The 144,179-nt window shown below is 43.5% G+C and overlaps 1 protein-coding gene and 1 long non-coding RNA gene across 5 annotated transcripts; both read right to left on the bottom strand.

The window, feature by feature from the left end:
• Window positions 1-34,095: 34,095 nt before the first annotated feature.
• Window positions 34,096-43,843, bottom strand: LOC137617943 (uncharacterized). Its single transcript, XR_011039705.1, has 2 exons — window positions 43,715-43,843; window positions 34,096-34,468 (listed from the first exon to the last, which is right to left on the bottom strand). It is a non-coding gene; the product is annotated as an uncharacterized lncRNA (long non-coding RNA).
• An 8,874-nt stretch (window positions 43,844-52,717) lies between these two features.
• On the bottom strand, window positions 52,718-133,763 carry LOC137618249 (KIF-binding protein-like). Of its 4 annotated transcripts, XM_068348401.1 has the most exons (13): window positions 133,665-133,680; window positions 133,515-133,606; window positions 117,347-117,403; window positions 115,408-115,553; window positions 86,886-87,645; window positions 85,847-85,998; window positions 83,648-83,752; window positions 83,360-83,522; window positions 78,596-78,822; window positions 70,180-70,258; window positions 55,647-55,825; window positions 54,148-54,298; window positions 52,718-53,178 (listed from the first exon to the last, which is right to left on the bottom strand). In XM_068348401.1, the coding sequence occupies exons 5-13, from the start codon at window positions 87,606-87,608 to the stop codon at window positions 53,050-53,052; spliced, it is 1,908 nt and encodes a 635-aa protein (XP_068204502.1). In that variant the 5' UTR covers window positions 87,609-87,645; window positions 115,408-115,553; window positions 117,347-117,403; window positions 133,515-133,606; window positions 133,665-133,680; the 3' UTR covers window positions 52,718-53,049. The 4 variants fall into 4 exon arrangements, with proteins under 4 accessions (XP_068204502.1, XP_068204501.1, XP_068204500.1 ...); XM_068348400.1 differs by lacking the exon at window positions 115,408-115,553; XM_068348399.1 differs by lacking the exons at window positions 115,408-115,553; window positions 117,347-117,403 and having other exon boundaries at window positions 133,665-133,684.
• Window positions 133,764-144,179: the final 10,416 nt, after the last annotated feature.

Raw genomic sequence — 144,179 nt, 5'->3', positions numbered from 1 at the left:
CTTCCTCAAATAAGTTTAGTCGCTTGAAGTTAGTTTTATCCTTGGCTGCTCTGTTCTGTTTGTTGAAGTAAAATAGAGGGAGATGAAAGTCAACTTTCACCACATTCTGTCTTGGATGTCCAACACTTGAGTCATATTTAGATCACTTTTGATTGGTCCTGCAGTAATTGGAATGTACAAAGTTCAACTACTTGATAAAAGAATTTTGTTAAGAGTATATTTTCTGTTTTACCAAGTTCATGGCTGTATAGGACTTCATGTAATTGGCATACTGTATTCCATAAATTGTTTACAGAAGAACCAACTTGCCCTGATCATAATAGGTAAACCAAGACTTGTGAGTTTCAGCCATATTTAAAAGTACCACACCCCAGCAGGGCAGTGATATTTGGCTTGGATAAGCATGGCAAACATGGTTCTTATGAGCCAACTGCATGCTGCAAGTTGAATTGGGCCATAGAAGATGAAAGCGTCTTTGCTTATTTTCCACTCTTATCAAGGCTAAGTATTGAAAGTGTATCCAGAAAAGGAAAAGAGGTTAAGAGGCCATTGTATCTAATAGAAATGCAGTAATTTACAACTTATACACAGAAACTTTACTCTTTCAATGATAAAGTATCAATTTAGAATAGGTTTGTATTCATGAAACTTTATATTATCTCAGAATTTTGCTGTTGTTTAGGATAGGCAACTTTTCATAGATTTAAATCTTATTACATAATGATTTCTTTCTATTCTATATTTTGCCAAAAAATGTTTTAATTAAATAAATTTGGACTCTTTTCAATGTACTTTCAGAACTACTTTATTTTTAGGACATTAAAGTGCATTTGCCCATAGATTTTACTTTGAGGAAATTGATGTAATGGTTGCAAATTTTGAATTGGATTTTTAGACCAGCTCCTTTCATCACAAGACTGTTAAGTAGCAGCAGAAACTTATGTATTATTAATTAGATTGTGTTGGTAATTATTATGTAATTGGCCACTCCTGCTGTATAGTACAGTACAATATAACTTAGAATATTTAGATCTAGTTCATGTTATAAATAACTTGTCTGTTATTGATAGTATTTGGTTATTGTTAAAGAGAACTTCTGTAATATTTGAAATTTAATAATTTTACTATTTGTAAAACTTCTTTTGACACAAGCCTGGTGATTTGTTGATCATGTATTTGGGAGCTGCTAGAGAGACTTTGTGTCATTTGAATAGAAGTTAGGAGAGAATTTTTGTCATATTGGTTAAGATAGTCGGTGCTAAAGTTCAGTTTTTTAGTATTTTTAAAAACTTTAAATGTTTATGAAATATAACTGTCATGATACATAACGTTAAAATTTGGTTATAAAAGTAAGATACCTTGACTGTGTTCATGCTCAAAATTCCAGTACATAGATTTGCAACAGGTCATAATTGGGTGATTAGGAAAGATTTAATTCTTGTAAATGATGTGTGATTGCACCAAAATCTAGTTTTGTGAGCTGTAGGGGATTACAGGTAACATTATTTTCTTGTAATAGTGTTTTTCAATATTAAACTTAGCCGGTGATCATATAAGCTGTCAGCTCTGCTGCCCGACAGAAAAACCTAAGGACAAAATACGCCAGCGATCGCTGTACAGGTAGGGGGTGTTCATCAACAGCGCCATCTGTCGAGCAGGTACTCAAGTACTCCCAGTAAACACAGAACCAATTTTCTCTCTGTCATGCCACCGGCAAGACCTACTAAATACGCTGTTGCTTTCTGGATTGATTTTCACGTTTTTTGGTGAAGTATTCATTTCTGGTTATTAGCTTTCGCTGTGCAGAGGTTATCTTCAAAACTTCCTTGCATTCTTTGATTGAATTTTGGATTATTTGTTGACGACTTGGATAGATTTTGAATTCCCCCTTTGACTAATTCAAGATGTCTGACCCTTCTCAAGTCCCCATATACAGGAAGTGTAGTGCTAGGGACTGTTCAAGGCGTCTTCCGAAGGCCTCTATCGATCCGCACACCATTTGTTCCAATTGTCGGGGTAAATCCTGTCAATTGGAAGATCGATGTGAGGAATGCGTTGGGCTTTCGGAATTCGATTTTCAAGAATTCCTGAAATATTCACGTAGGCTAGAGAGAGATAGAGTCAGGAGGAGTTCGTCTCGCTCAGTTGATTTTTCCTCTCCCCATGCCCCACAACCTATTCCTTCCCCTGTAGTGGTTACTCCCGATCCCCCTTCTAGCACTCATCAACCTTCGATGGCAGATATGATGCGTGCCATCCAGGCTCTGGGTGAGAGAGTCGAGTCATTGGCGAATGACCGCAACCAACTCATGGCAGACGTCAGGGAGTTGGAGGGTAAGAGTGCAGTGGGAAGTGAAGTGAGTGTTAGTGCAGTGAAAAGTGTTAGTGTTGTGCATGAGGGTGCGTCTGTTCGTGCCTGTCGTCCTCCCAGTCTGGGACCTCTTGCAAGCTCCCAAGCCCAGGGGAGAAGCAATGTCGTACGACCAAAGGGTTCGACAGGCTTTAATCAGCGGACAGACGTTCCTTCCGTGGTTTCGGACGTATCTTTCCTAGATCGCCCCTCCCACAAGAAGACGAGTGAGCCCGTTCATTCCTCGTCTGCGGAAGAGGTTTCTCGCCAGAAACGATGGACCAAGGTCTCACGGCCTCTCAAACGCAAGGTCCCTTCCGCGCAAGTCCAACGGCCCAGGTGTAGCCACTGGGTCAGTTCGGACTCGCTGCAGTCTTCCGACGACTGCACACCTCCTAAGAGAGGCAAAGTGGTACCGCAACAGGCAGTAACACCGTCTGTTGCCGCACCTGCTGCTGTAGACCCTAAGTGGTCTTTGCTACAGTCTATGCAGACTCAGTTAGCTTCCTTTATGCAGGAGTATCGTGCGGAGAAGGTTGACGCTGCACCCGTTAGCCTACAACCAACCACGGTTGTGCGTCCAGTAGACGCTGAGGCTACCTGCTCCCGCACTCCAGCTGTGAGAGTTCCACCACCCATGCGCAGTCGACCCTGCCAGACGCATGTTGACGTTCACCGACGCACGGAACCCTCCGTTGACGTTCGCGTGTTACCACAACAACAGGAGGGTGGAGTTAAGTTGCCGTGTTTTGACGCTGTGCGTCAACCTCCGCAACCCACTGTGGTTTCCGCTACTCGACCGCAGCAGTCAGGAGTAGACGCTTTGCGTCCCCACACAGCCATGGTTGTTGCCAGCTCACAGACTGACCAACAGTTCCATGACGTTGGGTCCAGTGCAGCCACGCATGCACCCGTGCTGCCGGACTCAGCCGACCAGCTTATTCCTACTACTTTGCCGCTTCCTCCTCGACATTCAGACGATGGACTCTCTGATGATGACGATGCTGCACATCTTGACGACCCGCACACGGACATCGACGAACCCAAGACCACGCCTCCCTCCTTGGACTTTAGGAAAGTGCTTGCACTGTTCAAGGATTTATATCCTGATCAGTTTGTGTCTGCAGCACCTCGCTCTCCTCCCTCTGAGTTCGTTTTAGGCACGCAGTCATCCGCACCTGCCTTTACGAAGCTCGTCCTCGCCCGCTCGTCCAAGAGAGCTTTAAGAGTGCTGGGAGATTGGTTGCAGTCCAAAAAGCAACTTGGGAAGACAGCCTTCATGTTTCCCCCTGCCAAGCTTGCTTCCAGATCTAGCGTCTGGTATGCCACGGGAGAAGTTCTCGGCTTGGGAGTTCCTGCCTCTGCCCAGGGCGACTTCTCAAGTCTTGTAGACTCTCCCCGCAGGCTGGCCATGAGACGCTCCAAGATTTGTTGGACTCCTTCGGATTTGGACCATCTGATGAAAGGAGTCTTTCGAGCGTTCGAAGTTTTCAACTTTTTGGACTGGTGTTTGGGAGCGTTGAGCAGGAAGACCTCCCCTTCTGACAAGGAAACTTCCATGCTCATAATGTCCTGCATGGACAAAGCCATACGGGACGGTTCTAGTGAGCTTGCGGCTTCGTTCGTTTCCGGGGTCCTCAAGAAACGGGAACACCTTTGCTCCTTCTTGTCAGCTGGAGTCACCCCATGTCAGAAGTCGGAACTTATGTTTGCTCCTCTCTCGAAGTGCCTCTTCCCTGAGGAGTTGATCAAGGAGATTGCCACCTCCTTGATTCAAAAAGACACCCATGACCTGGTTGCGTCATCCGCACGCAAAGCCACCCCTTTGCCCTCCGTGCCTAGACCCAGGATGGACACTCCAGCGTCAAGGTTCATTCTGCCCTTTCGTGGCAGAGCCCCCAGCAGAGGAGGTGCTCGTGCTGAAGGTCAACGTGGGAGCAAGAAGAAGGGTTCCAAGTCCCTTCAGACAGCAGTGGGAGCCAGGCTCAAGAACTACTGGCAGGCCTGGGAGAACAGGGGCGCAGACGCACAATCTGTGAAGTTACTCAGAGAGGGGTACAAGATTCCATTCTTGCGCAATCCCCCTCTAGCAACAACTCCCATCGACCTCTCTCCCAGGTACAGAGAGGAGGACAAGAGACTAGCTTTGCAGCAAGAGGTGTCTCTCTTACTACAAAAGGGAGCGGTAGTCAAAGTCCGGGACCATCAATCCCCGGGCTTCTACAACCGTCTCTTCTTAGTGGCGAAGAAGACAGGAGGGTGGAGGCCGGTGCTAGACGTCAGTGCTCTGAATGTCTTTGTCACAAAGCAGACGTTCACCATGGAGACGACAAAGTCGGTTCTAGCATCGGTCAGGAAGGAAGACTGGATGGTCTCGTTAGACCTAAAGGACGCTTACTTTCACGTCCCCATCCACCCAGATTCCCAACCTTTTCTAAGGTTCGTGTTCGGGAAGGTTGTATACCAATTCCAAGCCCTGTGCTTTGGCCTAAGCACGGCACCTCTTGTTTTTACGAAACTGATGAGGAATATTGCCAAATTCCTACATTTAGCAGACATCAGAGCCTCCCTCTATTTGGACGACTGGCTTCTAAGAGCTTCGTCAAGTCGTCGCTGTCTGGAGAATCTAAAGTGGACTCTGGATCTGACCAAAGAATTGGGTCTCCTGGTCAATATCGAAAAGTCTCAACTCGTCCCATCCCAAACTATAGTGTACCTAGGAATGGAGATTCAGAGTCAAGCTTTTCGGGCTTTTCCGTCGGCCCCCAGAATCAGTCAAGCCCAAGAATGCATCCAGAACATGCTAAAGAAGGACCGATGTTCAGTCAGACAGTGGATGAGTCTGATAGGGACGCTTTCATCACTGGACCAGTTCATTGCGTTAGGGAGACTCCACCTCCGACCCCTTCAATTTCACTTAGCTGTTCACTGGAGAAAGGACAAGACGCTAGAAGCGGTCTCGATCCCTATTTCCGAGAAGATGAAGTCGTCACTGACTTGGTGGAAGGACAACATTCTCCTCAGGGAGGGTCTGCCACTGGCTGTTCAGACCCCCAACCACGTTCTCTTCTCGGACGCATCGGACACGGGCTGGGGTGCGACATTAGACGGTCGGGAATGCTCGGGCACGTGGAATGCGGATCAAAGAGCGTTGCATATCAACTGCAAGGAGCTACTGGCAGTTCATCTGGCCTTGAGAAGCTTCAAGTCCCTCCTTCTAGGCAAGGTGGTGGAGGTGAACTCCGACAACACCACAGCCTTGGCGTACATCTCCAAGCAAGGAGGGAATCATTCGATGACGTTGTACGAGATCGCAAGGGACCTCCTCACCTGGTCAAAAGATCTAAACCTATCTTTAGTAACGAGGTTCATTCAAGGCAACATGAATGTCATGGCAGACCGCCTCAGCCAGAAGGGTCAAATCATCCCAACAGAATGGACCCTTCACAAGGATGTATGCAAGGGACTATGGGCCTTGTGGGGCCAACCTACCATAGATCTATTTGCAACCTCGATGACCAAGAGGCTCCCGATTTATTGCTCACCGATTCCGGACCCAGCAGCAGTTCATATTATTATTATTATTATTACTTACTAAGCTACAACCCTAGTTGGAAAAGCAGTATGCTATAAGCCCAGGGGCTCCAACAGGGAAAATAGCTCAGTGCGGAAAGGAAAAAAGGAAAATAAAATATTTTAAGAAGAGTAACAACAATAAATATCTCCTATATAAACTATAAAAACTTTAACAAAACAAGAGGAAGAGAAATAAGATAGGAGAGTGTGCTCGAGTGTACCCTCAAGCAAGAGAACTCTAACCCAAGACAGTGAAAGGCCATGGTACAGAGGCTATGGCACTACCCAAGACTAGAGAACAGTGGTTTGATTTTGGAGTGTCCTTCTCCTAGAAGAGCTGCTTACCATAGCTAAAGAGTCTCTTCTACCCTTACCAAGAGGAAAGTGGCACTGAACAATTACAGTGCAGTAACCCCTTGGGTGATGAAGAATTGTTTGGTAATCTGTGTTGTCAGGTGTATGAGGATAGAGGAGAATATGTAAAGAATATGCCAGACTATTCAGTGTGTATGTAGGCAAAGGGAAAATGAACCGTAACCAGAGAGGAGGATCCAATGTAGTACTGTCTGGCCAGTCAAAAGACCCCATAACTCTCTAGCGGTAGTATCTCAACGGGTGGCTGGTGCCCTGGCCAACCTACTACCTACAATATATAGATGCCTTTCTTCTGGATTGGTCCCATCTAGACCTTTATGCATTCCCCCCGTTCAAGATTGTCAACAGAGTACTGCAGAAGTTCGCCTCTCACGAAGGGACAAGGTTGACGTTGGTTGCTCCCCTCTGGCCCGCGAGAGAATGGTTCACCGAGGTACTGCAATGGCTAGTAGACGTTCCCAGAACTCTTCCTCTAAGAGTGGACCTTCTGCGTCAGCCGCACGTAAAGAAGGTACACCCAAGCCTCCACGCTCTTCGTCTGACTGCCTTCAGACTATCGAAAGACTCTCGAGAGCTAGAGGCTTTTCGAAGGAGGCAGCCAGAGCGATTGCTAGAGCAAGGAGGACATCCACTCTTAAAGTCTACCAGTCGAAGTGGGAAGTCTTCCGAAGCTGGTGCAAGTCGGTGTCAGTATCCTCAACCAGTACCTCTGTAACTCAGATAGCTGACTTCCTTTTATACCTAAGGAAGGAAAGATCTCTTTCAGCTCCCACGATCAAGGGTTACAGAAGCATGTTGGCAGCAGTCTTCCGTCACAGAGGCTTAGATCTTTCCAACAACAAAGATCTACAGGACCTCCTTAAGTCTTTTGAGACCTCGAAGGAGCGTAGTTTGGCCACTCCAGGTTGGAACTTAGACGTGGTACTAAGATTCCTTATGTCAGAGAGGTTCGAGCCACTTCAATCAGCCTCCTTTAAAGATCTCACTTTGAAGACCCTTTTCCTCGTCTGCTTAGCAACAGCTAAGAGTCAGTGAGATACACGCCTTCAGCAGGAACATCGGATTTTCATCTGAAACGGCTACATGTTCCTTACAGCTTGGTTTTTTAGCCAAAAACGAACTTCCTTCTCGTCCTTGGCCCAAATCGTTCGATATTCCAAGCCTTTCTAATTTGGTTGGAAATGAACGAGAAAGAGTCCTATGCCCTGTTAGAGCTCTTAAGTACTATTTGAGACGTACTAAACCTTTACGAGGACAGTCTGAAGCTTTATGGTGCGCTATTAAGAAACCTTCTTTACCTATGTCGAAGAATGCAGTTTCTTATTATATCAGACTTTTGATTCGAGAAGCTCATTCCCATCTGAATGAGGAGGACCATGCTTTGCTGAAGGTAAGGACACATGAAGTTAGAGCTGTCGCAACTTCAGTAGCCTTCAAACAAAACAGATCTCTGCAGAGTGTAATGGACGCAACCTATTGGAGAAGCAAGTCAGTGTTCGCGTCATTTTACCTTAAAGATGTCCGGTCTCTTTACGAGAACTGCTACACCCTGGGACCATTCGTAGCAGCGAGTGCAGTAGTGGGTGAGGGCTCAACCACTACATTCCCATAATCCCATAACCTTTTTAATCTTTCTCTTGAAATGTTTTTTATTGTTGTTTTTTGGGTTGTCCGGAAGGCTAAGAAGCCTTTCGCATCCTGGTTGATTTGGCGGGTGGTCAAATTCTTTTCTTGAGAAGCGCCTAGATTAGAGGTTTTGATGAGGTCCTTTAGTATGGGTTGCAACCCTTCATACTTCAGCTCCTAGGAGTCGCTCAGCATCCTATGAGGATCGCGAGGCTCAGTAAGGAAGACGTACTTAAAAAGGCAGAGTAATTGTTCAAGTCGACTTCCTTACCAGGTACTTATTGATTTTATGTTTGTTATTTTGAATAACTGCTAAAATGAAATACAAAATACTTAGCTCTTAAATGTAAACATATAATGCTGGTCTCTACCCACCCCCCTGGGTGTGAATCAGCTTATATGATCACCGGCTAAGTTTAATATTGAAAAATGTTATTTTCATTAGTAAAATAAATTTTTGAATATACTTACCCGGTGATCATATATTAAAGGACCCTCCCTTCCTCCCCAATAGAGACCCAGTGGACCGAGGAGAAAATTGGTTCTGTGTTTACTGGGAGTACTTGAGTACCTGCTCGACAGATGGCGCTGTTGATGAACACCCCCTACCTGTACAGCGATCGCTGGCGTATTTTGTCCTTAGGTTTTTCTGTCGGGCAGCAGAGCTGACAGCTTATATGATCACCGGGTAAGTATATTCAAAAATTTATTTTACTAATGAAAATAACATTTTATATTATTTTTTTTCAAAATGATAGGCAGCTTAAGCCCAGAGAAGACAGTAAAATGAATTTTGAGGAAATCTGGTGTCTTTTAGAGGCTAGAATTTTATGTCAGAAAGCTGAAGAAGGAAGGAAATTCCAAAGATTTTGTATAAGTTATAACAACATAGTAGATTTTGGTTCTATTAAGAGTAATTAAGGAAGGTATTTTCAGCCATAGAATATCCTTGTTTCTTGATAGTGGCAATGATTATCATTAGTTTTGTCTTTTTTTAATTACAAAAACTATGTAAAGTTTTAGTGCTTAGCAAAGAAGACAGTATGGCAGTGCAAAAATCAGGTTATCCAAAAGTATTAAGTCTAAGAAAGCAACATGTCATTGTAGAACCCTGATTATCTAAATTTTTGAAATAATAGATTAGTGCTCTGAAATGTAGGAGGCAAGAAGAAGTTGTTAATCAAAGCACTAAAATTCGATGGGGTTTTTCATTTGTTTATGGTAATGAATTGCTATATAAGATAATTCTTCTAACTTGGGGTTCAGTATGGTCTCAGACTTGTGTCGAAATGAAGTTCATCTTGTGTTCTTTTAATATCGCTGTTATCCTGAATCTAAAGTTGAAGTTCTCTTCCAGGTGTAGTTTTGTTATTTGGAAATGTTTATCAATAAAGGCCAGGTGCCACCACCTCAAGGGGCTGGCTTCACGGAACTGTGCTGGAACCTCTAGTTGAGTTTCCCCTGCTGCCTTGCCACCAGGAGCCATGATTTATAGAAGTTGTAATCATCCCAGACTCCCTCTCGTGATGAAGTGTGGTGGTGCTGTCTTTCTTCTCTCTCAGTGAAATGCTGAAATGGTATGTGACATCTGTTTGGTTACTGTAAGCAATATGTTACTGGGTTATCTTCCAGTTGGTTAATGTTAACTTAAATAGGTATCTTGAACAACTTGATACTTTAGTCTCGAAATATTTATAAGTTGAAACTTGGCTGTTGTCATTTTTTCTTGCTGATAGAGCTTATAAATTCTTGACTGATCATAGATTGTTAAAGATCTTTAAAATATTACAGAACCAAAGATAGTCTTTGATATTGGAGGCTTTAAGAAAAATCCTAAGTTGCAGTTTTAACTTAACAAAGTCAGATTTTTTTTTTTTATAAGTTCCACTTAAATAACAGATCATATTTTAATTTCAGAATTATAACTGATGAGGGAAGAAATGGATTTAGAGATTTTAAAGTCTTGAAATGACCTAGTATGTTCTTTTTCACTGCAGTTTCATATTCTATTTTAATAAATTTTGCCCTTCTTATTGATTTCTGACATTATAACATATAAAAGAATACCATACCTGGAAAATATTCTCAGACAAATGCATTAGTTGGATAATTCATCGTGGAATTGAAAGACGTCCTTTCCACCAGATGTATTTTTTGAGGGGATTCAGTTTCGCTGTGTAGCCTGACTAGTATAGTGACTGTATAAACTAGATGATAAGTTCCATCTTGAAAACAGAATCCTCAGAGTGTGCAATAATCAGCAGTAGATCTTCCAAAGGCTTTATAAGTTCAATGCTTTTATAAACAAAATATATTCTACTTTTAGATGCTTAATTTACCATAATATGAATATTTTAGATGACACCTTATCTGGTAACAGTCCCTGTATTTATGATTATTGATTGAAAGGAAATATGTTTCTATATCTGGCAAAGCATATCTATTAATTTGATGTGGAGAAGAACAATTTCATGTAAGTTCAATTATACTCATGAAGTTGAGAGTGAAGCATTGTTTTTTGTGATAATATAGTTGAGAATTTGAAGTGTATTGTATATCATTGCATCTTAAGAACCATTGGAAACCACAAAGAATGTGAGTGTAAAAATCATTAATGTTAGGATCTTTGTAGTTTATGATTGTACCTTGTCCCATAAGGACACGGAAGAGTTTTGAGCACAATTTTTTATATGAGATAGTAGAAACTTTTCTAGAAAGAAGTCCGGTATCACTCTGTACATGTCTAAGATTAATTACATGTTATGTTTTTTAAATGTGTAATTGACCAAAGAAAAGTGTAACATGCATATCGCTGCGTCATTTCACCCAGATTTGATGCAGTAACCTTTCATTTGTTTGATTAATTTTTACATGTATATGTTATTCCCTGCTAATCTTTTCCAAAAGTCTAAAGCAAATGGCCAAGTAAAATCTAAAACGATAAGATTCATATAATTCTAGTGTCCAAGGTATCAATGACTGTGTTGGAAAGAACAAGGTTGTTTTTGTTCCAGAATTTGGTACTCGTCATAATCAGTTGCTATGCTGTGGTCGTTGATGTGTTGTGAGCTATTTCTTTTAATGAGAAGTAACCAATTGTCGATGAATTTCCCAAAAGGGCAAGTTGTCCTTTTGGATATTGTGTTGGCCTGAGAATTGTCTTGAAATTACCTTTATTTCTTGGTTAAAAGTGTTCTGATAGTAACACCTTGTGAGATTATAATTTAGTTAGATAAACTGCTTTATCTATTTTGAGGCTTGCTTTCATGTTTGGTGTTTAGATAGATTTGAGATCCTATAATTTTATATGGATTTTGCTACAATCTGTCTATTTGGATGAACAGATGTTTATTTTGTTAAACACTGATGTTTTATAAGATAAAACTGTTGCATGTTTATGTCAACAGTTATGGAAAGGTGCACAATACTTGGAAATACTTTGGAATCCTGGAATGCTAAGAATTAAGAATGAAAACTGCTAAATTGTCTTCATTAGGTGTCTTATATTTTTACCGTTCATTAGGCTTATATAGTTTAAACCTTTTAGAGTCCCTTGAAACAATCCAGCTTAGGAACTTTATTATTTTAATGAGTTTTATAATTACTTATTTTGCCAAGAAAACTTATCTTCAAGATCTAAGAACTCCAGATGTAAAAAAAACAAAAATTGCTTTAAAATAATTCCTCAAAACTGACTAACTTGGTACAAATTTCTTCCAGTAAGTTTAGATGAGATTTGATGTGAATATTTATTAAAACACTTTCTTATAATCTTAATACATATTAGATTTTACCATGCTATTCATGTCAACATACTTTAATTTGACAATGAATTCCAACGCTTACGACCTGGGATTTTTTATTTAACAATCATTGTAAAGTAGAAGTCACTGAAATATTTTTATGATGTAAAAATATTAGAATACTGTATTAAAACCCAAGAAGTTTTTGGGCATTGACAACCAGTAGGTTGATGTTTCTGCATTCAAATTATAGCCTAGGAAAAGGTTTCTGAAATATATTCTATTATCACAAATATTTGCGTTACCAATGCACATTACTTGCAGATATGATTTGTCATTTTCATTACAAAAACATTAGAAAAAATGCAGTTACAGTATTGTGGTATGGTAGGCAGGTTTAATTCAAGTAATATTTTGATTTGACAAATTCTTTGATCTGTCATTTTCATTTTAAAAGATCATTAGATTTCAAAGTTTCTATTACAGTGCTGTTGTCAGATTTGGATAGAAACCGAGTTAAAGTAAAGGCTTAACCTGACCATAGAGTGAAGCATAACTCTTCAAAATAATTTGATTGATAATTCTAAGACTTTGAGATACAGTATACAAGGTTTGTGAGTAAGGATATTAAAGACATTCATAGACTATAGTAATTAGCTGTATATTATAAAAACTCTTGATATTCTTAAATTTTTTATTGTAAAGTGAAAGAAATTTTCTTTGTCTTTATATTAGTTTTTTTCCATAAAATTTTCATATTGGGTTTAACCAAATGGCAAAGGATTCCAAAGTAATTTACCTTCAATGTATCAGTTGAAATTAAAAACTCATTGAAGAAAATATTGTGCAGTTTCCTGAGTTGCAGGCTAGGCTGGAACTTTTAAATTGCTTATTGTTTAGCTCATGCTTTTGAGATCATTCTTTTGAGATCTCTTATGTTATTTTTATTGATAAAATAAATTTTTGAATATACTTACCCGATAATCATGTAGCTGTCAACTCCGTTGCCCGACAGAATTCTATGGAGGGATACGCCAGCTATCACAATACTAGAAGGGGGTGTATTTACCAGCGCCACCTGTGGCCAGGTACTCAAGTACTTCTTGTTGACACCTCCTCAATTATTCCTCGGTCCACTGGTTCTCTATGGGGAGGAAGGGAGGGTCGATTAAATCATGATTATCGGGTAAGTATATTCAAAAATTTATTTTATTAATAAAAATAACATTTTTCAATATTAAACTTACCCGATAATCATGTAGCTGATTCACACCCAGGGGGGTGGGTGAAAAACCAGTGTACAAGACTAAAGGATAGCTAAGTATCCCGTATTTCATATAATCAGTTATCCACAATAACAATGAAATAATAAGTACCTGGTAAGGAAGTCGACTTGAACCGTTACTCTGCCTTTAATAAGATCGTCTTCCTTACTGAGCGCAGCGTTCCTCTTGGGAGGCTGAATCAACTCAAAGGTGCTAAAGTATACAGGGCTGCAACCCATACTAAAGGACCTCATCACAACCTTTAACCTCGGCGCTTCTCAAGAAAGAATTGACCACCCGCCAAATCAACAAGGATGTGGAAGGCTTCTTAGCCGACCGTACAACCCATAAAAAGTATTCAAGAGAAAGGTTAAAAAGTTATGGGATTATGGGAATGTAGTGGCTGAGCCCTCGCCTACTACTGCATTCGTTGCTACGAATGGTCCCAGGGTGTAGCAGTACTCGTAAAGAGACTGGACATCTTTGAGATAGAATGATGCGAACACTGACTTGCTTCTCCAATAGGTTGCATCCATAACACTCTGCAGAGAACGGTTCTGTTTGAAGGCCACTGAAGTAGCCACAGCTCTCACTTCATGTGTCCTTACCTTCAGCAAAGCAAGGTCTTCTTCCTTCAGATGAGAATTTGCTTCTCTAATCAGAAGCCTGATGTAGTAAGAAACTGCGTTCTTAGACATTGGTAGAGAAGGCTTCTTGATAGCACACCATAAGGCTTCTGATTGTCCTCGCAATGGTTTTGACCTTCTTAGATAGTACTTAAGAGCTCTAACTGGGCAAAGTACTCTCTCCAGTTCGTTCCCCACCATGTTGGACAGGCTTGGGATCTCGAACGACTTAGGCCAAGGACGGGAAGGAAGCTCGTTTTTAGCCAAAAAACCGAGCTGCAAGGAACATGTAGCCGTTTCAGATGTGAAACCTATGTTCCTGCTGAAGGCGTGGATCTCACTTACTCTTTTACCTGTTGCTAAGCACACGAGGAAAAGAGTTTTTAATGTGAGGTCCTTAAAAGAGGCTGATTGGAGCGGTTCAAATCCTGATGACATTAGGAACCTTAGGACCACGTCTAGATTCCAGCCTGGAGTGGACAACCGACGTTCCTTTGAGGTCTCAAAAGACCTAAGGAGGTCCTGTAGATCTTTGTTGGAGGAAAGATCCAAGCCTCTGTGGCGGAAAACCGCTGCCAACATACTTCTGTAACCCTTGATCGTAGGAGCTGATAGGGATCTTACGTTCCTTAGATGTAACAGGAAGTCAGCAATCTGGGTTACAGTGGTACTGGTTGAGGAAACTGCATTGGCCTTGCACCAGCTTCGGAAGACTTCCCATTTAGACTGATAGACTCTGAGAGTGGATGTCGTCCTTGCTCTGGCAATCGCTCTGGCTGCCTCCTTCGAAAAGCCTCTAGCTCTTGAGAGTCTTTCGATAGTCTGAAGGCAGTCAGACGAAGAGCGTGGAGGTTTGGGTGTACCTTCTTTACGTGAGGTTGACGCAGAAGGTCCACTCTTAGAGGAAGAGTCCTGGGAACGTCGACCAGCCATTGCAGTACCTCGATGATACATTCTCTCGCGGGCCAGAGGGGAGCAACCAACGTCAGCCGTGTCCCTTTGTGAGAGGCGAACTTCTGAAGTACCCTGTTGACAATCTTGAACGGCGGGAATGCATACAGGTCGAGATGGGACCAATCCAGCAGAAAGGCATCCACGCGAACTGCTGCTGGGTCTGGAATCGGAGAACAATACAAGAGGAGCCTCTTGGTCATCGAGGTAGCGAATAGATCTATGGTTGGCTGACCCCACAGGGCCCAAAGTCTGCTGCAAACATTCTTGTGAAGGGTCCACTCTGTGGGGAAGACCTGACCCTTCCGGCTGAGGCGATCTGCCATGACATTCATACCGCCCTGAATGAGCCTCGTTACCAGCGTGAGCTTTCGATCTTTTGACCAAATGAGGAGGTCCCTTGCGATCTCGAACAACTTCCTCGAATGAGTCCCTCCCTGCTTGGAGATGTAAGCCAAGGCTGTGGTGTTGTCGGAGTTCACCTCCACCACCTTGTTTAGCTGGAGGGACTTGAAGTTTATCAAGGCCAGATGAACTGCCAACAACTCCTTGCAATAGATGTGAAGTGTCCTTTGCTCCTGATTCCATGTTCCCGAGCATTCCTGTCCGTCCAGTGTCGCACCCCAGCCCGTGTCCGATGCGTCCGAGGAGAGACAGTGGTCGGGGGTCTGAACAGCCAATGGTAGACCTTCCTTGAGAAGAATGCTGTTCTTCCACCACGTTAGAGTAGACCTCATCTCTTCGGAAACAGGAACTGAGACCGTCTCTAGCGTCATGTCCTTTATCCAGTGAGCAGCTAGATGATACTGAAGGGGGCGGAGGTGGAGTCTCCCTAACTCGATGAACAGGGCCAGCGATGAAAGTGTCCCTGTTAGACTCATCCACTGCCTGACTAAGCATCGGTTCCTTCTCAGCATGCTCTGGATGCATTCTAGGGCTTGGAAGATCCTTGGGGCCGACGGACAAGTCCGAAAAGCTCGACTCTGAAGATCCATACCCAAGGAGACAATGGTCTGGGATGGAACGAGCTGAGACTCCTCAAAATTGACCAGGAGGCCCAGTTCCTTGGTCAGATCCATAGTCCATTTGAAAATCTCCAGACAGCGACGACTTGTGGGAGCTCTTAAAAGCCAGTCGTCTGACGGAGCCGGACACAAAATCATGATACTGCTGCACAGTCTGTAAACTGTCAATCATGGGCCAGCGAGGAAGTACAGTGACAACCCGAATCTGTCTAGACTGTCTGGGTCGTACAGACAACTCCTTAACGGGTTGCTGAGGTTGCCGCACTGCGTCACAACAAGTCACTTCTGTTGGTTGTTGAACGTCTTCCCCGTGACACATTGACTCCGTAAACAAAAAATCCTCTAACAAGGACTAAGCTTGGACTGCATGGCATGCAACACAGCTCAAGGTCTATGGGAGCAGGTGTGGTAACAGACGGGATTAGCGACTGAAGTGGAACCATTACCTTCCCTGTAAGCATGTTATGCTTAAATAAAAGTCCATAAGAGGTTATGCAGCTAAAGGCTCCCTCCAAATGACAGAGTCCTCAAGGGAATATCAGAAGGAGGGAGAAAAGAACTTTCTCATCTACAGGGACCTTATCCTAGAAAAGCTAAGTTCTCTGAGTGAGGGTTCACTGGTGCAAAAGCAGCAGACTAGAAGGCAACGTTATGAAACTGCTTGACAGTCTAGTGAGTTGGCAACAACCCAAGATGTGTTGAGAAGCATGCGGTAAGGTATGCAGAGCCTGATGTATGCAGAGTATGCTGTATGCAGAGCATGCTGTATGTAGAGCATGCTGTATGCAGAGCATGCTGAATGCAGAGCATGCTGTATGCAGAGCATGTTGTATGCAGAGCATGCTGAATGCAGAGCATGCTGTATGCTGAGCATGTAGTAAGCAGAGCCTGCTGTAAGGAAAGCAGAGCGTGTGCATGGCGTTTAACATTTCTCAGAAATTCCATGACCAGTGCTAGAGTGCTTTATGCATGCTTGCATGGGGTTTAAACCATGGTATGAAAATGGAGGTAAGGTATGCTGAACAGCAGAGTCAGAACGAGCTGGAACAACAATAGTTGTGGTTTCCTCTTCAAGACTCCGTTGAGGGAACACCTGAGGCTCAGTCTGCAAAGGCTGAATAAAAGACAAGCAGAAGGAAGGCGCATGGGTGGAGGAGGCTGACTCCTAGCATGAGTGGTTGAACCCAAGGGTTGCGCTTGCTGAGCGGTTGGCGGAAGCGGAGTAGCAAGTTCCAGTTCCTGTGGTGTGAGCGGAGCGCGATGAGGAAGAGGCTGCGCAGAACAAGGTAAATGTCTCGCAAGCTGAGGCTCCTGAGGCGCAAGGCTAAGGTGTTGTGGTGCTTGCCTTGTGGAGGGTTGAGCTCGCTGCAGCGAGAGCTGAGGAGACTGACTCATGGACGGGAGAGGTTGTTGTACCTCAACCGAGTGTTGCATCACTGGTGGAGCAGCAAGTGGAGGCGGAGGAAGAGAGGTATAATCCTCCTGATCCCATTGTAAAGGTTGCCTTAAGGAAGGCGGAGGCTGAACACCACAGGGAACAGCAAACTCAGCACGTGGCTCAACATCGTACGCCTGGCAGGATGTACTGCGATCAGGCGGAGCGAGCTTAGGCGGAGGGAGTGTAGGCGGAGGCGGAGGAGTAACACTCTCAGCCCGACACTCACGCATTAAGTCCGAAAGCTGTGCTTGCATGGACTGTAGTAGAGTCCACAACATCGTACGCCTGGCAGGTGGTACTGCGATCAGGCGGAGCGAGTGTAGGTGGAGGGAGTGTAGGCGGAGGCGGAGGAGCAACACTCTCAGCCCGACACTCACGCATCAAGTCCGAAAGCTGTGCTTGCATGGACTGTAGTAGAGTCCACAACATCGTACGCCTGGCAGATGGTACTGCGATCAGGCGGAGCGAGTGTAGGTGGAGGGAGTGTAGGCGGAGGCGGAGGAGCAACACTCTCAGCCCGACACTCACGCATCAAGTCCGAAAGCTGTGCTTGCATGGACTGTAGTAGAGTTCACAACATCGTACGCCTGGCAGGTGGTACTGCGATCAGGCGGAGCGATCATAGGCAGGGGGGAGTGTAGGCGGAGGCGGAGGCGCAACACTCTCAGCCCGACACTCACGCATCAAGACCGAAAGTTGTGACTGTATGGACTGCAGTAGAGTCAACTTGGGGTCGGCAGACACTAAGGTCTGCTGAGGTAAAGCCTTAACAGCAGAGATCTGTTGCGGCAGAACCTTACTCCTCTTAGGCGGAGTGTAATCAACTGATGACTGAGGAGAGTCAGAGCTAACCCAATGACTGCATTCGGGTTGTGAACTTTAACTTCGTACGTCTGGCATAGGTCTGGACTTAACGTTTAAGAGGTCTTGAGACCTGAGACCAGCGTTACTCTGCCTTTATTTTCTCCCCTAATCTCTTCTGCAGACGAGCAAAATAAGGGCTCAATCGTCTGCGGGTGGGAGTGACGGTCTCGGTAAGACACGCCCACAACCACCGAGGATACTTCTGTGCGCCGATCAAGGCCTGCTGAACCCTTATGCCCTTCGACATTGCTTCTCCCCTGGGCTTGGGAGCTTGCAAGAGGTCCCGGACTGGGAGGACGACTGGCGCGCACAAAAGTACCCTCACGCACTAATCACTTATCACTTTGATTTCTGTTTGCACTTATTTCACTGAACTCGAAACTTTAAGTGGTTTGTACCTGAAATACGCCAATTCTATCCTTTCTCAAAGTTAGTAATTGCGAAAACAGAATTACAATGTAACAGAAAAATCTAATGAAAGATAATTCAGTGGCTGGAAATAGACTAAACACTAGATCACTCTAGAAACGTTTAGTTTCTTCCCCTAAAGAGACTAGGGAGAAGAGCAAAAACGATAACGACGTTACTCGTACGCCTGGGAGGTTTGAATGAAACGTTTATCCTCTTTCTCCCTCCATCTCTATCTCTCTCTCTCTCTCTCTCTCTTGACTTAGAACCTGAGAGAAGAGCCCAATCATATATATCGTTAAAACATATTATTGTTAAAGGAAAAAACTGAAAAGTTCCTTTAATAGGATCAAAACCATTAAGTTAAGAAAGAATGAACAAAACGCTAGACACGGTTACTCTTACTGCAACGTGAAACCGTGAACATTCTTTCTCTATCGTAACGATAGAGTGCAAGTTGAACGTTCTGAACGTCAACAACTGCAGAGACAAAACAAAACGTTAGTTCAACTTTGAAAACAGTACGAGACTATCAAAGAAATTCTTTCAAACTCTGTGGCGGAAATAGCATAATATGTTAACAGGTAAAACCGAAATGACGGGCTCAAAGTTTATTAACTTCGGTAAAAGACCGCCTACTATTAGGAAGGTCGAATATAAACAAATATAAAAATTAATTTTAATGAGTTTATAATAAAAGGAAGTTAATCGAAGAGGCCTATAAGAGGCGGAGAGATATAAAATAAATCTATAACTTTTGTTAAGCAAAATTAAGAAAGAGAGTCTATACTCTCTTAGACACCAACACTTCCGTCTAAGGGAAGGGTCGGCCATTGAAAGGTGAACGAGAGTTCATACTCTCTCGTCACCATAATTAATCAAATTAATTCCAAAAGCTAACTAAGCTAATATAGAAGTTTCCAGTAAAGCGACAGCCGAAATCAAAGAGAAAAACTTCACCAAAGTCGTGAAAATACTTCAAGAACATAAGCGTATCCCAGAACGTCTTGCCGGAAGCACGACAGAGGAATAATTGAGGAGGTGTCAACAAGAAGTACTTGAGTACCTGGCCACAGGTGGCGCTGGTAAATACACCCCCTTCTAGTATTGTGATAGCTGGCGTATCCCTCCATAGAATTCTGTCGGGCAACGGAGTTGACAGCTACATGATTATCGGGTAAGTTTAATATTGAAAATTATATTGTTATTGAAGACTATGCCTTCGTTTAGTGACGGTTAAGGAGAATTCAGTGGGAAATACGCATTTTTGTTATCTGTTGGTACAGCATCTGAACTTAACGGTCTTGTTAAGAAATTTTTATGTTCACTTCTACTATCAAAGTCATTTCAAGTTCTCTTGTCTCATAGAAACCAGAGTTTTTTCAAATCCGTATAGTGGATTATTATCACAATGATTACTTCCCCTCCAGCAAACGATGGGTTGACAGGCTCCAGCGCTGGACTTTTCAGCCTAAATCAATCAATCCAGATCCTGCTCTGATTTTAAGGATTTACTTTGGCCTAAATTCTGAAATTACCTGTATCTATATCTCTTTATAGAGACAATGGTCTAAAGGAAATGTTTTCAACCTGTGATTGTAGAGTCATTCATGACTTATTTTCATGGGGCTTGAAGGATATGATTTATACCGTGCATTCCCATGATATTTGCCCAATATATATTTCACCCTTGTCTGGGATTTATTATTATTTGTGTTCTAGAATTCTTGACTTCTCTATATCAACTGTAAAATGCTGATTTTATATTGTTGGTCCGAAATTAAGTACTGATATATCCTCCATTATATGACGGATTTAAGTTGTACTTTTCTTGCTTTTGTAAATCTACCATGGATTTCAATCTTTCATCTGTAAAGATTATTTCTGTACAATATTCTTCTGCACCCTCTTGTTATTTTATAAGTGTTTTCAGTTTTGATATATTTTGTTCTTTCTGACCTCAGCTGCATCTGTAAGAGATACATAGATGTGACCCTCCTTTGTGTCAGGGTCAATGTCCTTATCTCTTGAAACTCTTCTCAAGCTCTTAATATCAAAAGCTTTTAGTCAAATGCTTCTTGTCCTTTCTGTATATCTTTATTTGAGAGTTGCTCCCAATGGCTGTCTTTTTATGAGTTTACTTAAGATTATTGATGTCACTAGCTACTCACCAAGGACCGTATCAGGCTGTACAGTTTGAGAGGCTCATAGTAAATCAATTCATGAGTATTGATGTGATCAGTGCATAAATTTTGCTTATTGTATTGATCATCTGCTCTATTTCTAAGTGTTTTACCCTCCCTGGGTTTAGATGACAGTTTTGTCACCAAAAGGAAGAAGGAAATTGTCTGTGTTGTTCAGTTTTCTATTTCATAGAAGATTTTTAGTGCAATTCAATATGTAACCATTGCTCAAATATGTTTGGTTACTGTACCTTCAGCTTTTTCATGTTTTATGTTTATTCATTCATTGAAGTTGTAAATATACAATCACATTTCCCATCATTCTTTCTATTTATCATTTTTTGTGATATAATTAATGAACTCTAAATCAGTTTTACCTAAGACGTGTCTTAGGTCTTCTGCTTCCAAATAGGAAACCATTGCTATTGACTAGCCACCCATCTCCTTTCATAGTTTGGTTTCAGTATGGCAAACACTCCTCTTATTTTTTGTCATCTGTACAAAAACTAACAAGTGGAACAAAATGGGAATGATTATTGATGCATTGTAGGTTCATCAGTTGCTATGGCCTTTTTTTGTGGGCATGGTTGTTAATTTTGTTCTTTAGTTTTTTATTCAGCAGCACTTTAGAATGCTTACTGTGTTTTTTGTTGTACAGTATTTGTCTCCTTTTCTCTAAATTGAATTCCTGTAGCGCTGTCAAATTGTCTACTGCTTGTTGATCACTACAGGCAAGCTCAAAATTCCCTATAAAAATGCTTTTTATTCATATAGCATTTGTTTTAGGAATTTACATTGGCATTCCTACTGTACTTTTTGCACCCGCTTGGTTTGCAAATGACTTGATTTTGAGTTCTACAGTATATTTACTTCATGATTAAGTTTTTTGGTTACCATTTGAGGTAGATGTCAGCTGCTTATAGATAGCTTTCATTTTATCTGGAAAGGCAATTGCTACATAAGTTTAAGTTGTCCTAATGGGATGACTGATTTTATGAGGAGAAATGGATTAAGTGAAGGCACCAACTTCTTTGTAGCTCTTCTAGAAGGACACTCCAAAATCAAACCATTGTTCTCTAGTCTTGGGTAGTGCCATAGCCTCTGTACCATGGTCTTCCACTGTCTTGGGTTAGAGTTCTCTTGCTTGAGGGTGTACTCAGGCACACTATTCTATCTTATTTCTCGTTTATATAGGAGATATTTATTTTAATGTTACTTTTCTTAAAATATTTTTTCCTTGTTTCCTTTCCTCACTGGGCTATTTTCCCTATTGGAGCCCCTGGGCGTATAGCATGCTGCTTTTCCAAATAGGATTGTTTCTTAGCAAGTAATAATGATAATAATACAATGCAGATGGTCTTGCAAAAAGTTTATACCATAATGGCAAGTTCTGGGTGTTTAAGAGACCCAAAAAGGACACGCAAGTCTATTTGTGTTGTCATACAAACCAGCCTGGTATATGATAGAAAGCCCTCTCTAAGATTTGGAGTCAGTAATCATTGTTAAATGATAGAGTCAGGATGGGGAACTAATATCAAGGTAATGATTTTAGGAAAAAAGCAGGAAGATTTGTTCAAAGATTACTTTGTTTGGTGAAGTCGAGTCTGCTCCAGTCATTAGTTGTCATTTCTGTGGTGGAACGATTTATAGGTGTAACTTGGTGTGGAGTATTATCCTTTGTGCAGCGTGGCTTTTTGTTGGGTCATAGCTGTATTAAGAGGGAAAGTCTTAGAGTACCGGAGACAGTAATGCATGAATTGGTGTTCTGTGATTTGCCAACTCTGACCTGTCTGATAGCTCATTTGTGTTGGGATGTGTTTGAAGAGTTTGTTCTCTTTATATTACTTTGCAATTTTACTCTCTTCTGAAAGTAATTATTGGACATTTCTGTTATTTAATCTGCAATAGAAAGGGTTGACTTTGATGTTAATTGCTGTAAATAAAGCTAGCTTCCATCTATCCCTGTGTTCCCTTGTCAAAAGTCCAGTTTATTTTGACATTTCTCTTTCTGATAAAGGGTTTTGGTATCTTTGCTGAGCTCATGTTACAAATTTTGTATTGACAAAAGCTAATGGAAAAATCAACAGCTTGTGACAAACCACTATGTTTGGCTTTTATAGACTGAGAAAGCTTTTGATTTTGTCAAATCTTCAGCAGTAATGCTCATTTTTTAATCTGCACATTTGAAGTCAGCTTCCACGCAATTCAAGATACAGTACCTGCATTGCTGAGAAACATGGGGTACCTGAACTTTTCTGTCTTTTTTATGTAATTTTCTAAATGCAGAATTCATACCATTGTATGCTGCCTTTAGTTCAGTTTCCAAGACATTTTGAATTGCTTCATTTGTATCAAGTGTGGACTGTTTCATCATCATGGTTGCTGGCAAATGATCCCATCATTATCCTGGCAATTGTTGTTGGCTCTGTTGGTCAGAATTCAGTTGTCTGTAAGATGGAAAAAAAAAAAGTTTTATATGTTTTAGCAATACACCATGTACCTTTAGGTGTTGGTTGATATTTTTCATAGCTAACACCCAGTGTTTCTCTCTATATCTCCCAAGTCGAAACACATCCTGTTATCTAGAAATAAAATAGAGTTGACAGGAAGCTGTTTATGTGGCCACGGAGGCTTAAAAAACACAATCTTTTTTTGGTTTTGCTTTGCTTGTTGCCTAGAGCCATATTTCCCTTTTGGGTACAAAAAACTTAGCCTTTCTTATTGAATAGTGAAATGCTTTTGATCCCCAATTTTAAAGGGCTATTTATTTTCTATTTAGTATTCTATTGGAGTCATAGTAATTCTAAAACTATGGTTTCTATTACAGTTTGCTGAATGGAAAATAGCTTAGATTACTTTCTTTTGATATACAGGTTGAATAGGAATTGCTAGGCATACTTACTTCACACTGATTAATCTTTAGTTCTTTGGACCTAGCTCACAGCTTATAATGCATTCTTAGCAGATTTTTGTATGTTGAGAAAGTTTTGTCTTGAAGGTTCTTGGAGTGTGATGCTTATGAAAAAATGATTTCATTCCCTGCAGATTTGTTTGTTGAAGCAGTTTTGTTTTTAAATCTGTTGGTTCTTCAAGGCCAGTCGAGATAGGATCCAAGTTGAAGCATTTTAAGTTTGAAACAGCAATCTTTTTCACAAGAATTACATTGCACATTAGTATTGGACACGGCCATTTGCACAGACCACAAAACAACAATCATGTTTGAACCATATTATAGCCTTTTGGTATACTGAATATGCAGGAAATAACTTTACTATGTATGGACTTTTCAATTTAATGTAAAGGTCAGGTAGTCACCCTTCAAGGGAGGCACTGATTGCTTTGTTTTGGTATTTAGGATTACCTTAGTATCAATACTGTGTCTTTCAGTCTAACCTTGAAGGGTTTGCTGCCTGTGCTAACTCGTTGGTGTAGGGGAATGTGACAATAGTCCAATCTGGCACTATAATGGCTGGGGTGAAGCCAGGGTGTCAGGGCAGTACTCTGCATCTGATGTCATCCCCTTTTCCCAAGTCTTTTGTGCATTTGAGAAGCATCGCATGAATCGTATCTTAATCATGTATTTGGTCTTACTGCTTTCTAGAAAGTTTTTATCATCTTGATATAATGAACGGTACTTGAAATAAGGACTCCTGTCTGTAGTGGCGACATGGAACATTTAATTAAACTATAAACTTCTGAATGTTAATGATGATTTGCTCATGTTCAGGGAATTTTAAGAGCATTTTTCCTTGAAATATTCCTTTCTGACATTAGTTTTGGGTAAACTGTAGACATTGATAAGTTTCTACTTTGATGTCAGTTAGGGTAACAATTTTATAAAGTGTAATTAAAAAAATCCTTTGATTAAATAATAGCCCTCCAAACTTTAAGGGGTTGCGCTTGGCTTTACAATGTTTTTGCTTTACAATGTTTTTTTTTTTGTGCAATGATATAAAAATACTTCTTGTTAGATACTGCATTTATCACAATATTCAATACTGTATTACCAACCTATAGTTTGATTGAACAAACACTTGAAACTGTTCTTATTCATGGCAAATTAAACAGATATAGCTGCTTGACAAGTATGGAAATACTTTCTTTTAAGCAATATTGATTAATAAATTCAGGGAAACATCTGCTAGGTATTAAAGGTTTCATTTAAGATACATTCATACTATAATGAATTTTGCATTTATGCTATAGAATGTATTCTGCTTATTGAAGTGTTGCTCTCCAAGAAGTATGGAAGAGTTACGGCTAATGCTTCCAATCTGAAGATTCTGTAAACTGAACTTAGATTCTAGGCAATGCAGTTTATCATTTAGTTAGGATACGAAATGAAACTGAATTCACTCTGAAATATCTGATGGAGAGGAACCAACCTCTCAAATCTATGGTAGCATTACCCGATTAGTGTATTCTTATTTGTGGATAGATTTTCCACTCTTATTCTTATTAGTTATAATGTTAGGTCAGTGTGACTAACAAAAGTACAAATGGGAAATGAAACTGTGTTGTTAAAGATGGTCTAGCTCATTTAAGATTTTAAAATCTGAATGACATTTGTTGCTTCAGATTGTTATAATTCTACTAAGAAAATTTGGTCTTATAGAAATGGAACTTTTAAAAAATTAACAGTTTCTTGAGTTACAAGTGAGACTTAGGAATTTCTTACTCTGGTGACAAAAGTTATCTCTGATACTGTATTATAAAGACCTTTAAGAATTTCAGTTAAGTAAATATAACTCATTTCAGTGATCATAAAAATAGTCAGCAGTAGAGCTTCAAGGTATAATTTTCCGAGACATCATATCAGGTTTTTAAGATACCTATTTTAGCGAATGTTAACCATCTGGGAGATAACCCAGTGATAGACTGCTTCCAGTAAACAAACAGTTGCCATGTACCATTTTAAGTTATTTCATTCAAGAGAAGAAAAACACCACCACCGCACTCGTCACGGGAGTGATTCTGGAAGCGATTATAACCTCTATAGAGGTTCTCTGGTAAGCGAGGCAGTAGGCAGAGCTCTCTAGAGCCAGCAAATGCTGTTCTGTAAGGTCAGCCCCATTTTTGGGGGGGACACTTATGTATTAGAAAAAAAAATTTTAAAATATTTTTTTTTCCTTATTTTTAATAAAATCTTATGAAAATAAAAGTAAGTTTTCTTATATGTTCTCTTTATTATTTTCCTCTTTACAATATGTTACCATACAAAGTACACTGAGACCATACATAGTATATTGAGTAATCCATGCAGCAAAATTAATATTTTTCAACAATTATCTACAATGTTTTCTCAATATAAAATATTTGCTATGTAGCTAAATCTTGTTTAATAAAATATGTGCGGCATACTAAACAGACAAAAATTCAATAAAAAATTTGGGGAATATAGCATAATTTGCAAACCATTTCGAGACATCACATCACTTGGAGTGAACAACAATTGTTCACAAAAGCAAGTAGGATATCTCGAAACTGTTCGAGATTCACACTATATACCCCGATCTGCAAAGCTGACAGTAAAAAAATAGTTGTCTTAACACCAAGTTAAAAATACAGGTTGTTTACATGCTGTTAACTTAAAAATTTATCTGAAGAAATTGCTGCATTTGAAGTACATCAATAGTTAAGTTCCATATACATGAACAATGACTGATATAGATACCTGTATCCAGCTCACTATGCCAAACCCTAATCTCATTTCTAAGTCTAGTTTTTATAACACTGATGAGCATTCTCCACAATTGTGAATCAGAAATTCATACTTCTATTTCTATATATTAATATACTGTACTTCCAAACTTTTTTTTTATTTACAGCACATATTTTTGGTTTTGAAAGCTAAGTTTATCTTCACATCGAATGGACTTTCACAAAAGATGAATTTTACAATTTCTACTTTAAACTTTTGGTCTCTCTTCAATAGAACAGATCTGTTGAACCTTATACCTCACTGGCCTATTCTATCATGACAATGTTTTGAAAAGAAATTGCTCATTCAGAACAATTATGGACTATAATTCATAAACACAGTCTCCCCTTTACAAAATGTGGCATCAAATTATCTCTCCCTAGTCTTTATCATGCCTGAATTTTTATCTGGCCTAACTTAATGTATACATGACCATAGTTTTCCTCTAAACCCTATAATTGATTTAGGAATTTGAAAAACATCTTTCTTCTGACATATTTGTTTAAATTCAGTAATTCAACTAAAATTAGAATAGTTTAACAAGAGATGTGTAAAAGATGGAAAATACCTGACATTCTATTGGAAATTATTTTTTACTCAGGGTTTTGGTGACAAATTTGGTGGTAATTCTAAACATATGAAAATCATCTGAATGTTTGCATTCAACACCTATTCAGATCAAACATATTGTGTGGATTGACAAACTATCTAAATGAACTCTGTCCATTACATAATTTCTTCAAATTTCTGGGGATTTTACAATTGATTATTATACTTCATGTAGATTTAGTTTGGAGAGAGAGATTCACAGATTTTAAAAGTAATTTGTATTTTCTAACTATGCAAAAGTGAGCCCTTTAAAATAGAGAATATTCTTCAGCACAGCTGAAACAGTTCTGGAAATTGTTAATGAGGTAGTCACTAACTGGTGGAGAGTGTGGGCATGTAATCCCGCAAAATCTCCACAAACTCAGAAGATATCCTACCAGAATAACTCATCATAACAAGGAAACAATTCAAACCTATTCAATACAACAGCAATACAGAATCAGAATTATACACTGGAGTACTCTTCCATTCTCTCTCTCTAGGCTACTCAGCCAACTCATGACCAATTAAGACTGTTACCTCCTGGTCCCATTAAATAAATGCTAGATAATCCAATTTATACTGAATTACACTTATTACAAAGCACCAAAAAGTGACACCAAGCTAGCAAGTTTCTACTAATACTGGAAATACATGTTAGTGCTTTTAGTACTCAATAAAATACTTGCAAATATTTTAAAATGACAATGACAACAGCACATGAAAATTTTAATGTGTTCTAGAACTTTTTTTTTTTTTTCAAATACAGTACTGTAAAATTCTAGACATTTCATGGACTTGGGTGAAATTTCTCAAGATTAATAAATCGCATTAAATCACAAAATTTTAAGGAAAATGTAAATTGCTTCACCTATAGGGACTTTCCCAAAAACCTAGAAACATTGAATGACATTACAGTATAAGAACTTTAAAAAACTTAAGACAATTCATGCAGACATATCAAACAATTATATAAATAGAAAATATAATAACAACCCCTTAACATAACCCCAGATTTCTGTGCTGAGCTGTTGTATTTTTTATACTATGGGATAATTGTCTGTTGCATACATTAAGTGGATTACAAAAGTTACATGCCAGAAAATAAGATTTTAAAGAGTAATGATGATGAAGAAATTCTTACTTTGACAATATGATAAATTCGTAGGTAAGTTGTATTTTTCCTAACTATACAAACCTTAGCTATTTAATATGGGTAATTACTTTTGGCGTAGCTGAAATTACGAGCCATTAGATTTTTAATAAGAGTTTACTACTCTACCGCTAGTTAGTGGGGGGTAGGGAAGGGTAGCTTGCTAACCCCCCCCCCCCCTCACACACACACCTGTGATTTAACTCACTTTGCTTAGAGGTAGGACTTTCACGGGGACAGGGCTGGCGGGCAAGTTTGATTAAATAGCTGTTTGTATAGTTAGGAAAAATACAAATTATCTACGAATTTGTCATTGTTCCGTAACTGAAATACAAACCACGCTATTTAATATGGGTGACTCACCCCTTAGGAAGGGTGGTAAGTCCCAGTCATTACTGGCTTTGGCTTTTGCCTGGGGACTCAATATTTGAGTGTGTCAGTACTCAATAATGAGTCCCTGCACCTCGCTAGCATCTTGCTGCGTAAGTGCTGTGGCCTACACAAGCTGTGTGTGAAGGTATGAAGTGTGATACGTCCTAGGAAGTTGACCTGGAGTTCTTTAGATGGAACTCAAGGCTAGGACTCTCCCAATACCACCTCGTCAGGGTATGGGGATGTGACAGTATTAACTTAATACTAGGAACACAAGAAAGCATGGTTTACCTGCAGTGGTTTGAGGTCAGCTATGCAGAGAACCCAGGATGCTGCTTTCCCCAAGAGAGGGGAGGATGAAGAAAAGAGTAAGGGCCAGACAAACCTTTTCATTCATGCAGACTAAGACTGGGTAACAATGCCCTCAACCTTCTGCTACTTGTCCATTAAGGAGCCTGAGGTTTAGACCAGCTGTTGTGCAGCCACCACAGGGCCGATAGAGAACGTATCGAGTCTCTTGTGTGACACGTCTTGAAGGTAGTGGGCTGTGAAGGTTGTCTGACGCTTCCACACCCCAGCTTGCAGGACCTGCGTCGCTGAATAGTTCTTCTTGAAGGCAGGGACGTAGCTACACCCGACATCATGTGCTCTAGGGCCACGTGACGGAGGGTGGTCAGGATTCAAGGATAGGTGTATTACTTTGCGAATCCAGGCCGAGATGGTATTCTTGGTGATCCTCCTCTTCGTCTTCCCAGTGCTCACAAACAAAGCTTGCACCTGGGGACGAACTGCAGCCGTTCTCTTAAGATAAAGCCTCAGACTCCTTACCGGGCACAGTAGGAGATGGTCTGGGTTATCTGTTACAGAACAAAGACTCGAAACCTGGAAAGAGTCGAACCGAGGGTCCGGCACTCCTGGGGTCATCTGTTACAGAACGAAGACTCGAAATCTGGAAAGAGTCGAACCGAGGGTCCGGCACTCCTGGATTCTGAGTCTCGGCAACAAACTCAGGGACGAACCTGAACGCTACCTCCCCCCATACCCTTGAATGGGCGACATCGTATGAAAGACCATGAAGTTCGCTGACTCGCTTGGCCGAGGCCAAAGCTAGCAGGAACGCTGTCTTCCAAGTAAGGTGGCGATCTGAAGCCTGGTGTAATGGTTCGAAGAGAGGTTAAGAGACCCGAGAACTCGAACCACGTTCCATGGAGGTGGTCTCACTTCCGACTGAGGGCAGGTAAGTTCATAACTCCGTATGAGTAGGGAAAGTTCCAGTGAGGAAGAAATGTCCACTCCTTTGAGCCTGAAGGCTAGACTTAAGGCTGAGCGATAGCCTTTCACTGCCGAGACTGAAAGGCGTATTTCCTCCCGCAAATACACAAAGAACTCCGCTATTGCTGGAATAGTGGCATCAAGTGGAGAGATACCCCTTCCACAACACCAACCACAGAAGACTCGCCACTTCGTCTGGTAGACCCCTGCAGATGACCTACGCAGGTGTCCAGACGCCTGTTCGCAACTTGCTGCAAAAATCCTCTCTTAGTGAGGAGATGCTGGATAGTCTCCAGGCGTGAAGTCGAAGCGAAGCTACAGCTTTGTGAAAGATGTTGGCATTTGGTTGTTTGAGTAGCTCGTGTTGTGGAGGGAGTTCCCTCGGGAGCTCTTGTTAGGAGTTGCAGAAGGTCCGGAAACCATTCTGCGTGATGCCATAGTAGAGCTATTAGGGTCATCGAGAGATTGACCGATATTCTGGTCTTGTTGAGCACCCTCCTCATCAGACAGAACGGGGGGAAGGCGTAGACATCGATGTTGTCACACCGTTGTTGGAAGGCATCTTGCCAGATAGCCTTGGGATCCGGGATTGGGGAGCAGTACAGCGGAAGTTTGAAGTTCAGCGCTGTAGCGAACAGACCCACAATCGGGGAACCCCACAAAGTCAGGACTTTGTTGGCTACTTGAGGATCAAAAGACCACTCGGTACTCATTATCTGCGTCGCTCTACTCAGACTGTCGGCGACCACATTCCTCTTGCCTGGAATGAAGCGAGCCGTAAGTGCGATCGAGTGGACTTCGGTCCATCTCAGTATCTCTACTGCGAGATGGGATAGCTGTTCTGAAAAGGTACCTCCCTGCTTGTTGATATAAGCCACTACTGTGGTGTTGTCGCTCATCACCACCACAGAGTGACCCGCCAGGTATTGTTGGAACTGTTGAAGAGCCAGGAATACGGCCTTCATCTCTAGCAGGTTTATGTGGAGGTACTTTTCTGATTCTGACCACAGGCCTGAGGTCCTGTGGCTCAGAACGTGAGCCCCCACCCTTTCTTTAAGGCGTCCGAAAACAAAATCAAATCCGGGGGAGGACGAGAAGATCCACTCCCTTCCGTAGGTTCTCGTCTGCCACCCACCACTGAAGGTCCGTCTGTTCCGCAGAACCCATGGGGATAATAGTGTCAGGGGAATCGTGACCCTGATTCCACAGGGACTTGAGTCGCCACAGGAGAGATCTCATTCTGAGGCGACCATTGGGAACTAGACAGGCCAGGGATGAGAGGTGACCGAGGAGACGTAACCACGATTGGGCTGGAAGTTCTTCTCGTCTGAGGAAAGGCCTCGCGACCTTCGTCAGCCTTGCTATCCTGTCGTCTGATGGTAAGGCTTTGTGGAGATTGGTGTCTATGATCATGCCTAGGTATACGTTTCTGAGTGGGCAGCAGAGAGGACTTTTCGAGATTTCCCATGATACCTAGATCTTGGCAAAGTCCCAGAAGTTTGTCTCGGTGACGAAGAAGGGCTGCTTCCGAGTCTGCTAAGATCAGCCAGTCGTCCAGGTAACGGAGGAGACGGATACCGATCCTGTGAGCCCATGAAGATATTAGGGTGAACACACTGGTGAACAATTGTGGTGCTGTGGAGAGACCGAAACACAGCACCTTGAACTGGTAGATCTTGTTGTCTAGGCAAAATCTTAAGCACAGTACTTCCTTGAAGACGGATGGATTGGGATCTGAAAGTACGTGTCCTTCAGGTCCAGTGTGCACATGAAGTCTTGCGGTCTCACTGCAAGTCTGACCGTATCTGCGTCTCCATGCTGAACGGGGTCTGCTTGACAAACCTGTTCAGGGCTGAGAGGTCGATGACTGGTCTCCAGCCTCCAGACGCCTTCTTTAAAGAAAGTGTCGACTTAAGAAGCCTGGGGACCCATCGACAACCTCTTGGAGAGCGTCCTTCTTCAACATGGTCTCGACTTCTTGCCCCCTTGCCGATCCCATGGCAAGGGAGCTCAGTGACACTGGATCCGCTGTCAGGGGAGGTAGAGATGTCGTGAACGGGACGTGATATCCTTGACTGATTACTGAAATCGTCCAGGGATCGGCCCCGAGTTGCTGCCACCTTCTCACGCAACTTTGTAGGCATCGCCCCACTGGTGGACATACAGGGGGACTGCCAATCCTAGCGTTTGCGGCCACGGCTGCTCCCTCTAGGATTCTTTCCTCCCCTAGAGGTCTTTTAGCCCTTCTTGTCCTTGACAAAAAAGGGCTCAGACACTTGTGTCTTCGCTGCAGCTGCCTTCTTCGTACTCTTGACAGGACGTGGTTGCTGGGTAGCTGGAGGTTTGTAGGGCCTCGATGTTAGGGCCCTATGGAGATGGGAATCCAGGTTGGACTTCCTCCACCTCTCAGCAGACTCCTCCACGTCCTTAGGCTCAAACAAATTCTTACCAAGGACGGAAGAATGTCTGAGCCTGCAAACGTCAGTACTGGGGACCTTTTGATGGAATCTCTCAGCCACTGTGTCCCGTCGTTTCAAGATAGTGTTAGCCGACAAGCTCGAGACTTGGTGGGCTAGAAAGTCGATGGTACGCGTGCCTGAGAGCAAAAAGGTCTCCAAGGCCTTCCTGGTGCTTTCCTTGGACAGGTCCTCAAACTGCACCAGGATGCCCAGAGACCCTAGCCAGATGTCCAGCCACGAAGTAGCCTGCATGGTATACTTCGCTACCTTCTCCTGGCTCAGGATCTCCGTTGCCGAATACGAGACCTGCCGGTTGGAGCGTCTCTCTAGAGGAATTCCCCCGGTAAGCTCTTCCAGAGAATGGTGCAAAGGAAGAGCTAAGCAAGTCTCCTCCAAGATCTCAAAGTAGCTCCTCTGATGGACGAGAGGAGGTGGGAGGAGCTTGTTACCGGTGCTGGATCGACTGGAGGAAGCTAGCTCAAAGAGCTGGACTTCAACCTTGTCTCTGGCACTCTTAACCCTGTGACCAGGGGAAAGACGCACTGGCCCTCAAGGGTTTCCGAGTACCATAGACTCGGTCCAAGACCGTGTCCTTGCCCTCACGAGGAGGAATCTCTGGATACGGAAACCCATAGAGACTCCTCATGAGGGTCAGAACTTGCCAGAACGCATGTTCTGACTCCTGAAGCTCTCCATCTGAAGGGCTGGCAGCAAAGTCTCCTGTCCCCAGAGGTTCTTCCTGGGGGGACTCGCGAAAGTTCTCCGAGGGTTTGGCTGGCTCCTGTCTAATCCTTGATGAAGACTTAGGCAAGGTCTTCCGAGTCCTTCGGCTCCCTCCTGGGAGGGATACAGGACTCCAGCAGTGATGGTGGAAGGCTCTTCTCAACCCCTACCTGAGAAGACTTCTCAGGGAGAGGTGGGGTTTCCCCCATTGGTGCGATGGGGGAATGACCCGCCTCACCTGACTACCCAGAGGATGGGAAATCCTCGTCTGCAGGGGAGGGAGAGAAAGTCTGGGGGGGAGAGGGAGCCTTCATCAAGGACTTCCGAGGAGACAGTTTCGCCCTTGGAGAAGTTACCACGGAAGGAACTCCTCTCTTCCTCTTCAGGGGAGACGAAGCCGCCACTGTTTTGTGACCAAGTTCAGAGAATACAAGCTTAAAAGCCTGCACGAGAGCTCTGACAATGGTACCAAACCAGGGCTGCTGACTGACAGCTGTACTGTCAGTCACTCCCTCTGGAGGGAAGGGGATCATTCGATCCCTAGGAGGAGTGACCAAACGAGGGTTCCCTGGCAAAGATCCTGAAACAGAAGAGGAGGAGTCCTTGGACCTATCCGGAAACCTACCCTCCTCCAACGAGCGAGCTGTTCGGCGCTTGCGGGGTGGGGAACGAGACGATGATGACCTGGCCGCGCGATGTCCTGCGGCATCACATGTGGAATCGCGCTGGCGATGGAGAAACCGATCGAGTGGGAGCTTCAGAGGAGATTTGGGCAACGGAAGAGTCCTTGGGATTTTCTTTTCAAAGAAACCTTTGAAGAAGAAATATCCCGTTTGGACTTCTTCTTCCGGCGCCAAGAAAACCTCTCCCACTGGGAGGTAGACCACTCCCTAAACTCACCACATACGTTAACACTATCACACCGTTGGCCCCTACAATGAGGACACAAGGTGTGGGGACGCATGTCGACCACTGACATAAATGTGCCACAAGGGCGGTCAGATAAGCCAGGACACTTACGCATGATGGCAAAGGCCAACTTCACAAACACACTGGAAAAAGAAAAAGCAAAGAAAGATTAATAATGGCTGATCAACAACAGCGAGGGTAAAAACGGACACGTCCGACCGTCACCAGAGCCGATACCAAAATGAGCTAAATCACAGGTGTGTGTGAGGGGGGGGGGGTGTTAAGCAAGCTACCCCTCCCTACCCCCCCGCTAACTAGCGGTGGGGTAGTAAACCCTCGTTAAAAACCTAATGGCTCGACATTTCAGTTACGCCTAAAGTAATTACCCATATTAAGTAGCGTGGTTTGTATTTCAGTTACGGAACAAATATATATTTGAAGGATTGAATTGACAATATATCTAAAGTGACTAACTTGAAGTTTATATCTTGAGATTATATCTAGCACGTTTCTTAAAACTTACTTCTACTTTTAGATTATGAAGCAAACACAACTGATGTCAAACACCCATAGCAGGCACTGTATTCTAAGTAAACTACAATTAAATTCATGAAAAAAAAAAAAAGTCATTCGAAAAGTACTTCAAAAGCCTGATTGCGATATCAAAAAATGGTTTCCAACCAATGGATTTTACTGGAGTGGATTTCATAATCTGAATTCTGAATTATAGAAAAATCCCAAATAAACAATGCACTGCAGAAGCAGCGATTGGATGCAAATCGTGAAGAAATGTTGAAGTGAAGAGCCTTTCAATAGCTTGATGGACTTTCCAGTGTCAGCTCTCTCATCCATTGAAGATATCTGTAATAAAAATTAAATGCTGTAAAAACCGTGAAAACTTTGTTTATTCATTTTTATGTTATATAGTTTATGTATTCAATTATTGATATTCGAACAGGTCATCTTATATGGAACAACCTAGCAAGACCATAAAAAAAATTAAGCAGTTCACAAAATAGAATAACCATATGTAGAGAACAGTTAAAATTAGAACACATAGATCATCACACAGCAGAACACTACAATAGACAATAATGAATGAGTAATAAAAAGAATTTTAAGTAGGCCTACAACGAATGATGCAGAAAACATGAATATCTTGCAAAATTATAACAAATTTGGAAATAATTTGTATTTTTCCTGACATACAAACCTGGAGCTATTTCTAGGGTATTACTTTTGGCAATGCTGAAAACTAGCTAAGACAATTTTAGTGAGGGATAACTAACTCCCCCGCAAGTTAGCGGAAGGGGGTGGGGTAGACCGGCTACCCTGCTCACTCACACCTGTCAGTTGAGTAACCATTTTTGCTTTCTGGCATGACATCTAGAGAGACAGGGTGGCGGGCCAATTTGTATAAATAGCTCCAGGTTTGTATGTTAGGAAAAATAAAAATTATTTCCAAATTTGTTATTTGTTCCGACAGATACAAACCTTCCGCTATCTATAGGGTGACTTACTCTTAGGAGGGAGGAAGTCCTACCAACTGGCCTTGGTTATGACCCGGGGTTCTCTCCAATTGATTTTTTATCTAATTAGTAGGAACCCTACCCTCGCTAAAATCAATGTAGTTACAAGGTAACACAATGGTAGCGGCCTGCAGAAGCTTGTGTGAGAGAGACTAGTGGCTTGCCTTTACAGTAGGAACTCGAAGATCAGCATGAGTCCTAAGACATATCCAATACCTTCCCTCAGGAGGTATTGGTGACGTAACAAAGTATCTATTAATACTTAGGATGCACAAAAGAGATGAATCTTACCTGCAGAAAGGTGAGGTCAGTTATGCTGCAGTCTTGCAGAGCTGTTTCCCCAGGGGAGAGAAGGTGAAAGAAAAAAGGGAGCCAGACATTCTTTTCACTCACCCCAGACTAACCCGGGTAACCTCACCCCTCAACCCTCTACTACTTGTCCACCAAGGAGCTTGAGGAATTAGATCACTTGTGTGGCCACCACAGGACCAATGGAAATGGTTTCCATGCTCCTATGGGTTACGTCTTTCAGGTAGTTGGCTGTGAAGGTCGTCTGGCGCTTTCACACCCCCGCTTGCATTACCTGTGCCACAGAAAAATTCTTCCTGAACGCCAAAGACGTTGCAATGCCTCTGACGTCATGAGATCTGGGTCGGTTAGACAGAGGAGGGTCTGGATTGTGAGCGTATTCAATTACTTTCCTTATCCAAGAGGAAATAGTATTAGTGACCCTCCTCTTGACCTTCACCATGCTAACAAAATGCACTTGTAAAGGAGGGCAAGCTTTTGTTGATTTTTTTTCAAGTAACATCTCAGACTCCTTACTGGACATAGCAACAGTTGGTCTGGATCTTCCGTTACAGAACGAAGACTCTCTATCCGAAATGGGCCGAACCTGGAGTCCGGCACACCCGGATTTTGAGTCTTAGCTACGAACTCAGGGATGTAGTTGAGGATTACTTCACTCCATCTTCTTAAGTGGGAGACAGCAGATAGACCATGAAATTCACCGACTCTCTTGGCCGAAGGCAGAGCGAGCAGGAACACCGTCTTCCACGTGAGGTGACGATCAGAGGCTTGGCGTAATGGTTCACAGGGGAAGCCCTTGAGGGGCTTGAGGACCCGAACCACGTTCAAAGGGGGAGGTCTTAGCTCTGTCTGGGGATAAGAAAGCTCATAACTACGTATGAGCAAAGAAAGTTCCAACGAGGAGGAAATGTCGACTCCTTTCAGTCTAAAGGCGAGACTCAAGGCTGAGCGGTAGCCTTTAACTGCCGAGATCGAGAGAAGGTATACAAGAAACTCCGCCACCTTCTCCTGGTTAAGGAATTCGGAGGCCGAAAAGGAGACAGGAAGTCCCGTGAGTACTCGAAGGGTGTCTTTGAGAGTGCCTCTATGGAGTGATCGAGAGGCAGCATTGGAAGAGATTCCCCCAGGATCTCGTAGTACCACCTCTGAAACACATACGGAGGAGGTAGGAGCTTGGAGGATGAGTTGGAGCGGAGAGAGGTGGTGCGCTACTGCTCAGCCGTGCCCTGGAAGGGCCTGGTTGAGAAATAGCTTCAGGCAGAGATTTGGGCATAGAGGAAGCAGAAGCCCGCGATATCTTCGATTTCGAGGAAGACCCCGAAGGCGAAGATTCGCACTTAGACTTCTTCTTCTTATGCGCAAACTTCTCCCACTGGGAGGCAGGCCACTCCTGACATTCGGTACAGGTGTTGTCCCGCAAGTACTGATGTCCCCCGGCAAGCCGGGCACAAAGAATGGGGGTCCGTCTATACGGACGACATGACGGTTGTTGTTGTTGGGCGGAGGGATTCGCCTTTCCATCGGCACCTCCTTGGTTTTCTTCTTTATTCTAATTCTTTTATTTTCTTCTCTCATTTTTTCCACATTTGATAAATATATTCTTTTCTTTTCTCTATTCCTTCTTTCTTGAACTGCACGTTTCCTATTATCATCTTCTTTTCTTTTTCATACGGCTGTTGCAATTCCACTATTTTTCTTCTTTCGTCGCTGAGGTTAGGACACTCAAGAATGAAGTGGGCGAGGTCTTCATTAACTGCCCCACATAGTTTGCATTCTACCCTACCTCCTGCTTCATGTCTTTTCCTATCGTTTAATTTCAAACAGTTGGCCCTAGCCCTATACATAATAATAGAATTAGGTTTGTTATCATAAAACATTTCTTCTCCTATTTGCCCTTTTTCTTGTTCGTATATTTCTAAACTATTTTTCTCTTTTATCTCATCCCTCCACTTTTTACCATCTACTTCTCTAATTTTGGCCTTGAGCTCTTCTCTTCCCATTCTCCTAAAGGTTCTATCGTTCATTTCCACATCTTTAATCCATTTCCTAGTCTCTTTCATCCACCTGTTATTTTCATTTTCTTTCATTTCTTCCAGAATTGTCTTCAGCAAATCATTTCTCCCCTTTTCTATCCCTTTCACAAACCTTAGCCTTCCTCCTGCTATCCTAGTTTTCATTTTGGACATTCCTATCTCTCCCCTTGGTGTTGCTACTGCTGCATATATGGTGGTGCTCCCAAAATTTTTCTTCCTACTCCGTTTTCAATCTGCTGTAATCGTTTTATTTCACTTTCTGTTATGTTCATTACTGCCGTGTCATACAGTATTCCAGGTAAGGCTACATTTTTCCAATATGATTTTCCTATTAGTATTTTGTGGCAGCTTTTCGCAATAATTGAGTAGGTTAAGTTAGCTAGCTTTTCTGCCTTTTCCATCATTTTCTTCTTTTGTTTTTTAAACTTATTTCTTTTCCCTTCTATCTCTATTCCTAAGTATTTTATGCTATATGTTACTTTAATAACCTCTATTTCTTCCGTTTTTCTTTCATATTATATATGATTATATGACTCTTATTTTTGTTTATTTCTAGCCCACATTCTCTACATATTTCTAGATTATATAACTTGTTTTTGTTTATTTCTAGCCCACATTCTCTACATATTTCTACTAGTATTTTTGTTTGCTTCTGCATCTACTATACTTTTTGCTACAATTAGACAGTCACCTGCAAAGAACAATTCCCTAATCTTTATTATTTCGTTTTCAAAGCCTTTTCCTTTTCTTTCTAATTCATTTAATATTTCATACGTAATTAGCTTAAATAGAGTAGATGACCATGTACATCCCTGTTTTATCCCACTCGTTACTTCAAATTCTTTATCTAATTCATATCCTAGTTTATTTTGGTTTTGTCTCCTACGTAGATTTCTTCCAATGCATCTATTACATTTGGGTGTATTCTATATTCTTTCATAATTTTTATAATTTTTCCCTCTTTATTGAGTCATATGCTTTCTTGAAATTTACTAAAATTACTATTAAACTTCCCTTCCTTTTGTAGCTTTCTTCTACTCAGTATTGTAAAATAAATATGTTATCTTCTACTCTTCCTCCTTTTGTGATCCCAGCTTGCGTTGCTTTCATTTCCTTATTTCTCTCACGGTGTTGTTCTATTTCATCTTTCATGAGGGCCATAAATATTTTGTATGAGGCATTTGTAAGGCCAATCAGTCTTAGATCTTTTACTGTGAGTTTCTTTACCTTTTATATAATTTTTATTTTAGGGTTTTTCCACTTTTCGGGCTTCTTGTTCTCCTGTTTCATTTTGAAGGCACTTTGTAATGATTTCCAAACATTTGCTGTCTTTAGCTATAGTTTTATATAATTCTGGTTTCAGTTCATCTGGACCTACTGCCTTTTTATTTTTCATTTTTCTTAAAATTTTCTTAACTTTCTCCTCTGTTAAGTTGGGATTATTCATTGGTATTATTTTTCTTGTTATTGGTGCTACCATATCCATGTGCTCTCTTATTTCTATAGGGAATGAGTGTCTTAATGACTTTTCTTCTTTTTCTATTTCCTTTAATTTTTCTATATAACTTTGTCTTTCTTCACTATTGCATACCTCTTTCATTTTAATTTTGTGCATTTTATAAATGTTTTCACCCCAGAACCTATCTATTTGTTCCTCTGCTACTTCTTTGGATAGTTTTTCTCCATTTTCGTCATATACTGTAATTGTATTTCTTCTTCCTTTTCCTTTTTCCCTTTTAGTTTGTTAATATTTTTGAATATCTTGTTCCTATCCTTCCTTACTTCATTAACCTTCTTCTTTTCATTTTCCCACATTGCTTCCTTTATTACAACCTACGTTCTCTCTTTTTGTTGTTTATACAATAGAAACGCTCTTTCCCTTTCTTCTCCTGTCAGTTAAGTTTTTTTCTCTTTTGTCATTTCCTTTCTGATTTCATTGGTCATCCACTCTGGTTCTATCTTTGCTTTCTCTTCTCCAGTTGTTCTCCGTCTGTACTTTGCTTGTGGATTTCTTTTTGCTGCCTCTTCTACAAATTCATCAAATTCATCAATCCTTGTGATTTCTCTGCTCTCTAGATTATTTTTTAATTCTTCCCTGTATTCCTTAAGACTCTCTTCGTCTGTTTTGTAATAAATACTTTCTTTCCAAAATCCTTTTGTTGTAGTTTTCTGTCTTCGCTTTTACGCTGACCTCTACCTCAATCAGATTATGGTCAGATATACTGACCTGGACATGTTCGCATAACGGGACAATAACAAACACTGATACACAAAAGAACAAGGAAAAGTAAGAGTCAAGGCCGAGCCAAAAGCAAAAGTGGTTACTCAACCGACAGGTGTGAGTGAGTGGGGTAGCCAGTCTACCCCACCCCCTTCCGCTAACTAGCGGATGGGGGTAGTTATCCCTCACTAAAATGCCTTGGCTAGTTTTTAGCTTGCCGAAATTAATATCCTATAAATAGCGGAAGGTTTGTATCTGTGTCAGAACAAACGGGCAGTAGCAGCGCATGTGTTACAGGCCTATGCTGATCTCCAATGTGACCTATTTAATTCAATAACTCTTTTGCATCTTGTTTTTCCGTTACATTTCCAGAATTTATGCTTAATTTTATTTCAACTGCATTATAAATGATTAGAAGACATTATACAGTAAATATAAAGATGAGAAAACAAAATTTTGTGAGGTCTGAAAAAATCACCCCTTTTGTTCCTCACGTGGATGCTTGCTTTACCTTTTTTGATACGCCAATTTACGCTCTTGCGGGTTTGTGCATATATAAATAACTGCAATATGAATGCCTCATACACGATTAGAAAGCCCATTCTTTGTACTTTTATATGGTATATAGAACATAAAACTATTAACGCTTCTTTACAAAAAATGTTATCGTAAAGCACCTACACCAAAGTTGCAAATTTTACCGTTTTGTAATGGTAATTGCTCAATACTTTTCCAACTCATTTCTTATTTATTAATTTTATTGGAAATTTAATTGGCTCTACAATTACAGTGGAACCTCTACATCCGAATGTTCCAACATCCGAAGTAAAATTCAAGCAAATTTTTTACTCTACACCCAAATTTTATTTCGACACAAGAAGTAAGCAATTTTCGTCGTACCGGTTGTTTCCGAATTTTTCGACACGCGAAGTACAATTCGAACACGTTCCTACTCTACACTCAAAGTAAACAATACTCGTATGCGTAGTCGGTGCTCATAGCGCCTGATGTGTTTTTTATTTCCGCCGATAGAAGGCAGCACTTCGACCTCGGAGGGACCCTCAATTAGCGTGGCTTGGGACATTCCTCTGTTCTCGTTGGCTTCGTGTGGTTGTGCCCTGTGCGTTCTACTATTAACTGTGTTTTAATAGTGATTTTTTACGTTCATCCTTTTACGGTATTTTACGTAAATCATGGGTCCTAAAAGGCTTAGTTTCGCAAGTGGTAGTGGTAGTGGTGAGAAAAGGAATAAGGGAATGCTTTCTTTAGAAGTAAAGCAAGGAATTATTGAAAAGTATGAGTGAACTTGCAATAGGTTCGGCGCAAGTAAAAGAGGTGTTAGGAAAATATCGAGACATGGTCGACTTCATCGACAAATACCATCCAAAGGAATTGCAGCTTTGTCGTGTAGTTGCGCAGTTTGATGATGTTTCCCTAACTTATTTTCGAAACATTCTGAAAAGCTGTACCAATATTTTCAAAACATTCTGAAAAGCTGTACCAAGCAACTTTCTATCGATAGCTTCTTTAAAAAAACTACGAATCGAACTTGTGATGCAGAGGGAAGTGGTTCAAAGAAAACAGCAAAGAGTGAAGAGAAAAAATTTCAATCGATTTTAAGTGTAGAGAGTGAAAGTGATTAAAATTAATCATCAAAAGGGAAAAAAGAAAATGTAAAAAAAATTATAAAAAAAAAAAAAAAAAAAAATAAGCTAAGTTATGTTAAAGTTCACTTAGTGTAAGTTAGAATAAGTTACGGTAGTGTACGTTTATCATAGTTAACACCTCTACCTCCTCGCCGCCCGTCCGTCTCCTCTCTGTGTAGCAAGACCAACAACACCTGCGCTGGAGTTTCTAAGTTAAGTGACGCTAAAAACCCATTTCTTATTTATAATTTTTTAATAATTCTTCTTTTTTACATGTCTTATCTAATTTAGTGTGCATTATTCTCATGGGAAATTATGTGTAGTAGTTTATTAAGAAGTTATCATAGGTTTTTGGGCTCAACCATGGATTAATCCTATTTCAATGTATTCTTATGGGAAAATTCGTTTCGACATCCGAACATTTTCTACATCCGAAGTCGGTTGTGGAACGGATTAAATTCGTATGTAGAGGTACCACTGTATATCTAATTTTTGCTTATCTTTGTAAAGTCTAAACAATGAAAAACGTTAACATAAATAGGTTGGAAAATCTGAAATTTTTGTTCATAAAATATCTGAAATTTTCACTCTGAAAAAAATCCAGAAAATTTCACTCAGAAAAAAACTACGTACTAAGTAGGAACGCTGAGAACAAAGGAATGATGCCATCAGTGACGTATGGTGGTTCCACGGGGGAGAAGATATGTAACGGCTCCTCACTTATTCTTCCCTTTAGTTTCCTAGACTGGGTTAAGTCTATTTGGGGTGCAGATATCAATGGTTATCTACGGATACGTCCCTGATTATAAACGCCATCTTAGGATAGTCGTTCCGGGGGTTAGAACCCCATGATACCCGGCAGTAATTCTCTTGTAATATCACTAGCAGAAACATTATAAAGTAGGAAGCTGCCGAAGGGACTTTCCATCAGGACGACATGACTCTCCCTCCCAAAAATACATTTTGCCTACGTCAAAATCAGTTTTAATTACACCTCATTTACTAAATACATTTGTTGGAAACGGGAATCATCCACACGAGAGATCTAAAGTTCTACATAATTTTCATGTTAGAAAAATTATATTTTACATGAATTTCTAAAAAAAAAAAAAAAAAATTAAGATCTCTAAATTTTCAAGTTCCAAATGCACATTTTATTATTATTTAGCACTCGTTTTTTTTTTTTTTTTTTTTTTTTTACATAAGTACAAAGTTCAATCTTGTGCCAAATTGATGCAACAAACCTGAAGCCTTAATATGTTACAGTTTGAACGTACCGATTTCTAAATAAATTCTTGTTCCCGAGCATCATTTTTTGAAAAAGGCCATATGCGCTGCAGGCTACCCGATTTTTCTGTGCATAAGTGTCAAAGGGTTAATAGTGACCAATGCGGCTGGCATGTGCAGAACATCCACGTTCCACTTGTTAGAACAGCGTAGCAGTGAAATTATATACCATATTTGCGACGAAGCGACCCACAACCGAGCAACCGCCATAAGATTGACGGTAAATCATGATGCTTATTATAGAGTCTTGTTAAAAATTTAGAAAGTGGAGCTTGAAGAAAATAGTGCTCGTGTTAATCAGGAAACGATAATTATGCGTAAAATAAAAAAAATTGGAAACAAATCTTTTTTTCATGCAGAAGTGGCAGGGTGGAGTATACCGAAGTTTTACCCCATTTATTGTCATTAAAAAAAATCGAACAGCTTCCTAAAACATACGCAGAAACTCAAAAATTAGTCTTCTAAAACAAATGAATGGTATAAACAATGAAATGGTGTTCACATTTTAAACAATCTATGGCTTAGCTGTTATCTGGAAGCAAAAAAATGCCAAAACAGCCACAACCTTCATATCTTTAGATAAATTCCAGTTTAGCTCAAAATCATAGAAACATTCATCTTATCATACATTATACGCCTCTCTTTTCATTAATATTGCTGCAAATCTCTCGTCTTGGTTTCAAGCAGAACATCTTTGTTTCCTACTATAAACTAACCCGCTGCCCCCAATAGCTTTCATATACTGTAATGGGTGGGAAAACTCAAAACACGTGGTTTGGTCAAATATTCTTAATCAGAAATGGACAAAACACAAGAAAACGAATCGGAGAAATATTTAATTAATGTAATACAGACTAAAATTGGCTAGAAATAAGAAATTATAAGATTATTTACCAGGTATTTATTTATACATGACCTCAACAGAAATTTTACTCCCAGCCAACAGAAAGCCAGTTTTTGCTAGGCCTCAATTACCTTACAATCACAATTACTTATTGAGTATTTCTAATTTTTATGCATTATAAACTGGATCCACATGCAAACACTTAGAAATTTAACCTTAGGCTACCAATAAGACTTACATCAAGATTTCTGCGGCAGAAAAACCGAAAGATAAAAGCTGGACAAAGATGGCAACCTATTCGACTACTTGTTCGAGCCTTCGAGGAGACACGAGCATGAGGTGACGAGACAACGACAGTGGGAGTAGGACTAAGTCACTGTGGGGACTTCCTGTAGTGGGAAATCAGAAAATCCCTAGATTTTGACAAAACATCCCCAGATTAGACAAAGAAAATCCCTAGTTTATACATGAAGTCTACCTGACAAAATCAAGGTTGTAAAAAATTAGGTTTATGGCTGGATAATCTAAACTTTATTTTCTATAAAAAAAAATAAAAACATTAAATAAGACGGATTCCATTAGTATACCCAGAGCAGATTTAGTCAGACGCCCCCCCCCCCAAAAAAAAAAACCTAGTTTGTACATAATAGTCTATCTGACAAAATCCCGGTTGTAAAAAAAAAAATAGGTTTTTGGTTGAATAATTTAAACTTTATTTTATATAATAAAATAAAAACATAAAATACGACGGGTTCCATTACTTTTCCTAAAGACTATTTGACAAAACAAGAAAAAATACCACGAACAGATTATCCCTAGCTTTAGTAAAATGTTTCCAGTCTGGGGATATGATCCCTAGAAGTGGGGGACGACTGTGATGTTCCAATATTATGTCTAAATGGAGATCCAAACAAAAATTGTAACATCTTCATAATTCACGTCATAGTATTCTAACGCATGTTCTATTGACATAATAAAGATAATCATGTTAATACACTGGAAAATACAATAAATTCCTATTTTACTAAAATTTAGGAACATTGCAAGCAAGAAAAAAAATGCCAAAAGGTTTCTTTTGATAACTAGCCAGAACTTCAATGTTCATATATGTCAATGCATAGTTTAAGTAGAATACGAAAAATTATGAAATCCTTGACTAAACTAGTTTTATTAAAATATTCTTGATGTAGCATTAATTCATTTTGCTAGATTTCCGAGTTTTAAGGTTCCATAGATAATATTTTCGATTCAATAATTTTAGTATATGACGTCACGAGCATGGCGTGCTCAACTGTCAACAAGTTTAAGTTTAGATTAGTCCTCCCTATGTTTCGTTAAAGAAAATTGAATGTAGAAGAGAACGTTTAAGGGGGTAGCTACAGTATTAGTAGAAGAGAATTAAAAATAAGATTGGAAGAAGAGTGAAGAAAATTCTTCACAGTTTCCGAAAAATATTGAGGTGTGGGGGCACACCATACAAAGATTATTATGTAGACCTACCTGTAGATGAATGTTAATTAACTGCCTTCTTCTTCTTTTCTTCTTCTTTATGAGCCTCTTCCATCTATTTTTGTCTTGAGCCTCTGTTAATTACCTGTATTTGTTTGAAATGCTTAAAATACCTGTGTAAATTTATCTTAAGCTTATCAATAAATGAAATGAGAAAAAAATACAAACTTACATTCACTGTATATAAATTAATCAAGAAAATTTCCTACAAATTACCTAACTTTTTTATACAAAATACTCTTCAATTAAATGGGTCCAAGGAGTCACATATACTTATTAAATATTTTAAGGCTCTTACAAAAGCCTTTCAGTACACCAATAGTTAAGATTAAACTAAACTGAACTGAGATAATTATAATAAATAGCATATAAACAATAACTTAGAAGAGTTAATAAGTTATGTCTAAATCCTTAAACCCACTTAATTGGCGAATATTTGGTGTAAAAATGTACCGTAATTTGTATCAAACTTTCTGGGATTTACTTTCCTACAACAAATGTAAGTTTGTATTATATTTTCCATTTCACCTATTAATGAACTTAAGGAAACATTACATAGATATTTTATCCATTTTAATTCAATACAGGTAATTAACATACATCTAAAGGCACCACAAACCCCTGGCATTTGAATATTCCATTTGTACAGTGTGTCCTCGTGTGGTAAGACCCACAACACACCTTTTTTCCTAAGGCATTAAACTGCATTTTTCAAAGAAAGAAAAATTGACATACATAATATTTACTGTACATATACAGTGTTCAGACATCTGCATAAGATATAAACTAGATCACTGGGGACAGAAAGTCTCCATTTCCCAACCAAATCTGTCATTATGAACAAAAGGTATAAGAGTACACCAACTCTAAATATAGCTTCAATGCTTTGGACTTCAGATGATATTCAAGTTTATTAAATGAAGTAGGCATACGTTAAGCCCCTGGACTACAAGCAAAAGAAAATTATATAATGGATGATCCACTGTTTGTTTATAACCATTCAAAATGGTGAGAGACAAGAAGTATGATGAAACTGCTCTACTGCCACTGGTTGATGGCAGTCTACTTGTTCGAGTACATACCTTACACCTGTCTAGGCTTACAGAGTATGATGTTTAGCACAGAGTGGAATGGGACAGATGGCAATAAGACATAGATGTTATAACCTTTAAATTTTGAGGTAATGAAGTTGGAGTATATATCTAATAGCTTATGGTTCAAAACTAAGTTTGATAAGTAATTAAAGGAGGTGGCAAAAGATTTTTCAAAGAAAGTTGAAAAAAATTGTGGACTATGACTTGGTCATGAATGGTATGTTATATTGTGGGATCCAATTTGTAGATGGGCTAATTTCTCCAAAACACTTACTTTTTTCCACTAGATGTCACAATGCTGATACAAGTTTGCCAACTTAATTTGACTATGCTCAAACAAATCTTCCTGTTAATTCAGTAGTGTTACAATCATTTGTGAAACTTTTTAAGGATGCGTATGATAAAAACTGACTGGTATCAGCTGTATTGTCTGCTTATAGTGTATTTGAACAGGTAGAAAGATTTGCTTTACATACACCCACTCACTTCAAAACTGAAATCCAAAGCTATGAAAATTATAGAGGAAACTTTTGCAGTTGCTGTGAATGGAAGATGTCACTGGATTAGGGCATAATTCCACTCTTTCAATCACCTTCCCAAGGGGGGGGGGGGATTTCTTTTTCTTTTTTGGTGCAGATTTTAAATTAATGTATTATTTTTTTTTTCCATATTTACAAAGTTCCGTGTGATCTTGAGGCTGTCTCTGGGTATTACCTTCATTTCCTTTGATATTTTCATGGATTCAACAAAGTACAACCTTCATACCATCTGTGGATTTGTGTACTGTATGTTTATAAGAAAAATCAATCTCTTGTATTCTAGGACCATTTTAAAATCACTAACAATTTTTTAAAGAATAATACGGTTTTAATAAATTTGAAAATCAAATAAAATTTTAGACCGCTGAGGTACAAAATCAGGGGTATTATCATGAAATGAAAACATTCAATAACTCTGTTTTCTGGGGCCATTTTAAAATCACTGTAACAAATTTTTTTAGAATTATATGGTTTTAATAAATTTGAATACTGAATCAAATTTTAGACAGCTGAGGTACACACACAGAACAATATTATGAAATGAGAACAAAGTATTTTTACGAAGATATTCTGCTGAGTTTGGAGCCCTCCGTGTAATGTCCTGTTAATGAATGGTATGGACATTTCACTCAAAGCACTAAGATACACAAGTATAATTCAATAATATGCAGTTATAAAAAATAAAGGTAATATATTTTCTATAAAGGCCAAATTATCAAAAATATCTTAGTAGCAACCCATGAAACAAAAATAAAGATTTTTCATATTATGACCCAACAACTACAATAATTTAGTAAGGATAAGGAGAAATTTCTTTGAGAGGATGCAGAAATAATAGTAAATCTCTTAAGGTAAATGGAAACTTCACACATAAACATAATCAGAACTGTATTAATTTTCAGATAGCAAGACCACAATTTACATGAATATTTACTTGCTTATATAAATCCTTGAGTGATAACAAATGGTCAAAAGACATGAATAAAGATACGATAGCACAACTGCAGAAAAGAGAAAGCACACTTTTACTAAAGATAGAATAGCAAACTTTACATACGACTAATGCTTAACACCGATCGCAGGCTTTTAAGAACAAGGCTACAATAACTAAGGTAATACAGTAGGATAGCATGATTCACAAAATTGTTTTTGCGATTTTCTTCAAATTATAATTTCAAGTTTGCTTAAAATATCACAAATACATCTTGGAATTGGGAGAAGCAATCCTGGAATATATTACTGTATTCTACATCTTCAGAAAGAACTCTCGTTCTTGTTGCGGGGGCATCTCTCGGCACAAGGAATAAGGTTTAAATTTCAAATAATTTTCTCCAATTCTAGTTTGGCATATAAAAGGCTCAACTATATAAAAGAAAAATAAATTACACTACAGAAGCCATTAAAAAGTATCATACCTAATTATGCGCTATTCTTACATTAATATCACCTATGCACAAATTCTAACTTACATTATTCGGTAGTGCAAAATGCATAAAAATGTATGTCTCAGTACCTGAATATACACATACATGAGGGCAAAGGCTTTCAGAAAGGCAGTGTAATGACATTAAGATTTTTTCAAATCTTTACATAAAAAGAATGTTTACATTGACAAATGCCAGTAGCAGTCCTTAAAAGGTATAGTTTTACTAACTAAAGTAAAAAAATATAAAAATAAGTCAACACAAGATGATTTACATCATGACATGAAGGAGAATAAAACTAAAGAATGTTAATTGCCAGCATTTACAGTTTTTACTGTTGCTTAGACTATGTGTAACCACTGTAAACCAATTGACCTTCCAGAAAGACTTTCAGACTAAGTACCTCACCATAAAAGGTAGCAATTAATATGGTCCCTTATAAATACCTGTCCTTTTCGTAATTGGGAAATTTTACATCATTTTCATGTGTCAACCATTTGGACTTCCAGAAAGATTTCAAGATTAAGTACCTCACCATAAAAGGTAGCAATTAATATGGACCCTTGTAAATACCTGTCCTTTTAAAAATTGGGAAATTTTACATCAATTTCATGTGTCATTTTAAATTAACCAAAAGCGAGTATCAAGACCTAAATCTCAGAAATTATACATATCAGGAATACAGTGCTTTAAGAGGGAAAAGCCACGTAGGAATCTTTGGTGACGTTTACAATGATTATATAAACCACACACTAACATCACAGTTTCTATCTTGTAAAAGACATTCAGAAAATCCAGTTTTGTGGGAATACAGCAAGTGTCAAATGTCAGAAATTCACAACAGGATGAACTATCAGACAAAGTGATACCAGACATACATGACAAAAGACTCGAGCAGGTCCATCACAGAACTAATGAACTAGGAAAACTAAGAATACTGCACTCTTAATCACAGGACTTGTTACACTAACTCCCATTATTATTACCAACATTATTCATAAGTCATTTCAACTAGACCACTGTGCTTCAAAAACCGTTCTCACAGAGGTGGTCTACAGGATTGGCCATACAGTAAGTACAAAATACATTTTCTGAAAATGTGGAAACCTTATTTAAGAAATATGAGATCAGTATGCATAATAAATTTCATGATTCAGATATCTAAATACAGCTCAATACAGCACTGTACGTTTGCTATTAAGATACTGAATATTGTACATTATCTTCAGTATTGAATGCCCTTATTCCTTATTGTTTCAAAACATTACAATTTTCTTTTTACCTTTTCTTTCAGGTTGCTGCAGTACTGTGACTGTATGTTCATAACTAGATGGTAATAATAATCCTCAAACATATAAATACCAAGAAAAGAATTCTTAGAACATTATATTTGGTTCATAAATTGTTAGTACATGGGGTCAGCGTAAGAAAGAGGAGCAAACAACCAATGTAAGTACAGTACCGTATAGTACATAAACAAGGACAAAATCATCCTCAGAAATTCAATTATAAAATTTCATCCCTGTACCGAAGAGAAAACATAAAGCTGATGAAAAAAATTGGCTTATCATTAAGTTTTCCTTGTAAGGAATATACATCATAATTTAGAAATAAATTTTAAAGACTATACATAGACTACAATTAACAAAATAAAAATATCAAGCTAAAAAATAGCAGTACTGAGCAGCAACATTGCGACAGGCTTATGAAACTTTTAAAAGTTTTCCCAAAAAAAAAAAATTGCTAAAAATTACCCTGTCTGGTTTGCATAAAATATTGTCACAATAGCAGAATTCTGTGAAACTGGAGATGTCTGAATGAGCAACTATTATATGAAAACCTGTGATAATCCACTGATTTTACACAGGAAATGTTTTTTTCTTATATTTGTGAAGCATAAAAACACACCTCTGCATTTGTGAAAAAATCAGTTACTATAACAAACCAACTGAAAGCGGAGAACTAGGCTTTATACAATAGCAATCTACATTGAAAGTAAGATTTCATTAGACGAACAACAATTTAGCACCAATTTACATTTTTCATTCTATGAAAATTCACACTAAATTCAGTCTACGATTAAAATTTTTAAAAATCTAAATTGTCACGTACTTAGAGACAAAACCATCATGCCAGCTTATGTATATATACAGTACATGTAGATGGTAGCTTTCTCTTCTTAGAATACATTTTACTTCTCTATGTTGTAAATTTTTTTTTCTATCATGATGCAAAGCTTTTTTTTCATGAGGCGGCTTCTTTTTGTAAAGACAGACAGAGTTATATAGATAATGAAACAACTTCCTATCCTCAATTTTCTATTTCTTAGCAGATATATATTTCTTCAGACTTAGACAGTAAAAAAAAAAAAAAAAAAAAAAAAAGAATAGAATACCAGATTCTTATATCCATGACTTGAGTATTACATAAATGAGAAGCTACACGTTAACATGCGACAAAATCAATTACTGTAGTTTGCAATGCTAGTGACATTTTAACTGCTAAAGGTAATTTTATAGAAATTAGGCTAATTCATTAACAAATCTGTTGAGGAGCTGAAGTGAAATAACAATGGAAACTTCTGTATACAGTACTATACTGTATTCCATTTCAAACAAAATAAATTCTATAAAAATTGTAACAGAAGCCTTTATAGAAGCTGGTCTTCTAAACATTATATTGTAATCCTAATTTCACACTGCACATAAAATTAATATTCAAGCTCCAAGAAGCAATTGCTATCGCCACTACAATTTTGACATTTCTATTGTAAAATAAAATGCAGGTATTTCTAAATACGTACTACTTTGTTTTAAACTATACCGTATTGTATATGTTAGTAGAATGCACGGGCATATAAAATCTAGTCCCTATTTTACATGAAATTCAGAAAATACCATACAATACACAAATAAATTGCTCATGAAATGAAAAATATACAGTACATTTTCCTTATCTTCAAAAAAATGCTACTTGTAATTTACTAAAATATTTACAAAGAAAATGTTTCGACTAATAATGATAAATTTTAAATTGGAACATTAGGAAAAAGAACTTAGTAACTGCACATCTGAGAGGAGACAGTTGAGGGTCTTTCTCAAACCATATTTTGCAGTAGAAGTTCCAATAACTTTTTGCTTAAGTTTTTCAGCCATACTGCTACTGATGAATGTTAAATGTATAGTTTTTCTGAGGAAGTACTGCACATGCGTATGCTCATACGTACACAGACACACATATATTCATATAAGCCATAAATATCTCTTAATATCAATTCACTCTGCCTTGGGATATGAGACCCAAGGGGGATTTAACTTTGCGATAATAGTTTCTGGTTGGCCAAGGATTCAAACTCTGATCAAAGAAACTGAGGTTCCAGTGAGAGTGAACTTCCAACCTAAAATGCATCTATCTTAAAACAAATTTTCCGATAAGAAATAATGGAAATTCACTTGATGCATTCCACAAATCCATAAATACACATATACACTAATCTTTAAAGGTTTTGTAATGGTAATTATTGCACAAATTATAATCCCTAGCATCAGAAATGAATAAAAATGAATAATTCACAATAGAAAATAAGAAATGATCCTTGCCTCTGCTGCTCATGAGTAACCATTTAACCTTCAAACTATGCTATTACTGTCACCTAGTAATTTCTTGAAGGAAAGGTCTGGAATATACAAGAATGCATATTGATTTTAAGACTTTTTCTATATGGTTATTTTAAAAAATACTGAAAAAGGCATAATACAACTGTTAAAGAATATTTTTTTGTTAATAAACTACTCAGTGATTTATAAAAAATTAAATATACAAATAAAAATAAAACACTCATGAGAAGATAGAATTTTAATAACAAAAAGAAATTATACAGGTGAAATATTAATGAAAGAAACAAACATATAAAAGTTTGTCATAGAAAGGATAAGATTATAAATTTAACTGAGAATGAAAAAGGAATGTCGCACAGTACTAGTATAGTATTCAAATTTACAAAGCATGCTACCCAACATTCAACTTACAGCAATTTTGATACATTACTGGTCAGTCAAAATGGAGTTTAGACATATGTTAGAATACTGTTGTAGAGTAATACTCACCCTTCGTAGTTAATCATTTCCAAGAGAAACGACGAAAGGCAATAATTAACGCTGGTCGGACTTTAGGATTTTCGCCTTATAAAGTGACATGTTCCTCAAACACGTACTGAACATGAAAAAAGTACTTGAATCCTTTTATCATTTTACAAAAACCCCATACTGTATAAACATTATCAAGCTTCTATATTTTATGGTGTACAAACTGACGTAAAGTCGAGAAAAATGAGGTAATGTAAATTTCATCTTTGTATTTAACACTTAAGGTTATGTGATGTAAAGTTGGAACTGACACTTAATCATGATTTTACAATGTAAAAATTATTTTTGATACTTAATACTTAATTAAGGATAAGCAACGTAAATTCGGAACTGACATATGACAAGCTGACCTAAAGTCGGAACTGATATATGATGAACCAACATAAAGCTGTACTGTATTTCATGAGCAATTTGAAGTTGAGAATTCAATGTATGGTACCAAGAAAAATATACAAACCATTTCTTATTTTATAAATGAGGATCTGTTTACACCCTTGAATATTCACTGTACTTGGATATAAACATCTTCAGACTTTTGAATTGTTTGCTATTTCCCAAACCATTCTTTATCAAACATGATAATTATATATCACTGATTACATGATATTCAGCATATTTTCCTATAGAGAGAAAGTCTGGTTTTATAATACGTGACACATCAAAACAAATTATCTTTTTTTCTGACTGCAATTGTATCTAATTTTCCATTAGCCTCAAAATATTTGCCAGCATCTCTAGTTTACGTAAATATACCGCTTGTTTAGTGAAACATCACAATGCTTTGCTGTACTTCAAATTTCATTATTTTTCAATATCAAATTGATAACAGGTGTATCTAGACACTGCTACGACAGGGATTTCTTCACCGGCACTGATTTCTCATTTGCTCCATTTTGAGAGGGAGAAGTTGTACCATTTCTCGACATATTGCTAGTTCTTGAGCCATGATGGGCTCACATTCTTTATTCTTATCACAGTACTCAACTACCCTCTGAAATAAATAAAAAGTAAATATACAGTACATGAATGACCAGTACTCTTTTATAATTTAATTTTAGCTATATAGGAGCTATTGAGTAAACTAAAGTTCTTGATAAAAAGAGAAACTGAATTTCACTTATATGTTATAGCAAGAATCTTTATGCAATTTCAACATTTCCATGTTGTGATTGTTATTTCTTGATTTTTTATAGTGGTAAATTATGTTAAAGATGTTTTTATTGTTAGTAACTAGTTTTTAATCAACCATTTTTATAAAATTCTAACTTAAATAGTACACATGTCTATTAGTAAAGTAGAACACAGAACTACCATAAGGAAAATCCTACAGGTTCCATAAACTCTCTCTAAATGAAGCTTTATAATGAAAAAAAAAAGTTCTAAAAGAAACTGAAACCATATTGAGAGTTAAAGCTTAATTATTTTCTTCTTACAATATCACTCTATCAATAATGAAGGATTAAATTTTCATTCATGAATTAATCTCTGGATCAAATAAATGAATGATCATATTTATTTTTGTTCATTGTATAATACCTAATTACAAGTCTGAATTTGAGTTTATTAGTTTCTGTATATCCACATTTGGATATACAATTTTTTATGCAACTTTAAATGATCAATGCAATAAATATAAGGTAGATCTATACATAACCTATTGGCTAAATTTCACAAAACTGAATGCATCTATAATGTAATGCGATTAAGATTTATACAAGGACTCATTATTGGTGATCAATTTCTCAAGCCAACTGATTATTTAGTGATAAAATATACTTTGTAACTAATTATAACTAATTATTCTATCCCACCATTACTTTTCACTAGCATAACATGAAGATATTTCTATCTATTACCTCCAACTATAAAAATCCCACTATATACTGAAAATCATAAATATAGTTCATCTATAATTCTATGCTGAATACAAATGCCTCTCTGAATTGCATTTTTATCTTACCTTATAATTTTGTAGAGATTGTGCAATATTCTGTATTTTGCTTTGTTGATTAGTAGAGATGAGTTTGGACCATAGCCTTCCCAAGTGAAACCATGCAACCAACGCAGGCCGTACAGAATCTTCTGAATATTTTTCGGGTTGTTCACCAGTGCTGTTAAAAAACAAACAAAAAACATTGCTATGAAATGTCTAGTTTACTTATGTAGTATCGTTACTGTTATACTATCTGAAGGATATTTTTTAACAGAAAATTGTTTTAATAAAAACCATTACACTGTACTTATAGATGGTCCTTTTGCGTGCAATAGTGTCTCGATTGTGATCCATATAAAATTGCTATTTTAGCCACAAACAGTTTGGTACAAATGAAAAGGAAAAAAAGACAATCAGCTGGAACATTGTACTTTGAGGCAGTTCCCCAAATTTTCCACCGGCAGTCAGGATTAATCTTGGGACATCTGTATCTGTTTATTTTACACTCACAGTGCCCTAATGCTATTTCCAATTTGCGACCTTGTTTCAGGAAGGGATACAGTATACTCATGACAGTAATATTACTGGTCTCCTGCTTTCACAACAAAGGACTGATGTGTCTAGGATTTCATAGACCATGTAACTGAGCAATAACGTACAGTATGTACTGTATTTTTGGGGTCAAATGATATTTTTGACTTTTCAACAAGCCCCAAAAGAATGATCCTGATTGTAAGGATATACCAGTGAAGGTGCAGTACTGGCTGGCTGCCGTTTCCTCTCTTTCCATAAACAGGAACTGCAGTTTCCAGGAAAAATTGTGGTATAAAAAGGGCTAATAACTTCCGTAATGAGTTTGAAGCGAGGAGGACATTTTGAAAGAAAATCATTAAAAGAAAGGGTATAAATAGACTTTCAAAAGAATGACTATTTCTGAAATGCATCTTCTTTAAACCTTCAAAAACCAACCACAATCATCTTAGCACTAAAACAGGAAGTAACCAAAGTATCTAGAGAGGAATTATTAGCTGAGTATATAACACATAAGAGACCATTATTCCAAACTATATTGTACTCAATTTGTATACTTCCCATGTTCACCCCCCAAAAAAAGGGAGGATTTAAGGCAGCATGCAGTTATTTTATCTCAATATATAACTCTTATTCTGCAATTCTATTTAAAACATAAATTACAAAAGAAAAATTACTTGTAATATAAATGATATGATAAAGGGGAGCAAGTGGAGGATGAGACAGAGTCATGACAGTGAAAGGCGGTTGATGACAAAGCCTGTTAAATATCTGCTACTGTTTAAGAACCTCTCAGGCCATAGATGAGTAGTGAACTTTCCTTTCATTCCAAAATACAAGATTAGAAAGGCAGAGAAAGTCAGGGCATTAGATGAAACTTAAATGAACTAGTTGTTTGCTCAGAGGATCCTACAGAAGAATCATTAAAACTTGTTGTCACTGTCAAAACAATTCTCATAATGCTGTCATATATAAATGAATTGACATTTACTTACTCAGTATCTTTCATCGAATCGAGATAATGGAGAAAATGCTGTATGCTCGATGTTGCCAAAGTATTAATCTTCTTAGCTTGTGCAGATGTTGGTTCATTTCCCTGCCCTATTATTGAATATTTACTATCCATCATAGTACTGTACGTTTCCGCCAACTCATAGTTTATTTGACGACATACCTGAAAGAAATCACGAGTTATAATATGTTATTTTTATTAGTAAAATAAATTTTTGAATATACTTACCCGATAATCATGTAGCTGTCAACTCCGTTGCCCGACAGAATTCTACGGGAGGGATACGCCAGCTATCACTATACTAGAAGGGGGTGTACTCACCAGCGCCACCTGTGGCCAGGTACTACAGTACTTCTTGTTGACACCTCCTCAATTTTTCCTCGGTCCACTGGTTCTCTATGGGGAGGAAGGGAGGGTCAATTAAATCATGATTATCGGGTAAGTATATTCAAAAATTTATTTTACTAATAAAAATAACATTTTTCAATATTAAACTTACCCGATAATCATGTAGCTGATTCACACCCAGGGGGGTGGGTGAAAACCAGTGTACATGACTAAAGGATAGCTAAGTATCCCGTATTTCATATAATCAGTTATCTCAAAATAACAATGAAATAATAAGTACCTGGTAAGGAAGTCGACTTGAACCGTTACTCTGCCTTTATTAAGTTCGTCTTCCTTACTGAGCGCAGCGTTCCTCTTAGGAGGCTGAATCAACTCTAAGGTGCTAAAGTATATAGGGCTGCAACCCCTACTAAAGGACCTCTACACAACCTCTAACCCAGGCGCTTCTCAAGAATGAATTGACCACCCGCCAAATCAAAAGGATGCGGAAGGCTTCTTAGCCTACCGTAACAACCATAAAAACAACAATAAAAGCATTCAAGAGAAAGGTTAAAAAAGGTTATGGGATTAAGGGAATGTAGTGGCTGAGCCCTCACCTACTACTGCACTCGCTGCTACGAATGGTCCCAGGGTGTAGCAGTTCTCGTAAAGAGACTGGACATCTTTAAGATAAAATGATGCAAACACTGACTTGCTCCTCCAATAAGTTGCATCCATTATGCTCTGCAGAGAACGGTTTTTATTAAAGGCCATCGAAGTGGCTACGGCTCTCACTTCGTGGGTCCTTACCTTCAGCAAAGCAAGGTCTTCCTCCTTCATGTGAGAATGGGCTTCTCTAATCAGAAGCCTTATATAATACGAAACCCCGTTTTTGGACATGGGCATCGAAGGTTTCTTGATTGCACACCATAAGGCTTCTGACTGTCCTCGAATAGGTTTTGACCTATTAAGATAATATTTCAGAGCTCTGACAGGGCAAAGAACTCTTTCTAGCTCGTTACCTACCATGTTGGAAAGGCTAGGAATTTCAAACGATCTAGGCCAAGGACGTGAAGGAAGTTCATTCTTAGCTAAAAATCCGAGCTGTAAAGAACATGTCGCGGATTCGGATGTGAACCCAATGTTCTTGCTGAAGGCATGAACCTCACTGACTCTTTTAGCTGTTGCAAGGCAGACGAGGAAAAGAGTCTTGAGGGTAAGGTCCTTGAAGGAAGCTGACTGGAGAGGTTCAAACCTAGGCGACATAAGGAACCTTAAGACTACGTCTAGATTCCAGCCTGGAGTGGGTAAACGACGTTCTTTAGAAGTCTCAAAAGACTTAAGGATGTCTTGAAGGTCCTTGTTGGAAGAAAGGTCCAAACCTCTGTGGCGGAGAACTGAAGCCAACATACTCCTGTACCCTTTAATCGTAGGAGCTGAAAGGGATCTCTCATTCCTTAGATGTAATAGGAAGTCAGCTATTTGGGTTACAGAGGTATTGGTAGAGGACACTGCATTGGCTCTACACCAGCTCCGGAAGACTTCCCACTTGGATTGGTAGACTCTACGAGTGGATACCCTCCTTGCTCTGGCAATCGCACTGGCTGCCTCCTTCGAAAAGCCTCTAGCTCTAGCGAATCTTTCGACAGTCTGAAGGCAGTCAGCCGAAGAGCGTGGAGGTTTGGGTGCAACTTGTCTACGTGAGGTTGACGTAGAAGGTCCACTCTTAGAGGAAGAGTCCTGGGGACGTCGACCAGCCATTGTAGTACCTCTGTGAACCATTCTCTTGCAGGCCAAAGGGGAGCAACCAGCGTCAGCCGTGTCCCTTCGTGCGAGATGAACTTCTGGATGACTTTGTTTATGATCTTGAACGGTGGGAATGCGTAAAGGTCGAGATGGGACCAATTCAGCAGAAAAGCATCCACATGAACTGCTGCTGGGTCTGGAACTGGGGAACAGTACAAAGGAAGCCTTCTGGTCATGGAGGTGGCAAACAGATCTATTGTCGGCTGACCCCACAAGGTCCAAAGTCTGTTGCACACGCTCTTGTGAAGGGTCCATTCCGTGGGGATGACTTGATCTTTTCTGCTTAGGCGATCTGCTGAGACGTTCATGTTGCCCTGAATGAACCTCGTAACTAGGGTGAGGTTTAGACTTCTTGACCAAATGAGGAGGTCCCTTGCTATCTCGAATAGGCTCCTCGAATGGGTCCCTCCCTGCTTGGAGATGTAAGCCAAGGCTGTGGTGTTGTCGGAATTCACCTCCACCACCTTGCCTAGCAGGAGGGACTTGAAGTTCAATAGGGCCAAATGAACTGCTAATAGCTCCTTGCAGTTGATGTGGAGCGTTTCCTGTTCCTTGTTCCACGTTCCCGAGCATTCCTGTCCGTTCAAGGTCGCGCCCCAGCCCGAGTCTGATGCATCCGAGAAGAGATGAAGATTGGGGGTCTGAATCGCTAACGATAAGCCCTCCCTGAGAAGGAGGTTGGTCTTCCACCACAAGAGAGTGGTCTTCATCTCTTTGGTGACCGGGATAGAGACTGCTTCAAGCGTCAAATCCTTGTCCCAATGAGCTGCTAGATGGAATTGGAGAGGGCGGAGGTGGAGTCTCCCTAGCTCGACGAACAGGGCTAACGATGAAAGGGTCCCTGTGAGACTCATCCACTGTCTCACCGAGCAACTGCTCCTCTTCAGCATGCTCAGGATGCAATCTAGGGCTTGGCTTATCCTTGGGGCCGATGGAAAAGCCCGAAAATCCTGACTCCGAATCTCCATTCCCAGGTAAACAATGGATTGGGAGGGAATGAGCTGGGACTTTTCCAAGTTGACTAACAGACCCAGTTCTTTGATCAAGTCCAAAGTCCAGTTGAGACTCTCCAGACAGCGACGACTCGTGGAGGCTCTTAACAGCCAGTCGTCTAAATAAAGGGAGGCTCTGATGTCCGATAAGTGGAGGAATTTTGCAATATTCCTCATCAGATGCGTAAACACCATAGGAGCTGTGCTTAGGCCAAAACACAGGGCTTGGAATTGGTACACAACCTTTCCAAAAACGAATCTCAGGAAAGGTTGGGAGTCTGGATGAATAGGAACGTGAAAGTAAGCATCTTTCAGGTCCAACGAGACCATCCAGTCCTCCTGCCTGACCGCTGCTAGGACCGACTTCGTCGTCTCCATAGTGAACGTCTGCTTGGTGACATAAGCATTGAGCGCGCTGACGTCCAGCACCGGTCTCCAACCTCCTGTCTTCTTGGCCACCAGAAAGAGACGGTTGTAGAAGCCCGGGGATTGATGGTCCCGGACTATAACCACTGCCTTCTTCTGTAACAGGAGCGACACCTCCTGGTGCAACGCTAGCCTCTTGTCCTTTTCCTTGTAGTTGGGAGAGAGGTTGATGGGAGAAGTGGTCAGAGGGGGTTTGAGGCAGAATGGTATCCTGTAACCCTCCCTCAGCCACTTGACAGACTGGGCGTCTGCACCTCTCTTTTCCCAGGCTTGCCAGAAGATCTTGAGTCTGGCTCCTACTGCTGTCTGGAGAGGAGGAGAGTCAGTGTTTGCCTTTAGAAGTCTTGGAACCTTTCCTAGACTTGCTCCTGGAAGAGTCTGGACGGGAGCTTCCTCGGCTGGGGGCTCTACCACGAAAGGGCGGAATAAACCTTGTAGCAGGAGTATCAGCCACTGGGGTGTGATAAGTCCTGGGGACTGAGGGAGCAACCTTAGTCTTACGAGCTGAAGAGGCCACAAGATCATGAGTGTCCTTTTGAATCAGGGCCGCAGACATGTCCTTGATAAGCTCTTCGGGAAACAAGAACTTAGAGAGCGGAGCGAAAAGGAGTTGAGACCTTTGACAAGGTGTGATGCTAGAAGAAAGAAAGGTGCAAAGTTGCTCCCTTTTCTTAAGAACTCCTGATACAAACATTGAAGCAAGCTCGCCAGATCCATCCCTAATTGCTTTATCCATGCAGGACATTAAAAGCATGGCCGAGTCCTTGTCCGCAGGGGAGGTCTTCTTGCTAAGGGCCCCCAGGCACCAGTCTAGAAAATTGAACATCTCAAAGGCACGAAATACACCCTTTAGGAAGTGGTCTAGATCGGAGAAGGTCCAGCAAACCTTAGAGCGCCTCATTGCTGTTCTACGAGGAGAGTCGACCAAACTTGAGAAGTCAGCCTGGGCAGAGGCAGGTACTCCCAAGCCTGGTTCCTCTCCTGTGGCATACCAAACGCCCGCTTTAGAAGTGAGCTTAGTAGGTGGGAACATAAAGGAAGTCTTCCCTAGTTGCTGTTTAGACTGCAACCACTCTCCTAAAATTCTTAAAGCTCTCTTAGAGGACCTAGCAAAGACGAGCTTAGTATAAGTTGACTTAACAGTCTGCATGCCCAGCGAAAACTCAGATGGAGGAGAGCAGGGGGTAGCAGAGACAAAATGGTCCGGGTATACCTCTCTGAAAAGAGCCAGGACCTTACGAAAGTCAATGGATAGAGGAGAAGACTTGGATTCTTCCACGTCTGATGAGGGATCTAGGTGCGCAGCCTCCTCCTCAGACACCTCATCACCAGAGTGTAGCGAAGTGAGAGGTAAGGTAACAGTGGTATGCTGAACCGCAGAATCAGAACAAGCGGGTGCATAAACGCTTGTGGTTTCATCCTCAAGTCTCTGTTGCTGAGTTAAAACCTGAGGTTCAGGCTGCAAAGACTGGTCAGGAAGAGTAGAGGAAGGTAGGCGCATGGGTTGAGGTGGCTGACTCCTGGCATGAGTGTCTAGTCTCAAGAGTTGCGCTTGCTGTAAGGGTTGCGGATGCGCAGTAGCAGGTTCCTGAGGAACGAGTTGAGGTTCCTGAGGTGTGAGCTGCGAGAGTTGAGGTAGCGGCTGCGCAGAACGCAGTTCTTGTCTCGCGAGTTGAGGTTCCTGAGGAACTAGGCTAAGGTGTTGAGGTTCTCGCCTTGAGGAGGGTTGAGGTCGCTGCAGCGAGTGCTGAGGTGGCTGCCTCATGGATGGAAGAGGTTGTCGTACCTCAAGAGATTGTTGCCTCGCTGGTGGAACCGCAAGCGGAAGCGGAGGAAGTAAGGCATAAGCTTCCTGCTCCCATTGCTGAGGTTGCCTTAAGGAAGGCAGAGGTTGCTGCACACCGCTGGAAACTGGTAACTCAGTACGCGGTAAGGTATCCTGAGGAGCCTCAACTTCGTATGCCTGGCAGACTGGACTGCGGTTAGGCGGAGCGATCGCAGGAGGAGGCGTAACCTTCTCAGCCTGACACTCACGCATTAAGACCGCAAGCTGTGACTGCATGGACTGCAGCAAAGTCAACTTGGGGTCGACAGACGCTAAGGTCTGCTGAGGCAAAGCCTTAACAGAAGATGAGGTCTGTTGCGGCATCACCTTACCCCTCTTAGGAGGAGTGCAGTCACCTGATGACTGCGGAGAGTCAGAGCTAATCCAATGACTGCAACCAGGTTGTATAGCTCTTGAGGTCTGGACTTTGCGTTTGAGAGGTCTTGAGACCTGAGTCCAGCGTTTTCTCCCTGACATAGCTTCAGCAGACGAGTAAAAGACGGGCTCAATCGTCTGCGGGTGGGAGTGACGGTCTCTGTAAGACACGCCCGCAACCACCGAGGATACTTCTGTGCGCCGATCAAGGCCTGCCGAACCCTTTTGCCCTTCGACATTGCTTCTCCCCTGGGCTTGGGAGCTTGCAAGAGGTCCCGGACTGGGAGGACGACTGGCACGCACAGAAGTACCCTCACGCACCACACTGACACTGACACTAGCACTTGGCACTGCACTGACACTAGCACTTGTCACAGCACTGGCACTATCACCTCCCACTGCACTTTTGACCTTAAGTTCTTTGACTTCTGCCATAAGAGACTTATGATCACTAACCACCGATTCCACTTTGTCACCTAAAGCCTGAATGGCACGCAAAACAACGGACATATCAGGTTGAGTACTCATAGTAGGTTCGGGGGTAGCCACTACAGGGGGAGGAAAAGGTTGAGGATCATGAGGTGAGGAAAAAAGTGAAGAGCGAGAAGAACTCCTCCTAACTCTCTCTCTCTCTAACTTGGTTGAATATTTCAGGAATCGAACAAATTCAAGTTCCGAAAGACCGGCGCATTCCTCACATCGATCTTCTAACTGACAGGGTCTTTCCCTACAGTCAGAACAAGCGGTGTGAGGATCTACCGAGGCCTTCGGAATACGCCTATTACAAGACCTGCATCGTCTATGGGGTGGGGCTTGTGAAATGTCAGACATCTTGAATCAAAGAGTTAGTCAAGGGGGATTCCAAATCAAGCAAAAAGATCGTTAACCATTAATCAGAACTAAATAAAAGCTATCAAAGCTAATAGAGAAGTTTCCAGTATAGCGACAGCCGAAATCTGAGAGAAATACTTCACCAAAAGCCGTGAACAATACTCCAAGATTATAAGCGTATCCCAGAACGTCTTGCCGGAAGCACGAGAGGAAAAATTGAGGAGGTGTCAACAAGAAGTACTGTAGTACCTGGCCACAGGTGGCGCTGGTGAGTACACCCCCTTCTAGTATAGTGATAGCTGGCGTATCCCTCCCGTAGAATTCTGTCGGGCAACGGAGTTGACAGCTACATGATTATCGGGTAAGTTTAATATTGAAAATTTCAATGCTTACAGTATAATCATTAATAATATCTTAATGTGCAATATCTGTAACATCTATTAACACCAAAGAAATACAGTAATTAGGATTCTAAAAATATTCCAGTCGAGTATATAAAGTCAACAATAATTGAACTAGTAAAATGAAAAAAACCAGTGAATTAAAAAGTGCTACGATATTTTCGAAATAAACATTAGACTTTAACAATTGTAGAAAACCTTCCACATTCAGCCAATGTTCACAAAAATTACTAATAAAACAAAGGATTGAGCAAAAGTGGAGGAGTTGAAGCATATAAGATACATACTTGGCAAACTCAGATTATGGATGGTCTTGCATAACACAGAGACTGATTCTTTATATATTGTGGTATGTAGCAGCTTACCTTTACATCAATATAGTGAAGTTTTGCACTATAGGATGCTAAATTATTTTTGCAGTATCCTTTAGCCAAATTTTCATAGTTTTTCCTCTTACCTTTCCTATGTTTCTTTTAATTCCTTCCTAGGTATCTCACCAACTTCATTAACTATTCCTGGTTTCTATTTTCTCCCGATTAAAAAACATATCCTTTGAGCAAACTTTATGAGAGTCAACAAATGCGAATGCGGTTGTGTCAGATCTTTTTATAATATATATAGTAACAGCCACTAAGATTTCTTTTAATGTTGTGTTGGGTCTGTAATTAAATTTATTTTGTGGATATATAATTTTGCTTGTAAAGGTTAGATTTTAATTTCAATAAGTGTGGATATGATTTAGAAAGCTTATGTAGAGTACCTTTTGTGTATATAAATATTATATTCTGTTTTTAGATTATTCAATAAAGTTATTCCATGATTTGTTATCTTGATAAATATGATATACGGGGTACAATATAATTTAGTAATGAAATTTTCACAACTACCAAAAGTGGCGTGAAAAGAACAAAATATGTTATTTTTATAATAAAATAAATTTTTTAATATACTTACCCGGTGATTAAATAAGCTGCAGCTCTGCTGCTAAACAGAAAACTCTACGTTCAAAATCCGCCAGCGATCGCTAAGCAGGTAGGGGGTGTACATCAACAGCGCCATCTGTCGTGCAGGTACTCAGTACTCAATGTAAACACAGAACTCAATTTTCTCCTCGGTCCACTGGGTCTCTATTGGGGAGGAAGGGAGGGTCCTTTAATATATAATCACCGGGTAAGTATATTCAAAAATTTATTTTATTATAAAAATAACATTTTTCAATATTAAACTTAGCCGGTGATTATATAAGCTGATTCACACCCAGGGGGGTGGGTAGAGACCAGCAATAATTGTTTACATTATTATGAGCTAAGGATTTTTTATTTCATTTTAGCAGTTATTCAAAATAACAAACATAAAATAAATAAGTACCTGGTAAGGAAGTCGACTTGAACAATTACTCTGCCTTTTTAAGTACGTCTTCCTTACGGAGCCTCGCGATCCTTTTAGGATGCTTAGCGACCCCTAGGAGCTGAAGTATCAAGGGTTGCAACCCATACAACAGGACCTCATCAAAACCTCTAATCTAGGCGCTTCTCAAGAAATGACTTTGACCACCCGCCAAATCAAGTAGGATGCGAAAGGCTTCTTAGCCTTCCGGACAACCCAAAAACAATAATAAAACATTTCAAGAGAAAGATTAAAAAGGTTATGGAATTAGGGAATTGTAGTGGTTGAGCCCTCACCCCTTACTGCACTCGTTGCTACGAATGGTCCCAGAGTGTAGCAGTTCTCGTAAAGAGACTGGACATTCTTAAGATAAAAAGACGCGAACACTGACTTGCTTTTCCAATAGGTTGCGTCGATTATACTTTGCAGAGATCTATTTTGTTTAAAGGCCACGGAAGTTGCGACAGCTCTAACTTCGTGTGTCCTTACCTTCAGCAAAGCTTGGTCTTCCTCATTCAGATGGGAATGAGCTTCTCGTATTAACAGTCTGATAAAAAAAGGATAAAGCATTCTTTGACATAGGCAAAGATGGTTTCTTAACTGAACACCAAAAAGCTTCAGACGGGCCTCGTAAAGGTTTAGTTCGTTTTAAATAGAACTTAAGAGCTCTTACAGGGCATAAGACTTTCTTTCTAGTTCATTTCCAACCATACTATAAGTTTGGAATATCGAACGATATTGGCCAAGGCCGAGAAGGCAGCTCGTTTTTGGCTAGAAAACCAAGTTGTAGAACACGTAGCCATTTCGGATGAGAATCCGATGTTCTTGCTGAAGGCATGAATCTCACTGACTCTTTTAGCTGTGGCTAAGCATACCAGGAAAAGAGTCTTTAAGGTGAGATCTTTCAGGGAGGCTGATTGTAGCGGTTCGAACCTGTCTGACATAAGGAATCTTAGTACCACGTCTAAATTCCAACTAGGTGTAACCAAACGACGCTCCTTCGTGGTCTCAAAAGACTTAAGGAGGTCCTGTAGATCTTTATTGTTGGAAAGATCTAAGCCTCTGTGACGGAAGACTGATGCCAACATGCTTCTGTGACCCTTGATAGTGGGAGCTGAAAGAGATCGTTCTTTCCTCAGATATAAGAGGAAGTCAGCTATTTGAGTTACAGAGGTACTGGTCGAGGATACGGATACTGACTTGCACCAGTTTCGGAAGATTTCCCGCTTCGATTGGTAGACTCTAAGGGTGGATGTTCTCCTTGCTCTAGCAATCGCTCTGGCTGCCTCCTTCGAAAAGCCTCTAGCTCTCGAGAGTCTTTCGATAGTCTGAAGTCAGTCAGACGAAGAGCGTGGAGGCCTTGGTGTACCTTCTTTATGTGTGGCTGACGTAGAAGGTCCACCCTTAGGGGAAGTGTTGTGGGAACGTCTACTAGTCATCGAAGTACCTCGGTGAACCATTCTCTCGCGGGCCAGAGGGAAGCAACTAGCGTCAACCTTGTCCCTTCGTGAGAGGCGAACTTCTGCAGTACCTTGTTGACAATCTTGAACGGAGGGAATGCATATAGATCTAGATGTGACCAATCTAGGAGAAAGGCATCTATATGAACTGCTGCTGGGTCCAGGATTGGTGAGCAAAATATTGGGAGCCTCTTGGTCATTGAGGTTGCGAAGAGATCTATGGTTGGCTGGCCCCAGGTGGCCCAAAGTCTCTTGCATACATCCTTGTGGAGGGTCCATTCTGTTGGAATTATTTGTCCCTTCCGACTGAGACAATCTGCCATGACATTCAAGTTGCCTTGGATGAACCTCGTTACTAGTGATATGTCTAGACCTTTTGACCAGGTGAGGAGGTCCCTTGCGATCTCGTACAACGTCAGAGAGTAGGTCCCTCCTTGCTTGGAGATGTACGCCAAAGCTGTGGTGTTGTCCAAGTTCACCTCCACCACTTTGCCTTGAAGGAGAGACCTGAAGCTTTTCCAGGCCAGACGTACTGCCAGTAGCTCCTTGCAGTTGAAATGCATTGTCCTTTGACTCGAGTTCCATATTCCCGAGCATTCCCGACCGTCTAATGTCGCACCCCAGCCTACGTCCAATGCGTCCGAGAAGAGAACGTGGTTGGGAGTCTGAACAGTCAGGGGAAGACCCTCTCTTAGGTTGATATAGTCCTTTCACCAAGTCAGACAAGACTTTCTCTTTTCGGAAACCGGGATCGAGACCGCTTCTAGCGTCTTGTCCTTTTTCCAGTGAAAAGCTAGATGGTATAGAAGAGGACGGAGGTGTAGTCTTCCTAGTGACACAAATTGATCCACGGATGACAGCGTCCCTACCAGACTCATCCACAGCCTGACTGAGCAGCGTTCCTTCTTCAGCATCTTCTGGATGGATAGCAGGGCTGGGGGCTGATCGTCTTGTTCAGCAACGTCCTCATCAGATGGTTCCTCATCCGAAACTGATGAGGAAACGGCAACGTCTGACTCGCTGAATCCGGTCGCACTGGTGGATGCGTGACGGAGCCGGACGCAATATCATGGAACTGCTGCACAGTCTGTGAACTGTCAACAACCATGGGTGCGCGAGGAAGCACAGCGTCAACCCGAAACTGTCTAGACCGTCTGGGTTGTGCAGTCAACACCCTACCGGGTTGCTGAGGTTGACGCACTGCGTCACAACAAGTTACCTCTGCTGGTTGTTGAACGTCCTGAACGTCAACAACCACCTCCGAGCGTCGCTTAACGTCAACGTGCGGCTGGCAACCCACACTGGGTCGCATCGGTGGAGGAACCACCTCAACTGGCAGACGCGAGTAGGTTACCTCAGCGTCAACAGGGCGCACAACCGACCGGTTGGAAGGTTGTTGGCCAGAAGGTTCTTTTCCGCATTTAAGTCCTCTATCAAGGATGCAAGCTTGGACTGCATGTCTTGCAGCAAAGACCACTTAGGGTCTACAGGAGCAGGTGCGGCAACAGACGGTGTGACTGCCTGATGAACCGACCGGTTGGAAGGTTGTTGGCCAGAAGGTTCTTCTCCGCATTTAAGTCCTCTATCATGGACGCAAGCTTGGACTGCATGTCTTGCAGCAAAGCCCATTTAGGGTCTACGGGAGCAGGTGTGGCAACAGACGGGGTTAGCGACTGAGGCGGAACCGTTTACCATCCCTGAAAGCCTTGTTATGCGTGACATAATAGTACAGCAAAACTTCAAAGGCTCGACAAAAGCTGAGAAGTTGACCTGTAAACAACTTGGAGCGTCTCCTGGCTAGGCGCCAGGGAGAGTCTACCAGAATTGAGAAGTCTATCTGGGCAGAGGCATGAACTCCCAAGTCGAGAACTTCTCTCGTGTCATATCAGACTCTCGCTCTATAAACCAGTTTAAAAGAAGGGAAATCAAAGGCTGTATCCCCCAAACTCCTCCTGGTGAAAAAACTAGTCGCCTAGCCAACGTAACGCTCTCTAGGAGAGCGAGAGAGCACTAGCTTAAAAACAACGGCTTCGAAGTAGCTAGGCCTAGTGTAAGTTCTGACGTTTAGGCGAACGAGGAGCAGCAGTTACAAGATCCGGACAAAGATCCTTAAAAAAAATCATCATGATTTAATTAAAGTCCATAGGAGGCTAAGCAGCTTAAGGCTCCTCTCCATCTGACAGAGTCCTCAAGGGAATATCAGTAGGAGGGAGAACAGCAACTTCCTCATCTACAGGAACCTTGTCCGATAAAAGCTGAGTCTCTCACTGGTGCATTAGTAGCAGACCAGAACGCAACGTCATGTAACTGCTTGACAGTCTGTGAACTGTCAACAACTGAACTGTCAACCACAACAGGTGTGTGAGGACGAACAGCGTCCACTCGAGACTGCTTTGACTGTCTAGACTGAGCAGTCAAAACAACTCTAGAATGCGGAGGTTGACGCACCGCGTCAAAACAAAACAACTTAGACTGTTGTTGTACTTCGCGAACGTCAACGGAAGGTTCCGTGCGTCGCTGAACGTCAACATGCGGCTGGCAGGGTACACTGGAACGCATGGGTGGCGGGACTCTCTCAGCTGGAGTGCGGCAGAAGGTCGCCTCAGCGTCCACAGGACGCACAACCGTGGTTGGTTGTAAGCTAGAGGTTGGTGCAGTGTCAACCTTCTCCGCACGAAAGTCCTGCATCAATGACGTTAACTGAGGCTGCATGGTCTGCAGCAAAGACCACTTAGGGTCTACAAGAGCAGGTGCGGCAACAGACGGTGTGACTGCCTGATGCGGTACCGCTTTGCCTCTCTTAGGAGGTGAGCAGTCGTCGGAAGACTGCAGCGAGTCTGAACTGACCCAGTGGCTACAACTGGGCCGTTGGACTTGCGCGGAAGGGACCGACTTGCGCTTAATAAGCCGCGAGACCTTGGTCCATGGTTTCTTACGAGAAACCTCTTCCGCAGACGAGGAAAAAAATGGGCTCTCTCGTCTTTGTGTGGGTGGGGCGATCTTGGGTAGATACGCCCGAAACCACGGAGGGAAACGTCTGTTCGTTGATCAAGGCCTCTCGAACCCATAAGTCGTTCGACATTACTTCTCCCCTGGGCTTGGGAGCTTGCAAGAGGTCCCGGACTAGGTGAACGACAGGCACGAACAGACGAACCCTCGGACGCAACACTGTAACACTTTGCGCATATCACTTTATCACTTCGATTTTCTGTTTTGCACTTATTTCACTGAAATCGAAACTTTTACTGATTTCTACCTGAAACACGCAATTCTACCCTTCATTAAAAGGTAGTAATTGCGAAATCAGTCGTATAATGCAGCTCATTAATACCAGCAAAAAACAGAAAACATAAATTAAGATAAAAAATACAGTGGCTGGGAAAGAGACTAAACACTAGTTCATATAAACTACGTTTTCAATCTCTCACCGCACATAGCCTGGGGACGAGAATAAAAACCTAAAAACGTTTTATCCTTCCTCCCCGTACAGAGACTAGGGACGAGAGTAACACGAGAACAACGTTACCCGCTTGAACGGAACGTTTTCTCTCCTCTCTCTCCCTCCGTCTCTATCTCTCTCTCTCTCTTTCTCTTGATTTCGCACCTAAGAGAAGAGCCCAATTATATTTCGTCAAAAAAAACATGTTATTTGACTAAAGGAAAAAAACTGAAAGGTTTTTCAAATAAAAAGTTCCTTTAAATTAGAATTTAAAACATTTAAGTTAAGAAAGAATGAACAAAACGTTAGAATCGATTTACTCTTACTGCAAAGTGAAACCGTGATACACACTCTCTCTCTATCGTAACGATAGAGCGCATGTTGAACGTCCTGAACGTCAACAACTGCGTAGCATAAAAAACTAAACGTTAGTTCATCTTTGAAAACAGTACGAAGACTATCAAAGAAATTCTTTCATAAAATATTACAATTAAAAAGTTTTAAATTCTTTAAAAGCTAATTACGATATAAAGGGCTCAACGTTGATTAACTTCGGTTCCAAGTTAGGACCGCCTACTATCAGGAAAGGTCGCATATAAACAAAACATTAAAATTTATTTTTATATGTTTATAATGAATGGAAAGTTAATCAAAGAGGCCTAATAAAGGCGGAGAGGTATAAAATATATAGATCTATAACGTGATAAGATAATGACTAAAAACCTAAACACACTTCCGTCTAAGGGAAGGGTCGGCCATTTAAAAGTGAAAGAAAGTCCATACTTTCTTTGTCACCATAATTAAATCTATCCAAAACGAGTTCAAGTTTTGAGATGAAGATAAAACACCTGCATAGCGAAAGCTCAAAACTAGAATAGTGTACTTCACCAAATAGTTGTGAAAACAAATCCAGTTAGCAACAGCGAATTAGTAGGTCTTGCCGGTAGCCCGACAGAGAGAAAATTGAGTTCTGTGTTTACATTGAGTACTGAGTACCTGCACGACAGATGGCGCTGTTGATGTACACCCCCTACCTGCTTAGCGATCGCTGGCGGATTTTGAACGTAGAGTTTTCTGTCGAGCAGCAGAGCTGCAGCTTATATAATCACCGGCTAAGTTTAATATTGAAAAATGAAATGATTATGACGAGAGCTATTTATGAATCCATATAATTATTTTTTTAATTACGAATAAGCAATAGACTTTCATGATAATTCTACAGACCTTTAATAATCATAAAGTACTTACATTCATGTAGTATCTGGGATTCAGCTCCCCAATGACAGCAGACAACAAGTCTATACGACGTTTGTGCATTTTTGATTTCCTGTTCGGAACACAATTTTGTTAATTTTCTAACATTATGACTAGATATATCTATTATTTTTATGTGAGGTGTATTTCATGCTGTTGCATTTATATTAAAGATTTTTCTTATTCACTACTGTTGGACAATAATGAACAAAAAATAATTTAATCAAGATTAATAACTACAGTTTCTGTAATTTTAATTCTTTATATAAATTTATGCATCTTAAAGCATACAGAAATATAGTTAAATTTATAACAACAACTATTCTGTTCTCTTAAAATATTCATGATCTATTTCAATTAATACTAAATACAAACGGGACACTTTCAAATACTTGAAATTTTAAAAGTAACTTGTAGTTTTCTTAGCAATAAAAATCTGAGACCTATAAAATAGGAGATGCCTTCAGTGTGAGCTGAAACGGGTGTTAAATTGTTAACAAAATGATATTTTAATTATAAAATAAATTTTTGAATATACTTACCCGGTGAATATATAATAGCTGCAACTCTGCGGCTCGACAGAAAACACACTCAAAAAACTCGCGAGCGATCGCTATGAAAGTTGCGGGTGTGCCCACCAGCGCCAACTGTCGGCCAGATACCACTCTTGCATGTAAACAAACCTTTCAATTCTTCTCGTCCCGCTGCGTCTCTATTGGGGAGGAAGGGAGGGTCTTTAATTTATATATTCACCGGGTAAGTATATTCAAAAATTTATTTTATAATTAAAATATCATTTTTAAATATTTAACTTAGCCGGTGAATATATAATAGCTGATTCACACCCAAGGCGGTGGGTAGAGACCAGAGTTAATAAAGTTTACAGCGTATAAGCTAAGAGTTTTTCATTTTGACAGTTATCAATATAACAAAACCAAAATATATAGGTACCTGGTAAGGAAGTTGACTTAGACGATTACTCTGCCTTGTAAGTCTGTCTTCCTCACGGAGCCCAGCGATCCTCTTAGGATGCTGAAAGACTCCCAGGAGCTGAAGTATCAAGGGCTGCAACCCATACAACAGGACCTCATCAAACCCCTAATCTGGGCGCTCTCAAGAAATGACTTTGACCACCCGCCAAATCAACCAGGATGCGAAAGGCTTCTTAGCCTTCCGAACAACCCATAAAAACAATATTAAAAACATTTCAAGAGACAGATTAAAAGGATATTGGAATTAGGGAAGTGTAGTGGTAGAACCCTCACCCACTACTGCACTCGCTGCTACGAATGGACCCAGTGTGTAGCAGTCCTCGTAAAGAGTCTGGACATCTTTCAAGTAAAATGACGCGAACACTGACTTGCTTCTCCAAAAGGTCGCGTCCATGATACTTTGCAGAGATCTATTTTGCTTGAAGGCCACGGAGGTTGCTATAGCTCTAATCTCGTGCGTCTTAACCTTAAGCAAAGATCGGTCTTCCTCACTCAAGTGGGAATGGGCTTCTCGTATTAAAAATCTGATAAAATATGACAAAGCATTCTTTGACATAGGTAAGGATGGTTTCTTAACCGAACACCATAACGCTTCAGATTTACCTCGTAAAGGCTTAGTACGAGCTAAATAGAACTTAAGAGCTCTAACGGGATATAATACTCTCTCTAGTTCGTTGCCTACGATCTCTGATAAGCTAGGAATATCAAAAGATTTAGGCCAAGGACGAGAAGGCAGTTCATTCTTGGCCAGGAAACCAAGTTGAAGAGAACAAGTGGCTTTTTCTGTCGAAAAACCGATGTTCTTGCTGAAGGCATGAAGCTCACTGACTCTTTTAGCCGAGGCCAAGCACACCAGGAAAAGTGTCTTAAGAGTGAGATCCTTCAGGGAGGCTGAATGTAAAGGCTCAAACCTGTCTGACATGAGGAAACTTAGGACCACGTCTAAGTTCCATCCAGGAGTAGCCAAACGACGTTCCTTAGAGGTCTCAAAAGACTTAAGGAGATCTTGTAGATCTTTATTGTTGGAAAGATCTAAGCCTCTATGCCGGAAGACCGAAGCCAACATGCTCCTGTAGCCCTTGATCGTGGGAGCTGAAAGGGAGCGAACCCTTCTCAGGTATAAGAGAAAATCAGCAATTTGGGCTACAGAGGTACTGGACGAGGATACAGATACTGATTTGCACCAGTCTCGGAAGATTTCCCACTTCGATTGGTAAACTCTAATGGTAGAAGCTCTCCTCGCTCTTGCAATCGCACTGGCTGCCTCCTTCGAAAAGCCTCTAGCTCTAGAGAGTCTTTCGATAGTCTGAAGGCAGTCAGACGAAGAGCGTGGAGGCCTTGGTGTACCTTCTTTACGTGGGGCTGACGTAACATGTCTACTCTTAGAGGAAGACTTCTTGGAAAGTCTACCAGCCATCGAAGTACCTCGGTGAACCATTCTCTCGCGGGCCAGAGGGGAGCAACTAACGTCAACCTTGTCCCTTCGTGAGAGGCGAATTTCTGCAGTACCTTGTTGACAATCTTGAATGGTGGGAATGCATATAGGTCTAGGTGAGACCAATCTAGGAGAAAGGCGTCTATATGTATTGCTGCTGGGTCTGGGACTGGAGAGCAATAGATTGGAAGCCTCTTGGTCATCGAGGTTGCAAAGAGGTCTATGGTGGGTTGACCCCAAGTCGCCCAAAGCCTCTTGCACACGTCCTTGTGGAGGGTCCATTCTGTAGGAATTACCTGACCCCTCCGACTGAGGCAATCTGCTAAAACGTTCAAGTCGCCCTGTATAAACCTCGTTACCAGGGAGATGCCTCGATCTCTTGACCAAATAAGCAGGTCCCTTGCGATCTCGTACAGTGTCAGGGAGTGGGTGCCTCCTTGCTTGGAAATGTAAGCCAAGGCTGTGGTATTGTCCGAGTTGATCTCCACCACTTTGTTTCGAAGGAGACTCTCGAAGCTCATCAAGGCCAGGTGGACTGCCAAAAGCTCCTTGCCGTTGATGTGCATGCTCCTCTGACTTGAGGTCCACAGACCTGAGCATTCCCGACCGTCCAGTGTCGCACCCCAACCCAAATCCGATGCGTCTGAGAATAGAACGTGGTTTGGTTTCTGAACTGCTAGGGGAAGTCCCTCTCTTAGACTGATATTGTCTTTCCACCAATTCAGGCATGCCTTTACTGTTTCGGAAATCGGGATTGAGACCGCCTCTAGCGTCTTGTCCTTTTTCCAGTGAAAAGCTAGATGGAACTGGAGAGGTCGGAGGTGTAGCCTTCCTAGCGAGACAAACTGCTCCAGGGATGATAGAGTTCCTACTAGACTCATCCAATTCCTGACTGAGCAACGTTCTCTCTTCAACATTCTTTGGATTACGAGCAGGGCTTGATCTATTCGGGGGGCAGACGGAAAAGCCCGAAAAACCGGACTGCGAATCTCCATCCCTAAATACAGTATAGTTTGGGATGGAATCAGCTGTGACTTTTCCATGTTGACCAAAAGTCCCAATTCCTTGGTCAGATCCAATGTCCAATTGAGATCCTTCAGACAGCGATGACTGGACGAGGCTCTGAGAAGCCAGTCGTCCAAGTACAGGGAGGCTTGGATTCCCGATAAATGGAGGAATTTTGCCACATTCCTCATAAGCCTCGTAAACACGAGAGGAGCAGGAATTAGGCCAAAGCACAGGGCCCGAAACTGGTACACCACATTGTCGAAAACAAACCTCAGAAAAGGTTGGGAATCTGAGTGAATGGGGATGTGGAAGTATGCGTCTCTTAGGTCGAGAGAGACCATCCAGTCTCCCTTTCTGACCGCTGCTAAGATTGATTTCGTGGTCTCCATGGTGAACTTTGTCTTCGTGACAAAGACGTTCAGAGCACTGACGTCTAGCACCGGTCTCCAACCTCCTGTCTTCTTCGGTACTAGGAAGAGACGGTTGTAAAACCCCGGTGATTGAAGGTGCGAGACTTTGACCACCGCTCCCTTCTCTAGCAAAAGAGACACTTCTAGTTTCAGGGCTTGTCTCTTTGCTTCCTCTCGGTAATTGGGAGAGAGATCGATGGGGGAAGTCGCTAGAGGAGGTTTGTGTACAAATGGAATTTTGTACCCCTCTCTGAGCAACCTCACAGACTGTTGGTCTGCGCCTCTCTTCTCCCAGGCTCGCCAGAAGTTCTTGAGTCTGGCACCTACTGCTGTCTGAAGCTGCGGGCAGTCAGACTCTGCCACGTGAGGACTTGGCTCCTTTCCTCTTTCCTCTCTTTCCTTCGGCACGAGTACTTCCCCTGCTGGGAGCTCTGCCACGAAAGGGCGGAATAAACCTGGACGCTGGAGTGTCTATCCTTGGTCTAGCAGAAAAGGAAGTCGAAGGAGTCCCTTTGCGAGCAGAGGACGCTACCAAGTCATGGGTGTCCTTCTGCACGAGTGACAAAGCTATGTCCTTAACCAAAAGTTCAGGGAACAAAAACTTCGATAAGGGGGCAAAGAGTAGCTCAGATCGTTGACAGGGAGTAACTCCTGCCGACAGAAAAGAGCAAAGAGACACTCGCTTCTTAAGGACTCCTGAAGTAAACGAGGAGGAGAGCTCATTGGATCCATCGCGGATGGCTTTATCCATGCAGGACATAATGAGTAAGGAGACATCTCTATCAGCCGATGAGATTTTCCTACTCAAGGCTCCCAAACACCAGTCAAGGAAGTTGAAAACTTCAAAAGCTCTAAAAATGCCTTTAAGTAGATGGTCAAGGTCCGAGGATGACCAACTAATCTTCGAGCGTCTCATGGCTAGGCGGCGGGGAGAGTCTACAAGGCTTGAGAAGTCGCCCTGGGCAGAGGCAGGGACTCCCAAGCCGAGAACTTCTCCCGTGGCATACCAGACGCTCGATCTAGACGAGAGTTTAGATGGGGGGAAGGCAAAGGCAGTCTTCCCTAAACTCCTCTTGGTTTCCAACCAATCGCCTAAAAGCCGTAAAGCTCTCTTGGACGAGCGAGAGAGTACAAGTTTTGTAAAGGCTGGCATGTCAGCAGGTACGCCTAAAACAAACTCAGACGGCGGCGAACGAGGAGCCACAGAGACAAAGTGTTTGGGAAACAACTCTTTAAAAATGAGCATGACTTTCTTAAAGTCCATAGATGGCGGAACTGCTCTTGGTTCATCCATATCTGAAGGATGATCCTCAGGCTGAGGGTCAGCAACGTCCTCATCCGAAAGTTCCTCATCTGACAACTGATGAGAAACAAGCAAAGGGGTTGGCAATGCTTGACACGCAGCGTCCACCCGCACAGGTGCATAAGTGGCGGACCAGGACGTAGCGTCCTGTAACTGCTTGACAGTCTGGGAACTGTCAACAACAACAGGTGCGTGAGGACGCACAGCGTCCACCCGAGACTGCTTAGACCGCCTAGTCTGAGCAGTCAAAACAACTCTAGGTTGCGGAAGTTGACGCTCAGCGTCAAAACAAGTCAACTCCGATGGTTGGCGAACGTCCTGAACGTCACCAGGCGCATCAGCAAGTTGCCTAACGTCCAAATGCGGCTGAAAATCCACACGAGATCGCATCGAGTGTGGTTCTACCCCAACTGCTTGACGTGACTTGGCTACACCAGCGTCAACAGGACGCACAAAAGAACGTTTGGGTGGCTGAAGGCCAGGATCTCGATGAGATAAACGGCTAGGCTCAACGGAAACCTTATCGGCATTGTAGTCTTCCATAAGGGACGCAAGCTTAGACTGCATGTCCTGCAGTATAACCTATTTTGGGTCCACGGGAATGGGTGCGGTAACCGACGGGGTTAGCGTCTGAGACGGCACAACTTTGCCTTGCTTAGGCGGCGAGCAGTCATCCGATGACTGCAACGGGTCCGAACTGTCCCAATGACTACATCCAGGACATTGGACCTGTCCGTAAGGGACCGACTTCCGTTTAAGAGGCCTAGAAACCTTGCTCCACGGTTTCTTGCGTGAAAAGCCTTCGGAAGACGAGGAAAAAATGGGCTCTCTCGTCTTATGGTAGGGGCGATCTTGGTGAGATACGCCTGATACCATAGAGGGAACGTCTGTTCGCTGATCAAGGCCTCTCGAACCCATAAGTCGTACGACATTACTTCTCCCCTGGGCTTGGGAGCTTGCAAGAGGTCCCGGACTAGGTGAACGACAGGCACGAACAGACGAACCCTCGGTCGCAACACTCTTCACAACACTTTGCGCACTAATCACTTTCCCACTTTCCGCCGTGGCACTATGACACTTAAGTTCCTTCACGTCAGCCATGAGTTGATTACGATCAGTTGCTAACGCTTCAACTCTTTCCCCCAAGGCATGAATAGCACGTAACATGTCTTGCATAGACGGTTCCTGAGTGCTAGAAGGGGGGTTAGGAACAACCACTACAGGGGAAGGATTAGGTTCAGGGGCATGTGGAGAGGAAAAATCTACAGACCTAGATGAACTCCTCCTTACCCTATCTCTCTCTAGTCTACGTGCATATTTATCGTATTCGAGCCAATCGAATTCCGAAAGGCCCACGCATTCCTCACACCGATCTCCCAATTGACAGGTTTTACCCCGACAATTGGAACAAACAGTATGTGGGTCGAGAGAAGCCTTTGGAAGACGCCTATTACAGTCCCTAGCATTACACTTTCGAAATCTAGGTACTTGAGAAGGGTCAGCCATTTTGAATTAGTCAAAGAAAATTCCAAAAACAATCCAAGTCATCAACAAATAATCTGATTCAATAAAGAGTTCAAGAGTTTATGTTGAGGAAAAACACCTGCACTGCGAAAGCTCAAACCAAAATAAAGTACTTCACCAAATATGATGAGAAAACTCCAGGTTCTACAGCGAGTATGAATACGTCTTGTCGTCAACGTCGACAGAGAAGAATTGAAGGGTTTGTTTACATGCAAGAGTGGTATCTGGCCGACAGTTGGCGCTGGTGGGCACACCCGCAACCTTCATAGCGATCGTTCGCGAGTTTTTTGAATGTGTTTTCTGTTGAGCCGCAGAGTTGCAGCTATTATATATTCACCGGCTAAGTTAAATATTTATAAATAGTTACTTAACGACAGGTGTTGAGAGGGGGAAGATCCGCCCACTAGTCTGTCACAGCCAAGCCACTTTTGACCTTGCACTCATGTCTTAGAAGAATGATTGAGGTCGCAAGTATAATGTTAAAGGACTTACGTTTGTATAGCTCAGAAAAATACATGTCTTTTGAATTTATCATTCATTCTTAAATGTACAGCAAACATACCTATTGCCCTTTAAAATAGGAGTGTCTCTTATAACCAAACTGGAAGTTCTATTTCTTCTCAGGACATGACATGACATAGGAGCGAGGAATGTGATTCCAATGACCTCCTCATAGCTTCACAGAGGAATGTAGAAGCTGTTAGGGCCTTGGCCAGTACCAAGTCCCGAAACACATATCACTGTACCATGGAGATAACGTTGGCAGTGTTACACCAGGTGCATGTAGAGATATGCACTGGGAACACTCACTGACACGGGCACTACACTACACAGGGGTCGCCATTCAGGGACAACGGCATTAGGCGTGACCGTTAGAATGAAATGGTGTTCGTTATCAAAACACACAAGTAAGGGCAACATAGTTCGAAAAGGGTAACTCCATCTCAAGGAAAGAATAATACCACGGAGTGAGTCGAGTTATGCTCTGAGCAGAGTTAATCATCTTCCTAATTAGAGAACATTGAATGACACTTTGCAGGGAAGGGGGGGGACTACATACAATCTGCACTTCATAAAAGGCACACGATACACAAGGATTCACAAATAAACTTTTACCACATGTCTTTCGTTTTAGTGTGCTTCAACTTTCATAACAAAGAAAAGTAAGAAAACGATTCAATAGAGAAAGAGCGCAGTAACAGTGCAAGTAAGTTCGCGCTGGTTGAGGCCGAAGTGAAAAGTGGATAGTTTTTAGCATATGGGTAGGTGGGGTTCCCCCTCGCATCGTTAACCAATTACCTTGTCAACAAATCAATGGCCATTCCATCTCACACTGAAGTCATCTCCTATTTTGTAAGACGAAAGGTTTGTTTGCTTGTATGGACAACTAATTTCATATTATCTTAAGAACAAAAAAAAAATATACAAATTAGAGCACTGTACTTAAATTTACCCCCAAAAAATGAAGAGATACAGTATGTCTACTTCTGAGTACAGTATTCTAAGAGAGAGGAGGTTCAGGTATAATTCTCAATTGGAAGTGTTTAGCCCATACATTAATTTCAAAATATGTCTGCCTTCGGAAATGTCAAAGTACTGAACAATAGTGAGGAAAATGTTTGTCTATCAAGTGTAAGGATTAAAAAAAAATTGTTGTCTTACATTCAAATAACTAAAGAAAGATTTGGTTGAGTAATTAATCTATTCAACATCTAAAAGAGCTTGAAAAAAATGTTACCTTTCCTCTGATGGCTCAAAAAAGGCTAGAGCTTTGTATAGAAGGCTCATCTCCTGGGTAATATTTACATGATCTCCAGCATGGTCCTCCATATTATAATACTGACGAGCAGACGAGAGCCAACGTAGTCCCGACAAAAACACTTGTCGAGCTTCATCAAAATTCTTAACGGGTTTAGCAACAACCTCCGATTCCAGATCACACACATCTAATTGCAAGAATTCCAGCTGTGTTGAACAATGTTATCTAATTAGTTTGTTTTCTTGGAAGAGATTTTATTAATAGAATTAGTGACTGAAAAGAGTGTATAGGCACCAATCATAATAAAATACAATTCTTTAATATAAAACATGTAAATTTACTGGGAATAAATTTCTTTTAAGAATATAATTTAGTAACCCAAAAAACTGTACAGAGCAAAATTTAGATTTCAGTGGGTACAGTACATTACTGCAAAAATTTTACAATTACAATATAAAATAAAAAGCCATAAAGTCTGAATAAGACATTCAGATTTTGAGAACATAAAATAACACATCCTGTTTTCAACCGTTAAGATTCTAATGACAAAACTATGCCATCTGTGAAAAATTACAAATTTTAAAAGTACTTTGTATTTTTCCTAAGTATACAAACCTGAGGCCTTTAAAATAAGGATATATCTTCAAGGATACTAAAATGGCCATTAAATTGTTAAAAAAGTGGCTGGTAAACAAAGACTAATGTAAACGATATCCCTATTGGCTTACCGTACTGTGCTGAAGATCGGTCTTGTTAGGACCATTCACTCGCCACGGTGGCTGTCAAAGCAGCCTCAAATCACTACCCAGCCCTAAAGGTATGGGCTGATGATTGAGCTCCGTGTCGTTAAGAGACAGATAAGTGAACTATCTTATTTTAACCTACTGTACAGTGGTGGAGATCACTAGGACTATTCATCTGCAACTGATGATACAGAGGTGATTATAACAACAGGTGAGTTCCGTACAGTACAGACCACGCACAAGGGTAAGGAACAATTTTTTAAATAGTGATAGTATCCAGAAAGGTGAGTGCATACACTCCTTCCATTCTCTGACTTACAGTGCTGATGTTTTGTCCGAGTACAACTGTCTACCTGCCACCAGTACGACTGTGTTAAATGTAACACAGGCTCGTGCTTGCTTCGATTGATCCTGAAGGTGCCAGTTAGTGATGAGTACTGTCACACTCTTCTGAAGAAAGAAGGCAATTGTTACAATTCCAAAGGAACTTTTACTGAAAGGCCTCCCCACGTAACTATTTTCTTTGTCGTCTTCCTCTCATGGAAGAATTGTTCACAGAAGGTAAAGGAAAAGAGAAAAGATTGGTAGAGGAATAATAAAGAGAGGGAATTCTCCTTCCTCTTGCCAACTATTCCTCTTTCATAGAGGAGTCAGGGCCTGGGCGGCCAATATTGACGGTGCTTTTTCTCATGAGGAAGCTATAAGGGTTCCCTCTGAGGTAGAATCAACAAGAACTTCCTTGGCCTCATTATACTGTAAACCAATACACTGGGGATTTTATCACAAGGGGAGTACTCATTGGGAACATTCACTGGCACTGCAACACAGGGATCACTATCAGAAACACTATCGCTGCCAGGTGACCCGTCAAAGAATAATTTTCATTATCGGGTACGTAGGTAGGGAGAAATGCTGCCTGAAACGGGTATTGTAACTCCCTCCCAAGTAAGAGAAACAATCACAAAACAAGACAAGTTATGTTTTGAGCTTATCGTCTCTCTAGGAAGAGCAAGAACAGCACTCCAAAGGGAAGGAGGGCGGGTTACAGTCACCCCTTCACACAAGGGGATTTCAAAGGTTGTACCCTCATAGAAGCAAAATTAACTTCATTATATGTTTACCCTTCGGTATGCTCCCATTTCCAAGCGAGAGCGCTAAAATAAAAAATATAATTTTCACAAAAGAATGTGAGAAAAGATCCAACAGTCAAGAGAGGAGCGCAATGGTGCATCTCCCTCATGCCACCTATCATTAACCAAATATGACAATTTGTCCTAAATTGTATTTTTCCTAGCTATACAAACCCGTAATCATTTAATATAGGAATTCGCTTCAGCTCAGCTGAAACAGCCGGAGAGAAAGAAAAGCAGGCAGTTGTGCTGATTGGTTGGCTGGCGGATGGTCTCACGGATCCAGAAGGATATCGTGTTCCTCGACACCTCCCTCTTGGTTCTGCCGGTGCTAACGAAGTCGTCGATATTCAGGTCTGAGATGCCGAGTTTGCTTAAGATAGCACAGGAGACACCTGATGGGACAGAGAAGCCTCTCACCTGAACCGCCACATCCGGTAAGGAAGGAATAGTGAAGGCCTCAAACCTGGGATCGTGGATCGCTGGGTTCTGAGTCTTGGCCACAAACTCTGGCACAAAACTCAAGGAGATTTCCTTCCAACCCTCTGCGTGAGTGGCATTACAGGAGAGGCCGTGTAACTCCCCGACTTTCTTCGCCGATACTAAGGCTAGCAGAAAAACAGTCCTAAAGGTCAAGTGCCTGTTTAAGGCACGGCTCAAGGGTTCATACGGAACACGAGTAAGCGACCCGAGAATTAAGGTGACATCCCACTGGAGAACTCTAAGTTCCTTCAGGGGTGCGACTGTTTGAAGCTCTTAATGAACATAGAAATCCCCGGGGCGTTGGAAAAGAATAAATGAGTGTCGCTATCTAGAAATCCCAAACGGACAAATATAATACTCAACTTGGGAGCAGGGATCTCTAAAACGTCAGACATCTTCAAAAACACAAAACAACACAGATCAAAATAAAACATGTCTGACCAACGCAGGTGCTGATGAGGAATGAAGCTGGGGGTTGGGGAGATGTAGGGGTGGAGAGGGATATTCGTAGTAGGAGGCAACAGATGGGTGTAGGATGGCACCTCGTTGTTCCGGGAGATGTTGATGAAGGAGAGGTCTAATTGGTGAGGGACCTATGGTTGTGGTTCAATTATGACCCAGTTTTCTATACCGATACTCAAAGAGTGACCAAGCTAGATTTATTCCTGGCATTCCATGCATCTCTTTTTCTCTGGTATATTCAGCAATAACTATGCCTTAGAAATGGTGCTAGAGGAGTACTTCACTGGGCGACACAGGTTCCTCGCCCAGAAATAGATTTTTCCTTCATCAAAATCCCTTTTTAGGGACGTCTAACAAACATTATTCTTATGTTTAAAAGAATCTTTCATATTTACTTAAAACATTAAACAATATATATATACAATAATTATAACATTCCAGGAAAATACCTGATGAGTATTCTAAGAATCACCGAAGCTTCCATAATAATACTCAAGTTCAATATGATAATAATTACATCCTTCAAGAAAATAAAAATACTAAAAAAAAATTGAAGCTTTCAATGTATATGTCATTCACCAATTGAAAAAAGAAGAGGGCATAATCTTTGCCAACAAAACTTCCAGAAGGCTAAAACCACTGACAGATCTTTGCGCAGACAGTATCTATAACGTTTACAACCCTTCCAGAAGGCTAAAATCAATGTCAGATCTTTGCTCAGATTCTATAATGTCTAATATTCTTCCAGAAGGCTAAAATCACTGCCAGATGTATGTGCAGAGAGTATCTATAATGTTTACAACCCTTCCAGAAGGCTAAAATCAATGTCAGATCTTTGCTCAGATTTTATAAAGTCTAATATGCTTCCAGAAGGCTAAAATCACTGCCAGATGTATGTGCAGACAGTATCTATAACATTTACAACTCTTCCAGAAGGCTAAAATCAATGTCAGATCTTTGCTCAGATTCTATAATGTCTAATATGCTTCCAGAAGGCTAAAATCACTGCCAGATGTATGTGCAGACAGTATCTATAACGTTTACAACCCTTCCAGAAGGCTAAAATCAATGTCAGATCTTTGCTCAGATTCTATAATGTCTAATATGCTTCCAGAAGGCTAAAATCACTGCCAGATGTATGTGAAGACAGTATCTATAACGTTTACAACCCTTCCAGAAAGCTAAAATCAATGTCAGATCTTTGCTCAGATTCTATAATGTCTAATATGCTTCCAGAAGGCTAAAATCACTGCCAGATGTATGTGCAGACAGTATCTATAACATTTACAACTCTTTCAGAAGGCTAAAATCAATGTCAGATCTTTGCTCAGACTCTATAATGTCTAATACGCTTCCAGAAGGCTAAAATCACTGACAGATGTATGTGCAGAGAGTATCTATAACGTTTACAACCCTTCCAGAAGGCTAAAATCAATGTCAGATCTTTGCTCAGACTCTATAATGTCTAATACGCTTCCAGAAGGCTAAAATCACTGACAGATGTATGTGCAGAGAGTATCTATAACGTTTACAACCCTTCCAGAAGGCTAAAATCAATGTCAGATCTTTGCTAAGATTCTATAATGTCTAATATGCTTCCAGAAGGCTAAAATCACTGCCAGATGTATGTGCAGACAGTATCTATAACATTTACAACTCTTCCAGAAGGCTAAAATCAATGTCAGATATTTGCTCAGACAGAATCTATAATGTTTAATATGCTTCCAGAAGGCTAAAATCACTGCCAGATCTTTGTGCAGAAGGCATCTATAACGTTTACAACACTTTCAGAAGGCTAAAATCAATGTCAGATTTTTGCTCAGACAGACCCTATAATGTTTAATACACTTCAAGAAGGCTAAAATTACCCATCTTTGCTCAGAAAGCATCTTCAACAAAATCAAGATAGATTACTTGTCCTTTACCTCCTTATCTAAAGTATCCTCTTCCAGTTCCTCTGGTTCTCGAACGTTGGTCGATGATTCATCATCAGGAATTGCTCTATCGACCGAAAACTGGAGGAGGACTAGACAATAACGTCCCCAGCACCGCTGAACATCAGCATTACTTTTGTCAAACTTTTCGTGCCTGGAGATTGGAGAAAATGTGTGCATTTTAAAAGAACAAAATTTTCATTTAGCTTGCATATGAAGACTATATTTTCAGGATTAAAATTTTCATATTATACATGATAAAATGCTACTAATATTTACATGGTAGTTGCTTCCTCACAGTCTTCATCTTGTACATCTCTTCTGACTTCAAATTCATATTGTGAAAGTACCTTCAGAGCCGACGATAACAAATGCCTGGCAATCCTGCAATTTTTTTTTTATATAATATTTTAAGATGAACAGAATACAGTACCTAACAGTTTTTGACAATAAAGTACTTAAATACCTTAACCTAGGGCTAAAGATCTGTTAAGTAAACTGAATACTCATGATACTGTACTTATGTTTACTTTTAATGTTTATTTGTTGAAACACATTTTTTTGTAGAAAAATAAAAAACTCACTGGTTGGTTACAGTAAGGCCTGAGGTTAAAACAGTTTTGACGTATGTTTCACAGATACAACACAGCTTTTTTTTTCTTACCGTTTTTGAATCATTTACTATTCATATCCACCAAGTATTTTTTAAATCCTAGTTATATTTTCATGTCATAAAAGCATGCTTCCCTACATTATGACTTTACTACTGCAACAGCATAGGTTAGAGACTTTGGTATTTACGTACAGTAAAGCATTTAGATGTATTGTACTACGACTTGCATCAAAACTTAAGTTATAAAATGTAGGAATGTATATCCGTTGTAACAAAAGGACCTAATGTATTAGCGTAATGGAAAGGTGTTTGCCCTCATACCTTCCAATATAACAAAACTTACAAGTCCTACTTAATCAAGAAAATGCTAGTCTCATTCCAACCTATTTACACATAACAACACTTACAAGTCCTACTTAATCAAGAAAATGGTAGTCTGAAGCCAACCTATTTACACAAAACTAAAGCAATTTTTCATTAATGATCTGAGATTATACAGAAGGTCCTCAAATTACAAACTTGATAATTGGTTACAAAACGGATTTTGAGCGAAGCAAAAAAACTATTTTTGGGTGAGATAGCCATGTCGTCCTGATGGAAGTTCCTTTAGGGTAGCTTCCTAGGGTATATTTGACTACGGTGATATTCCCAGAGAATTTTACCTTAAGGTATCCAGAATTCTAACTCCTGGAGCGAATATCCCTAAATAAATCTTAATGGGATATCGCGTAATATCAGAGGACGTATTCTTGACACGCCACATAGCTATCTTCACCCCGAACAGCATTATCGCTTCGAGGGGTCAAAGTGGCAAGAAAACGAAAAACGAGAATGAAAGGAGAGCCGTTAATAAGGTACCTCTCCTATCTCGCTTCGAGTGTGTACATGACTTGTAAGTCAAATTGTTTGTAAGTAGAATTTTGTAAATTTTTGGCCTAGGGTAGGCCTAACTTGAATCCCATGTCTATGATTTCCAGCTACAATAAAAAAACAGTTGGATTTCACATGAATTATATTGTTTTATTGCAACAGTTCTTCATCTTATCTTTGATATTTTCAGCTGGATTTGTATTTGTATCTCCGAATGTTTGTTAATCAATTATTTATAAGTTGAGGACTTTCTATATTTAGCTTTTTTCAATCTGCACAATTTTACAAAATGGCAAAAAAGAAATTACAGAAAAAATACTAATAACACATGCAAAGGAGGCTGAACAAATTATGTGCAAAAGGTAGTCTGGAATCTCACTAAGCACAGGTAAGCTAAATTGTTCCCCTGGAGTGCAAAATCATAATTTACTGAAAAGGTCATAATATTATACTGTAAAGAATTTTGCTTGGAAAGAGGGAATTCCTTTGAATTCCTAAAACACATCAGTTTTGGCCCACACTTACAACATTCTCCATTATCTACTTTTCAGCAAACAACTACAGTATATTACTGTGACCCATTTAAAACGCACACATCTAAAAACTTATCATTATGAAATTAATAACTTCATGTATAACCAAGATTATGTAACTTTTAACAGAATGCTCTAGTCTGTAACATCTAGCTATAAGTTTTGTTAAACATTTTGTCAAATTTCAGTCAAAAAAGCTTCTTTTTTACACGTAAAGGTGTCTCCTCTCTGAAAGTTTAATGTAAGATTCAGAGAATTTTACGCTCATTTCTATATCCTATATTATGCATACCTAATCAAATATACTAGCAAGCTGAGTCATATACTGCATACTTTATTGCATACTCTATAAGCAAGCCACAAAAATAACACACAATTCCTCTAGGCTATACAAAAGATTATCAGCAACCAATAGAATCAAAGTTACTTTGTGATGGATCAACTAACTTGGTTTTATCTTACCTAAACTTTTCCCTCCTCAGATAAAACTGGGAAAGATTAGCAGCATTAACTGCCCAGTCAATTAGATCACAGTCTTTGCAAGATAACTGACGTTTTAGAGTTGAGTGGCAATATCCTGCTGACTTCTCATCCATTCCCATATGCCCATACACCTGCAAATAATATGAATAAATATGAGTCATGAAAAGCCCGAACAGTCAACTGCCTTAAGACTCATTATCATTACTATATATGAATCATATGACTGTATTCCAACTCTGAAAAACATATACAGTAGTTTTTAGTAGAGCAACAAAATAGTTCAGTGATTAGTATCCATATTCTTTCCTTTTAACAGAAAGGAATACATTTTAAAAGTAAAACAAAATAGCATTTTCCTTAAGATGTAGTATTTTTTACTCATAACTCACTCGGAAAAATATCTAAACCTATTTTCCAATTGCAAAATGACCTATAGTTCAATATCACTCTGAACACTTATATTTCAAGATTGGCAAAGGTATATCAAAGTGTAATAACTCATAACATTACAAAATTCACTTAACCCATACCTTTCCCAATGTAGTGACAAATACAGTTACAGTATCTACATCAATCCTCAGAGATTTAGATAATAAGGAACATAATGGATGCTTACTTAAAAGGAATCCCAAGTTGTCTGGCATTTAGTGAGCACTGCCCTATTACTAGGCTATATGAAATCTATAACTGGTGAATGAATTGAAGGCCTTTGAAATCAACCCACTTCATCTTCTAAACCAGAAAACTTTCACAATAAATAAGTACAGGAAACATAAGATTGCACTAAATCTTATTGAATATTAGAGGCATACATCCTATATAATTTCTAATTATATGGCAATAACTTTTCTCACCGATTGTGATAATCACTCATTCAATAAAAGAAACATAATGACACCTCATGCTAATTGGTGATATATCTGCTTCTTAAAATAAGGCAGGTTCATTGATTCAGGAAACAAGTAAAACATCTCTAGCCTAAACTCAGAATCATGAAATTAGCATACCATTAACTTACCTGTGCAAGATAATATAAAGTATGAGTGTGAAGTTTTTCCAATGCATTCATTCCATTTTCTTCCCAGCCTTCATCTACTTGAGAAATTGAAGAAAATAAACTCCCTATTGTTCGTGGGGGACTAGAATTTCGCTGCTGATACTCCGTATATAGTAAACAGGCACGCTCTAAGTGTTGCTTTGCTCTTGGAAATTGAGTACGGTTTGACCAAAGAATTCCAAGCTGGTTATGACAACTAATAGCCAAAGCGACAGTGAGAGGACTCACGGCTATGGGACTAACAGAAGGCACTCCACTACTGGATGAAAGAAGGCTTTCAGCATCGCCCATCAGCGCTGCAGAAACCAAGTCTGCTTCGTTAACATTGGCTGATGAAGCTCCTGAAATCCCTTCGATTGCATCACCAACTATTGTCAGTACTTTATTCAAGTGCTCTTCACCTGTAGACAGCTCTTCTGTCTCAACAGCTATAACCCCTAGATGATACACAACTGCAGCTAATCTTGCTCTCGTTATGCCGACGACATCCGTTCCTTCTTCGCCAGAGCCATCATCATCTTCGTCATCATCTTCATCGAGCTGCTTGCTTAGACGGGCCTTTAATTCTTCTAGGATGTCTCTTGCAGCATATTTCGACTTATAGGGTTCTGAGAAAGGATCATTTTGGCTTTCTTCTTGGTAAAGTCTTAAGGCCTTTTGGTACTGGTCTTCTAAAGTTGCCATCTGGCAGAATATAAAACACACTTCACACAGCGGCAATCTGAAATAAATTACTGTACAGTAAAAAGATGTTGCCTTTGTGTTTTTCTAAATTTAAATGTAACCAACATAATTTACAAGTTGGAACAGTAAATTTCCTCCAGGAATAATCTGCCTCAATGTGTTACAAATTATTTTTAATAACTCTTTCCTTCACTTTCCTCTTAAGTACTCTAATTTTAAAAAGGTTGGCAAAAGATTTTGCATAAAATTCAAATTGATATAATATGGAATCAATAAAATAAAGTAATGAAACACCTCACACCAAAAATTTCAAAAAATGAATACTGTATTAGTTCAAATCTATTTGCCAAGTTCATAAACATTTCACTTGGTTATTAATTTTCTTTCTGCAAAAGAAAACCTACATGTAGAAAAGCTTTATCTTTCAGGGAACTACTGTATGCTGTATGTATACAATACACATCAAAGTTCAATAAAAATTTAATGAATTTTTTCCTGTAAGTGAACACACTGCAGTAACATATTTCCAATACCCACACTCTGCTACAGTACTTTCTGTTATTAATGCTTGACAACAAACAAATGCTATCTTAATAAAGAACAAGGAAACAAATAAAGTTAAACATTAATAAATTCATGACAAACCTCAATTACAATACGTAACCAAGTAACCATGATTAGCTTGATAATAAGCTACATCTTTGGCATTTCATCACCCATCATGAACTTGTTTGATTATCAGTAAGGATTCAAGAAATGCAGAAAGAGAATATCCTTTTAGCCTTCAAATGAGCAGGTACTATGCTCCTTAGTAACTAGATCCTTGAAATGGCAGTATGATTAGGTTGCTGCAATGCATCAAAGTAAATAAAAAACAAAGAAGCCGATCATTCTGATGCCCTCCGAACACCTCCTGAGAAAAGAAGAAGGACTTAAACCTGGTATCGTGGGCAGCTGGGGTTTGGCTACGTACTCAGGAAAAAATATGGAGACCTGCTTTTGGAATGACTAGTGACATCTGAGATGCCAAAACTTGCGAACTCACTTCGCCGAAGCAAAGGTTAGTCGAAAGATTGTCAAGATAGTAAGATCTGTGTCAGATGCTCATCTCAAAGGCTTGCATGGGGCACTGATTAAAGACCTCAGAGCCAGAGGGTCACATCCCACTCCAGGGTGGATATGACTACTTTGAAGCTTCTCATGAGCAACTCTCATGAGGAGCAGAGGACTCAGTCATCAGAGTGTGCTCAAGGTTGCATGGTAGCCTTTCACAGCCTTAACTGAGAGGCACTTTTCTTGGTGAAGGGAGGGACGATGGAGTCCACAATCTGCACTATCGAAGCTACAATTGGAGAAATACCCCTTCTGCAATACCAATCACAGAAAATGGTAAATTTTTCTTTATAGACAGCTGCAGGGGCCTGTAATAGATTTCCAGACATCTCATAAGAAGTCCCTTGTGAAAAGCCTTTCACTAGATGCTGTAAAGTCTTCAACCAAAAAGTCCAACTGACAGGAGCTTTACTAAACATGCTAATAGATCCTGATCCCACTCATTTTGTGATCATCTGGGAGCTCCTGGGGTTATCCTGAGACCTGGCATGATCAACACTCAGTTGATCACCCAGGTAATCAGGTTGAACAAAGGAAAGGCATATGTATCCAAGACCCATGAGTGTCAGACAGTATCCTCGAAAATTCCTGATTGCGAAACCGGGAAACAAAACACCAGGAGTTTCCTTTTAGGTATGCTGATCCAAATTACGTCTGACACAAAGTCACGAGAATTGCTTAATAGTCTCCTCCAAAAAGGAGATCCATAAGATTAAATTGTAAAAAATTGTAACAACTTTCAAATAAATCTAATAATAAATATTCTAAATGCTATCATAGTTGAGCACAAGTTATTAAAACTATCCAATGAACTCAAAATGGTTAAGAAAAACCACATGATTGTGGAAAAAGTGCACTAAACTATATCCCATACAAAATAGTTAAAATTATAATCCACAATCAAATATTGAGATTCTTAACATGAGCTCTAAAACTGATTTTGAGCGAAGCGAAAAATCTATTTTTGGGTGAGATAGCCATGGCGTCCTGATGGAAGGTTCCTTTTTGGTAGCTTCCTTGGGTATAAAACTACTAAGATATTCCCAGAGAATTTAACCACAGGTTATCACAGAATTCTAACTTCTGGAGCGAGTATCCCAAAGGTTTCCCTTTAAGACATCGTATATCAACAGGGGACGCATGTCTGAACGCGCCACATAGCTATCTTCACCCCGAACAGAGTTAATGCTTCGGTGTGTAAGGGTTGAGAATAGCTGGGAGCCGCTCCACAGCCAATCTCACTCGTGGCTACTACTGATACTCGAGACGTAAACAAACGGGCGCCATTGCTCAAATGACGTCACGCCCGTCTTCATCCTGAAGCCAGTTGCTTGCCCATCACCATGATACAGTAGAACAGGGTGGGATCTAAAACTGGACGAAGTAGCAGGGAGGGTCCATCAGGACGCCATGGCTATCTCACCCAAAAATAGATTTTTCGCTTCGCTCAAAATCCGTTTTTTGGGCTCAAGCCATGGCGTCCTGATGGAAGAATACCAGAGAATCAATGTATCGTGGTAGATTTTCCCCTAATAGTAAGTGCCAAGGCATTGACAAAACAGCATAGTAATCTTTGATAAAGGACCATAGGGAAGAAGCATCCTGCCCCCCTTGGCAGTGAAGTTCCCATGGGCTATGCCGACGTCAAAGTGGTATTGAAGGGCTATTCATCCTGATAGAAGAACTTGAAGAACTTGGAGATGAAGCCGAATGTTTGGTATTTGTATAGGAACATTCTGAAAATTAGACCAGTGGTGGTTGGGCACTGTGTATTGAGAGTGATGGTTCATCTCCCGGGTATCAAAAGTAAGTATTCGTGTTGGAACCTTACATAATCAGAGTGAATATAAATTAAGAGTTAGCATCTTAATTTCTTCATAACCATAAGGAAAAGGGGGGATAATAAAACTATGACAGGCATGTATTTCATAGTAAGTAGGAGCTGATTGAGACGCACAGGTAATAAAATAGAAATTTTATTTCACAAATGCAGAAATTAAATAATTTACAGCAATAAGTAAAGTTCATTTACAGCAATTATAATGTACATAGTAATAAAGACTTGCTCTTGAATCTGAAAAGGAATTTCAAGTTTATTAGTAGGCACTCGTTCTCGAGGAACGCAAGTCTTTGATTAAAAAACACATCATGCTCAGGGCATGCGGCACTTGTGTGACAACTATGACATTTCACCTGGGATAAGAACAGTTATAAAAGCACTAAGTGTTTTCGACATCACTATGAATCGCTTGAGGGTCAACATAGGCACCCGAAGAGTTAGAGTCCCAAGTAACTCACTGTTCTACGCAGAGTTAGGTGCAGGTTTCATAACACTACCTGCGGCTACCACAAAATGTTTGACTTCGTGCACTTGTTTCGCATAATGTTTAAAGAAAACTCGCGAGGACTTCCAACCCGTGAAGTTTTTAAGGCTTTCAAAGTCCATGCTCTGAAAGAAATTCAGAGATGATGCCACTTTTCTAGGATCATGACCAGCGGGTGTACTGTTCGGATCCGCTCTGCGAATGAAGTAGGTGATTTTCGCTCTTTAATTGTTTCAGTGACAGGTCGCTGCCCGATGTTTCTCCTTTGAAGAGTTGGCCTCCACCAAAGTTTGAAGTTCTGCGAAGATAGACCTTGAGGCTCTCTACTGGACATAGAGAGGCATCCTCCTTCAGGGGGCATATTCTCCAAGGGCCCCATCTTTTGGTGGGTAATTCATTTTTGGCGAGAAACGTCGGATCAGGGGAGAGGGTAACTTCTCCTGTATCGGTAAACAGGATGTGTCCCTCTTCTCTTGATAATGCCACTATTTCGCTGACTCGAGCTCCTGAAGCGAGAGCAAAGAGAAATATAACTTTCTGAGTCAGATCCTTGAGAGGGCATGAATCATTGTCCAAGTTGGAGGCGAAATGGAGTACCTTGTCTAGAGACCAGGAGATCGGTTTCGGTGGGGGTGCTGGGCGTAGGCGAGCACATGCTTTCGGTAGTTTATTGAAGATGTCGTTGGACAGATCAATTTGGAAAGCATATAGAATTGGTCTAGTCAAGGCTGATTTGCAGGTTGATATCGTATTGGCTGCTAATCCCTGTCCATGAAGGTAAATAAAGAAGGACATGCAGAAATCAATCGTGATTTCTTTAGGATTTTTTGTCTTGACAAAGGAGACCCATTTCCTCCAAGATGATTCATATTGCCGTCTTGTGGATTCGGTCTTGTATTCCTCTAGGAAGTCCAGACTTTTCTTCGAGATCCCAAACCTCTTCTTTGCGGCTAGGGAGAGAAAATCATGAGATGAATGTCCTTGATTTTCGATGATGAAGCGAAGACAGTCGACTTCTGTACTTGTTGAGAGAGAACTGGGCCCGGGAGAGGGATCAGCTTGGGCTGCAGCTCCAGGACCAGGGGGTGCCAGTTGCTCCGAGGCCACTTGGGAGCCACTAGGGCCGCTGTCCCTTTGAAGGTTCTCAGTTTGGAGAGGACTTTCAACAGAAGGTTGGTGGGAGGGAACAGGTAGATCTTGGACCATCTGTTCCAATCCAGTGACATGGCATCCACTGCTTCTGCTTTGGGGTCCTCGTACGGGGCCACATACCGAGGAAGTTGATTGTTGTCGCTCGTTGCAAAGAGATCTATCTGAAGTTCTGGGACTTGGTGAGAGATGAAGGAGAACGATCTTGCGTCTAGAGACCATTCCGACTCTATCGGGTTTGTCCGAGATAGAGCATCCGCTGTCACGTTGCGGAATCCTTGTAGGTGAACTGCAGACAGGTGCCACTTCTTCTTCTCTGCCAGACGGAAGATTGGGAGAAGCACCTGATTTATCTGGGGCGATCTTGAGCCTTGGCGATTGAGACAACGAACTACCACCGAGTTGTCTAGGGTTAGACGGATGTGGATCGAGGGCGGCGGGGATAACTTCTTCAGGGTTAGAAGAACCGCCATGGCCTCCAAGATGTTTATGTGGAACGTCTTGAACAGGGGAGACCAGGTGCCTTGAGCCTGTTTTTGGTGGGAGTGACCTCCCCAACCCTCCAGCGAAGCGTCCGTGTGGATGTTGAGTGATGGAGGAGGGTGTTGGAGAGGAATGGACCTTTTCAGGGCCTTTTCTTCTGACCACGGCTTTAGGAGAAGTCGCAGTCTGTTTGGAAGCCGTCTCTTGAGGTCTCTTCGAGCGATGGATGCCGAACGTCTCCAGACTCCCGCGGCATCCTTTAGCTGTGCGCGAAGCACTGGGTTTGTCACTGAGGCGAACTGTAGAGAGCCTAGAACTCGTTCCTGCTGGCGTCTTGAAATGCGTTTGGATTTCAGCAGTCGCTTGACAGACCCTGCTATTTCCTTCCTTTTCTTCTGGGGGATGGAAAGGCGGTGTGACTGAAGGTTCCAGTGGATTCCCAACCACTGGAACTTCTGAGCTGGAGAGAGGCGAGATTTTTTCTCGTTGATCTTGAATCCCAGGTGTTCTAGGTACTGGGTGACTTCATTGCAAGATTTTGCACAATCTTCGGGCGATGGAGCCCAGACTAGCCAGTCGTCGAGGTAGGCCATCACCTGGACGTTTCGTAGGCGGAGTTGTTGTACTATGGCATCCGCCAGTTTTGTGAAGATCCGAGGGGCCCCGTTGAGGCCGAAGGGCATGGCCCGGAAGGCGTAGCTTTTCCTTTGGAGTCGAAATCCTAGGTAGGAGGAAGCGTGATGGTTCATTGGAACGTGCCAGTAGGCATCCGCCAGGTCTATGGAGACCGTGTAGGAACCTCGAGGCAGAAGGGTCCTTATCTGTTGAAGAGTCAGCATCTTGAACTTGTCGTTCGCTATGAACTTGTTGAGGGGGGATAAGTCCAGAATGACTCTGAGTTTGTCTGAGTCTTTCTTGGGGACACAAAACAGTCTCCCTTGGAACCTGGTGGAATTTACCTTCCTTATCACCTTCTTGTTCAAGAGATCTAGGACATATTCTTCCAGAAGAGGGGTTGATTGTTGGAAGAATTGCTGGAAGATTGGGGGTGGTTGAGTCCAACTCCAGCCTAGACCCTTCTTGACGATGCTGTGTGCCCAGGGATCGAAGGTCCAACGATCCTGGAATTGGCGGAGTCTTCCTCCCACCGGAAGCACTTCATTGCTTCTGGTGTCCCGAGGGCTTGCTGCCTCGGCCGCTAGCTCCCTTTCCTCCTCTGCCTCTGGAGGGACGGCGAGAGGCGTCTTTGCTTGCACCTCTGTATGAGCCTCTACCTTTGGCACGAAAGGTAGTTGACTGTTGCTCGAAAGCAGGGGTGAAGACCGGTGACTGTGACAACACCGGTTGGGGGACCAATTGAAAGGTCTGTTGTGGTTGGGCAACCACTTGGGAGGTAGCGGGTCCCGGAAACTGACGTCTTTGTTGACGTTGCTGGGGTTTCTGTTTTTGGGATTTCCTCTTAGGTTGAGGTCCGTCGTCCTGAGAGGGTTTCCTTTTTCTGGACATGCCCCACTTGTGGAGAAGGTTCCTATTCTCCGTGGCGGCTCTGTCGGTGATTTCCTTCACAAGGTCGGAAGGAAAGAGGTGTTTACCCCAGATGTTGGAGGAAATCAGCCTCCGGGGTTCGTGTTTCACGGTGGCACCTGCAAACACGAATTCACGACAGGCTCTCCGAGCCTTTATGAAGTGGTACAAGTCCTTCATCACGGTCATCAAGTGGGATTTGGAGAGTACCATGTAGTGGTCTGGTACTCTGGTGTCACAGGCCATAACTTCGAGTTGGACTTGATGAGATAAGGATGCTGCGAGCCTCTCCTTCGTATCTTGTTCCCGACGAAGGAGGTGATCGTTGAGCTTAGGGAGGTCTTCATTAAACTGACGTCCGGCGACGTCAGGATCTAGCCTTCCCACGACGAAAGTATGCTGGACATCCTTCCAGTGTCGAGCGTCAGGGGGAGTAACTATGGAGAAGGGTCTGCACTCCTCCAGTGCAGGGCAGGCTTTCCCTTCATCCGCAGCTTTAAGGCACGCAGTTAAGGCCTTTTCCAGGAATGGAAGAACCGCACTTTCAGGTGCGACATAAGTAGGGTGCTTCTTGCTCAGGGCCGGAAGCTTAGAGCAGGTAAAGCCTCTACTCTTGAATGCGGTGGCTAGCATAGCCTGGGCCTTTGCGAGATCGAACACTATCTCTTCCTTCGGTTCGGTCTCTTCCTTCGAGGCAGGTTCGGAACGCAGACGGACGTAACAGTCCGGGTAGGCCTCAAAGTTTGGGAAGAACTCCACGTCTTCCAAAGGGACCGTGCCGATCTTATCACTGACGAAGATCCTGCCGGTCGCGATAACCATATGCTCAGCATACCTCCACGGGTTGGCATGTGAGCAAGCGGGGAGATCCTTAACCGAAATCCTCTTCGGTTCTCTGGATCCCATCATGGACCTGATGAACTCCTGATTCTCCTTCAACCTGTCGTCCATGACGGCTCTAATCAGTCGGATCATTTCTTGAGTGGAAGAAGAGGGATCCGGGGTCGAGGAGGTAGACGGAATAGACATTTCCGACGGTGTAGGAGTAGGAGCGGGGATGGAAGGAGGAGCGACCTCTTGCTCCGACTCGGCGTATTCCACCTTGTCTTCTTCATCTTCGGCTCCTTGAGCCATAAGCGTTTTCTCCGTGTCTTCCGAGACATCCGATATCTGTTCGTCATCTTCGGAATCCAAGCGGCACTCGTGCATGGACTGAGCCATGACAACATCAGGTTCCACTGTAATTTGGACAGTGGGAATCACGTCTTTGGGTATCACTGAATCAGGGGAGGCCTTAGGGAACAGAAGTGACCTCAATTCTTCGGTGGCCAGGTAAGGTCCGGTGGCATTTTTCTGGAAGCCACGCACCCACTTGCGTAGCTTTTCACGAGAAATGTCTCTGACCTCCGCTGAGGGAGGGTTATGGAAGGCTTCAACTAGGTGAGCCTGACAGACCGTACAGTTCAGTGGATTCCAAAACTTCAGATCCCCTTTCTTGTCGGCACAAGGGGCGTGAGTCCTGCAAGCCGTATGCCCGTAAAACTGCGGGCGTTTCACAGCGCAGAAGGCGAAGTCACACTTCATCTGCTCCTCCTGTGGAAGAAAGAGAAAATGAGTATGGGGGAGTCATAAGAATGGCTCTTAAACTAAGTTAATATTAATTATTAATTTTAACTTAATGATGGGTGTGATGCATAGAGATTGAAATAGTAAAGGAGAACATACTCCATGCATCTCGCCCGGCTGGTTACCGTAAGCTTTGTCCTTGGATAATCCGAGCGACCGAAGGCACCGGATAGAGTTCCTTAGATTTCCATAGGGCAATGGAATTCCGTGGAAAAAACCCAAGGGTAAGATTGGGACCGAGATCATTCGGACCCAAGCTAGGGGCTAGAAGGCCTCCTTTTAAGGTAACTGCTTCCGGCAACCAGCCGTGCTAAGATGCACGCAGCATGCTGGAATTTAGAAGAATGCAAAGAGACAGCATGATCACTAACAGAACAGTACCAAGGTATTGATCTTAATAGTGGAAACAGCCTATCTGTTTGCGGTATAGGGCTATCAGTGTAATATGATAGCTAGAAGAAGGGGGTGCAAGTATTCTTGACGCCTCCGGGGGTTTCCGGCAAGCCGCCGGCATGCCGGAGTTCGCTCCAGCAGAGTTTCTGGCATTAAGACAGACAATGTTTAAAGTCAAATATATACCAGGGTGGCGGCCGCCGGTACAACGGCGGCGGCTCCGGCAGTCGGAGGATGCCGGTTTGGTGACTGGGATAAGGATGGGTAAAGCGGAACCGGATTGCCGGCAGTAGATGCCGGCACTCCGGCGGCCGACCGGCGAGCGGACGACAAGCTAGGAGGAAGGAGAGCCACTGGTAGGAGCCGGCGGCAGTCGGCAGTCCCCCGGCACACAGGGGGCTGGCGGCAAGGGTAGGGAGAGTCACCAAGGTAGGAGGCAGGTATTGCCGACAGTAGAGGCGGCAAGAGACCAGCACCCGGATAGTGAGAGAGACAGGGGGGGGGGGAAGGGATGCAGGAAGTTCAGTCATGGACTCTGGACATCCCCCCCCTGAGAGGGTGTACCCATGATAGAGGCAGGCTCTATCATCCAGGAGCAGGGGTCACTGAGGACCGGGAGCTAGGTAGCCCAAGGGAGGGCTAGGGGACACCCAAAAGGGGGGAGACCCCCATATGCAGAACAAATCTAGAAACTAACCCCATAGGACACTATGAAGGTATATGTACCAGAGCGGACTGCACATGGAAGCTCGGGTAGCCCTACTACTCCACCCTAAGGAGGAGTTGTAGGACAGGGGACAGATGGGTATAGACTAACCTAAGCATAGGCTAGGCTATACAAGAGATAGGTGGGGAAGGGAGAAGAGAGAAGTCTTCCAAGGAAGGGTTTCTGTACCAGAGCGGCCACTAGGGAAAGGGAGGACACTCCCTAACCTAAGATAAGGCAGATCGGCTAAAACGGTGCATGAGTACAGTTTCAGCAGGGAACAGAGAAACCTTCCTAACCCAACCTAGAGCAGGGCTAAAAGTCCTGAACTAGGAAAGGAAGAAGACATATCGCTATCGCAGGAAAGTCATAGACAATCCTAGCCATAGAGGTAGGGCTAGCCTAACCTCACTCTCGGACGCAACCCTAAGGGGGGTTCATTCCCTTAGGGAGGACTGAGAGGCGATAAATACTCTATTAGACATTTGATCCCTTTACTCAGAAAAGGAATCAAGGCTAATTAGAGGAAATGCCAAGGCAGGGGATGAAGGAAGCATATAGGGGTCCTACAAGTAGGTTAGGTTAGAAAGAGTCACTAACTAACCTATCCCCTATATGGTCCCTGAAGGCGAAAAACATTTGCATCACGGTCAAAAGTATTGTAAAATAATGCCACTATCTTCATAACTTAGCCTAGGATCACTAATAAATCATGCATGAACACTTATATGCAGGCTCTCTGGCCTGGGGGCTATAGTAGCCGACTGGTATGAGGTCAATCGATGACCGATAAAAAGCGTCGAAACACGATATAAAAGTTCCTAGCTATGAAGACTAAATAAACTAATGTATTCGATTAGTAAATAAGGCCGGAAGCGTTGTTGTGGCTAACTAAATAAGGCATGCATAACAACAACGACGCCATAAAATGGCGGGTCCGGTAGAGGCACAGCTCTGCCACAAAACAGCAATTATCTCGGAAAGTAATATTTACTTTACGGTCAGAGCTTAACTAAACAATACTGGAACCTTGTACTCAACTTTCCAGAAGAAGGCGAGGCCGAAGGTAGCGACATAACGTAGATGCAAATCGATAAATGAAGCACAGGGAAAATCCGTCTAAGTAGGGCAGCTACTAAACAAAGGATGAAGACGGGCGTGACGTCATTTGAGCAATGGCGCCCGTTTGTTTACGTCTCGAGTATCAGTAGTAGCCACGAGTGAGATTGGCTGTGGAGCGGCTCCCAGCTATTCTCAACCCTTACACACCGAAGCATTAACTCTGTTCGGGGTGAAGATAGCTATGTGGCGCGTTCAGACATGCGTCCCCTGTTGATATACGATGTCTTAAAGGGAAACCTTTGGGATACTCGCTCCAGAAGTTAGAATTCTGTGATAACCTGTGGTTAAATTCTCTGGGAATATCTTAGTAGTTTTATACCCAAGGAAGCTACCAAAAAGGAACCTTCCATCAGGACGCCATGGCTTGAGCCCAAAAATACATTTAGAACACCCAAAGTAAAGAACATTCCATTAATATCTTTTATATGGTTACTCAAAGTATATCAACCTAAGATGGCACCTATCAGCCCCTGATAAAAAACAATCTAAATATCAATTTTACATTACAACAGTTGTTCCTCTCACACCTATAGCAAAAAAAGTGATTAAATACATTCAGAAAATTTATCTGAACAGTTCACAACAAAAGGAATCAAATGCAAAACAAAATTACGATTAAGAACAGGGAGAAAATACGACAAAAAACAGATATAATTTGCGAAAACATGCAACTTTAAAAAACTGAATTATTTACATTTGAGGTGGATGAGGATGATCAAACCATCATATGTTGAGGCTCAACATCCATTGCCAAATCCTAGAGACATGTTTGCAACTATGTCAAGTTGTACTGTAATTTCAAAGTTGGATCTTAGACGAGCATTTCAATAGCTCGTCCCCTCGTCGTCTGGGGTTCTACTGTGCTAGGTTACGGAGAACTTTTTTCCCTTTCTGCTATGGTAGAATATTTCCCATTCCATAAATGATTAGCTCATGAATTTCAGGTGAAACAAATTATAACAATAAACTTCTATACATTACCCTATAAAACTTACCTACTGAACTACAGTATAATAGATCATCAAAATATAAATGTCTTGTTATATAATTGTTATAAAAGATGAAAACCACTAATAAATAAACTGCAGAGCCTAAAAAACAAAACCTATGAAACTGCTGGAATGGAAAAACACAGTAAAGTAACTACACTTCATACTAATGATGTAGCATTAGCATTTCCTGCAAAAAAATGAAAAATGAACGCAGAATTCAGGTGCCTCCACTGTTATACATAACTTCTGAGTTAAATATATTTCTTAAATAATGCAAAATAAATAACATACACCAAGAATGAGATAAAAAACACCTAAAAAAGAGTCCTTCCCTTGCTAAAAAATAAAAAAATAAAAAACAACATGTTACAGTACAGGTACCAGAATTAGCGACAGAAAGATGCTGGTAAAACTATACAATAACTCCCTGAAGCGCGGGACGCTACAGCCAGTGTTGTCGGGATGGTGCTACAGTATGTGAGCTTTTATGGAAAAAAAAAATCAACAAAGATCAGTGAAATGCCCAAGAACATTGTCATAGAAATTATTCCTGAGCATAATGAAATCTATAGAGAATGTGAAAAGCATGTGAGTGCAAAATTAATGAGTACAGAGTATACACATGTCATACTAATTACTAACCAATATTGTTCTCCCTCATAAATGAGTACTGTAATTGATTACATTATAATGTTTGGCTTGAAATTGTTCAGTTTTGACAAATTGAAGGTAGAAATATGCCACATACAAAATACTTCACTTTCTTTTACACAGCATAATCTAAAACTATAAAAACTTGCTTATAAAAACTAAGATTTTAGGAGAATAATCTGGGAAATATAAGAGAAATAATTGAATCTATATATCTCACTATATCTAACAGAATCTGTGCTTCTACGTTACAGCTATAAATATATACAAGATTTTGAGAGACCTGGCTTATCATATCCGCGATGAAACGGCTGAACTTCCGAGACCAAATTCTAAAATAAATAATGATATTACTGACTTTGTGTATATTATCAAAATAGAAACTTATAGAAAACAGATTTTGCTAAAAAACTATATTTTGTTCTAATGACAGAAAAGAAAAATCTTGAATCATAATTATTTGCATTAAACTTTTATAAAATGATATTTTAATTATAAAATAAATTTTTGAATATACTTACCCGGTGAATATATAATAGCTGCAACTCTGCGGCTCGACAGACAACATACTCAAAAAACTCGCGAGCGATCGCTATGAAGGTTGCGGGTGTGCCCACTAGCGCCAACTGTCGGCCAGATACCACTCTTGTATGTAAACAAAACCTTCAATTCTTCTCGTCCCGCTGTGTCTCTATTGGGGAGGAAGGGAGGGTCATTTAATTTATATATTCACCGGGTAAGTATATTCAAAAATTTATTTTATAATTAAAATATGACAAATTCGAAGATAATTTGTATTTTTCCTAACCATACAAACCTTAGCTATTTACAAAGGGTTATTACTTTTAGCGTAGCTGAAATGGCGAGCCATTAGAATTTAACGAGGGTGTATTACCCCCGCGCTAGTTAGCGGGGGGGTAGGGGAGTGGTAGCTAGCTACCCCTCCTCCCCCTCACACACAGGTGAATACTCACTTTCACTTAGAGGTAGGACTTGTCTTGGGGGACAGGGCTGGCGGGCAAATATGTGTAAATAGCTAAGGTTTGTATGGTTAGGAAAAATACAAATTATCTTCGAATTTGTCATTTGTTCCGTAACCAAAATACAAACCACGCTATTTACAAAGGGTGACTTATCCCTTAGGAAGGGTGGAAAGTCCCCAGCCATACTGGCTTTGGCTTTACCCGGGGACTCAGAATCCGAGTGAGTCGCACTCGAGAAAAGGAGTCCCTGCACCTCACAAGTTCCTTGCACCGCAAGGAACCATGTGGCCTACGTAAGCTTGTGTGTGAAGGAAGAAGTGTGACCCGTCCTAGGCAGTTGACCTGGAGTTCCAGAAGGAACTCTGGGTTAGGACGTTCCCAATACCACCTCGTCAGGGTATGGGGGACGCGACAGTATTGACTCAATACTCGGAACACAAGGAAGCATGGTTTACCTGCAGAGGTTCGAGGTCAGCTATGCAGAGACCAGGATGCTGCTTCCCCGTAGAGGGGATGATGAAGAAAGAAGTAAGGGCCAGACATACTTCTTTCGTTCATGCAGACTAAAACCTGATAACAATGCCCTCAACCTTCTGCTACCTGTCCAAAAAGGAGCCTGAGGTTAGACCAGCTGTTGTGTAGCCACCACAGAGCGATAGAAAACGTATCGAGACTCCTGTGGGTCACGCCCTGCAGGAAGCGGGCTGCGAAGGTCATCAGACGCTTCCAGACTCCAGCTTGTAGCACCTGCGTCACAGAGTATTATTACTCGAAGGCGAGGGACGTTGCGATGTATCCAACATCGTGCTGTAGGGCGACGTGACGGGGGAGGGTCTGAAGACAGGTCGAGATGAATGTCCTTGAGTCCGGGCTGAAGAGGTATACTGGTGACTCTCCCCCCATGTCCTCCTTGTGTTCCCAAATCGGCTGCAACTGAGGCCAAACTGCAGCTGTTCCCAGCGCTAACCTCTCGATTCCTGTACTGGCAAGAAAGAGAAGGTCTTGGGACATCAGACACAGAATGGAGACTCAAAATCTTGAATGAATCGGACCGAAGGGTCGGGACCCTCAGATTCTGAGTCAAGCCAACAACTCAGGAGCGAGCCTGAATGTTGCCTTCCCCTCTTCCTTAGAAAGGGGGGGAGTAGTAAGAGACCAAGAAGATTGCTTACACACTGGCCGTGGCCAGAGTGAGCAGAAGACCCAAGGCGGAATACAATCCGAGGCCTGTCATAAAAGGGTCTTGAGAAGATCTCTTAAAGGACTAAAAGTCCGAGCCATGCTCCAAGTTGGAGGTCTTCCTCCGACTAGGGCAGGGACGATCGTAGCTTCGCATGAGCGAGGATAGATCCAGCGGGTAGGAAAAAGTTATTCCTTTAAGCCTGAAGGTCAGGGAAAGGCTGAGCGACAGGCTTCATTGCCAAGAGCGGAAAGGAGTTTCCTACCGCCGAAAGGCAATAAGACCGTTATTGCTGGAGAAGAGGCCTCACGGGAAGAGGTATATCTCCCACGGCACCAACCACCTTAGACTCTTCACTTTGCCTGGGAGACCCCTGTGGATGACTATCGCAGATGACGCGACCTCCGTACCGCGACTGTAGCGGGTTGTCTCTTCTAGAGGAGGAAGCGTAGTGTCTCCAGGCATGAAGCCGAAGCGACGTCCCGGTTCGGGAGAGATGTCGCAGTGTGGTTGCTTGAGTAGTCTGCGCCGTGGGAGAAGCTCTCCCGGGAGTTCCGTCAGGGGAAGCAGAGGGTCCAGAAACCGTTCTGCGCATAGTCCCAGTGGAGCTCTCCCATTGAAAGGTTGACAGACAACCTGGTTTTGTTGAGACCCATTGTCCGCAGACAAAAAGGAGGGAAGACGCAGGCGTCGAAGTTGTCCCACCATCACCGGAATGCATCTTGCCAGAGTCTCGGGGTCTGAGACTGGGGGGAAAACTAGCGGAAGCTTGAGGTTCCAAGCTGTCGCGATCAGGTCCCCCAGATCAGCACTTGCTGGTTACCCAAGGTCAAAGACCCTTAGGTACACTCTCTCTATGAGGCTCTGCTCGGATAGTCTGAGAGAAACATTCCCCTGCCTGGAATGAGAGAGCCGATGGTGGAATTGAGAGAATCTCAATCATCCCGGTATCTCTACTGCAAGATGTGAAGGTGTGAAAATGCGTCCCCTGCTGGTTAGCATGAAGTCGACACGCAACGGGGCGACTTGGCAGGAGCGGTAGGATCTGAAGAGGGGCCAGACTAAGGCCCTTAAGCCTGCCTGAATGATGGAGAGGTATCCTTCAGGTCTTGACCATAGGCCTGGACCGGAACATGCCCCCCCCCCTTTCCTTTGACGAGTCCGAGAACCGCATCAAGAATGTGGGGAAAGGACGAGAATATCCACTACCATCAAGAGGCTCCATAGGTCAACACCCATTGCAGGTTTAATAGTTCCGCTGGTCCCATAGGGCCAGGGAGTCCGGTTAAACATTGCCTGAAGCCACCGGAACTTGGATCGCCCCACATGGAACTTATCCTGAGGCGACCGTTCGGACTATAAACGGGTCAATGAGGAAAGAAGAACTAGGAAACGTTCCAAGGTAGGGCTGAAAACTCTGCTTGACTGAGAACAGGTACTACGACTCTCCTCAGTCTTGCCACAGTCAACCGAAAGGAAGGCTCGGAGGATGTGGTAACAGAATCTGGCGTCCCCAGGTGGTCACCCATCCAAGTACCGACGTTGCTTAACCTCGCTGGACGGACGAGAAGCGGGGTTTCCAACGTGGTAAGGCGGTTGACTCAATATCATGGCCAGATACTCCAGATGTTGAGGCAGAGGAAGAGAAGGCTCCAAGCAAAATACCATGAGCCCACACTCATGGTCAGCATTCGGAAGCTTTTCCCGGAGCTGAAGAAGGTCGAAACCCGAGCCTACCGGAGTTGACCAGCCCTCCAAACAGCAGAGGAGGCGGAAGTCTGCACCTGAGCGGCCAAGAGGAAGGCAGGGAGAGTTCTCTGGGGAAACAAACCTGCTATGCCACGGCGGGATAGCCACACTGCATCATAAGCAGGAATACTTGCAGTTTAGGCTGAATTCGACGAGCACCCTGGAAGATGGATGGAATGGAAACTGAAAGTACCCGTCCTTCCGATCCAGGGTTAAAGGAGTCCTGTCGCCTCGTTACCAGTCTGATCGATTCTGCTGGTCTACGCTGGCCAAAGTTTGTTCGACAAACTTGATCAGGGCTGAGAGGTCGACTATGGACATCCCCTCTCAGATCCTTCCTTACAAGAAAGGATCGACTGAGGGGGCCGGGGGTGAAGCCGTCGATGATCCTAAGGAAGACCTTCGCCTAAGGTATGGATCATTCTGCCCAACCGGGCAACTCTGCTGATGCTATGGCATAGAGGTTCAGAGACACTGAATTCGCTGACAGAGACGGCAGGCGCGATATCCTTGGCTACTCACAGAGATTGTGCGGGAATGGGCATCGGGAAGCTGTCATTCGGATGAGTAACCTTAAGCATCCTCCCAGCGAAAAAACCTGCAATCCTAGAGTTCGTGAACTCCTTTTAGGACTATGCCCCCCCGGGGGAGTCTCCCGTGCCATCTGTTCCTGACAGGAGGAAACTGCAATTGGACACCTTGTCCCAGTTGTCGTAGCCGATAACTTAGGCCGACGTGGTTGAAAGAAAAGGGAGCTGGAGCCCTGCAGAGTCTGGAAGAAAGCGCCTTGGAGGAGTGAAACCGGAAGTCGATTTACTCCGCACAGCAGATGTTTAAGTCTCTGTCCTTGGGCAAAGACAAAACTCTTCTCAAGGATGGAAGGGTGTCTGAGGTCGTTGACCTCCACAGATGAGACACCCGAAGGAAGCCTTCAGTCAGTGCGTCCAGAAGGTACAACATCGAGCTTGTCCGCAAGTATATACTTAACGACGAAAGGCCAAGGTGCCTGAGCTCGAGAGGAGGAAAGTACCCTTGATCTTCCTGTAGCTTCCTTGAACCAAACCTCGGGCCGTAACCGAGGAGGGAAAGAACCTGGTAAGCTCCCAGAGGAAGAGGTAAGCAGTCACCCCTTGTCCGATGGAGAAAACTTCAACGGAAAGCCCCCCCGCCAAAAATCCTTCCAGGGCGGGAGAAGGAGAGAGTACTCGTGCAGGAGAGGGGACCCTCGAGACCGACCTCTTGGGAACCAACTTCGCCCTGGGGGAAGTCACCACGAAGTCCACTCCTCTCTTTCTCTTCAGCGTAGGAGAGACAGCCGCTGGTTTGTTACCCTGGCCGGTGAGTGCTGGTTTCATAACCCTCATTAACGCCCGTGCCAGCGGATCAAACCATGTCTGCTGCTCCAAGGACACAGAGTCCGAAATCCTCGCTAAGGTGAAAGGGATCGGGCGATCCTTTGGAGAGGACACGACGGTTCCTGCCTGAAAAGAAGGTGGGAAGAATGCTGTACTGACCTGTCTTCGTCCTGCACTACCAACCTGTGCTTGGATGGAGGTGATCCCGAGTGCCGCCTAGGAGCACGCGTCCCTGCTGCTACCACCGGCTGTGGAATTCGCCGCGAACTATGGTCGCACGAGGGCGAACGGTCGCGCAAAGGCGAATGGTCGCGCGGGCGCACAGGCGAGTGGTCGCGCGGGCGCGCAGGCGAGCGGTCGCGAGGGCGCGCAGGCGAGCGATCGCGCGGGCGCGCAGGCGAGCGATCGCGCGGGCGCGCAGGCGAGCGATCGCGCGGGCGCGCAGGCGAGCGATCGCGCGGGCGCGCAGGCGAGCGATCGCGCGGGCGCGCAGGCGAATGGGCGTGACGGCGAGGGATCGTGCTGCCGCGTAGGTGAAGAAGATCGCTGGCGGTAAGCGATGGCGAGCAGCATGTGTAGGTGAATGATCGCGTGATAGGGTGCGATGGTGATCAGCATCCGCAAGAGGGCGAGGATCAGCATCTGCAGGAGGGCGATCGTTCAGGGTTGTGCGATGAGGAGCAGCATGCGTAAGCGGGCAATCGTTCAGGGTTGTGCGATGGCGAGCAGCATGCGCAGGTGAATGATCGCGTGAAAGGGTGCGATGGTGATCAGCATCTGCAGGAGGGCGATCGTTCAGGGTTGTGCGATGAGGAGCAGCATGCGTAAGCGGGCAATCGTTCAGGGTTGTGCGATGGCGAGCAGCATGCGCAGGTGAATGATCGCGTGAAAGGGTGCGATGGTGATCAGCATCTGCAGGAGGGCGATCGTTCAGGGTTGTGCGATGAGGAGCAGCATGCGTAAGCGGGCAATCGTTCAGGGTTGTGCGATGGCGAGCAGCATGCGCAGGTGAATGATCGCGTGAAAGGGTGCGATGGTGATCAGCATCCGCAAGAGGGCGATCGTTCAGGGTTGTGCGATGAGGAGCAGCATGCGTAAGCGGGCAATCGTTCAGGGTTGTGCGATGGCGATCAGCATCCGCAGTTGAGGGTCGCGCGATGGCGATCAGCATCCGCAGTTGAGGGTCGCGCGATGGCGATCAGCATCCGCAGTTGAGGGTCGCGCGATGGCGATCAGCATCCGCAGTTGAGGGTCGCGCGATGGCGATCAGCATCCGCAGTTGAGGGTCGCGCGATGGCGATCAGCATCCGCAGTTGAGGGTCGCGCGATGGCGATCAGCATCCGCAGTTGAGGGTCGCGCGATGGCGATCAGCATCTGCAGTTGAGGGTCGCGCGATGGCGATCAGCATCCGCAGTTGAGCTAGTAGCTGGCGAACCATGTTCCTTCAGAAGTGTTGGAGAACGTTGGCGTGCCAGCTGTAACACACGTGGGCGATCCGGAGATCGCTGGCGAGCTGATGATCGCTGACGAGCTGACGATCGCTGGCGAGCTGACGAGCTGATGATCGCTGACGAGCAGAAGGCTACGCGTGGAAGCCTGCGCAAAGAAGAGTCCTTGACCCCGACCTGAACCGAAGTTCTAGATCGCGAGGGCGAACGTGGGCGCACAGGGCACGTAACAGGAACCGCAGGGAAGATCATCTTGAAAGCGCTGACGAACAGGAGAGCGCTGACGAACAGAAGGGCGCGCAGGGAAACCCTGACACGCAAGGGAAGAACCCCCGTGGGGGCAACCCTTTGCCCCGAAGGGATCGTTGTCCGCCGGGAGACTGATGTCCGTCGGAAGACCGCTGTCCGTCGGGAAGACCGTTGTCCGTCGGGAAGACCGTTGCCCGTCGGGAGACGAGATTAGACTGCTGTCCATCTGCACCAAGACGGAAGATCGAGAAAAAGAAGTTGTAGGCTGCAAACGGAGATTCAAAAAGGCGCCTCAAGCACCCTTATAGGGAGATGAGAGGCCCTTACGACGAGGCGGACGGAGGGCCTTACGGCGAGGGAGGCCAACAGCAACAGCAACAGAAGAAACCTCTGAAGAGGAGTCTCTATGAGTGTACTCTCTCGCGAACGACAGAGAAACACTTCGTGGAAGAGACTGGTCAGCCAGTGACCTAAAAGGGGCAATCCTCCGAAGAGGAGCCCCTGCAGTTGCCCAGCCCCTTGAGCGAAACTGCAGGTGCGACCGCTCAGCACCAAGAGCATAGTCGCACGAAAAAAAAAAAAGGCAAGAGAAGAACCCCCCAAAAGAGGAAAAGCTCAAGCCTGGACAGGAAAAAACTTCCCTCGGAAGGAAAGTTATCCGCCCAAGGAGGCAAGCCTCCTGACTGTTCTAAAATGAACTGGAGAGCTGTCCGTCGACACGGGAGTACTACCAGTAGAAGGAGACACGCCCCTGACGACAATACAAGGGGGGAGGCAGCAACAGCCGAATCCCCAGGACTCAACCAGACAGCTCACACCGTTGCTATATTACAGAAACGAACTAGATCGGTAACTGTAAAAAAAAATAAAACAAATAATATTAGTACACATTCATTCCCCCGGGAAGGCTCCGAAGAGGAATCCCGAGGGAAAGGAACAAGAATTACACAACAGGCACGTGCCCTCACAACCACTTACACTCGCGGAAGGAGAGCTGTAACCAAAACAGAATTATAACAATTATAATTATGTAACTATGTAATTATGTAATTTAAAAAAAGAATGAACACTAAAGAAAAAAACGAAAACCCCGAAAGGAATCGTTCTACAAGCTGAAAAATTAACAACTACAATTAGATTCATAAACTAATTGAGACAAAATGTACGGCGTAGCAACCCCACCCACACGGGAAGGAAGCTACAAGGGCGTAGTAAAACATAGTAAAAGGGTGAACGACCTCAAGAGAGAGAGAGAGAGAAAGACCGAAGTCAAACTCGATCGCAACCCATAAAATTAGGCCGTGGTGGCCTAACTGCCGAGGCCTCCACGTAGATATCGTACACTACACACACACATCTGAAAAGGAAACTTACTTATTTCTATACTCAAATATATATACAAACATGAAAACATGTTTACATATATATTGAGTAAAAAAAAAGTAAGCGATTAAGTAAAGACAAAACAGACAATGGCTGCCAAGCGAGGACCAAGACAGAGACGTCTGTCACAGTCCGAGCCAAAAGTGAAAGTGAGTATTCACCTGTGTGTGAGGGGGAGGAGGGGTAGCTAGCTACCACTCCCCTACCCCCCCGCTAACTAGCGCGGGGGTAATACACCCTCGTTAAATTCTAATGGCTCGCCATTTCAGCTACGCTAAAAGTAATAACCCTTTGTAAATAGCGTGGTTTGTATTTTGGTTACGGAACAAATCATTTTTAAATATTTAACTTAGCCGGTGAATATATAATAGCTGATTCACACCCAAGGGGGTGGGTAGAGACCAGAGTTAATTATGTTTACAGCGTATAAGCTAAGAGTTTTTTCATTTTGACAGTTATCAATATAACAAAACCAAAATAAATAGGTACCTGGTAAGGAAGTTGACTTAGACGATTACTCTTCCTTGTAAGTCTGTCTTCCTCACGGAGCCCAGCGATCCTCTTAGGATGCTGACAGACTCCCAGGAGCTGAAGTATCAAGGGCTACAACCCATACAACAGGACCTCATCAAACCCCTAATCTGGGCGCTCTCAAGAAATGACTTTGACCACCCGCCAAATCAACCAGGATGCGAAAGGCTTCTTAGCCTTCCGAACAACCCATAAAAACAATATTAAAAACATTTCAAGAGACAGATTAAAAGGATATGGAATTAGGGAAGTGTAGTGGTTGAACCCGGGCCTCACCCACTACTGCACTCGCTGCTACGAATGGACCCAGTGTGTAGCAGTCCTCGTAAAGAGTCTGGACATCTTTCAAGTAAAATGACGCGAACACTGACTTGCTTCTCCAAAAGGTCGCGTCCATGATACTTTGCAGAGATCTATTTTGCTTGAAGGCCACGGAAGTTGCTATAGCTCTAATCTCGTGCGTCTTAACCTTAAGCAAAGATCGGTCTTCCTCACTCAAGTGTGAATGAGCTTCTCGTATTAACAATCTGATAAAATATGACAAAGCATTCTTTGACATAGGTAAGGATGGTTTCTTAACCGAACACCATAACGCTTCAGATTTACCTCGTAAAGGCTTAGTACGAGCTAAATAGAACTTAAGAGCTCTAACGGGGCATAATACTCTCTCTAATTCGTTGCCTATGATCTCTGATAAGCTAGGAATATCAAAAGATTTAGGCCAAGGACAAGAAGGCAGTTCATTCTTGGCTAGGAAACCAAGTTGAAGAGAACAAGTGGCTTTTTCTGTCGAAAAACCGATGTTCTTGCTGAAGGCATGAAGCTCACTGACTCTTTTAGCCGAGGCCAAGCACACCAGGAAAAGAGTCTTAAGAGTGAGATCCTTCAGGGAGGCTGAATGTAAAGGCTCAAACCTGTCTGACATGAGGAATCTTAGGACCACATCTAAATTCCATCCAGGTGTAGCCAAACGACGTTCCTTAGAGGTCTCAAAAGACTTAAGGAGATCTTGTAGATCTTTATTGTTAGAAAGATCTAAGCCTCTATGCCGGAAGACCGAAGCCAACATGCTCCTGTAGCCCTTGATCGTGGGAGCTGAAAGGGAGCGAACTCTTCTCAGGTATAAGAGAAAATCAGCGATTTGGGCTACAGAGGTACTGGACGAGGATACAGATACTGACTTGCACCAGTCTCGGAAGATTTCCCACTTCGATTGGTAAACTCTAATGGTAGAAGCTCTCCTCGCTCTTGCAATCCCACTGGCTGCCTCCTTCGAAAAGCCTCTAGCTCTCGAGAGTCTTTCGATAGTCTGAAGGCAGTCAGACGAAGAGCCTGGAGGCTTTGGTGTACCTTCTTTACGTGTGGCTGACGTAATAGTTCTACTCTTAGAGGAAGACTTCTTGGAAAGTCTACCAGCCATCGAAGTACCTCGGTGAACCATTCTCTCGCGGGCCAGAGGGGAGCAACTAACGTCAACCTTGTCCCTTCGTGAGAGGCGAATTTCTGCAGTACCTTGTTGACAATCTTGAATGGTGGGAATGCGTATAGGTCTAGGTGAGACCAATCTAGGAGAAAGGCATCTATATGTATTGCTGCTGGGTCTGGGACTGGAAAGCAATAGATTGGAAGCCTCTTGGTCATCGAGGTTGCAAAAAGGTCTATGGTGGGTTGACCCCAAGTTGCCCAAAGCCTCTTGCACACATCCTTGTGGAGGGTCCATTCGGTTGGAATTACCTGACCTTTCCGACTGAGACAATCTGCTAGAACGTTCAAGTCGCCCTGGATAAACCTCGTTACCAGGGAGATGCCTCGATCTCTTGACCAGATGAGCAGGTCCCTTGCGATCTCGTACAGTGTCAGGGAGTGGGTACCTCCTTGTTTGGAAATGTACGCCAAGGCTGTGGTGTTGTCCGAGTTGACCTCCACCACTTTGTCTCGAAGGAGACTCTCGAAGCTCATCAAGGCCAGGTGAACTGCCAAAAGCTCCTTGCCGTTGATATGCATGCTCCTCTGACTTGAGGTCCACAGACCTGAGCATTCCCAACCGTCCAGTGTCGCACCCCAACCCAAATCCGATGCGTCTGAGAAGAGAACGTGGTTTGGTTTCTGAACTGCTAGGGAAAGTCCCTCTCGTAGACTGATATTGTCTCTCCACCAATTCAGGCAAGTCTTTACTGTTTCGCAAATCGGGATCGAGACCGCCTCTAGCGTCTTGTCCTTTTTCCAGTGAAAAGCTAGATGGAATTGTAGAGGTCGGAGGTGTAGCCTTCCTAGCGAGACAAACTGCTCCAGGGATGATAGAGTTCCTACTAGACTCATCCAATTCCTGACTGAGCAACGTTCTCTCTTCAAAATCCTTTGGATTACGAGCAGGGCTTGATCTATTCTGGGGGCCGACGGAAAAACCCGAAAAACTGGACTGCGAATCTCCATCCCTAAATACAGAATAGTTTGGGATGGGATCAGCTGGGACTTTTCCAAGTTGACCAGAAGTCCCAATTCCTTGGTCAGATCTAAAGTCCAATTGAGATCCTTCAGACAGCGATGACTGGACGAGGCTCTGAGAAGCCAGTCGTCCAAATAAAGGGAGGCTCGGATACCCGATAAATGGAGGAATTTTGCCACATTCCTCATAAGCCTCGTAAACACGAGAGGAGCAGGACTTAGGCCAAAGCACAGGGCCCGAAACTGGTACACCACATTGTCGAACACAAATCTCAGAAAAGGTTGGGAATCTGAGTGAATGGGGATGTGGAAGTAAGCGTCTCTTAGGTCGAGAGAGACCATCCAGTCTCCCTTTCTGACCGCTGCTAAGACTGACTTCGTGGTCTCCATGGTGAACTTTGTCTTTGTGACAAAGACATTCAGAGCACTGACGTCTAGCACCGGTCTCCAACCTCCTGTCTTCTTCGGTACTAGGAAGAGACGGTTGTAAAACCCCGGTGATTGAAGGTCCGAGACTTTGACCACCGCTCCCTTCTCTAGCAAAAGAGACACTTCTAGTTTCAGGGCTTGTCTCTTTGCTTCCTCTCGGTACCTGGGAGAGAGATCGATGGGGGAAGTCGCTAGAGGAGGTTTGCGTACAAATGGGATTTTGTACCCCTCTCTGAGCAACCTCACAGACTGTTGATCTGCACCTCTCTTCTCCCAGGCTTGCCAGAAGTTCTTGAGTCTGGCACCTACTGCTGTCTGAAGCTGCGGGCAGTCAGACTCTGCCACGCGAGGACTTGGCTCCTTTCCTCTTTCCTCTCTTCCCTTCGGCACGAGTACTTCCCCTGCTGGGGGCTCTGCCACGAAAGGGCGGAATAATCCTGGACGCTGGAGTGTCTATCCTAGGTCTAGCAGACAAGGCAGACGAAGGGGTCCCTTTGCGAGCCGAGGGTGTCCTTCTGCACTAGAGACAACGCTATTTCCTTAACTAAAAGTTCAGGAAACAAGAACTTAGACAAAGGGGCAAAGAGTAGTTCAGATCATTGACAGGGCGTCACTCCTGCTGACAGAAAAGAGCACAGAGACTCTCGTTTCTTTAGGACTCCTACGTAAACGAGGAGGAGAGCTCATTGGATCCATCGCGGATGGCCTTATCCATGCAGGACATAATGAGTAAGGAGACATCTCTATCGGCTGATGAGATTTTCCTACTCAAGGCTCCCAAACACCAGTCAAGGAAGTTGAAAACTTCAAAAGCCCTAAAAATGCCTTTAAGTAGATGGTCAAGATCTGAGGATGACCAACTAATCTTCGAGCGTCTCATGGCTAGGCGGCGGGGAGAGTCTACAAGACTTGAGAAGTCGCCCTGGGCAGAGGCAGGAACTCCCAAGCCGAGAACTTCTCCCATGGCATACCAGACGCTCGATCTAGACGAGAGTTTAGATGGGGGGAAGGCAAAGGCCGTCTTCCCCAAACTCCTCTTGGTTTCCAACCAATCGCCTAACAGCCGTAAAGCTCTCTTGGATGAGCGAGAGAGAACGAGTTTTGTAAAGGCTGGCATGGCAGCAGGTACGCCTAAAACAAATTCAGACGGCGGCGAACGAGGAGCCACAGAGACAAAGTGTTCAGGAAACAATTCTTTAAAAATGAGCATGACTTTTTTAAAGTCCATAGAAGGAGGAACTGCTCTAGGCTCATCAATATCTGAAGGATGATCCTCAGGCTGAGGGTCAGCAACGTCCTCATCCGAAAGTTCCTCATCTGACAACTGATGAGAAACAAGCAAAGGGGTTGGCAAAGCTTGACACGCAGCGTCCGCCCGCACTGGTGCATAAGTGGCGGAGCAGGACGCAGCGTCCTGAAACTGCTGAACAGTCTGGGAACTGTCAACAACAACAGGTGCGTGAGGACGCACAGCGTCCACCCGAGACTGCTTAGACCGCCTGGGTTGTGCAGTCAAAACAATTCTAGGTTGCGGAGGTTGACGCACCGCGTCAAAACAAGTCAACTCTGATGGTTGGCGAACGTCCTGAACGTCACCAGGCGCATCAGCGAGTTGCCTAACGTCCACATGCGGCTGAAAATCCACACGAGACTGCATCGGGTGCGGTACAACCCCAACTGGTTGACGTGAGATGGCTACACCAACGTCAACAGGACGCACAACAGAACGCTTGGGTGGCTGAAGGCCAGGATCTCCATGAGATAAACGGCTAGGTTCAACGGAAACCTTCTCTGCGTTGTAGTCTTCCATAAGGGACGCAAGCTTAGACTGCATGTCCTGTAGTATAACCCATTTAGGGTCTACGGTAACGGGTGCGGTAACAGACGGGGTTAGCGTCTGAGACGGCACAACTTTGCCTTGCTTAGGCGGCGAGCAGTCATCCGATGACAGCAACGGGTCCGAACTGTCCCAATGACTACATTCAGGATGTTGGACCTGTCCTGAAGGGACCGACTTGCGTTTAAGAGGCCTAGAAACCTTGCTCCATGGTTTCTTGCGTGAAAAGCCTTCGGAAGACGAGGTAAAAATGGGCTCTCTCGTCTTATGGTAGGAGCGATCTTGACGAGATACGCCTGATACCATAGAGGGAACGTCTGTTCGCTGATCAAGGCCTCTCGAACCCATAAGTCGTACGACATTGCTTCTCCCCTGGGCTTGGGAGCTTGCAAGAGGTCCCGGACTAGGTGAACGACAGGCACGAACAGACGAACCCTCGGTCGCAACACTGTTCACAACACTTTGCGCACTAATCACTTTCCCACTTTCCGCCGTGGCACTATGGCACTTAAGTTCCTTCACGTCAGCCATGAGTTGATTACGGTCACTTGCTAACGCTTCAACTCTCTCCCCTAAGGCATGAATAGCACGTAACATGTCTTGCATAGACGGTTCCTGAGTGCTAGAAGGGGGGTTAGGAACAACCACTACAGGGGAAGGATTAGGTTCAGGGGCATGTGGAGAGGAAAAATCTACGGACCTAGATGAACTTCTCCTTACCCTATCTCTCTCTAGTCTGCGTGCATACTTATCATATTCGAGCCAATCGAATTCCGAAAGGCCCACGCATTCCTCACACCGATCTCCCAATTGACAGGTTTTACCCCGACAATTGGAACAAACAGTATGAGGGTCGAGAGAAGCCTTTGGAAGACGCCTATTACAGTCCCTAGCATTACACTTTCGAAATCTAGGTACTTGAGAAGGGTCAGCCATTTTGAATTAGTCAAAGAAAATTCCAAAAGCAATCCAAGTCATCAACAAATAATCCGATTCAATAAAGAGTTCAAGAGTTTATGTTGAGGAAAAACACCTGTACTGTGAAAGCTCAAACCAAAATAAAGTACTTCACCAAATATGATGGGAAAACTCCAGGTTCTACAGCGAGTATAAATACGTCTTGTCGTCAACGTCGACAGAGAAGAATTGAAGGTTTTGTTTACATACAAGAGTGGTATCTGGCCGACAGTTGGCGCTGGTGGGCACACCCGCAACCTTCAAAGCGATTGCTCGCGAGTTTTTTGAGTATGTTGTCTGTCGAGCCGCAGAGTTGCAGCTATTATATATTCACCGGCTAAGTTAAATATTTAAAAATAAAAACTTCAGTCTTCCAGATTACTATGCTCTCTACCATACTGACATACATTCTATACATGCTTTCACTGTGATTGAAATAGTGTATGGTAATTATTAACCCTTTTACCCCCAGGCTATTTGGAAATTTCCAACCCTTAACCCCCAGGGGGTTATTTATTTCCCAGCACATTTTGCAGTATATTTTTTTTAAATTGCTCTAACAGCCTTACTTTTTGTCATAGAGAGGTCAGGTTGGTCTCATTCTCTTGGAAAATGCCCGAATTTTCTCAAAAATTATCAAAAATATGAAAAAAAAAAATCTCACAGCATTTTTTTGCAAGGACGTACCGGTACGTCCATGGGGGTAAAGGGATGGCTTTTGTGAAACATACCAGTACGTCCTTCGGGGGTAAAAGGGTTAATACAACGTAAAACAACATACTATCTCTTGATTAATAAGAGCCTTACTGGAATTCAGCTTGAACAGCTGTTAAAATTCAAATAGTGATTTACACAGGACACGAGAAGTTTTTCATAAAATCCAGTCCACATGAATTCATTAGAACAGTATGGAAAGGATTCAAAGAAATATTATTTAAAGAAAATGAATATGAGGTGATGAAGAGTACAACATTGAAAATATTTCTTCCATTGAAATAAAAAAATAAAAATATTTCCAAATATAAAATGAAAGTAAGAAATACAGTCAAGTGAAGATTCAGTAATGCGTAGGCTCCAAGTAACCGAGCCTTAGATACACTAAAAAATGTATTACCATTATAGCTAAGGGATGGTAAAGTACTGTACTACGAAAAGTAAAAATATCTTACTTCTAACTAAATAGCAAACTTCTATGGTATCAAAATTAATTTTGAACCATAAATAGCATGTATATAGAGTAGATGGCTTCTTGTCTTTTATGGGAAGCTTAACTTCGGTCTAAAACCAGTCCTGGTACACAATCTCCACCAGGTACCTGTATTAATTTTGAAATGAAGTACTGTACTGCATTTCAAAGATTCTCCAAACTAATTCATCCATGGCTTATCCAGATTTTGGCAAAATAGAAAACAGGCAGCTAACTACCTATGTCATGGTCAAACTACCTAATTAACAACAAACAATTTTATTCTCTACACCTTTTATATATTATGTACAGAATATCAAATAAAAAGCAAAGAGATGACTACAAAAATAGAATTTTAATAATATGTGTTATTTCAATATACTATACTTACCTTGTAGATATCGTACTTACAAAATCGAAGCAACTGCTTTCCAACCCCTATATAAAAGTTAAGATCTCTCTCTTTCTCTCTCTCCCTGGTGGAGCCCTGCTATCCCAAAACACCATCTTATCAGTAGAAACGCTAACCTCTGGTAGAGGCAGTACCTGTAACTTCCTACATAATGAATTGTTGTAGACCCTTTAGACATCTTTAAAAGTCTTGATATAATTAAAAGTATAGAAGGGGGAGGGAAAAGATAACAAGAAGGTATGAATTTCAATGAATTTTATCATCAAAATTCCATTTATTTCAATGTGTCATACCTTGTTGTCATTGTGCTGACTACCACAGACATATGAGGTGGATATGTGATGGAGACAGAACACATACAAATCAATTTTATAATCAAAGCCCACTTGAATCATATAAAATCACCCTATGAACATTATACACATTCTTGACATAATTATGTGGTTTGTTGACTTTCTTTGCTTTGTATTCCATAAAGATTAAATGATTTCCTTGATACTGGATCAAAACGCATATCCTATCCACCAAGAACTTTTCACAAAATATGAGAAAAACTATATACCAAATCTGTGAAATGCAACCAAACTGTTGGGAGAGGATCACTACACCATGAATGACGAACTGATGATAATGCTGCGACACAACACATCGTCAGCAATAAGAAATGATAAGGCACAGCTCATGCAACCTACCTAGTAACATACTGACCATTGCCCAACCATTCTATGAAATGTGGGGAATCGGCAGATGATGACTGTGCAGTTGAGTATTGAAGAAATATAATTCTGAATTTAAAAACTTTTGCAGCAAGTTTCGACTCTGATGTTCCACCAATTCAACTGCCCGATTAAGGAGATCAACCACAATTTGGTCACAGTTGGAATAAAACTTCTAGAATATTGTGTATGGTATTGAGCTTTATGCTGGAGAAGGCATGACTTAGCATTAACTGCATGTCTAGTACTACATACAGGATTGTACACTCCAAAATCAAACACTTGTTCTCTAGTCTTGGGTAGTGCCATAGCCTCTGTACCCTGGTCTTCCACTGTCTTGGGGTAGAGTTCGCTTGCTTGAGGGTAACTCGGGCACACTATTCTATCTTATTTCTCTTCCTCTTGTTTTATGAAGTTTTTATTGTTTACATATGAGATATCTATTTTAATGTTGTTACTGTTCTAAAAACATACCGGTATTACTTTAATTGTTTATTACACCTCTTGTAGTTTGTTTATTTTCCTTTGCTCACAAGACTATTTTCCCTGTTGGAGCCCTTGGGCTTACAGCATCCTTCTTTTTCAACTAGGGTTGTAGCTTAGCAAGTAATAATAATTATAATAATAATAATAACAATAACAATAATAATACCAGAGGTTAGTATTTCCCATGACACATGGTGATGAGAGAGAGAGTAACATTTTTACTTAGAAGCCAGGAAGCAGTCGCTTAGATGTTAGCACCACGACTACAAGGTAAGACTCATGGAAATAACCAAGATCTTTTTCTGTACCTTCTGTAACTCTGTTAAGACTTCACCAATATCTGTCTGCCGAGAACATAACGCTTCCTAAGAAAAAGAAAAACACACAAAATATGTAGAGCGACTGCTCCCAAGAATTTCTCAGACTTAAAATTAAAAACATTTTCCATAGTTACAAACCTATTACGTTTAATTAATGCTAGTACACTAGCAACTGAACTGTCACTTACAATAAACAATGAAGTTGTTTCGTTGTCTAAAACTTTTTCTAGAGGAAAAATTTCCCTTTCAATCCATTGAAACTAAGATGATTCTTTGTCCACAATCCTCAACTGTGTCAATAAGAGTGGAAGAAGCATATGGGAATTTTAAATACAGTACTAAAATTAGCTTGCAACTTGAAACAACTAATACTAATAAGGTATTAAGGAGAGAGATTAACAGACTTTTTATAATTCTATTTGTTCCTACCACATTAGAGATTACTAAGTACTGACATATGATTCTCTTTTCGATTGTTTAAGATTGTGAACTGAAGTATGTTAATAAAGAAATTATTTGGGAGGTTTTATAGCTGAAAGGTGTACTGTACTATGATTTAGGTACAAAAAATATTGCACATATGTAATGTATTCTTACTTTCTAATTCAGAATCTAGTGACAGCTGGAGACTGGTTAAGGAAAAGAATATTAAAGGAAAATAAGATATGAATGGACCTAGCTATTCACTGTACAGTATGCTGATCTCACAGCCAGGAAATATAGACAACCCTACGTGCTAATTTCGTGGAAAATAGTCAACAAGATTTTTGCAGCCACCCCAAGAAACCCATCTTAAATTTAAGTAACTACTACTAATGCTAGTGCCTCAGTTCCTCTCTACTAGAGGCTACTTAGGCAAAAGATGATATGAACTTAGTTAATACTCTGGGGTTGTGGTAGGTTATTGGAAACGTCTCAGCCTAGAAATCTGTAAGCCAGGAGTTCGAAACTCTTGATCTTGATGGTTTCCAATAGTGTCTGCAATCTCACCATGCTCGTGAGCAAGGGATGGGTGGATGGTGGTTTGGGAAGCCTATAGCCTAGACTTTGCAATATACTAGAGGAAAAAAAATAGGCCATTCAAGGAGCTGATGTATCAATTCTTCTGTATTTGAAATCTGATAAAGAAAAAATATCAACATAACAGGATCGTATAACATACCCTCAGCAATCAAAATAGAGCATAGAGATGCAGACTTCTTATGGGTGTGACATGACAAATTCGTAGGTAATTTGTATTTTTCCTAACTATACAAACCTTAGCTATTTACATGGGGTAATTACTTCGGCGTAGCTGAACGACGAGCCATAAAAGTTTTAACGAGGGTTTCCTACCCCTCCGCTATTTAGCGGGGGGTAGGGAGGGGTAGCTAGCTACCCCTCCCCCTCACACACACCGGAGAATACCCCATTTTACTTAGAGGTAGGACTTATCTTGGGGGACAGGGCTGGCGGGCACATAACTGTAAATAGCTAAGGTTTGTATAGTTAGGAAGAATACAAATTACCTACGAATTTGTCATTTGTTCCGTAACTGAAATACAAACCATGCTATTTACATGGGGTGACTTAACCCTTAGGAAGGATGGTAAGTCCCGGCCATACTGGCTTTGGCTTGCCTGGGGATTCCATATTCGAGTGATCAAGTACTTGGACAATAGGGAATCCCTGCTCCTCGCTGGCGGTTGTGAAACTGCCGCGGCCTACGTAAGGTGTGTGCGAAGGTGAAAAGTGAATTGTCCCAGGCAGTTGCCCTGGAGTTCCTCAGAAGGAAATCCAGGCTAGGACTCTCCCAATACCACCTCGTCAGGGTATGGGGACATGACAGTATTACACCTAATACTAGGAACACAAGGAAGCATGGTCTACCTGCAGTGGTTTGAGGTCAGCTGTGCAGAGAACCCAGGATGCTGCTTTCTCCATGGGAGGAGAGGATGAAGAAAAGAATAAGGGCCAGACAGATCTTTTCATTCATGCAGACTAACACCAGGTAACAATGCCCTCAACCTTCTGCTACTTGTCCATCAAGGAGCTTGAGGTTTAGACCAGCTGTTGTGAAGCCACCACAGGGCCGATAGAAACGTATCAAGCCTCCTGTGGGTCATGCCTTGCAGGTAAGGGGCTGAGAAGAAGGACTGAAGCTTCAACATCCCCGCTTGTAGGACCTGCGTCACTGAAAGATGCTTCATGAAGGGCAGGGACGTATCTAAGCCCCTGACATCATGGGCTCTAGGGCAATGCGACGGAGAAGGGTCAGGATTCAAGGCAGGGTGTAGCACCCTGCGAATCCAGGCCGAGATGGTACTCCTGGAGACTCCTCTCCTCGTTACCCAGGATCCACGAACGAGACTTGAGCCTGGAGATTAACTGCAGCTGTTCTCTGAAGACACCAGCTCAGGCCCCCTACCGGCAAGGTAGGAGATGGTCTGAGTCATCTGCTACAGGACGGAGACTCGAACCCTGGAAGGAGTCGAATAGCGGGTCCGGCACTCCCGGATTCTAAGTCTTGGCAACAAACCTCAGGGACGAACCTGAATGTTGCCTCCCCCTAACCCCCTGAATGAGCAAAGTCATAAGAGAGACCATGTGACTCGCTAGGCTGAAGATAGGCTGGCAGGAACACTGTCTACCCAGAAAGGTGGTGGTCTGGGGACTTAGGTAGTGGTTCATCAGGGGGTCTCTTTAGAGACTCGAGGACTCAAACCACGTCCCAAGGAGGAGGTCTCACCTTCGACTGAGGGCAGGAGAGGAAAAGGCATCGCATGCGAAGGAAGAGTTCCAGCGGGGGAGAAATGTTTGTCCCTAGAGCCAGGAGGCAAGACTTAAGGCTGAGGGGTAGCCTTTCACAGTCGAAACTGAAAGGCACATTTATCCTGCAATCCCACTAGGGGCTCCGCTATTGCTGGAAGCGGCATCGTGTGGAGGGATGCCCTCTCCCCGACACCGGCCACAGAAACTTGCTCTTTTGCCTGGGAGACTACAGCGGAAGACTTGCGCAGGTGTCCAGGCCTCCTTTTCGCCACTTGTTGCGAAAATCCTCTCTTTGAGGAGATGCTGGATAGACTCCCGTCGGGAAGTGGAGCAAGCTATGGAGGCAACACATCGATGGTGTCCCACCGTTGCTGGAAGGCATCCTACCAGAGGGCCTTGGGACCCGTGACTGGGGAGCAGAACAGCGGGAGCTTGCAGCTCAGTGCTGTCGCGAACCGGTCCACAGAGGGAGCCCCACTGAGTCAGGACTTGTAGGCTACTTGAGGATCCAAAGACCACTCGGAATGTGGTGTCCGTGACACACTGCTCAGACTATCGGAGCCCATTCCCTTGCCTGGAATCAAGCGAGCTGCTGAGGAGACCGAGGGGGACTCAGACCATCCCGGTATCTATACCGCAGGATGGGAAGGTTGTACTGAAAAGTACCTCCTTGTCTGGGCCAGAAAACCATCACTGTGGTGTTGTTGATTCTCATAACCACAGAGTAGTCCGCCAGGCTAGGAGGAGCTACTAAGTGCCAGAAACACGTTTTCTGTCTCTAGTAGGACTAAAGGAGGTTCTTCCTGGTTCTGACCACCGGCCTGAGGACCCGTGGATCAGAACGTGGGCCCCCCTTTCCTTTGACGCGTCCGAAGACAGCATCAAGTTTGGGGGAAGGACGAGAAGGACCACTCCTTATTGTAGGCCCTCGTCTGCTTCCCACCCCCATGGGTTCGTCTGTACCGGTTGTCCCCTAGGGGTCTCGGCGTCTGGGGAGACGTTCCTCCGACTCTCCCGCGCCCCGTGTCGCCACTGGAGAGAACTCATCCTGGGGCGACTGTGGAAACCAGACGGGCCAGGGAGGAGAGACGTAACAACCTTGGGTTGGAGGGTCTTCTCGTGTGAGGAAAGGTCTCGCGACCTTCTACTGCCTTGGTACCCTGTTGTCTGAAGGGAAGGCTACGGGAGATAGGAGCCTAAGACCAGGCTCGGTATACCAGACTCTGAGAGGGCTGAGGGGAGGACTCCTTGAGGACCACCATGATCCTTAGAACTTGGTAAAGTCCGAGGAGCTTGTCCCGATGACGAAGAAGGGATGCCTTCGAGTCTGCCAGGATCGGCCAGTCACCCAGGAAACGGAGTGGCCGGATGCCGATGCTGAGAGCCCGTGAAGAGATCCGAAAGGAAGTATCGGAGAACTGTTGAGGTACCGTGGAGAGGCCGAAGCACAGCCCTTGAACTGGTATATCTGCCTTCCAGGCGGACTCCAAAGTACTTCCTTGAAGATGGGTGAACCGGGACCGGAAGTTCGAGTCCTACCGGACCAGTGTACACATGAAGTCTTGTGGTCTCACCGCAAAGCTGACCGCCTCTTCTGTCGCTATGCTGAACGGAGACTGTTTGACAACCCTGAACAGAGTCGAGAAGGGAAGGAGACAATTAAGGAGGCTTCGGAACCCGTTGGCCACCTCTTGGAGGGAGCGTATCTCCGACATAGACTGGACTTCCGCCCGGAGGGCCCATCCCCTCACCGATCCCTACCCAGGGAGGAGGGAAGGGCTCGAAACCAACCGGGACTGTTGAAGGCCACAAGCTCGGAGAGCTGGCCCTCGGCCTAGTCTCTGGTGCTCTCCATTCCCTGAGACTAGGGCAAGCTGCACTGGCGTAAGGGCGTCCTAGGGTGAGTAGAACTCGGTACAGGACTGTATCCTTCCCTTACCGAAGAGGAATCTCTGAATCTGGGATCCCCTTGAGGTTTCTCCTGAGGGCAAGAACCTGCCAGAACGCAAGTTCCGACCCCTGGAGCTCCTCCTCCTGATGGACTGGCAGCAAGGTCTCCCATCCCTGGAGGCTCTTCCTGGGGAGACTTGTAGACATGCTCCAAGGGTCCAACTGGATCCTGTCGGATCCTTGCAGAAAACAGGGGCTTAGGATCCCTCCTAGGAGGGAAACAGAACCCCAGCGACGAAAGACGTAAGGCTTCGCCCCCTCCGCACGAAAGGACCCTCAGAAAGAGGCGGGGATTCTCCCAATGGAGTGAAGCGGGAGAGGACCGGGTCTTCCGACCCTCCTGGGGATGGGTAGTGCTCATCCGCAGGGGAGGGGAGATTAAGTCCGAGGAGGGCTCATCGCCTGCGTTAGGACTCGCGAAGGGACAGGATAGTCCTTTGGGGAGATACCATGCCAGAGATTCCTCTCACCCCCTTCAGGGGGAGAGGAAGCTGCTACTGATTAGTGACCCCACTCAGAAGGCACAGGCTCATCGCCTGCTTGAACGTTCTGACGACGGCATCCCACCAGCAATGCCGACCAACCCACGCGCTGACAGGGAGTCCCTCTGGAGGGAAGAGGATCGTTCGATCCTCTGGGGGAGATGACACATGAGGGTTCGCCCGTAGAGAACCAGCAAAGAAGGGAGAAGAGACCTTTGACCTATCCAGAAACCTTCCCCCCCTCCGGAGAGGGCGCTGCTCTGCGCTGCGGGGGTGGGAAACGCGGAGGTGGCCTGACCGCCATAAGTCCAGATGTGAACAGGGCACAGTCGCGTCGGAGAACGGTGCGCCGATCACGCTGACGATCGCGCGAAAAGCACAGATCTGGGTAGCGCTTGAATAAAGCATGTATGGCAGTATAACCACGCCCGCATGCCCGCGTGAGCGCAGGCGTATCGGTGTCCGTGTGAACGATCCCCGAGCTTCCGCGTGTATGCAGATTGCTGGCGCTTACGTGTGAAAGATCGTGGGCGATAGCGAGGGAAACCATCCCACGCGCGAACGATCTCGGCGAAAAAAGATCGCCAGTGCTAGCGCCGTCGGTGATTGCGTGTGGGAAACCATCCCACGCGAGGAAGAATAACGCTGACGATCTTCGGCGCTTATGCGAGTATGAAGATCGTCGACGCTAGCGCGAGTACGAAGATCGTAGGCACAAGCGCGAGAGAAGACCGTAGGACAGTGAGCGGGAAACCATGGTGCGCGCGTGCGTATGATCTCCAACAATGAAAGACGATCGTCGGCGATTCGCACGAGCACGGACGATCTTCGACGCTCACGCGTGAGCGAAGATTGTCGGCGCTCGAGCGCGAGAGAAGATAGTCGGCGATCACGAGCGGGAAAACCTCTGTGCCCGTGCGTGGACGATCTACGATGATCGCGAGCGGGAAACTGCGCGCGGGCGATCTACGACGATCGCGAGCGAACGATCCGTGCGATGGATGTGTGAGCCTCAATGGTCGCGCGTGGGAAACCATCCCGCGAACGGAACGATCTTTGGCGCTTACGCGAAATGTGAAGATCAGCGGCTAACGGCCGTCGACGATAGCATGCGGAGAACTGCGTGCGGATGGCCTCGTTGCCGTGCGCGGGAAACCATCCGCACACAGAACGATCATCGGAGCTTATGCATACTAAGAAGATTGCCGGTGCTTACACGCTTAGCGCCGGATCCGAAGATCGCCGGCTAACGGCCGTCGATGAACGCGTGCGGAGAACCACGCGCAGACGGCCTCGATGTTGCGGGTGGGAAACCATCCCGCGCACAGACCGATCCTCGGCTAACGATCTTCGACGGTCGCGCGCAGAAAAACCGCGAGCGGAAGGGCCTTGGAGATCGCGCGCGGGAAACCATCCCGTGCGCGGACGATCTACAGCATTTACGCATTGGCGCGTAAGAGAAGATCGTCGGCTAACGATCCTAGAAGATCGCGAGATCGCGCGCGGGCGATCATCAACGCTTACGCGCTAGCGCGTATCACAAGATCGTCGGCTAACGATCCTCGACGATCGCGCGTGGGAAATAATCCCGCACGCGGGCGGTCTTCAGCGCTTATGCGCGAGTGAAGAACATAGGCCCCTGTGTAACAGAAGATCGTTGGAAATGGTTGAAGGATCGGCTAACTCGTAGATCAAGAACTGGGATGTGTCCCTAAAAGGGAAGGCATCCCCTGAAGAGGACCAGGAGGTCTACTTCAGTGCCGACGATCAACTGAGGGACTGCTAAATACTCTGAGGTACCTTTCCCGCGAACGGGAGGTGTCCTTTGTAGAAGAGACTAGAGACACCGTAGGCTGAAAACGCTGGTGAGCGCCAGTGCGCTATCTCAGGAACCCCAACGATGTGCGCAAATGCGCAGGGAACGTTGGTAGCAGCCTAACTGAATACTGGAACAGGGTATCTCTGAAGGCAGACTCAGGAACAGCAGTCGAGCGCTAGCGCGTAGGGGAACGTTGGCGCGCAGGTGATACCTGGCACTTAAGGGACTTACTCAAGGTGTGAGAAAGTCTCTCCTGCCCCGAAGGGAGGAGCCCGTTAGATAACGGGGGCGTGGGCACCCAAGGCGCGTCTGCAGTCAGGAACGGATACAGCAGGCAACAAGTACACTGAGGGACGAGAGACCAAGGGTCTAACGTAGCCTGAGTAGCGAGGCCCCGAGGGGATTAGTTGCAAGATCTCGAAGGGTCAACGCAACGAGAAACCGAAGTTTCTCCGTCACTAATCACCGAAGTGTAGAAGTGACTAAAGTTACGAGAGCCCGAGGGAACTGCGTAAGTAAAGCTCCGAGACCCCGAAGGATCAGGTAAAAAGAGAAACTGAAGTTTCCCTGTCTCTAAACACCGAAGTGCTAGTGACTGAACAGCAAGCTGTTGACAACAGAAACAAACCTCCGAAGAGGAGTCTCTATGAGTGGCCTCTCTCGCGAACGAGAGAGGTGAGCACTTCGTAGAAGAGACTGGTGATGGAACCCCGAAAGGCCGTGAGATCAGCTGACGTAAACAGGAACAATCCTCCGAAGAGGAGTCTCTGTGAGTGTCCTCTCACGCGAATTGGAGGGGACACTTTGTAGAAGAGACAAAAGGAGCTATCCTCCGAGGAGGAGCCCTCAGTGCGGCCTCCCTCGCGAACGAGAGAGGGCCGGACTTATCCTGCAGCTGCTCAGCCCCTTGAGCGTAGCTACAAAAGCGACCGCTCAGCCCCGAGAGCATAGTCGCTAGTACCATGGTCTAGCCTTGCAACCACTCAGCCCCTTGAGCAAGTCACAAGGGCGGCCGCTCAGCCCCAAGAGCATAACCGCCTAAGGACCAAGGAAAAGTAAAAAAGGAAGTTAACTAACTACCCTGGACGCGAACCTCCTTATCGTTCTAGGATGCAATGAAGAGCTGGCAGTAGTCACGGGGGAACTCTAAGAGAAGGGAACGCCCCTGACGAACGCCTTAAGAGACGGCGGCGAAGCCGACTCCCCAGGATAAACAGGACAGCTCTGCTTGAAGGCACACAACAGGCACGAAGAAACAGCATCGCAACTGGAAAATAAAACATAATAATTATTTAACAGAAATTCCCCCGGGTGAAACTCCGAAGAGAAACCCCGAGGGAAAGAACATAAGAACGAAAGAAGGTATGCGTCCCCCTCCCCCACCCGGCATGCCCAGGTGAGGGGGGGGGACGAAGGTTAACAAAACAGAATTATAACATTATAATTATGCAACTGACTTTGAATGTTCCAAGGACCACCGCCCCCCGAAGGGACGTGAGCCCTGAGCAGAAAAGTTAAAACACTCGGTCCTGAGAGGCTATCGTAGGCGTAGTACGGAGTAAGAGGTGAACGACCTCAAGAGAAGGGCCGGTCTCCACGAAGGCAACCATGGTGGCCTAGGAGTGAAAGACCGTGTTCAAGAAAAGATTGTAGTGGCCTGCAAAGCCGGTGATCACTCTCGTAGACGTACACAACACACACCGCACAACACCGAACGCAAAGGAAACTTACTATTTTCTATACACAAAAATATACATAAACATCAATAATGTTTAAATATGACAAATTCGGAGATAATTTGTATTTTTCCTAACCATGCAAACCTTAGGTATTTACATTGGGTTTACTTTCGGCGTAGCTGAAATGACGAGCCAATAGTTTTTAACGAGGGTTAACTACCCCCGCGCTAGTTAGCGGGGGTAGGGGAAGGGGTAGCTTGCTAGCCCTCCCCCCCAAACACCGGTGATTTGCTTCACTTCACTTAGAGGTAGGACTTGACTTGGGGGACAGGGCTGGCAGGCAAATATGTGTAAATAGCTAAGGTTTGTATGGTTAGGAAAAATACAAATTATCTCCAAATTTGTCATTTGTTCCATAACCGAAATACAAACCACACTATTTACATTGGGTGACTTACCCCTTAGGAAGGGTGGAGTCCCCAGCCTTACTGACTTTGGCTTTATTCGGGGGCTCCGCCTCCCAGTGAGTAGCACTTGAGAAAAGGAGCCCCTGCACCTCACAAGTTCCTCACTTCACAAGGAACGTGTGGCCTACATAAGTTGTGTGTGAAGGAAAGAGCGTGACTCGTCCTATGAAGTTGACCTTGAGACCTTTAGATAGGAATCCAGGATAGGACGTTCCCAATACCACCTCGTCAAGGTATGGGGGACGCGACAGTATTAAGCTTAATACTAGGAGCACAAGGAAGCATGGGTTACCTGCAGAGGTTGAGGTCAGCTATGCGGAGACCAGGATGCTGCTTCCCCAAGAGAGGGGAGGATGAAGAGAGAAGTAAGGGCCAGACATACTCTTTCATTCACGCAGACTAAAACCGGTTAACAACGCCCTCATCCTACTGCTACTTGTCCATAAAGGAGCCTGAGGTTAGACCAGCTGTTGTGCAGCCACCACAGGGCCAATAGAAAAGGTATCGAGACTCCTGTGGGTCACGTCCTGCAGGTAGTGGGCTGTGAAGGTCGTCTAACGCTTCCAGACCCCAGCTTGAAGCACCTGCGTCACAGAGAAGTTTCTCTTGAAGGCCAGGGACATAGCAATGCCCCTGACGTCGTGTGCCCTAGGGTGACGTGACGGAGGAGGGTCTGGATTCAAGGAGTGATGGATAACCCTTCGAATCCAAGCCGAGATGGTGTTCTTGGTGACCCTCCTCTTCGTCCTGCCTGTGCTAACAAACAATGCTTGCACTTGAGGACGAACTGCAGCTGTTCTCTTCAAGTAACACCTCAGACTCCTCACTGGACATAGTAGTAGCTGGTCTGGGTCGCTTGTTACAGAACGGAGACTCGCGATCCTGAAAGAGTCGAACCGTGGGTCCGGCACTCCAGGGTTCTGTGTCTTGGCAACAAACTCAGGGACGAACCTGAACGTTACCTCCCCCCATCCCCTTGAATGGGCGATGTCGTACGAGAGACCATAAAGTTCACTAACTCGCTTGGCAGAGGCCAAAGCGAGCAGGAAAGCCGTCTTCCAAGACAGGTGGCGATCAGAGGCCTGGCATAATGGTTCGAAGGGAGGTCTCTTAAGAGCCCTGAGAACCCGAAACACGTTCCAAGGAGGAGGTCTCACTTCCGATTGAGGGCAGGTAAGCTCATTGCTACGTATGAGTAGAGAGAGTTCCAGCGAGGAAGAAATGTCCAATCCTTTCAGCCTAAAAGCCAAGCTTAAGGCTGAGCGATAGCCTTTCACCGCCGAGACCGGAAGGCGCATTTCCTCCCGCAAATAAATGAGGAACTCCGCTATTGCTGGAATAGTGGCATCGAGTGGAGAGATACCCCTCCCACGACACCAACCACAGAAGACTCTCCACTTCGCCTGGTAGACTCCCTCAGAGTACTTTCGCAGGTGCCGAGACAGCCTCTCCGCAACCTGTTGCGAAAAGCCTTTCTCCGTGAGGAGACGCTGGACAGTCTCCAGGCGTGAAGCCGAAGCGAAGCTACGGCCTTGTGGAAGATGTTGCAGTGTGGTTGTCTGAGTAGCTCGTGTCGTAGGGGAAGTTCTCTCGGGAGCTCCGTCAGGAGCTGCAGAAGGTCCGGGAACCATTCCGCGTGATGCCATAGCGGAGCTATCAGAGTCATCGAACAGTTGACCGATAGTCTGGTCCTGTTGAGCACCCTTCTCATCAGACAGAACGGTGGGAAGGCGTACACGTCGATGTTGTCCCACCGTTGTTGGAAAGCATCTTGCCAGAGTGCCTTGGGGTCCGGGACTGGGGAGCAGTACAGGGGCAGCTTGAAATTCAAAGCTGTCGCGAACAGATCCACGGTTGGGGAACCCCACAAAGTCAGGACTTTGTTGGCTATCTGAGGATCCAAAGACCACTCGGTACTCACTATCTGCGAAGCCCTGCTCAGACTGTCGGCGAGCACATTCCTCTTGCCAGGAATGAAGCGAGCTGATAGTGTTATCGAGTGGACTTCGGTCCACCTCAGAATCTCTACTGCAAGATGGGATAGCTGCTGCGTAAAAGTACCTCCCTGCTTGTTGATATAAGCCACTACCGTGGTGTTGTCGCTCATCACCACCACGGAGTGACCCGCCAGGGTCCGTTGGAACTGTTGAAGAGCCAGAAAAACGGCCTTCATTTCTAACAGGTTGATGTGCAGGTACTTTTCTGATTCTGACCAAAGGCCTGAGGTCCTCTGGTCCAGAATGTGCGCCCCCCACCCTTCTTTTGACGCGTCCGAAAACAGTGTCAATTCCGAGGGGGAGGACGAGAAGATCTACTCCCTTTCGCAGGTTCTCGTCAACCAGCCACCAACGCAGGTCCGCCTGTTCCAAAGGTCCTATCGGGACCTGTAAGTCTGGGGAATCGGATCCTTGATTCCACAGGGACTTGAGCCGCCACTGCAGGGATCTCATCCTGAGATGGCCATTTGGAACCAGATGAGCCAGGGAGGACAGGTGACCTAAGAGACGCAACCACGATTGGGCGGGAAGCTCTTCTTGCCTGAGGAAGGATGCCGCCACCCTCCTCCTTCTGAGTTCCATACACCTGATCCAGGACCGTGTCCTTGCCTTCATGGGGGGCGATCACAGGGTCCATGAACCTGTTGAGCTGTCTCATCAGGCTCAAAACCTGCCAGAAGGCATGCTCAGACTCTTGCTGGTCTCCTCCCTGTGGACTGGCAGCTAAGTCTCCTGTCCCCGGAATCTCTTCCTGGGCAGATGCGTGGACGTTCTCCCGGGGTGCAGCTGGATCCTGACGAATTCGAGAAGAAGACTTCGGAATCGTCTTGGAGTCCTTGGGTTCCCTCCTGGGCGGGATACACGACCCCAACAAAGAGGTCTGGAAGGCGCCTTCCACGCGAGACGATTCCCCTCCCCGAGGAGACAACTCCCCCCTTGGTGCCGAGGGGGAGACTGCTACCTCACTGGATTCTCCTGAGGATGGAAAAGCCTTGTCCTCGGGAGAAGGAGAAAGCGCCTGCAAAGGGGACGGAGCCTTCCTGACGGACCTCTTAGGAACCAACTTCTCCCTGGGAGAAGTCAACACGAAGTCCACTCCTCTCCTTCTCTTCAGCGGGAGCGAGGCTGTCGTTGGCTTGTGTCCTTGATCGGCGAGTGCCGGCTTCATAGCCTTCACAAACGCCCGCATCAGAGGACCAAACCAAGACTGCCGAGACACGGACACAGAGTCCGAAATTCCCGCTGGAGGGAAGGGGATCGTCCGATCCTTCGGAGTGGACACCACTGGACCTGCCTGTAAGGAAAAAGGGGAAGAAAGTTGCTCTGACCTCTCCGATGGGTCTTCCCTATCCTGAAAAAGAGACCTGCGCTTAGGCGGAGGCGATCCTGATTGCGGTCTGGCGACACGCGTCCCTGCTGCTGTCGCGAGCTGCGGAACCCGCCGCGAACAGGGGTAGTGCTGACGCTCGTGCGTAGGCGAAACTAAGGAGTCGCGCGGGTGCGCAATCGCGTGCAGACAATCGAGCGCGGGAGCGATCTCACGCGGGCGAGTAAGTGCGTGGCCGAGCTGGCGAGTGAGCGCGCTGGCGCATTGGCGAGGGAACGTGTTGGCCCGTGGCCGAACGAGATCGCTCCCACGACCGCTGTCGATGGTGTCCAGGGGACCTGTAACGCGTGGGAGAGCGATGGCGAGCAGACGATCGATGGCGCGTTGGTGAACGCTGGCGCGTAGGCGAGCGATGGCGCATTGAGGCGAGTAGAACGCGCGTGGGCGAGCTGGTAGAAGGAGACCCATGTCTCTCCAGATCCTCTGGGCGCCGACGCGTAGGAGAGCGTTTGCGCGCAGGTGAAGAGTCACGCGGGCGGTCAGGAGATCGCCGATGTTCAGGGGATCGCTGACGCGCTGGGGACTGTTGACGCGCAGGAGATCGCTTACGAGCAGACGAACGTTGACGCGTCTGTGATCGCTGGCGAGCAGGAGCGCGACTCGTGGAATCCTGTGTGGGAGCTGCCGGCGCGTTGCGCAAAGGCGAACATTCACGAACGGGCTCAGGAACAGGAGGAGCGTGGGTGCGGGAACAGGAGGAGCGTGGGTGCGCGGGCGTACAGGAACCTTGGAAGTACGCGTTGGAGACCGCGCGCGTTGCTGCGCTGGAACAGGCTGACGAGCAGGATCGCGAGGGCGAGGAGAAGAAGAGTCCTTGTCCAAGACCTGAACCTAAGTTCTAGGTCGCGCGGGCGAACGTGGGTGCACAGGGCGCGTGTCAGGAACTGGGAGCTCAGGTGCGCTCTGACGAGGAGGAGATCTAGTGCACTCATGAAACCGATGGCGCGCTGGACGCACAACAGGAACAGCAGGATGTTCGATGTCCTCAGGAGAGTGCTGGCGAGCAGTGTGGGGCGACGATCATCAGGAGAGCGCTGGTGAACAGGAGAGCGCTGGCGATCAGGAAAACGCTGTCGAGCAGGAGAGCGCCTGTGCGCTAACACTGCAAAAGGGCGCGCAGGGGAACCCTGACGCGCAAGGGAAGCACCCACACCGTGGGAGGCAACCCTTTGCCCCGAAGGGACTGTTGCCTGTCGGATGACGAGGTCAGACTGCTGTCCATCTGCACCAGAAGCGGAAGGTCTGGAAGGCGTTGGAGAACGAGATCGATCCCCGGAGAGGTCTAAGGAGACAGGAGCTGCAGGCTGCTTACGGCGAGGAGAGTCCCCATCGGAGGAAGGAGGTGAAGATTCAAAAAGGCGCCTCTTAGCACCCTTATAGGGAGACGGGAGGCCCTTGCGACGCAGCGGACGGTGAGCCTTACGGCGAAGGTGGCCACGAGGGGTCGTCAGGATCATCAGTCCGCCGAAGGCGAGTCTCAGTCAGAGCGCTCCCCCGAAAGGGAGGCTTGGCAGCAGAAGAGCCCGTGGGACTCCCTTCCCCCTTCGAAGGATGTACAGAAGGGGGAGGAGAGCCTTCAGCAACGTCATCCACATCAGGAACCGCAGAGGTTTGCCCAGACCCGTCGGAAGCCTCTGCCACTACGACGTCGACGATAGACAGAGGATCTATCTCTGCTATCACCGGCGACATCTTAACAGCGGCCCCAACTGGACAAGGGCAAACAGGGCTTCCTTGGAGGGCAGGCCCTTCAGCCCCAAGGAAGCCCAAAGCTGAAAAAGATCATCATGAGACACAGGATCATTATCAAAAACCTCCCCCAGAGCAGGAGGGGGAGCCACCCCGCTATGGGAGGCGACGCCCTCTCCCCCCATCGAAGGACAGAAAACAGAACTAGGGCCTGCGCTCCCACTCGGCGGTCTCTCCTTAGGAGCCGGGCGAGGGGGAGCTTCGGAGGAGGTTTGGGCGGCGGAAGAAGTGTCCCGAGAACCTTCCTCCTTCAAGGCAACCCCAGAAGGAGAACGGTCTCTCTTGGACTTCTTCTTACGCTAGCGGCCAAACCTCTCCCACTGGGAGGCAGACCACTCCCTACAAGTATTTTCTCTGTCACACCGTCGGCCTCGACACTGCGGGCAAAGGGTGTGAGGATCCATATCCACCGCAGACATGAAAGTACCGCAAGGGCGACCGGCAATACCAGGGCACTTGCGCAAGGTGGACATCCAAGGGCGAGGCCAACTTCAAACACACACAAGCTGAGGAAAAGCAAAAAAGATTAAGGCTGTCAAACGAGGACGATGGACAGAAACGTCTGTTCATCGCCGGAGCCAAAAGTGAAGTGAAGCAAATCACCGGTGTGTGGGGGGGAGGGGTAGCAAGCTACCCCTTCTCCTACCCCTGCTAACTAGCGCGGGGGTAGTTAACCCTCGTTAAAAACTATTGGCTTGTCATTTCAGCTATGCCGAAAGTAAACCCAATGTAAATAGCGTGGTTTGTATTTCGGTTACGGAACAAATATTAAGTATAAGAAAAGGTAAGTTAAAAGACAAAACAATAATGGCCGTCAAGTGAGGATAGGAGTGGAGACATCCGATCGCTATCCGAGCCAAAAGTAAAATGGAGTATTCTCCGGTGCGTGTGAGGGGGAGGGGTAGCTAGCTACCCCTCTCTACCCCCCCCCCCCCCCCGCTAACTAGCGGAGGGGTAGGAAACCCTCGTTAAAACTGTTATGGCTCATCGTTCAGCTACGCCGAAGTAATTACCCCATGTAAATAGCGTGGTTTGTATTTCAGTTACGGAACAAATAGATTTTCTTGATTAGGTAATACTTTCAATATTTAGGCTACAGTACTTAATTGTATATTGTATCAACAGTTAATTTCTTTGTAATTGGTATGGCATTAGTAAAAGGAATAGATTTGCAAACTGTATCGACACTCAATTGCATGTACTGTACTGCAATAATTGTATTATCAAAAAATAGCTAATACAGTTTACTGCAGTTATAAAATGTCCATTTTAAAACCATCTACGAAACCAATACTGGTTATCCATAGCTCCTTATAGGCTGGAATATGCCTGTTGAGCATTCAATACTCTTTATTACCTAATATCATCCTACTATGAGATTTTGTAAATTTTAAAGACAAGAGAAATTATAACACTTAACGAAAAGCTCCTCAATCACAACAAAAACATGTTAAAAAAAATTCCTGATTTTAAATTAGAGTAACATACAGCAATTTGAAATAGAATGTAATTTTCCACTTAATTTTTTCCAAAGGCATTTGTACATTTTTTATTTGTTAGAAAGGTGTTCAAAAGAATTCACATTCAGAAGTATTTTACAAATCATACACAATTATGCATCACTCATTCAGACCCTTCAAAAACATTAAACAATAATGGCACATGCTTTTGCTTCAAGACAAATATAAAGCAGCACAGCAAAGAATATAACTACATATCTGGTCAGAATCAGTCAGTAATTAGTATGAAGAACATCGTGACACACTCTACATATTTACGTACACAAAAATCCAAACATTTAAGGTGCATGTGAACCAAAATAGAATATGTATGTGTATGCATTTGTGTATGTGCTAGCCCCTAAGATGATGATACCTCAAATTATCTCCAAAGAAATCCTCTATCCTTAAGCGATGTTAGAAGTCTTTATCCGGCTGCGTGAAAGGCACGGATGTATCTCACTGAAACTTAAGAATATAAGGTGTAGTAAATATTACATACTGTACATGGCACTTTTAAACCTACCCATAAATATCTAATGCCTTGGATTTCTGTCCATTTCACTACAAAAGCAGAACATGAAGCAACTTTTAAGAAGCAGAAATATGACAGAACAAAATATCCTGAAGAAAAATAATGTTAGTTCACAAGATAAGGTCATGTATGTATAAATTTTGGCTTGATTTTTTAGATGGAATTATGAATGATGTTACAGTGCTGAAGGTAACTACATTCAAATAAGGTAACATACAACTGAGGAACTACTGTATTTGAGTTTAAGATTATACCAGATTCTATTCTAAGTTTGGGGAGCTTCCATAAAACTATCAAACATGAATTCATACAAGTTTTCAAGTCCTTTATGAGACTTGCAACTGTGATGTGAATATGGTTATAACTACCAATACAATAATTGAGAAAGCAGTATTTTTTTTTTTTTTTTAGAAAACAAGAACATAATTAGTTTCAAAGCTTTCTGACTATAAGTATGGGATTTTCTATACAAGTACAGTTACTATTAATATTTCTACAGACATTTACAACCTAATCCAATACACCTGCTCCACTGTTATTCTTATATCATATCCCCTTAATAGATCTACACATTATTTGTTTAATTATTCCCTTTTCCATTTTGATTATGAATATTATTAATAAAGGAAACAGAATTTACTAACAAGGACAACATAACAATCAATTCAACTTCACATTAGGATAACTAATGCAATTTGCCACAATCGTGTAAGACAAGATCTGTTATCCCATCCTAAACACGCTCGTTATCTTTGAATTTGACAAAAGAATTACTGAGCCAGGGCAAAGGACATTTTTATATGAATTTAGCCTACCAATAGTTTGCTTTTAAAATGTTTCCCATATGTTTAATGCAAAATAAGCATTTCATAATTTTCAAAATCTTATTATAGTTTAGGCTGAAAAACTCTACTGATGGAATGGATATAATATATATATATATATATATATATATATATATATATATATATATATATATATATATATATATATATATATATATATATATATATATATATATATATATATATAAACCTCTTTTTGAGGAGATTGAGTATATAGAAGTACACTATAGACACTTCTGATTCTCAACAGGTCTCTTGGGATGAAGTTGCTATGCCATGCTTTTATCCTTGACCAAAACTGATCTTGGATGTCACTCCCTGTTCCTACATAAGTTGACTCATTGGCAGATGGTCAGGACTGAGCCATGAATCTTGAAAATGTGAATCAAGTGACAGAATAGTAAGCTACAAAGACAATACCCTACACAGTACTGTATATCAACTAGTTGCTCTGAGGCAACGTCAAAGTTGAAAAATCTTTATCATCCAACTGAATAAGTTTGCATTCCGCATCTCAAAATGTAAATAAAACATACGGAGCACACTATTTATTACTCCGTAACATTTTACATGAAATTTACAATGCAGTACTGTAGTTTTTATTATAGTCATATATATATATATATATATATATATATATATATATATATATATATATTTTTGGGCTCAAGCCATGGCGTCCTGATGGAAGGTTCCTGTTTGGTAGCTTCCTTGGGTATAAGACTACTAAGATATTCCCAGAGAATTTAACCACAGGTTATCACAGAATTCTAACTTCTGGAGCGAGTATCTCAAAGGTTTCCCTTTAAGACATCGTAATACAACAGGGGACACGCATGTCTGAACGTGCCACATAGCTATCTCCACCCCGAACAGAGTTAATGCTTCGGTGTGTAAGGACTGAGAATAGCTGGGAGCCGTTCCACAGCTAATCTCACTCGTGGCTACTACTGATACTCGAGACGTAAACAAACGGACGCCATTGCTCTAATGACGTCACGCGCGTCTTTATCCTTTGTTTAGTAGCTGCCCTACTTAGACGGATTTTCCCTTGTGTTAACTTTATCGCTTTGCATCTTCGCTATGTCGTTACCTTCAGCCTCGCCTTCTTCTGGAAAGTTGAGTACAAGGTTCCAGTATTGTTTAATTAAGCTCTGGCCGTAAAGTAAATATTATTTTGCGAAATAATTGATGTTTTGTGGCAGAGCTGTGCCTCTACCGGACCCGCCATTTTATGGCGTCGTTGTTGTTTTGCATGTCTTATTTAGTTAGCCACAACAACGCTTCCGGCATTATATACTAATCGAATACATTAGTTTATTTAGTCTTCATAGCTAGGAACTTTTATATCGTGTTTAGACGCTTTTTATCGGTCATCGATTGACCTCATACCAGTCGGCTACTATAGCCCCCAGGCCAGGAGCCTACATACAAGTGTTCATGCATGATTTATTAGTGATCCTAGACTAAGTTATGAAGATAGTGGCATTATTATTTTACAATACTTTTGACTAGTGATGCAAATGTTTTCGCCTTCAGGGACCATATAGGGGATAGGCTAGTCAGTGATTCTTTCTAGCCTAACCTAACCTTAGGACCCCTATATGCTTCCTTCATCCCCTGCCTTGGCATTCCCTCTATTTAGCCTTGATCCCTTTTCTGAGTAAAGGGATTAATTGTCTAATAGAGTATATATATCGCCTCTCAGTCCTCCCTAAAGGAATGAACCCCCTTTAGGATTGCGTCTGAGAGTGAGGTTAGGCTAGCCTACCTCTATGGCTAGGATAGTCTATGACTTTCCTGCGATAGCGATATGTCTTCTTCCTTGCCTAGTTCAGGACTTTTAGCCCTGCTCTAGGTCGGGTTAGGAAGGTTTCTCTGTTCCATGCTGAAACTGTACTCTTGCACCGTTTTAGCCGATCAGCCTGATCTTAGGTTAGGGAGTGTCCTCCCTTCCCTTAGTGGCCGCTCTGGTACAGAAACCCTTCCTGGGAAGACCTCTCTCTTCTCCCTCCCCACCTATCTCTTGTATAGCCTAGCCTATGCTTAGGTTAGTTTATACTCATCTGTCCCCTGTCCTACAAATCCTCCTTAGGGTGGATGAGTAGGGCTACCCGAGCTTCCCTGTGCAGTCCGCTCTGGTACATATACCTTCATAGTGTCCTATAAGGTTAGTTACTAGTGTAGTTCTGCATAGGGGAGTCTCCCCCCCTTCTTGGGTGTTCCCTAGCCCTCCCTTGGGCTACCTGCTCCCGGTCCCTAGTGACCCCTGCTTATGGATGTTAGAGCCTGTCTCTATCAAGGGTACACCCTCTCAGGGAGGGGGAGGGATGTCTGGAACCCTGACGGTACTTCCTGCATTCCTTCCCCCCTCCCCCTGTCTCTCTATCTATCCGGGTGCCGGTCTCTTGCCGCCTCTACTGTCGGCAATACCTGCCTCCCTCTTGGTGACTTCCCTACCCTTGCCGCCAGCCCCCCGTGTACCGAGGGACTGCCGGCTGCCGCCGGCTACTACCGGCGGCTCTCCTACTCCTATCTAATCGTCCGCTTGCCGGTCGATCACCGGAGTGCCGGCATATACTGCCGGCAACCCGATACTACCTGTACCATCCTTATCCCAGTCACCAACCTGGCATCCTCCGGCTGCCGGAGCCGCCGCTCCTTGCCGGCGTGCCGCCGCTGTGCCGGCGGCCGCCATCCTGGTATCTAACTGACTTTTGAAAATTGTCTGTTCTAATGCCAGAATCTATGCTGGAGCGAGCTCCGGCATGCCGGCGGCTTGCCGGATGCCCTGGAGGCGTCAAGAATACTTGCACCCCCTCACTGTAGCTATCATAAAACTAAGATAGCCCTACATAGCAAATAGATAAGCTGCTTTGCTTTTAAGATCAGTACCTGGTACTGCTTTATTAGTGATCATGCTGTCTCTTTGCATTCTTCTAATTCCAGCATGCTATGTGCATCTTAGCACGGCTGGTTGCCAGAAGCAGTTACCTTTATGAGGCCTTCTGGCTCTTAACTGGGAACCGAATGAATTCGATCCCAACCTTGTCCTTGGCTTTCCATGGAGTTCCAATATAATGGGAATCCTAGGAAACTATATCCAATGATCTCGGTCATTTGGATTATCCCAGGACCAAGCTTATGGTAACCAGCCGGGCGAGATGCATGGAGCGTGTTCTCCTTACTGTTTTCATTCTCTATGCATCACACCTTCTTAAGTTAAAATTAATGATTAATATTAACTTAGTTTAAGAGCCATTCCTATGACTCCCCCATACTCATTTTCTCTTTCTTCCACAGGAGGAGCAGATGAAGTGTGACTTCGCCTTCTGCGCTGTGAAACGCCCGCAGTTTTACGGGCATACGGCTTGTAGGACTCACGCCCCTTGTGCAGACAAGAAAGGGGATTTGAAGTTCTGGAATCCACTGGATTGTACGGTCTGCCAGGCCCACCTAGTTGAGGCCTTCCATAACCCTCCCTCAGCGGAGGTTAGAGACATTTCTCGCGAAAAGCTGCGCAAGTGGGTGCGTGGCTTTCAGAAAAATGCTACCGGACCGTACCTGGCCACCGAAGAACTGAGGTCCCTGTTGTTCCCTAAGGCCTCCCCTGACTCAGTGGTTCCGAAAGACGCAATCCCCACTGTCCAAATTACGGTGGAACCTGATGTGGTCATGGCTCAGTCCATGCATGAGTGTCGATTAGATTCCGAGGATGATGAGCAGATCTCTGACGTCTCGGAAGACACGGAGAAGACGCTTATGGCTCAAGGAGCCGAAGAGGACGAAGACAAGGTGGAATACACCGAGTCGGAGCTTGGAGCTCCTCCCTCATCCATCCCTCCGCCTACTCCTACACCGACGGATGTGTCCATTCCGTCTACCTCCTCGACCCCGGATCCCTCTTCGTCTACCCAAGAACTGATCCGGCTGATTAGAGCTGTCATGGACGACAGACTGAAGGAGAACCAGGAGTCCATCAGGTCAATGATTGGATCCAGAGAACCGAAGAAGATTTCGGTTAAGGATCTCCCAGCTTGCTCTCATGCCAACCCGTGGAGGTATGCAGAGCATATGGTTATTGCGACCGGCAGGATCTTTGTTAGTGACAAGATTGGCACGGTCCCGTTGGAAGATGTGGAGTTCTTCCCAAGCTTCGAGGCCTACCCGGACTGTTACGTCCGGCTTCGTTCCGAACCTGCCTCGAAGGAGGAGACCGAACCTAAAGAAGAGATAGTGTTCGATCTCGCAAAGGCCCAGGCTATGCTAGCCTCCGCATTTAAGAGCAGGGGCTTTACCTGCTCTAAGCTTCCTGCCTTGAGCAAGAAGCATCCTACTTATGTAGCACCTGACACTGCGGTTCTTCCTTTCCTGGAAAAGGCCTTAGCTGCATGCCTTAAAGCGGCGGAAGAAGGAAAACCCTGCCCTGCACTGGAGGAGTGCAGACCCTTCTCCATCGTGACACCCCCTGACACTAGACAATGGAAAGATGTTCAACATACTTTCGTCGTGGGTAGGCTCGATCCTGACGTCGCCGGACGTCAGTTTAATGAGGACCTCCCTAAGCTCAATGATCACCTCCTTCGCCGGGAACAAGACACGAAGGAGAGGCTTGCGGCATCTCTTTCTCATCAAGTCCAACTTGAAGTTATGGCCTGTGACACAAGAGTACCTGATCACTACATGGTACTAGCCAAATCCCACTTACTTACAGTAATGAAGGACTTGTACCATTTCATAAAGGCTCGTAGAGCCTGTCGTGAATTCGTGTTTGTCGGTGCCACCGTGAAACACGAACCCCGGAGGCTGATTTCCTCCAACATCTGGGGAAAGCACCTGTTTCCTTCTGACCTTGTCAAGGAAATAACTGACAGAGCCGCCACGGAGAATAGGAACCTTCTCCACAAGTGGGGCATGTCCAGAAAAAGGAAACCCTCTCAGGACGATGGACCTCAGCCTAAGAGGAAACCTCAGAAGCCAAAACCCCAGCAACGTCAACAACGACGTCAGTTTCCGGGACCCGCTACCTCCCAAGTGGTTGCCCAACCACAGCAGACCTTTCAATTGATCCCCCAACCGGTGTTGTCACAGTCACCGGTCTTCACCCCTGCCTTTGAGCAGCCATCCACTACCTTTCATGCCAAAGGTAGAGGCTCGTCCAGGGGTGCAAGCAGAGACGCCTCTCGTCGTCCCTCCAGAGGTAGAGGAGGAAAGGGAGCTAGCGGCCGAGGCAACAAGTCCTCGGGACACCAGAAGCAATGAAGTGCTTCCGGTGGGAGGAAGACTCCGCCAATTCCAGGATCGTTGGACCTTCGATCCTTGGGCACACAGCATCATCAAGAACGGTCTAGGCTGGAGTTGGGTGCAACCACCCCCAATCTTCCAGCGGTTCTTTCAACAATCGACCCCCATTCTGGAAGAATATGTTCTAGACCTCTTGAACAAGAAGGTGATAAGGAAGGTAAAGTCCACCAGGTTCCAAGGGAGACTGTTTTGCGTTCCCAAGAAGGACTCAGACAAGCTCAGAGTCATTCTGGACTTATCCCCCCTCAACAAGTTCATAGAGAACAACAAATTCAAGATGCTGACGCTTCAACAAATAAGGACCCTTCTGCCTCAAGGTTCCTACACGGTCTCTATAGACCTGGCGGATGCCTATTGGCACATTCCAATGAACCATCATGCTTCCTCCTACCTAGGATTTCGACTCCAAAGGAAAAGCTACGCCTTCCGGGCCATGCCATTCGGCCTCAATGTGGCCCCTCGGATCTTCACAAAGCTGGCGGATGCCATAGTACAACAGCTCCGCCTAAGAAACGTCCAGGTGATGGCCTACCTCGACGACTGGCTAGTCTGGGCTCCATCGCCCGAAGAGTGTGCAAAGTCTTGCGACGAAGTTACCCAGTACTTAGAACACCTGGGATTCAAGATCAACGAGAAGAAATCTCGCCTCTCTCCAGCTCAGAAGTTTCAGTGGCTGGGAATCCACTGGAATCTTCAGTCACACCGCCTTTCCATCCCCCAGAAGAAAAGGAAGGAAATAGCAGGGTCTGTCAAGCGACTACTGAAATCCAAACGCATTTCAAGACGACAGCAGGAACGAGTTCTAGGCTCGCTACAATTCGCCTCAGTGACAAACCCAGTGCTTCGCGCACAGCTAAAGGATGCCGCGGGAGTCTGGAGACGATCGGCATCCATCGCTCGAAGAGACCTCAAGAGACGGCTTCCAAACAGACTTCGACGCCTCCTAAAGCCGTGGTCGGAAGCAAAGGCCCTGAAAAGGTCCATTCCTCTCCAACACCCTCCTCCATCTCTCAACATCCACACGGATGCCTCACTGGAGGGCTGGGGAGGTCACTCCCACCTGAAACAAGCTCAAGGGACCTGGTCTCCACTATTCAAGACGTTCCACATAAACATCTTGGAGGCCATGGCGGTCCTTCTTACTCTGAAGAAGTTATCCCCGCCGCCCTCGATCCACATCCGTCTAACCCTAGACAACTCGGTGGTAGTTCGTTGTCTCAATCGCCAGGGCTCAAGATCGCCCCAGATAAATCAGGTGCTTCTCCCAATCTTCCGTCTGGCGGAGAAGAAGAAGTGGCACCTGTCTGCAGTTCACCTACAAGGATTCCGCAACGTGACAGCGGATGCTCTATCTCGGACAAACCCGATAGAGTCGGAATGGTCTCTAGACGCAAGATCATTCTCCTTCATCTCTCATCAAGTCCCAGAACTTCAGATAGATCTCTTTGCAACGAGCGACAACAATCAACTTCCTCTGTACGTAGCCCCGTACGAGGACCCCAAAGCAGAAGCGGTGGACGCCATGTCACTGGACTGGAACAGATGGTCCAAGATATACCTGTTCCCTCCCACCAACCTTCTGTTGAAAGTCCTCTCCAAACTGAGAACCTTCAAAGGGACAGCGGCCCTAGTGGCTCCCAAGTGGCCCCGGAGCAACTGGTACCCCCTGGTCCTGGAGCTGCAGCCCAAGCTGATCCCTCTCCCGGGCCCAGTTCTCTCTCAACAAGTACAGAAGTCGACTGTCTTCGCTTCATCATCGAAAATCAAGGACCTTCATCTCATGATTTTCTCTCCCTTGCCGCAAAGAAGAGGTTTGGGATCTCGAAGAAAAGTCTAGACTTCCTAGAGGAATACAAGACCGAATCCACGAGACGGCAATATGAATCATCCTGGAGGAAATGGGTCTCCTTTGTTAAAGCAAAAAATCCTAAAGAAATCACCATTGATTTCTGTATGTCCTTCTTCATTCACCTTCATGGACAAGGATTAGCAGCCAATACGATTTCAACCTGCAAATCGGCTTTGACTAGACCAATTCTATATGCTTTCCAAATTGATCTGTCCAACGACATCTTTAACAAATTACCAAAAGCATGTGCTCGCCTACGCCCAGCACCCCCACCGAAACCGATCTCCTGGTCACTAGACAAGGTGCTCCATTTCGCCTCCAACTTGGACAACGATTCATGCCCCCTCAAGGATCTGACTCAGAAAGTTATATTTTTATTTGCTCTCGCCTCGGGAGCTCGAGTCAGCGAAATAGTGGCATTATCAAGAGAGGAGGGACACATCCTGTTTGCTGATTCAGGAGAAGTGACCCTCTCCCCTGATCCGACGTTTCTCGCCAAAAATGAATTACCCACCAAAAGATGGGGCCCTTGGAGAATATGCCCCCTGAAGGAGGATGTCTCTTTATGTCCAGTAGAGAGTCTCAAGGTCTATCTTCGCAGAACTTCGAACTTTGGTGGAGGCCAACTCTTCAAAGGAGAAACATCGGGCAGCGACCTGTCACTGAAACAATTAAGAGCGAAAATCACCTACTTCATTCGCAGAGCGGATCCGAACAGTACACCCGCTGGTCATGATCCTAGAAAAGTGGCATCTTCTCTGAGCTTCTTTCAGAGCATGGACTTTGAGAGCCTTAAAAACTTTACGGGCTGGAAGTCCTCGCGAGTTTTCTTTAAACATTATGCGAAACAAGTGCACGAAATCAAACATTTTGTGGTAGCCGCAGGTAGTGTTATGAAACCTGCACCTAACTCTGCGTAGAACAGTGAGTTACTTGGGACTCTAACTCTTCGGGTGCCTATGTTGACCCTCGAGCGATTCATAGTGATGTCTAAAAACACTTAGTGCTTTTATAACTGTTCTTATCCCAGGTGAAATGTCATAGTGTCACACAAGTGCCGCATGCCTTGAGCATGATGTGTTGTTTAAAGACTTGCGTTCCTCGAGAACGAGTACCTACTAATCCTGAAATTCCTTTTCAGATTCAAGAGCAAGCCTTTATTTCTATGTACATTATTATTTCTGTAAATGAACTTTACTTTTGCTGTAAATTATTTAATTTCTGCATTGTGAAATAAAATTTCTATTTTATTACTTATGCGTCTCTTTCAGCTCCTACTTACTATGAAATACATACTGTCATAGTTTTATTTACTCCTCCTTTATGGTCATGAAGAATTTAAGATATCTAATCCTAAATTATATTCACCTTGTCTCAGTAAGGTTCCTACACGAATACTTACTTCTGATAATCAGGAGATGAACTCTATACTCAGTGCCCAACCACCACTGACCTACTTCAGAATGTTCCTATACAAATATCAAACATTCTGCTTCATCTCTAAGCTCTTAAAAAGTTCTTCTGTCAAGATGAATAGCCCTTCAATACCACTTTGACGTCGGCATAGCCCATGGGAACTTCCTACCAATGGGGGGCAGGATACTTCGTTCCTATGGTTCTTACCTAAGATTACTTTGCTGTTTTGTCAATGCCTAGGCACTTAACCTTGGGGGAAAATCTACCACGATACATTGATTCTCTGGTACTCTTCCATCAGGACGCCATGGCTTGAGCCCAAAAAACGGATTTTAAGCGAAGCGAAAAATCTATTTTTGGGTGAGATAGCCATGGCGTCCTGATGGACCCTCCCTACTACTTCGTTCAGTTTGTTCCCACCCTACACAATTGTATCATGGTGATGGGCAGCAACTGGCGCCAGGATAAAGACGCGCGTGACGTCATTAGAGCAATGGCGTCCGTTTGTTTACGTCTCGAGTATCAGTAGTAGCCACGAGTGAGATTAGCTGTGGAACGGCTCCCAGCTATTCTCAGTCCTTACACACCGAAGCATTAACTCTGTTCGGGGTGGAGATAGCTATGTGGCACGTTCAGACATGCGTGTCCCCTGTTGTATTACGATGTCTTAAAGGGAAACCTTTGAGATACTCGCTCCAGAAGTTAGAATTCTGTGATAACATGTGGTTAAATTCTCTGGGAATATCTTAGTAGTCTTATACCCAAGGAAGCTACCAAACAGGAACCTTCCATCAGGACGCCATGGCTATCTCACCCAAAAATAGATTTTTCGCTTCGCTCAAAATCCGTTATATATATATATATATATATATATATATATATATATATATATATATATATATATATATATATATCTATATATCTCCTAACTTGAGACTCCTTTACCCTAATATTCTCGAGTCTTGCTGATATCTATTAGCAACTAAATTTGTGTTTGTATTAAAAATGGTAAAAAAGGAAAACATGGCTTTCTATAGATGGAATTCAGAAAGTTTAGCCATTTACTCTATTGAAACTTTAGAAGTCGAAACT

The sequence above is a fragment of the Palaemon carinicauda genome, chromosome 24 (assembly GCF_036898095.1).
Source record: "Palaemon carinicauda isolate YSFRI2023 chromosome 24, ASM3689809v2, whole genome shotgun sequence".
NCBI lineage: Eukaryota > Metazoa > Arthropoda > Malacostraca > Decapoda > Palaemonidae > Palaemon > Palaemon carinicauda.
Note: the sequence above shows the minus strand (reverse complement) of the source record. Positions and strands in the feature narration are given on the sequence as shown.

Bases quoted from the DNA above. Each gene is read 5' to 3' on its own strand.
- LOC137618249 (XM_068348402.1), bottom strand. From the start codon at position 87,608: ATGGCAACTTTAGAAGACCAGTACCAAAAGGCCTTAAGACTTTACCAA. The intron at 83,753-85,846 runs GTAAGATAAAAC...AAAAAATTGCAG, and splicing joins CTGAGGAGGGAAAAGTTTAG to GATTGCCAGGCATTTGTTAT. The intron at 70,259-78,595 runs GTAACATTTTTT...TGTTCCGAACAG, and splicing joins TTTGAGCCATCAGAGGAAAG to GAAATCAAAAATGCACAAAC.